General features: G+C 42.8%; 2 protein-coding genes, 1 long non-coding RNA gene and 1 pseudogene across 4 annotated transcripts; 3 read left to right on the plus strand and 1 right to left on the minus strand.

Annotated features, from left to right (window-relative positions):
- Positions 1-1,076: 1,076 nt before the first annotated feature.
- Positions 1,077-45,946, minus strand: LOC143524947 (C-type lectin domain family 4 member E-like). Its single transcript, XM_077018353.1, has 6 exons — positions 45,891-45,946; positions 44,232-44,285; positions 43,822-44,049; positions 18,908-19,044; positions 18,632-18,738; positions 1,077-1,537 (listed from the first exon to the last, which is right to left on the minus strand). Exons 1-6 carry the CDS (start codon positions 45,919-45,921, stop codon positions 1,381-1,383), a joined length of 714 nt encoding a protein of 237 aa, XP_076874468.1. The 5' UTR covers positions 45,922-45,946; the 3' UTR covers positions 1,077-1,380.
- Positions 45,947-59,285: 13,339 nt separating this feature from the next.
- On the plus strand, positions 59,286-63,501 carry LOC143525015 (uncharacterized). The gene is made up of 3 exons (XR_013133547.1): positions 59,286-59,299; positions 62,128-62,193; positions 63,220-63,501. It is a non-coding gene; the product is annotated as an uncharacterized LOC143525015 (long non-coding RNA).
- Positions 63,502-77,543: 14,042 nt separating this feature from the next.
- Positions 77,544-81,147, plus strand: LOC143524937 (uncharacterized; annotated as a pseudogene). Its single transcript, XR_013133526.1, has 2 exons — positions 77,544-77,697; positions 80,413-81,147. The product of XR_013133526.1 is annotated as an uncharacterized LOC143524937 (transcript).
- Positions 81,074-86,214, plus strand: LOC143510126 (uncharacterized). The gene is made up of 4 exons (XM_076999197.1): positions 81,074-81,158; positions 84,133-84,489; positions 84,670-84,890; positions 85,023-86,214. Exons 1-4 carry the CDS (start codon positions 81,074-81,076, stop codon positions 85,164-85,166), a joined length of 807 nt encoding a protein of 268 aa, XP_076855312.1. The 3' UTR covers positions 85,167-86,214.
- The last annotated feature ends 29,855 nt before the right edge of the window (positions 86,215-116,069 follow it).

Genomic DNA, 116,069 nt, shown 5'->3' on the forward strand with positions numbered 1-116,069 from the left:
CTGATTACTGACACTTGCCCTTCATTACTCTAAGAAACACATTTATCTGATTCTTTTTTCAGCTTCTGGATGACTGGGGAACCTAATAATCCAAATGAACACTGTGCCATAGCTGACTATGGGTCTGGTATGGTGTTTAACTGGGCTGACTATCCTTGTAATGACCAGTTTGTTTCTATCTGTGAGAAAGGGCTTTTAAACTGAAACCTGAACTGTAGTTTCAGTGAACAGTGACTCTAGCGATGATCAGCTCTAGATCAGAAACAGGGACAGTCTAAGTGATTTTTGATTTGTGTTCTTATTGTAAGGAATGCCACCTGATCTCCACCTAACCAGCCTCACCTGACACTCATCACCACACCCCCTGTATCTCTACTTAAACGCCCACATTCCACTTCCTAGTCGCGAAGTATTGCCGACTCATGCCGCATACCAAGCCTTTCTATTACCTGTCTGCTTTCCTGTGTTCCGACCCTCGCTTACGTCCCCGACCTTGTCTCCTGCCTAGTCCCTCTGTACCTCCTGACTTCTGCTCCCCCGGTATGACCCTGGACCGTCCTGACCACGCCAAGACAACGCAGTTGTTACTAGTGCTCGTGATACACCTGCCTGTGCTTGTACCAACGTTTCATTTCAATAAAAGCGGTGTTCTTCCGCATTTGGATCCCTCTCTGCCTGTTCAATACGTTACACTTATTGCTTATTATGAATGTCTCAAATATTTCGTATTTCTTAATGAATTGCATGAATTATGTAATATAGGTCAGTGTAGGCTAAACATAATGTTTAATTCCCCCCTTCAGAGTACAATTGGTATTGTGACATCCCAGAATGAGCCAGACACATGCAGATGGTAAAAGACATTATTGGCTCCTTAGGGTCCATCCTTTATTATGTGAGAAAATGTTTAACTCAGTCAAGAGTGAATAGCAGGAACTGTTAAAAAAATTCAAAGTAGCAGATCAATTATGTTGCCTAAACATGAACTATTTCCTGTGTATTTCATAGTAATAGAACAGTTAGTCCATTAGTTTTGACTCTTGATATTGTAGGGAAAAAGGATGTCTCTCCGAATTTGATGCAAAATGGAAAACGTTTATTACAATAAAAGCAGTAGCAAAGTACATGAAGGTGCAATTGATTCAGTGGAGCTAGACTGAACACTCAACTATAAAAGAGCACACCGTATATACGTTTGAAAGTACCACCTTCCACCTAAGCTCCTCCAGGGAAGGATGTGATGTCAATTGCATTTGACCCTTGTTACTGCGGTTATTGTGTAAGTTGCACTCAGTTTCAACTATAGTGATTCTCATGTATGGAATATATTTTCTTTATCAGTAATAAAAACAAAAAACACATTTTCATGGGTAGTATACTTCAATAAAGTATCATCTCACACATCCCTCTCTGAGGCATATTACAGCTGCGGTCATTCCATGTATTTACTCCAATAATGATTGGCCTTTTCTTATAGCCAGTCACAGCACAGTCCTCGTTGCCTCCATATTGATTGGGTTCCCCTTCCCACCAGAACCTGAAAGCACACAGAAGATTACATTATAGTCACTCTCTCAGTCTCTCTCTCTTCCAGAGCAATAGACTGAGACAGTGACTAACTGGATCAAAACCAAAGTTTAATCTCTTACCCAGTTGTCATTCTCCTTAGATACATTTAGGCAGAATTAAATCTTTCACCCTCTCTGTTCAGATAGTAGCCACAGGGCTAATCCTTCACCATTAGGATTCCCTTGGGTAGGATTCTCCCCTTTTAAGGCATTTCTCTCCATTTTTATTTGCGTAGACACAATAACCTCTTGGATACCACTGGTTTAACGGTGTTTGGAATTTTTGGTAAACGTTAATCAATGAGTAAATAAATTGATCAGTAATTGTTATTCGTTTAATCGGTCATTGTAGCAATATTTTGGTTATTGTCTTAATCAAAAGTTTTAGGTCAATGCACATGCTAGGAATTCTACCTTCAGATTATGAGACTGATGTAATGTTACTTAACCGCAACACACTTTGCTACTGTGCCGGGCGAGTGCCGGTGCAAAAAAAGCAATCACGGCAGTCTCAGGAACATGAAGAATTTAATGAAGTAAACATCCCAAAAATCCGTGACATAATCCAAATTAAGGAAGCGGTAGATTAAACATGTCCAGAACTACGACAGTTTGTTGGGAGGGTGCAAATCAGATTAAAACAAAGATTCTCCACTCAGAGAATCAGTGACAGAGTGAGTTATTTTTGAATGTCTCTCCCCAACCCCCACACACGCATATGCATATTCATACATCTCTCTCATTCTCACTCCGTACACACTCACACACACATACACACACATAGAGGAGGTGTTGTCTTACACACAATACACTGTGCACCATCAACACACATCTTATGCAACACCATACCTACACTGTAAAAAAAAAAATCGTAAAAAAACGGTAAATGACTGATTTAAATTAAGTGGAAAAATAATTAATTTACAGAAAAATTCATTAAACATTCTACAGAGAAATACCGTTATTTTACAGATTTTTCCTGGATTATTATGATTTAGCACTTTTAATAAAGTGACATCACTAATATTTTTGCAGAGAAATAGTTATTTTACAGATTTTTTTCTGGATTATTATGATTTAGCACTTTTAATAAAGTGACAGCACTAATATTTTTGCAGAGAAATACCGTTATTTTACAACTTTTTCCTGAATTATTACAATTAAGCACTTTCAATAAAGTGACAGCACTAATAGTTTTGCAGAGAAATACCTTTATTTTACAACTTTTCCCTGAATTAGTACAATTAAGCACTTTCGAATAAAGTGACAGCACAAAAATTTCTGCAGAGAAGTACCGTAATTTTACAGATTTTTCCTGTCCATATTCATCATGACTTCCAGGACAAACTCAAATGTGGAATGCAAACTGCAAAGTTATTTTATACAAATGAAAAAGTATATTATACCAGTGTTGAGCACCTCAATGTCCTCTATCATCACTTTTAATCATTTAAATCCCCAGGACTGTACTCAGTGTCTTTCTCTATCACCAATATCAGTAGCCTGAACACAACTACAAACACATAACACTGATGTGACATGAAAGATACACTCCTTCTCATTTACATGTAGGGCATTTAGCAGACGCTCTTATCCAGAGCGCCTTACAAAGTGCTTTGCCATCTGTTCACAGAATTAATTCTAAATAGTACATAGATAGGTCAGAATTCAAGATACCCTCGAACCAGAATACTACTAAACTACAGAAATCAATGCAAATACCTAGAAGTACACAAAAACATAGGCTGAATATTGCTAAACTACAGAAATTAAAATGGATATCTACAAGAAATGCAAACTCACATAGGTACTATATCATACAACGGAAACAACTATGACAAGTGCTAGAGATTTAGTCTGTTCTACAGATGAGTCTTCAGTCATTTGAAGACTGCTAAGGACTCTGCAGTCTGGACAGTCAATGGAAGCTCATTCCACTATCTCGGCGCCAGGACAGGTCTTGAAGTTTGTTTTCCGTGAGACTTTAAGCATGGCGTTTTAAGCCAAGCCGTACTTGAGGTTCAAAGTACTCAAGGTTTGGATGGGGCTTTGACCATGGCCATCATGTAGGGAGGGGTTGGTCCATTTTTGGCTTTGCAAGCAAGCATCGAGGTTTTAGATCTGATGTATGCAGCTACTGGAAGGCAGTAAAGAGAATGCAGCACTGGAGTGACATGTGAACTTGGGGAGATTGAAGACCAGTCGTGCTGCTGCATTCTGGATCAGTTGTAGAGATCTGATGACCCATAGAGAAAGATCCATAAGTAAGCAGTTGCAGTAGTCCAGCTTTGAGATGATGAGAGACTGTACAAGCACCTGGGTAGCTTCCTGTGTTGCGCTCCTGCTCTGGGCTGTGTGGTGCTCCTGCTCTGGGCTGTGTTGCGCTCTAGCTCTGTAGGCTACAGTAAACAAAATGTAGGCCAAACTTGGTGCATATTATTTTTTTGCTTTACATATTTAACATATGAGAAAGCATATTTATTCCCTAAGGGTTAAAATGCAATGGACAAAATCTTCACAATGATCCCAATAATGGTGTTTTAATTTTTTACACAAACCATACCTGGTCTCCTTCACCCTTTCTTTCTTCAGTGCAGATCTGCATTAGCTTAACTGAGAAGTGGTCCAGCAGCAACATGAATTTTAATTGCATAGGATTTTCTCCATTAATCTGGAAAGGTTTCGACAAAAAAATGCTGCAGTTTTAAGTCTATTCATATTCATTACATATTGTAACGGTGTCGAGTCAGAAGGACCAGAATGAGTCATGACACCAATGTTAGTGAACTGTTATTTTATAAGCAACACGCTAAGAGCATAAACAAGTGCCAAATACACTGATTCTAAGGGGAAAAGGGAGGGGGAACACTAACGCGCATACAACACACATCCAGGGAAACAGGGAACTCACCGCGGGGCCTGCTGGGAGGCCTGAAGACTCCACCCCTCGACGCTGCCCATTGGCGGACGGTACAATATTCAGCCGCAGAACATGATGGAGGCGAATTGTTTAAACCCCATTAATGTCTGTTGCTCAAAATCCAGATCCAGAGTGCTAAAAATGTAGAAATGACGTCAACTACAAAATGCGACAAGAGTGGCCTATGGAGAAAGTTGAACTGTTAAGCACATTGATTTGTACATCATTTAATGTGAATATTAATCATTAGCGATAGAATAGTCGGCGACGTTCCTAGCAAATTAGACTTCACATTACCTCAGAAAAATGCTCGACTATTTCAAGGTTCACCTCACATTAAAACCAATTCAAAATGAGACCGAGACCGAATTTGAGTAACTAGCTATGTTGCTAGATTTAGTTATGTTCAATGAACCTTATAACAAAGACTTGATTACCGCATAGAGCATTATTTAACCCATTATGTATTTAACAGTGACCAAATTAAAGTATTTTAAAGCATCGGAAAATATTAGATATTAATATTTTATTGTTTTCATCTTTATCAAATGAAACATTCAAGTGAAATGTTTTTTAGACTGGGCTAACTAGCTAGTTAACTAGGTTGGCTTACATAAATTAAGGACGTTTTCTTACCTGATGTCACCAATAATGCTTCTTAAATTTTCTTCCTCTGTGCCCTGTTTCCATCTTATTTTGTAGAATCATCCAACGATAATCCGCTCAAAATAATAATTTGGCAGGCAGATGTAAAATAATCCAGGTAGCCAGCTAACCACCACAGCTCGTAGGCTGACCGACCGTAACGTCCACCGTCAGCACACTCACTGAAATTTTCAAACATGACCTGAGAGGCGCGAACAGTTGTCATTGGCCAGTTTCCTGAATGACAGTCAGATTAACCAATTATGGTTAAAAGCAACACGTTGAGCTCAAATCACGTTTATGCCTAGCCTAGAGATAACATTTATATTTATATTTAAGTGGTTGTTCAAGTTGTGTTTTTATTCCAGTGTGTAACTATAGGCACACACATTTTAAGTTTAAAAGCCTGTTCCATTACAATATACGTCTACCAGTATATCAGTTCATCTGTCTCTCAGTGTGTTACAGGTTATTTCCTTGGTTATGTTCAAGTAGAGACCCAGTGTTTAAAAATGTTTCTTTTATAATTCCAGCACCCAAACAAACTGCCATTTTCTATTGCCATTGACTGCACAAGAACTAAAATGAGAACAGACATTAATAGAGATGGAACAATCAACAGAAATCTCCTACAGCCATTACAAAAAAAAATGAGCATTTTCAATTGCAGAAATTATTTTCTTTTTCGTCAAATCAATTACCATCACGTTCTGTGGCAAATTAATATGTCCGAACCTATATATTTTGTTCTGTGTACATTTTTCTCCTGAACATCAATGGATCCTCTGAATTACGAGGACGCCTAACAATCAAAATACGAGTATTGATACATGTAAGCTAATACTATGAAAACCACATTCATTTCTGACATTGAAAATCATGTTTAAACCAGCAGTGCCAAAATACATAAGATTTTGATTAAAATGACAGAGAAAAAAACATTTTAGTTCTTACAGATATAAACCTTTATATAATCAACCGAATGTTTAATTACAGATAATTGCTGTAATTATACATGAATCTGTATATAATTTAAGAAAGCAGAAAAATACCGTATAAATAATACTGTATTATTTCCGTAAAAAAACGAGAAAAGCATGTAACTTGTAATTATTGTCATAATACTTAAAATAAAAGACATTTTGTCAAATTACAAATAATGTCTGTAATTTTACAAAGTTTTGCATACAATTGGAAAAAATGTTAAAATACATTAAATATTTACAGTTATTTTCCATAAAATTTGGATTTTTTTTTACAGTGTACATTTACATTTATGGCATTTAGCAGACGCTCTTATTCAGAGCGACTTACAAAAGTGCTACGTAGTTGCTTGTGTAACACAGGCAATGAGGTGTACCAATTTAGCCCAGGACAATCACAGCAACCTGGCAAACCCACCTCACCCCGGTATGCACCCCCAATCACTTGGGCAACCCTTCCCCACTCGCAGGGGTCTCAACTGAATGAGCAGAGACGGCAACCAAGTAGAGGGCAACAATAACAATGTTTATTTTAAAATAAAAATAACAAACAATCTCCAGGCTACTGTGGTGGGCACACAACTCCGGTGGAGGGCTTCACCCTAAAACATGGACCAATAGTCCACAGCAAATTATTATGTGCAATAAAACCACCACACTCTAATAAAGTCAAATAACCCCACACAACCACTGCAAACTATCACACAACCCCCACACCGTACCGCATTCCACCAACAGCACCTTTGGAGAAAATAAACAAAGAACGAAAAAACAACAACATTACTATCCAAGTTATTAAATGTCACAGAATAAAAGCTACAATTATTTATTCTAGTTAAAAATATACTCTTCCGTCAGCTTCCAATCTCGCTTAGGAAGTGAGATTACTCAAGGCTCATGATACAACGACACCAATTGACATCAGAATACAGGGCAGAAATAATGGTCAATAACAATAAAATTGTACCATACAAAGGACAAACAAGCGGACACAAAAAAAAAACCAATATAACAAAACAGCGACTGGTGCTGATGTAGCTTCAAACACTTGTTCACTGGGACCGGTCTGTTGTCAGCAGGTAGTGCTATGGTATTCCTCTGCTAGGAATTCGTGTCTAATGAAATAAAAATTATATCAGTATGAATAAATCTAATAATTACATTTACAGACACTACAAATTCCCAGCATACCAACCTAGAACACGTCAGGCTTATTACGACCGTCTTGTTTCCCCAATTCATAAAGTCTCTTGACACTGTATTAAAAATGTGCTCTTCTAAAACTCTCTGGAACAGCTTTCGATTCCATAAAATCCAGACACAGCGCCGAGCTCAAACCACCGATATGCACCACACCAAACACCAAATCATTCTTCCGCAGGGCTGGCAGAATATAAAGGCACGACCAATCAGCGAATTACGTCGCTACTGCCGTACTGCGCATGACGAACGTCAACCCCCGACACTGTGGGTGTTGCCACTAAACGGTCTGGAGGGGAACTGAATGCCATTAGACGGGTCCTACCTGTCACATCTACCCCCCCACAAGTTTGTCCACGTCCCGTGGGCAACCTTACTGCCATGGCCTGAAAACAGTATGAGCGGACACTAGTGCTAACCGAGCTGTAACCTCCTCTTCCTCAACATTGTTCGGTCTTGCTACTGACCTTGGTAAATGGAAAGGATTTGTATGGTGGCCTGCTGTACCCCTATGAGACCTTCTAACTGGCTCGGATGTTAATTCCACCACAGGAGCCACCTCCCCAACTGGCTGTCTACTTCCCTCGGATGGTACTGTGGGCAAATCAAACAGCACCCCTTCCACCAAACTATCTATTCCTGATAACCCCTGTGGTGCCTCTGGAACATCCACATCCGACAGTCCAAATGGGGCCTGCACTGACCTTACCTCAGTCTCTTGAGGCAAGGCTGCTTGAGGAATCGCCAAAACCTCTGGCAACTCTTCAACTACCTGCACATCTTCCATAGGATCCACCTCCACTGACCTTGGCCACACCCCGATGCCAACTGGAAGCCTCCTCTCTGGCTCCACACTGGTGACAGGAAGGGGGCGCAACTCTGACCGGTGGATGTTCAACTCTAAAAAAGGACCATCGCTTCGCCTAACTTTGTACAGTGTCCCCACTTCGTCTAGACACTGCACAACCTCATATATCTCTGGGCCCCATTCGTCCTGAATCTTATGACGCCCTCTAGGGTGATTACGTCTATACACTCTTGTACCAGGTGGAACAATAGGAAGGGGGTGAGTATGCCTTGCTCTATAAGCAGCAGCGGCCTTCAGCTGCTTTTCGGCGTGAGAGAACACGCCTGCCAATCTCTCCCGATGTTCTTGTACCCAGTCTCCCAATTCCTCCACCTCACCAGGTTCCGGTTCACCCCCCAGCAATGAATCTATGGGGAGATGAGGCTCTCGAGCAAACATCAGCTCATAGGGAGAATGTTTCGTAGATTGATGCACAGTGGTGTTATAAGCAAACACCACTGTAGACAGGTGTTGCGGCCATCGTCTTTTCTCACACGGGGGCAATGTCCTTAACAAGTCATGCAGTGTTCTATTGAATCGCTCGCACTGACCGTTCCCCTCCGGATGGTAGGGGCTAGACCGACTCTTCTCAATGCCATACAACTGACACAGCTGTTTCAGCAATGCCCCTTCAAAACTTCTACCCTGATCAGAATGGATTCTCTTTGGTACCCCATATGTGTAGAACCATTTTTCCACAAGGGTCTGCACCACTGTGCTTGCCTTCTGATCTCGTGTTGGATAGGCCTGGGCAAACTTTGAAAATACATCAGTGACAATCAGCACATTCTCTCGACCGTCACTAGATTTCTCCAATACAGTGAAATCAATAGCCACTATGTCTAATGGCTGTGAAGCCAATAGGCTCCCCAAAAAAGTTCTTACCTTGGGCCGTACGGCTTTAGCTGCTATGCACCGGCCACACTCATTACACCATTTCTCTATATCCCGGCGCATCCACGGCCAATAGCACCTTGTTTGTATAAGGGTTACAGTCCGCTCTGTCCCTTGGTGACCATGATTATCGTGGAGTGAAGTAAGCACTTCTGCATGCAGCACCTGGGGTAGCAGCAGCTGTAAACGCTCCCCTACACCGACTGGACTCCTAGTTACTCGATATAAAACCCCTTCCTTGTCTCGAACACGGTTCCACTGACGCAGCAACTCTAAAACCCGTCCACCTAACTGGGCTCTCTCCATCTTCGTGGGAAACCTTCCTTGCCGCCAGTACCACAGAAAACTTTTTATCACTGCATCCTCCCCTTGTAATGCGGCCAAATCTCCTTTACTCCTAGTCGGAACCGCATCTACGGGTTCCATGGAGGCAACAGCCACACCCAATGCCTGACACTCTCGTGGGACAGCGATTCCACCAGCCACCTCATCCATACTGCTTGGGGATGGGGGCAGTGGCAACCTCGACAAAGCGTCAGCATTCTTATTGGTCGCACCAGCACGATAGATGACCTTGAAGTCAAACAATGCCAACTGGGCAGCCCAACGCTGCTCCACTGCGCCCAGCTTCGCAGTCTGCAGGTAGCACAATGGGTTGTTGTCGGTGTAAACAGTAAAAGAATTTCCCAAGAGATATTCTCTAAATTTTTCAGTTACCGCCCACTTCAATGCTAGCAGCTCCAACTTCATGGCACTGTAGTTGTTCATATTTCGTTCCGTAGGCCTTAGTCCTCGACTTGCATAAGCAATCGGTCTCCTCCCCTCTGCACATTCCTGTGACAATACTGCCCCTAACCCTAGGGAGCTAGCATCCACCTCAAGAACAAATGGTGCAGAGAAATCGGCATATCCCAACACGGGAGCAGTCACTAACTTAGCCTTGAGGGAAGCAAAGGCTTGTTCACAGTCTGCATTCCAATAATCCTGAACTGACCCCAACTGTCGCTTTAGCCCCTTCTTTGGCTGCAGTTTAGTAACCAGCCTATGCAAGGGTGCAGCATGCTTGGCAAAGCCCTCTACAAAGCGGCGATAATATGATGCAAATCCCAAAAATGAACGGAGCTGAAACAGAGTAGATGGCACCTTCCACTCAGCTACTACTGCAATCTTGTCTGGATCCGTGGAGACGCCTGCTGCTGAGACTACATGTCCTAAATATCTTACTTCAGTCTGAAAAAAATGGCATTTGTTCAATTTCAGTTTGAGACCATTCTGGTGCAACCGTTCCAAAACCAGCCTCAACCGCTCCATGTGCTCTACAAATGTGGAAGAAAACACCACCACATCATCCAAATACAGCAAAAGAGACTGGAACCGCTGGTCCCCAAAAATCCTCTCCATCAACCTTTGAAAAGTCCCTGGGGCATTACACAATCCAAATGGCATACGTTGGAATTCGAATAATCCAAACGGGGTACAAAAAGCAGTCTTAGCCTGATCCTTAGCAGCTACTGGGACCTGATTATATCCACTAGCTAGATCCAAAGTTGAAAAAAACTTTGCTCCAACCAGCGCATCCAATGACTCCTCAATCCTAGGGAGAGGAAATGTGTCTTTACGAGTCTTTGCATTAAGCTGTCGATAATCAACGCACAAGCGTATAGAACCGTCTTTCTTCTGAACAACCACAATTGGAGATGAGTAGGGGCTACAACTCGGTTTGGCTATCCCACACTCTACCAGCTCTTGTATATGCGCCTTTACCAAGTCATATTGTGACGGGGGAAGCCTGCGGTATCGCTGTCGGACTGGGACATCATCCACCAGTGGTATTTCATGCTCAACAAGAGTTGTACACCCCAAATCCCCTGTCTCATGGCTGAACACTGTTGCATACTGTTCAAGCAATGCTTTAGCCTCTTGCTGTTCCTCAGACTTTAAATTAGGCCAACAGACTTCACCTAAATCTACCAGTGATGTACTTTGTACTCCCACTGACTGAATATAGGCTATTGGACCCTCACTATCTTCTTGTTCAGTGAAAGAAAGGGGGTACTGTGCTGGACACACGCTAGCCATACTAAGCTGCCCTAAGGCAACCCTCGGCTTTAACCACTGGTCTTGATGACCAACATTAACTACTGGAACCACCAGACTACCCTTCTCCACAGGCAAAAGCGCACTAGGGACCAACAATCCTGGAGGAAGATCCTGTCCTTGGCCTGAAGCTTCCAGTAAGACTGTACGCACACAAGATGCCAGATCTTGACGACACGTAGCCGGAACCAGTTTCAAAGTGCCAGCAGGGATCCGCACCGCAGGACCCCTCGGGGTGACAGCTGAACCTATATGACCGGAACTAGAAACATATTCTAAAGCTTGGCACTCAGAGAGGGCTGGCATCCACCCTGGCGCTGCGGCCCGCAATACTGGGGACTGAAACAACCGATCTCCATGCTGACTAAACAATTCTCTGTAGCAGCTGGTCAATACATTCATGCCTAACACCCCTGGAACTAGCCCCTTTTTCTGCTGAGTAAGTGCATCCCCTGAATCTTTTACTACCAGGATGCCCATGCCAGGTAAGCGCTTTCCCAACACTTCTACATCCAGCTCTACATAACCACAGTATGGAATATCCAACCCGTTTGCAGCTTTAAGACGCAACCCCCTGCAATACTGAAGCCGCTCCTGCACTCTAGGCTGAAAGTGTGCGAAAAAAAAACGTTCTGTAATGGTAGTCACCATGGATCCGGTGTCCAAAAGGGATGGTACTACTACTCCATCTACTAGAACATTAACTACTGGACATTGCCCCACCAATCTAGGACCAATACCATCAGACCCACCGGCTCCCGAGCCTCGACAACCCTCATCCAGCATGTGGCTCTCCATACTGGCGGGACTTAGTTTCCCTGTGGCTGCCCTTGGGTGTTGGATGACACTACTGCCCTTCCACCTCCCAGTCTCTCTCTCACTGGGGTGGCCTGCCATCCCTCTGACCCAGGACAATATCTGGCTATATGTCCTGGCCTATTACACTGTCTGCAAATTGGCCTACCATCAGATTCAAATCTCAACCGCTTAGTCTGCTGGTTATTAGTCCCAGACCTTAATGGTGGGTGGTTAGCTAACTGTGCTAAGATAGCATCCAGCTGACTTTGCTGTTTACGTAAACACTCTTTTACCTCAGCCATTTCACTAGAGGAAACTGTGGCATTAACCACCTGTGTATCACACCCAGCTTCCCATTGAGAGTCACAGGAAAACGCCCTACTACGTGCAGTAGCCCCACGCTCCCCTTCGGCCACCCAGCGCTGTGCTTCCCCACGAATAGTCAAGAAGGATATGTTAGGATCACTGCGAACCAACCGTTTCAACTCTCGACGGAGCATACCATCCTTCACATATTCTATAAACTGATCTCTAACCAAAATATCAGCATTAGTAGCAGACCCTGGACTCTTCCGCTTCACCACTTCCATTAATGACAACAAAGCATGGGAGAACTCTCGCAACGTTTCCCCCTCACGCTGGCGCCGTTGAAAGAATTGCTTCTGTGCTTCTATATGAGATTGCAAACATCCAAAAGTCTCCAATAAAATCTGCAAAACACGTTCCGGATCACTCCGATCTACCGCGGGGCGGAACTTTATTTCTAACTTGGCTTCCCCATCTAATAAATCATATAAAAACGATGCTTGCTCTAATTGAGTCATATATCTAGTACTTAAACACTGCCGTGCCTCTTCTACCCACTCCTCTACGGGTACCTGATCGTGTGCAACATTACCAGAGAACCGTGGGCACTTGCGCTCACGGGGCACATAAACATAACGTTCTGTGACTTGTGCTGGGGTGGGCAAAGGATCAGATTCCCTACTCTGTAATGACTGACCTGACGTCCTTGGCTCTCCTGACACTCTCTGGTGAAGACTAGCATTGTCCGCCTGCAGCTTCTGAACCTGCTCTGTCAGAGTCCTGATCTGTTCCTCCCAATCCTCCATGGGGTCTACTCCTGGCACAGATAACCAAAACAAATTTAGACACTGTAAAAATGTATGTCTTACACCTCCGAACACAGAAGCTAAAATAAAACCCAACGTACTTTACACAGTCCTTCCCAGGATTCAACCAGTCGCTGTTTTTTTTTTTTTCCCAAACCAAAAAAAAATTAGGAAACAAATAGTATGTTGCCCGCCACTTAATTGACGCCGTCCCTGAAAAGGATCCTGCCTGACTACGCCAATAATGTAACACAGGCAATGAGGTGTACCAATTTAGCCCAGGACAATCACAGCAACCTGGCAAACCCACCTCACCCCGGTATGCACCCCCAATCACTTGGGCAACCCTTCCCCACTCGCAGGGGTCTCAACTGAATGAGCAGAGACGGCAACCAAGTAGAGGGCAACAATAACAATGTTTATTTTAAAATAAAAATAACAAACAATCTCCAGGCTACTGTGGTGGGCACACAACTCCGGTGGAGGGCTTCACCCTAAAACATGGACCAATAGTCCACAGCAAATTATTATGTGCAATAAAACCACCACACTCTAATAAAGTCAAATAACCCCACACAACCACTGCAAACTATCACACAACCCCCACACCGTACCGCATTCCACCAACAGCACCTTTGGAGAAAATAAACAAAGAACGAAAAAACAACAACATTACTATCCAAGTTATTAAATGTCACAGAATAAAAGCTACAATTATTTATTCTAGTTAAAAATATACTCTTCCGTCAGCTTCCAATCTCGCTTAGGAAGTGAGATTACTCAAGGCTCATGATACAACGACACCAATTGACATCAGAATACAGGGCAGAAATAATGGTCAATAACAATAAAATTGTACCATACAAAGGACAAACAAGCGGACACAAAAAAAAAACCAATATAACAAAACAGCGACTGGTGCTGATGTAGCTTCAAACACTTGTTCACTGGGACCGGTCTGTTGTCAGCAGGTAGTGCTATGGTATTCCTCTGCTAGGAATTCGTGTCTAATGAAATAAAAATTATATCAGTATGAATAAATCTAATAATTACATTTACAGACACTACAAATTCCCAGCATACCAACCTAGAACACGTCAGGCTTATTACGACCGTCTTGTTTCCCCAATTCATAAAGTCTCTTGACACTGTATTAAAAATGTGCTCTTCTAAAACTCTCTGGAACAGCTTTCGATTCCATAAAATCCAGACACAGCGCCGAGCTCAAACCACCGATATGCACCACACCAAACACCAAATCATTCTTCCGCAGGGCTGGCAGAATATAAAGGCACGACCAATCAGCGAATTACGTCGCTACTGCCGTACTGCGCATGACGAACGTCAACCCCCGACACTGTGGGTGTTGCCACTAAACGGTCTGGAGGGGAACTGAATGCCATTAGACGGGTCCTACCTGTCACACTTGGAATCTCCATACCTAGGAATACATACATACCTAAGGATATGTTGTTTGCCTACACAGACACAAACATTAAATACACTGTATTGACATTCACACACTCACACTCACCTCCTTTCATGCCATATACACACCTTCATTCACACACAATCACTCTCATGTACCACAAACACACACATACAGACACATACCTAAGGAGTTGTTCAAGTACACAGAAACAAACACACACACACACACACACACACACTATACATTCACTGTACACACTTTCATACACCCACTCACACTCACCTTCTTTCATGTCATATACACACCTTAATTCATACACAATCACTCTCTCACACACCACACAGATACAGGTACGGAGGTGTTCTTTTACAAAAAGACACACAAACACAATATGCACACACTGAATACTTTATTCATGCTGTATACACTCCATGACTCACACAATCTCTCTCTCCCACACACATACATACACCGCACACAATACAATACACACCTTCAAACACAATACACACCATATACAACATATAGACGATAGACACTACACAACTTCATACATATTTTCCAAACAAACTTTCATAAACATTACATACATTCCCATACACCATACACAGTGTGTAACAACGTAAACACACGCCCAAAAGGGAGGGACCGGGGTCCTCAACGTGACACACAGCTTAATACACACCAGACTCTACACACACTACTCAAATCTTGGTCCCAGGCAGCGCATTGACATTATACTTCCTCACTTAGGGGTATTAGCCATACCCTTAGTCAGAACAGGGCACACCTTTTCAAGCCCTCTCGTATTTCCTTCAGGAAATGCAAATCTAATTCTTTTTAAAATGTCTGTGTTGACATGTTTAATCTACAAAAAAACATTTTATTTATGTATTTGTTATTTCATTTGAGAACTTGGCTTGCAAGCTAGTTGCAAGTTTTTGCTAGCTATAGTCACCAGCTATTTCACAAAGTAAAGTGCAAATATATGTCATCTGCAGATAGGTCTCAGCACAATGAATTATAAAACAAGTTCTGTAAAACATCAAAATGAATAGTTAATTATTTATCATGACCTGGTGGACATCACATGGTGTTTACTGGTATTCACAAACCATATGGTGCACTTACAAACTCTCTTATCTGGTAAGACCACATCAGTAGTTATTATTGAAATAGCCATTATGAAAGTTGGCACCATTAAACCTTTAGACTCATTATTAGGGATATATGTGCATATACTGTAGAGGCGCTTTGTTTCTTTGGCAGATCTCTTGTACCACCTTTGCCTCTGGGTAGCAACAAGTATTTGGAAAAATGCGAGTGAGATAGAATCATCTTTAAAGGTTTACTTATAAAACACCAAAGACATTACACTGGACTCAACATGACTCGTGGCTCGGTCAAAAAACTGTTGCTTCCAAACATCGCTAACTGCCGTCTGTCCATTACAAGCAGGAAACAAAAGGGTTACTGACAGAAGCTGAAAGTCCAGAAAGTTCTTCAAACTTATACATTACTAATTTCTGCTTTTTAGAAAATACAACAATTATGAATTCTTATTAAATTATCTTCACCATATTTTAACCCCTTTAACTAAATTATTCCTAACAATGCATTAACCCATGGGTTAAAGCAAGAAATTTTCATTTGACTGAAAATTTTTCCTGGCAAAAGACAATGCCAGCAATTACTGAAAATGTGGTGTAGCCTCTTTTGTCTAATTCTACACAATAAACACATTTATAAAGTATATCTAAACAGCCTGTGTAATGAGAGAAGAGAGAATCTATGAAGCGACAAAATGCAACACCTGAGCTATAAATGTACATAAATGTTTTTATAATGGAGTTATCTGGGGGTCCTCTTCCAGAACATTGTTTAAAGATCAAGTCAAATTTAGTGAATCCTGGTGAGTTTTAAAATGGTATGAAGCTCTCTTGTTTTTTATCAGATTCACTATCGCAAAAACATAAGCAGTAAGATTACCTGGTTTATCTTACAAAAAAATTTAATGTCCAAAAATGGCAAATTAAATCGCACCACTGGATGGAGCTTTTAAATACAAACAGAACAACACCATCCATGTTAAACTGGCTTAGAAATAAAAAAGTTGACATTTCAAATGGAAGAAAGCGCCTTTTTTCTTCGACTATTAAAGCTAAATGAAGAAAAGTCTGTGATCGGTGGAGAGATTCTTCAGTATAAATAACCATAACTTCTATATTTCACTACAAATTCAAATAAAATTTGAAATGTAGTCACTTTATAGTATGGACATGACAGTATAATATTCAAAATGAATGAACAAATGAATATTGCACGATGAAAATGATGCAAATGAATGATTAATCTTTAAATTAATTAATAAATAAGTCAGGTAATCATTATGGTGAAATAAAAAAAACTACATTTCTATTAATATTCTGAGAAAACGCTGTAACCTAAAGATTCTGTTAACACAATTAAGACACAATATGATAAAAACAGGCGTGTAGGCATGATTAATTCATTATTTATTTATTACTGTTATTAAAATGATCTGATACAAGACAACTCAAAGAAATTATGTCAATAAAGTTTAAAAGTATTGCAACTATTATGATTATAGTTCGTTTAAATATATAAAATATTTAATAAATATTTCGTGTTGGTTTATTAGGACATAAATTATGTGATTTTGTATTACGCCTTACGGTCTGACCACCTGTACCGGCTCAAAAAAAAAAACACTTATATTTCTGATAAAAATGTAACTTTATCAGAATAAGGATAAAATACTGAATTTATCTTACATCTACCTCTGAAGCTTTTCGGATGTCTGAAATACAGGCGGTCCCCGGGTTATTACGACGTCGTGCGTCGTACACGGAACTTGGTGTTTGGTGTGCGCGGCGGAAGAATACACGGTTATGCGGCTCGGGACCGAGGAGGACGGCGTCAGGATAGGATAACTGCGTGCAGTACATTATTCGCGTACAGTATGTACCTTTGTTCCGACAAAGCCTGGTTAAAGCAAGCACCCACACTACGCAAAGTAAAGCCTGTATACTTGACGAGTCGCCCTCGCGGCGTAATCGCGGTGGCTCCACCCGTGCGCGAGAGCCTCGCGCCCTGGCGATTCGGGAGGTCGTGCACCTCTCGAATTTTGTAACTTCACTTCGCCCGCGCCGCGCTTCAGCGCAATAAACAAAGTCATGTTTGCAGGGTTCATACCTTTACAAGGTGGAATTAAAACACTTGTACGTCACTTTCAAGGTCCATTTCAATATTTCCCAGCACGTTAAACTTAATAAAGTTAAATATTTATACATATACTCGAAACGATTCAAAATAATTCGCGTTTTATTCACATTATTTAGGGGTTGTTTATTTTCAAAACGCCCGATCTTAACGTCTTCTCTCATGTTTCGTCCTGGAATTACAAGAGGCTCGTATTTGTTAACGTAATACAAGAGAATTGTTCAGTCAGATAGCTATTTGTTGTGAAACGAAGTAGATACAATTTCAAGCATGTTCATTTAGCCTAAATTCCAGCACCTTTTTTCCTGAAACACAAAGCAACATTAAAATTGGTCAGGTGAATGTGCCCTCCCCTGTTTTTGAGGGCTGTTTCTTTATACTACCACATATCGTTTCGGACAACACTGCAAAGAATGCGACGCGCCAAGTAGCCTCCGCCGTTTGCGCAGGTGTGCGGAGTCGCGCGCTACGGTCACTCGCGAAAGTATTATCACCCAGGCAGGAGGGAGGTAACTTTTCTACGTAATGTCCGAAAATCAGAAGGCGGGATGACCCGCAAGTCAATCAAATGACACCGCCGTCATCCATCCAGCGCTGCCGATCCAGTGAGAGGATCATATTTCGGACACAAAACAGATAGCACGCCTGTGTGGTTTATTATGATTTGACGGATTTTTTCCCCAAAAAATTCAAATGACGGAAATCCGTCGTAGTGACGGAGAACTTTAACCCATGCATTAACCCTTAACTGGCTCTTAGTTACAAGTCATTTTGTTTCAGATTTATGTATAATTTCCCATTCAAGCATATTGGAGCCCAGTCTGCAGAGATGGCTGGTGTCTAAGGACGTGAGTTGTCTCTACAGACTTGGTTCAGGTCAGTGGTCTCTTACCCAGTGGACAGTGGTGTTCCATCCAACCATTTCCAGGTTCCCTCTATGTTCATGTCAGTCAACCCAATCCAAGCCTCAGAATCAGGGAAAGTTTTGCTGATGAACTCCTGAGATTGAGGAAATAAAGCATGAATTTAAAATGTTTCTCTGAAAGCCCTCTGTACTGCAAGTCTATCTATCTAGCTATCTGAGTAGGCCTAAGGATTTCCATACAAATTCAATCTCTGCTTACTTTTCTGATAGTGTTTTGTTTCTTTATTATTCCGTCTCTCTCACCTGTTCCTCTCTGCTGTTGATGATCACCAGGTCTGCTCCTCTCTCTCTACAGTCCTGTCTGCTCTCACTCCAGGTCTTCATTTGAGTAGAGATGTAATAAAAACTGGAGTTGAAGTATCCGTGTCTGCAGTAATTATCTGTATATATAGTATAATTTGGTTATTATAATATTGGTTATATATTGTTTAATTTAGTTACACATTTTTCATAAAAAATGACATTTGAGATAACCTAGATACTTTTTTAATGAATCGCAAGGTCATAAACAGGAGAGCAACTTTATAAAAGTGCATCAAGTAATTAATTAAAAGTCTTTCAAAACAGCTAAAGTTTTAATTTAAGATATTCTCGCCTCTGAGGGTGGGCTCCTGCGTCATCAGTGTCACCGAGTCCACCCCAGAGAGCGAGTTTGGGGCGGAGGACTCTGAGGAGGGGGAGGAAGAGGAGGAGGACTACCCTCCATCGGTTTGCGACGCGTCCAACGTGGACTACGGCGAGGAGGAGGAGGAGGACGAGGAAGACGACTACGCTCCGTCAGTGAGCTCCGCCCCCACCATAGACCATGGTGAGGAAGAGGAGGAAGACGAGGAAGAGAACTATATGGTGTGATTTTTGTTTCAATAGTTCCACAAAAGCAAAAGTAAATCCAAGAGCAGAAAGTATATGTTATGAATGCAAAACAGAAAAATATATATCAAAAGTATATATTTTTTATATAATTGGTTATTTGAAACTTATTTTTGTTTGCATTTTGACAAGTTTTTGGTTCCATTGTTTTAGTTTTTTTGGATTTTCCCAGTAAGGTCTTTTGCTTCTGGAATCTCTCTTTGCTTCTGGTTCGTTTTTTGCTTCTGACTTTTGGAACACATTTCACGTGTGGGAGGGTCTTAGATGAAGGCGTTCCTCTGCAATCTCCATTGGTCACTGATTCCGGACTGACACAGAGCTCTGAGACCGCCTCTGGGACCAAGCCACGCCCACCCCACCAGCCTCCCAGCGTTTTCAAACGTGGCGGAACGCGGTGGTTCTGTTTCACAGTAGCATGTAAACTAAGTTTTACCATAAAAGTTTATACAAAGGTTATAATTAATTGGTAAATGGTCTGTAGATATTGCAAATGTACACTGTATAATAACTACATTAAGCATGGCAGTTAATATTTAGCACACTTCACCAGCGCGAGCTTTTTAAAATTTTAGTGAACTGGATGCAGGCATGAAAATCTGTCACCTTGCGGCGAAATTTGCCGTTTTTGAAGTATTTTGCGGTAAAACAAACTCTTGTTTGAAAAATAGGTAGATAGTAAAATAAGAAACAAGATTTTTTTGTAGTTCTAAATGATGAACCCTGGTATTTTTTACACTCATTTTTGCCGCTGATGTTATTTATTGGTTCATTAAGATATAATGGTTTTGACTGAGCCATCTGGAATGGCGAAAGCGGCTCGCGTTTACGGATCTGGCTCCATATATTGACAAGACAGGTCAATATTTTTCAGCGTGACATTACCGTGAGAGAAGTCAACAGGGAAGAGCGTGTTTAAAGCTAGCCTTTAAATTATTTTTAATTTAATCGCTGCTGTAGCTTCTGTCACCGTTTTGCTACATTCACAATAGTAGCGACTAGTTACTCGCTCCTCCTGGATCATTCGCTAGCGTCCCCGCGGGTCTAAAGTGAGAAGGAAACTAATCCGCACTCTGCGTTTCAATGGACTACTCTTCTTACTCGCACCCCTCCAAGTTAAAATCTTTTTGTTTTTATCTCTGATTCGGACAGTGTCTGAATGTCATGTCTGACATGTATTATGTTTAGTATCTCTATGTTCAATGGTTCAATGAATATTGTTCACTTCTTAATAAAATATGGACAGCACAAGATGCATGTGATGTGTGTTTATGTGTGGTACCTGCAGAAGTACCTGAGTGAACAAAGCTGGTTGTATATAGGGTGGCCACTTTTCAGTATTGCTTTAATTTTGGTATTTTTTACTATTATGGATTTTACTATATTTGGCATCACCTCTCGTACACCAGCTGCCCCCCACCCCCCGTCCGTCGCCATACCAGATATTGCAAATACTCATATTTCTTCCACACATCAATGTTCTCTCCATCCAGTTCACTAAAATTTTAAAAAGCTCGTGAGCATGCTTAATGTAGTTATTATACAGTGTACATTTGCAATATCTACAGACCATTTACCAATTAATTATAACCTTTGTATAAACTTTTATGGTAAAACTTAGTTTACATGCTACTGTGAAACAGAACCACCGCGTTCCGCCATGTTTGAAAACGCTGGGAGGCTGGTGGGGTGGGCGTGGCTTGGTCCCAGAGGCGGTCTCAGAGATCTGTGTCAGTCCGGAATCAGTGACCAATGGAGATTGCAGAGGAACGCCTTCATCTAAGACCCTCCCACACGTGAAATGTGTTCCAAAAGTCAGAAGCAAAAAACGAACCAGAAGCAAAGAGAGATTCCAGAAGCAAAAGACCTTACTTGGAAAATCCAAAAAAACTAAAACAATGGAACCAAAAACTTGTCAAAATGCAAACGAAAATAAGTTTCAAATAACCAATTATATAAAAAATATATACTTTTGATATATATTTTTCTGTTTTGCATTCATAACATATACTTTCTGCTCTTGGATTTACTTTTGCTTTTGTGGAACTATTGAAACAAAAATCACACCATAGAACTACCCTCCGTCGGTGTGTTCTGCTCCTACGGTTTACTATGGTGAGGGTGAAGAAGACCATCCTCCGTCTGTGTACTCTGATATCTCAGAATGCACGGACAGCGAGCTCATTACTGAGGACGAGGGTAGTCTGTCTTTCTCTGAGCATTCTGCCGGGACCGTTAAGGGGAGGAACCACCTGGAGGTGGGTGCTTCCCCGTACCGCTCCGAGGGGAGCATGATGGACTGCTCCCGGGGTGGAAGTCCGGCCGTGCCCATGAGCTGGAGCCTGGGCAGCGAGGAAGAAGAGGAGATGGAAACTGACGGGGGACTCCCAAGCGCTGCACCAGGCGCGTTCGCCAGTCACGCTGCACCGGGCACGTCCGCCAGTCGCGCTGCACCGGGCACGTCCGCCAGTCGCGCTGCACCCAGCGGAGGGTTCGCAGCGAAGGCTGGAGGGGGACCGCCCACCGCAGCACCTGCAGCTCCCGCTCTCTCTCCCCTCATCGCTCTCCTCCTGGCGCGTAGCCTGGCACCTGTTACATGTCTTGTGATAACTCGTCACACCTGCGGGACTTATGTGGTTTGCCTATTTAATGTGCGCTCACGCAGTGTCCTGAGCTCGTCATTGTCTAAGTCTGCACGTTGTGTTAAACGTCTGTGTGTTTATCGTGCGTTATTGTGCAATTTATTCGTGAATATTAAAAGTGACGTCCATGCAAAAGAGGGATTCTGTGTCTCATCCTTCGCCCTGCCCGCGCATCACAATCTCCTAATTACTGACTCACCTGAAGCTCATTTACCTTTAGCATATATTGATCTTGGTGACAGGTTGTCTATTCTGAAATACAGCTATTCTCAGTGTAGTGTTTTTTCCTAGTGCTGATCTGATTGTTTTTTTTTTGTCTCTGATTTGCCTTCTGGTTTGTCTGCGCTGTTGTAGTCTGTATTTTTGTGTTTGATCCTGGACTGTTTTGGCTTTGAGTTTTAGATCTCGTATTCACTCTGACGACTGCTGTGTTTGCACATTGGATTTTAACCTTTGTTTTTCCTTTTTGCCATTTCAAACTTCCTGTTATTAAAACCTCTTGTTCAGGCATCCGGACCTTGTGTTACTTACATCACAGCTGTCAGCAACAAAGAAATCATTTAGATAAAGATAATGCCATTTGTTCTGAAAAGCTACTGACAAGTTACTGCAAGGAACATGTCATTTATTCAGCCTTCAAGTCATGGAGATGTTCTTTATAATTATTCAGACAACAAACATTCTGTCAGGGCTGTACCCGGAGCCGCCACGAGCCAGTGCTTGCTCCTGAGCCAACACTCGTTCGCGGACCAGCGCTCGTGCACAGACCAGCGTTAGTTCACGAACACGTTCGCAAACACGCAATCAGCAATGACGACCTGCAGCTGTTCACCTTGCTATTTAAGGAGAACGGCTGCAGAGTCTCATTGCTGAGTTGTTTGTTGCCGTCTCCACGTGCTTTCAGCCAGCCTTCTCTTGGTGTTCAATGTGTCTTCTTTGCACTTACCTTATTCGCTGTTTTCCCTGTCGTTTCCGAGTTGCTGGAAATTATAGTGAATTAAGATTTGATAGTGCAAAGATATAAGGCATTAGGAGATTTTTTTCAGAAAGGCCCATAAGATAACCTATTAAAACTTTGCAATATATAGCAATACGTTTGCGGAGGGGGGTCAGAGAAATATTGTGTGTGTATGTATGTGTGTGTGTGTGAGAGAGAGAGAGAGAGAGGAGATCGATCCATCTATCCATTCATCCATCAGGAAACAGCAAACAGTTCTGTGTGGTGATTGGACAGAATCGTGGGTGCGTGGTCTGTTCAGCCAATGAATGCAGAGAATCACTAGTTTGAATTTGAGCGCCAGTTGCCTGGAGTACGTTCAGTTATTCAGAGTCACAGGTAAAAGCGAGACCGACTGAAGCACAGAAGCGCCAGTTCACGCCAAGTGTCAGTGTTCAATATCAACTGAAGTGTAACGCTGCAAGCGCAGCGGAGCGAGAGGACGGACACAAGTGCTGAGAGGAGCGAGATTTATTGAAGGGAATACCATAATCGTCGTCAGAAAGCCAGGCAGGGTCCATAACGGGAGGGCAGTCAGTAAAACAGGCGTACACGGGCATACTGAACACGAGGGAACACAAGAACAAACAGGAAACCAAAAGACGGGAACAATAAACGGTCAGGTATAGCAATGAACATAGAACCAGCTAACATCCACATGAATCAAACAAAATACCAGACAAAGGACAAGGGAGACTCGGGCTTATATACAAGGAATCTAACGAGGGGCAGGTGACTGTAATAACACGGGGCGTGGTAACAAACAAGGTAATCACAGAGACGAACGAGCGGGGCGGGGTAAACAGGTACGAAACACAGACATGAGGGGTTCGGAGTGACAGCTAACGGAGGGGGGCACGGTCATACGTGACATGAAGGTACGTCTTAGTTTTATTTTTTCACAAATCGCTGCTTTGCCAGGAGTGTTTATTTATTTTATTATGAGTAGCATTCTATTGTTTATTTTCAAAATGTCCAATCTTAACGTCTTCAGGTTCTCTCATGTTTCATCCTGGAATTACAAGAGGCTCGTATTTGTTTACAAGAAAACTGTTCAGTCAGACAGATATTTGTTGTGAAACGAAGTAGTTTCAATTTCAAGCATTTTCAAGTACTTTAGCAAGTATGAACGCTTCCGCCTTTCGCGGAGGTTCGCGCGAGGTGTGCAGAGTCGCACTACGGTCAGTCTCGAAAGTAAACATAGATTAGTTAAATAAATACGTTTAATGTCTTTTTTAAGGTTGTACAGACAAACAGCATTTTACAGAGTATACCTAACTTAGAAAAAACTGCAAGTTTTTGTGCTTTTATGTTGGCTATGTTGCTTCTGTGATGCTGAGCTCTAGCTATAAGTTTGTGCTATTATCAGAAAAGAGCTTTTGTTTGTGTTTTATTTAATCTATTTTTTAAACTTATTTTTCTATTATTTACTTATGTATTTATTCATTTGTTTTATTATTATTTATTATTACTTAATGTTGAGAGAACACAGCCTTGCACTGCACAAAATGCACTATTATTACTTGTACAAGTGTTATCTAATTTTAGATTGCATCTATTGTTGAATAAACCTGCAAAATATTTGGAATTATTCTGGATTCATTAGACAGTAAAAAACAAAGCAAATTAACATGCTGCTGTTCAGCGAGACTTTACATTTCTGTATTTTTATCTTAATTTATCGTGTTTCACATCGATTTCGGGATATCCAACAATGTTATCGCACATTGCAATTCTAGTCCATATCGTGCACCCCTAATGGCATAGTAATAAAATGTGTGTATTGTGTTTTTAAGGAGACTGCCAATCTAATAATGAATTCAGTGCACAGTAGCATTAGCTTACAAGTCTTTAATGACCTTGTAATATTTTATTACCACAGGATGCAACAGACAATCTTTAGAAAAACTCCATTCATTCTTTTCATAGAGAAATTTTATACACCACTGAAATCATGTCGTCAATCTGCAGTCTCGGCCATGCTCTTATACCCTATATGGAACCCTGGATCTAAAAGAAATTTCTCTACGAGACAAATGAACATTTTTCTCTTGAATACCACTGTATCGTCTGAATTATTATTAAAATGTTGAAATGTAAATTCATTAGACCGGCAGCCTCCTTAAAAATAACGCAAACCAGCATCCTTTGCCAATGTGGTAGTGTTTTTTCCATGTACGGAATGAGGGAACATAAAAATAAGTCAGATCTTTCCCTTTTGTTCATAGCTTGCTTTGACAAGCTCTACAAGCAGACAGCACTCTGGAGTTCTTTCTGACCCTACTGGTGCTTGTCCATCCTCAAAGCAAAGTTGGCATCTGTGGTGCTCTTTCTTGGCATGACACCCTGCTGCTCACAAATAGTTCCCTCTAGTCTAAGTCTAGCTTCTACGACTCTCTCCCAGATCTTCATTGTGTGGCTCATCAACTTAATTCCCTTGTAGTTGTTACAACTCTGTACATCACCCTTGTTCTTAAAAATGGGTACCAGCACACCTGTCCTCCATTCCTCTGGCATTTTCTCACTCTCAACCGTACCATTGAATAGATGAGTCAAAGACCTCACTGCTATCTCTCCTAGAGTTTTCCGTACCTCCACTGGTATGTCATCAGGTCCATCTGCATTCCCTTCTTCATCCCCTCCAAAACCTTCCTAACTCTACTCTTCGTTCCATTTCTTTCTCTTCATTCATTAGCTCCTCGAAGTACTCCTTCCATCTTCTCATCACACTCTCCTCGCTTGTTAAAACATTACCATTCCTATCCTTAACAAGTCTAACCCAGTGCCTTTAACAGCTCCTCTATTAACTCTTTACCACATTCCTTCCTTCTTCAGTTTCCACCATTTGGTCTTCTTCTCTGGTTTGACATTTTTCCTCTTCTTCACAACAGTCATTCTACACACCACCATAAGATGCTGTTTGGCCACGCTCTCTCCTGTCACAATCTTACAGTCCCCAATCTCTGTCGGGTTTCGTCTTCTACACAGAATGTAGTCTACTTGTGTACTCCTCCCTCCATTCTCATAGGTCACCCTATGTTCCTTTTTGGAAATAAGTGTTGACTACAGCCATTTCCATCCTCTTGGCAGAACCCACCACCATCTGTCTTTCCTGGTTCCTTTCCTTGACACCAAACCTACCCATTGCTTCCTCATCTCCTCTGTTTCCTTCACCATGTCCATTTAGGTCTGTTCCAATCACCACTCTCTCCTCACTGGAAATAATTTCTATCACTTCATCTAGATCCTTCCAAAACTTCTCTTTTTCCTCTTCCTCACATCCAACCTGTGGAGCATAACCACTGGCAACATTCAACATCAGACCTTCTACTTCTATCTTCAGACACATCACCCTATCTACACTTGTTCACCTCTACTACATTCTTTGCTAACTCCTCTTTCAAGACTAGTATGTGCACACAAGATCAAGGCACCAGTATGAGTAATACTATTTCACTACTTAACTTGATAAAATTGTAGGTACAAGTCAAAACCATACACAGCTGCCAAAATCAGGACAAATTCTGACCAACATGCCTCATATCCAGTGTTGCCATAGTTACTTTGAAACAGTAATCCAACTACTGACTACTTCTTTAAAAAGTAACTCAGTTAAGTTACTGACTACTTGCTTTTAAAAATAACTAAGTTAGATTACTTTTAGTTACTTTCAGCAGAGGCTGATGCCCCGCCCCTATAACATGAAAATGACTACCAGTTCTGCCAATACTCACTTTATTGACATGTATTTTAACCGGAACATCAAAAATGACACTGGCATTTGTAAACTTTTTCTTGAAATAGGCTTACATGTTTTTTTAATAAAAAATAAATAAGACAGTCTTTCTGTCTTATTTATTTAACTCTCACAGACACACACATTTGACTGTCTTCACACGCCACACTTCCGATATCTCACAACGGAAAAAAATCTAGTTTATTTACCTCTGATCCACATATATGATTCAATGAGTTACTATTTCGCTCTGGCGCCAATCACCGGCGATCGATAGATTGCGATATAATACTTAATTTGTGTCCATTTTACACCCCGCCCGGTAACTATTTACGTCCCCCCCCCCCCGTTTTTTTCAGATTTGACGTTGTGTTTTTGAAGGTAGACAGCACTCTGTCGCCAGCACAGAGTGTACAACGGACCTTAATGTTGTCATCCTTAGCCGAAATAAAGTCAAAATAATGCCTGTATTTCCTACGGACCCCGTAAGGTGACATCATGTAAAAAAATAACGCGTGGCCACGACTTACTAACGCGTGCGAACGAGATAATTAAGTATTACTTTATATAAAGCCAGGGTTATCTTCCTTAGGCAGGCAGTTAGTGCACATCCCCTCCTTGGCAGTCAGTTCACGAACAACCCTGGGATCTGCTTGTTTTGCTGTGAAAACTTTGTTGCCTCGCGTGAAAGGCGACATTAGTATCTCGTTCCCACGCCTTAATGATCTCGTTCGCACGCGTTAGTAAGTCGTGGCCACGTGTTATTATATTTTTTACATAATGTCACCTTACGGGCTCCGTAATTTCCAGCTGCTAAAGGCGAACCTCTCTCCTTCCATATTGTTCACATCTGACTTTGGCGCCGCAGAGCAGAGATTACGTACCGTGTAAGAAACGTGTAGCCAAAAAATAAGAATGAATAAATATAACCTACGTTCCCCTGAAATGCAGAAATAGTAACGCACGATGTTTTAGATAAGTAACTTTAATCTGACTACTAGTTTTTAAATAGTAGTCGCGTTAGACTACTCGTTACTGAAAAAAGTAGTCCGACTACAGTAACGCGTTACCGGCATCACTGCTCATATTTGGGGTTATTGTGATTTCAGAATTGTTTTGCATTTTACGTTACAATGTTATGCATTCTAAATTGCTTAAAAAGTGCACACGATTTCCCAGAATTACTATATAGCGTAGAGATTGCAGGTTAAAACAAACATTTGATTTTTCTCTTTTCACACAGATGCGGCAGTGGGCACTGGTTTAATGATGCCTAACAAGATCATTGAGAGAAACTGCCATAATGTTCAAAACCTGGAGTTATGGAATTTTCTTCCTTCTGGATGTGTCCTAATACGACATCTTTTTGGATAAAGTTAATGATGACCTGTTATGTAGTGACAGCTAACAGTGAGTGAACTGGGACTGAACACAAGTGCACAGTGATAATGAAGTGATGTTGTTCTATGAGATATTTGATGTGATCGTTTCATACAGCACCCGTACCATCTTACTGTTACTGTTGAAAATGCCTTAAACAACTGTGTGTAAGCCCTTTTATGATCTGTAACGATTATTACAGTATTAGATTCTGTGATTGGCCCTTGTGCTTTGTATTAGCCAATTAAAAGTTCTCGATGTAGAAGCATATTCAGTGTAGATACATTTTTCAAGTTGTTGATTTTCTACTGGGTGTGTAAATGAAACAAAGAAACATTTTTCCCAAGCAATCCTAATCTGAATCTTTTAATTGGCACATGCTGCTACAGTCCATACTACACAATAAACTGAGAATGATATAGGATAACTAGTGCTGTTAGTTCACATTATTGTTTATATTTTAGAATCCCATTTAATATAAATCTTTTCAACTTCGAGAACATTGTAAAAATCCATAGTAACCATCTTTTTGTGTTTTTATATTTTTTTAGAGTCAGTTCAGTTGTCATGATTGTTGAAGTTCAACTGTCAGAATAAAGAGATTGAAAGTATGTATTATGGCTGAGATTTTTTTATTGCTTTTATTGTTTTGGTTAATGTTTTTACATTGTTTTAAATGTTGTTTGTTAATTTATGTAAGTACACCATTATTTTATTTCTGCTGAAATAAAAGGTAACTGTAAAATGTTCATGTAAGCTGGAATTTAAAGACCAAAATAACCACAAAAATATTTATGTTTACAGAAATGTATTGTAATATTGGTAGTTTCAACAGAAACTTAAGATGTTAATACATCCCAAGCACCGTAAATTAATAGGAAAGAGTAGCATATTTATTGGACCATTGGATGTTAAACACATAACTTTTGAAACTACTTTTATATAGGGTTAAAAATATATAATTTTACATTATTTTTGTGTATTTAAAAAGCAGAATCCAATTATTTTAATGTTGAAATCTCATTGATAAACAGTACATTGTAAGAGTTTGTGGGTTGATCAACCAACATTTAACAGTTATCCACTGTAAGTATAGGATATGAACATATATTCACAGATTACCTCTGTACTTTGACAAGTTCATTTGTAGATTGTTTAAATAATACCATGAAGTAACCTAATTATGCTGTTATTTTAATATTCTAATGAAAATTTGTAATTTTACTCAAGTTTGGCTGTGAAATTACAAAGAATAAATACAGGGAAAATCTGTAATTTTACAGTAATTCATTGTTGAATTATGTGGTATTTTACTGTAATTTTACGGTAACTGTTTGGCAACTTTTGCTGCCAGACATGTTACCGTTTTTTTACAACTTTTTTTTTTACAGTGTAGTTCTCTTGCCTACTTTGTTGGTCCATTTTGTGGGTGTAAAGTGACAATAGCTCCTTTCTTTCTGCACAGTCAGCTGTCCTTTAGTCCAACAGTGGTCACAGGATGCTGTGGGCTGGATATTTTTGGGTTGTGGACCATCTTAGTCCAGCAGTGAAAATGACCTCAGGTGAGAATAAAATAATTAAACTCCTGGGTGAACTAAGCAATAATGCTAGCTAAGCAATAACGGCTAAGCTAATAGAACTAGCTGCATTGTTTTGTTACTGTAAATATATTGTAGTGAATCTGCATTAATGTTCATGTTTATTAACAGTTGAGAATGCTCCGTTGTGTTTTGGGCATAAACAAGCATGGGATTGGGGAAAAGCATAGGGGGCCTGGGCTAGGTAGCACGGTGTGTGGGGGGGTGGAGAAAAGAGAAATAGAGAGTGGCTGTACGTTTGTGTGAGTCAGTTCGGAAGTTATCTAAAGCCCGATAGTTTTGTTAGCTCGATAGCCTGTTGACATCAATAATCTTTGTAAGTTCGCTTAATAAAGCTTTGACTGCAACGCCTTTCTGTCCGTCCTTTCAATGCGTCTAGTGAGGCGCTACATTGGTGTCAGAAGTAAACGACCAGAGTACAGTCTCCACACGCTGTAGCTGCGTGTAGCTCGGACCAGGCTCGCTAGCATTATCAACCAGCGAGATGACCGCACAGCTGGGCGAGACGAACGCGCTGCGTATTAAAGAGGAGGCGATGGATGGCGAGTACGCTGGTGCTTCCTGGCTTGGGATGAGCTCCGAGCGCGCTTCAGAGCATGTTGCTCGCGTGAGACAGACAGCCAGGAGGCTCGCTGCCGATGCTGGGTTCTGCTCAGTGAAGGAGGAGGACCGCGCATGCGTGAAACCTCGCGGCGACGCACGACCTAAGGTAAAGGTAGATGGCAACCATGGTAACCAGCTCCAAGTGAAAACGCCAAAATACTCTGGTAGAGCGGATTGGGAGGCTTTCCATGCCCAGTTTGAACTGCTAACACTTCAGCTCTGAGCCTTACTGATGAAGCCCTAACATGCTTGCTATTGCTAAGCCCAGCTGAAAGGGATGACTATGGGGCTTTAGTGGGGGCTCTGGAACGGCGTTTCGGACAGTGTAACCAGCCTGGTGTTCTGCGCTCAGGGCTGGCAAGCAGGCAGAGGCTGAATGGAGAGCCTCTACGTGCACTGGCCAACGACATTGAAACCCTAACTAGGAGGGCATATTCGCACATGGCTGCTGACCTGCAAAGCGAGCCGGCCAGAGACCAGTTCATCCGTGCCATAACTCCTAGAGAGTTACGTATACAGACGCAACTGGCCCATCCTCGCACGCTGCAGGAGGCACTGGAGCTGGCCCTAGAGAGAGAGGTGGTGGGAGCAGCTGCAGACAGCTGCCACGCTGGCGCTGGCCCCATTATGAGAACTGTGGTACAAGAGAGCTCAGGCCAAGAGAAACCAGCGTGGGCTGCTGAGTTAACGGAACTGATCTGTGCAGTGTCACTGCAGTCACCACGCGGCGGTACTCGTCTGTGCCGGGTCCCTCCCGTGTGCTGGGTGTGTGGTCAGGCCGGTCACATCAGTGTGCAGTGTCCTAGACAAGTTGGTGGGCAGGGAAACGACACGGGGTCTGTATAAACGGGACGACGTAGACCCCTGCCTCTGTGTCCCACCTGTCTCTGCTGGATGGAGCCCAACAAAGGCATTGGGGATCTCAACTCCACCCCGAGGGAGATGACATTGCGGAGTCTGCACGGGTCGTGAGCTGGACGCACACGGGAAATTTCTGCCATGTCCCCATCACCCTGGCAGAAACCCCATGTGTGGCGCTGGTCGACACGGGCTCTACTGCTACTTTGATGCCACCTGATCTAGTCCCAGTTGAAACACGGTTAAAGCCTACTGTAGTTAAACTTCAGACAGTGACTGGTGAGCTAGCCCCGATGCTTGGAAAAGGGGTGGTCACTGTTCGGGTGGGGGTAATGTCAGTGAACTTTGAGGTGTGGGTTGCAGCAGTACAAGACCCATATTAGGACTAGACTTTCTTCGGGCTACCCGCTGTGTTTTGGACCTGGGAGAGAACACACTGACTTTTCCGGGGGGGTCCCACCATTGAAATGGTATGCCCCACACAGACCCCATGCCTTCACCCAACCACGACGACAGCAGCAGATGTTTCAGATCTCCCTTTAGCCCCCACTTCATCCCCAACCTCACTGCCTCCCACACCCCAGTCTCCAGCTAGTGTGCATCCCCCAGCCCTTGACCTACAATCAATCAATCAGTCAGATTTTATTCATCATACATTGTACAAGTACAAGATGAAATGTTTTATTGCCCTGGGCCCAGTGTTAAAGCACCGAAAACCCAGAGCAGCGTCAGACGTAAACGTAGACGTGCCACCTTCACAGAATGGGGGAGAAACAGATAACACCAGGAGGAGACAAAAAATTATGACCACAGATTATTCTCACAAACAGGACAACAGTCTGTGTGCATGCAAAAAATCCCCATAGCACATACAGCAGTGGAAACACAGACAGTAAGCAGTGAGAGACGTGATACATTCAGATAGGGAGGTGGAGGGGGCAGAGGCCTGGCACAGAGTTTTTGTGTCAAAGTTTGCGGTGGAAGGCGAGAGCCATCTCTGACAGTCTCTGTGTAGGGGTAGGAGCAGGTACCAAGACGACGACCTTCCGGGAGAGATTTGTTTGGGCGCCAATGAAGAAAAGAAGAATGAAGAATTTAGCAAGGAGCTCGTCCTTGGGAATTTGAGCACACAAACTCCTCTTTAAGGCAGCGGTCTCCCAACAGATCCATCTTCACACGTAGCATTGATTCCATCCGCGATCACTTCGAAGCTTTTACCAACAGTCACAGTCTGTGTTCCAACAGCTCTACCCACCGCATCAATCATGTTGGGCACTTGACGTGGACGTTCGATGAACGCCTCCACTTTATCAATTTTCCGATACACCAGGGCAATGCCTAATCCAATCAGCAGAGCCACCGCGAACACGGTGTAATAAGAACACGTCCTCAACATCTTCCAGGGAGAGAGGCGCAAGAGACAAACTACGCCAGGTCCCCCACAAGTCAAACACATATCCAGATGTGAACGTATTGTCTGGGCATGTGGGTTCTCGCGCACCATGACTCCTCGTGGAAAAAATAGTGTCAATTGCGTTGAGAGACCACCTGATAAAATTCATTTTCCCATTGAAAATTCGAAGAGCAACGTCAGGTTACTAAGACAAGACAGAGAATCTAAGCTGAGCAGGGCAGAAGGGAGGGAGTGCAGGAGCAAAGATAAAGTGCGACCGCCTCTCTGGAAAGCCGGAAGAGACACCACAATCTGGGGGGGAGGGGGTGGTAGATAGGCTGGCAGCAGTAAGGGAGATATGTGAGCGGAATTGTGATAACTTGGAACCCCAGCAGCAAAAGGAGCTGTGAGAAGTACTGTGGGAGTTCAAAGACATTTTTGCATTAACGGAGGGGGAAGTGGGCCTGACACACCTGTTGCAGCATGAAATTGACACGGGAGACGAAAGGCTCATCAAAACGCGCCCTCGCCATCTTCCTCTCACCCATCAGGCAGCCGCTGACGGCGCGATTGACAAGATGCTAAGGACTGGGATCATTGAGCCCTCTGACAGTCCCTGGGCCTCAGGGGTTGTGATGGTCAACAAGAAAAAGAGTCCAAAAATGAGGTTTTGTGTGGACTACAGACTTTTGAATAGCGTCACAAAAAAGGATTTGTACCCGCTGCCCCGCATTGACGAGTCACTGGACTTGGTGTCTGGCTCATCCTGGTTCTCCTCCTTGGATCTACGCAGCGGGTACTGGCAGGTGCCCCTAAGCCCTGACGCTAAACCAAATACTGCTTTCTGCACTGGCAGAGGGCTATGGAAATTTCGCATGCTCAGTTTCGGCTTGTGCAATGCCCCAGCCACTTTTGAACGGCTGATGGGAAAGGTCTTGGCTGAAATGCCACGGCAAGAGTGCCTAGTATACCTAGATGACATTCTTGTCCACAGGAGCACCTTCATGACCGCCTTGGTGACCCTGCGGCGGACCCTACAAAAGATAGCAGCAGCAGGTCTGAAGCTCCACCTAGACAAGTGCTGCTTTATGCGGAGAGAACTGGAGTTTCTGGGCCACAGGATTGGAGGAGAGGGCATAAGCACTATAGAGGAGAAGGTGCAGGTTGTGAAGGATTGGCCGACCCCCTCCAATCTGAGGGAGCTAAAAAGCTTCATTAGCCTGGCATCCTATTACAGACGGTTTGTGCGTGCCTTATCTTGCATCGCTGCACCTCTGTTTTGCCTGCAGCGTAAGGGCAGTGATTTTGCCTAGACATCAGAGTGTGAACAGGCTTTCAGCTATTTGAAGAGAGCCTTGACAGGGGCTCCCATTCTCACCCCCCCAGACCCCAACTTACCCTTTGTTCTATATAGGCCGTAAGGTGAACCCCGTTTTCGTTCTGATCCGCTCCGCGCTCTCCGAACTACATGCCCGTTAGCTGATAAAAATGATCAGGTTATATTGCACTTACCAAAAAAGTTTTAAGCCTGATAGTTTTGTTAGCTCGATAGCCTTGTAGGTACCATGCTAAACCAGCAGGTAGCAGTACCACTGGCAACACATGGAACAAGCTTGCTTTGACGGAAGTAAGGGTGTGTTTACAGTCCAGGTGTTTAAATACCCTGACCAGCCATCCATTTCTCTCTCTCTGGTTTGACTGACACCGAGATTAGAACCTATTAACACTAGAAGCGCCAAAGCTCCGGTCATTTGACCGCTGTGACGTCTACTAGAAGCGCCGCCTCTGGTCGCCCTAATTATACCTAGAAGCGCCGAGCACCGGTCACTTGACCGCAGCAGCACAAAAAATAATAATATCTTTGCACTGGATCCAATTTCAGAACCCTCCTTTCATGACTTTTCCCAGAATTGTCCTTTTAATAAACTAGTATTTTTACATTGTTAAAAGAAAGCCTGCACATGCTAGTTTCAATCGATTTCGCTCGTATCTCTGTAATATTGTCGTCGTCGCCTACACTTCAAGACTGTGATTCTCTTTTCTGCCAGCGGGTGTCGCAAAGATTCGTATGTCATTTAATATTTAGTATAACTAAATAAAGATCAATAGTTTTCAAAACTAAATTATTCAAAGTTCAAACTGATTATTGTGTAAAGACAAAACGGAATTCGTCCGTTGAACGAAAGTGAAAGTGTTTCACTTTCCAAAGTCTTAAAATATATACTTTATTTATTAATATTATTTAATATATACTATATATAAGTTTACATCAATGGTTTTCAAACCGTGAGAGCGTCTTGTTTTGCCTAATAAATGCTTTAGTAGTTTGCAGGAATTCTGCGAATGGTAATTAGCCTACTTATCAAGTCAATATCTCAAATAAATGATCTCTCGGGTATAATCCCTCTTCGCCAGGGCTAGCTGTTAGATACATACATTATGTATGGCTGCTTTTGACACACTGGCATTACAAAAGAATTAAGCAGAATGCAAGTTACGTATGTAAATGCATACCTTTGCGAGCGAAACTGAGATGATGGCATGGGCGGTGCTGTTATGAACACTTTATTCACAATAGCATTCATGAGGCAACGTGAGCTATAAATTCGTCGGGACGCTGCTACACAGTTTGAGTGAAAACTCTGCTTGGGCGATCGAACAGCAACACAGTTTGCTTGAAAGCTCGGTTTTGGCGTTTGAACAGCAACATAGTTTGCGTGACTCCTCGGTTTGGGCGTTTGAACAGACATTCAGAGATATCATGCGCTATCTGCGCTTTGATGACAAGAGCACAAGGGCTGCCCGCCTTGCGACTGATAAATTTGCTATGATCTCGGAGATATTTGATAAATTTGTGAAAAACAGTATTGCTTCTTACACGCCCGGTGAGAACATAACTGTTGATGAGCAACTGTTCCCAACTAAAGCTCGCTGTCGTTTCACTCAGTACATGGCCAATAAACCCGATAAATTTGGGATTAAGTTCTGGGTGGCCGCTGATGTTGAAACAAAATATATGTTGAACGCCATTCCCTATCTAGGAAAAGATGAAAGCAGGCCGGCTGGTCAACGGTTGTCTGAAAATATTGTGTTGCGTTTGATGGAGCCTTTCACGGGTAAAGGAAGAAATGTAACGACTGACAATTTCTTCACTTCATTGGCACTTGCAAACACCCTTTTGGCGAACAAAACCACTATTGTTGGTACGATGAATAAAATGAGACGTGAGATGCCCCCATGTACACAGGCACAGTCTGAAAGATTTTCCACCAAGGTGTTGCGGGCTGGAAAAATAACTCTAACGATTTACCAGGCAAAACCTAAAAAAAATGTATGCATCCTGAGCTCAATGCATCAGACAGTTTCAATTGATAATGGCGCAAAGAAACTGCCTGAAACTGTTTCATATTACAACACGACTAAATGTGGCGTTGATGTTATGGATCAAATGGCACGACTGTATTCGGTGAAGGGAGGCACCCGTCGTTGGCCTGTCGCGGTTTTCTACAACCTCCTAGACCTGGCTGCAATAAATGCACATATATTGTTCAAACAGTGCATGAACGTTAACCTGAGCAGACGAAGGTTTATTCTCGAGTTGGTAAAGGAGCTGTGTGCACAGCAGAAAATGGCGAAAGCGGCTAGGGCAGTGGCACAAAAGCGAATTTTACCTGAAGCTCCTTGCCCGCCCTCAAAAAGAAAACAATGCCAAGTCGGCAGATGTTCAGGGAACAAAACGTATGACATCTGCCAGACATGTAAGCGACTGGTCTGTGGCAAATGTGCAAAGACTGCACCTAAGCTGTGTTTTGAATGTTGAGTTGTGTGAAGCTGACACACAAATCAAAACAAAGGGAACTTAATTTGAGGTGGTGAACGAAACTTATGCAATATACGCTAAAGAGACGGGATGCACCCGTTGTTGGCCTGTAGCTGTGTTCTACAACCTCCAAAACCTGGCTGTAATTAATAAATATTGTTCAAACAGTGCATGAACATTAACCACAGCGGCGGAGGTTTATTCTCAAGTTCACAATTCACTACATAAATGGAACTTAATTTGAGGTGGGGAACGAAACTTATGCAATATACGATACATGTAAATCACCGAATGGTGATAACGCTCGGTGATAACACGGTCGTTAGGACGTGGGATCACACATCGGCTATTCACCGATCAAACACCTCATTTGAAACGGCAACACAATACGGCGAGATAAAAAAGTGAACATTAGAGAGGACAGAGGCAACTATATTCGTGAAGCCATCCGTATCATTTTAATAATTTTGCGTTTTGTTACGCAAAGGTACATAGCCTACCTTTTATAATGATATTTTTGTAATTATTTTGCCTATTTATGCTTTTTGTTCTTTGTCTAACACAAAACATTATAGACATTTGTTTGTAGATTTGTTATGTTCACCATAGCCTACAATTCACTAACATACACAACTTTTAGACATTAAAACTTGAAATGGCGTAACATTGAGTATACAAACAAACTTGCTTTAGCTCGGTCTACGGGCTTCACTTTGCTACTCTGAGTATCGAACAAGCTTTTTGTGGATGTGGGGGTGGAAGGCTGCAGCGCAGTCTGTTGCATTAGCAAGACAAAAGACGTGAACGCTTCACAGTGGGGGTGCGGGCCAGTGGGTTAGTGGTGTGGCGAACGAACATGATAATATAGTGACATATATGCCAACAGAATAACACACAGACAAATAAGCAAACTATTACACTAACCAAGCAAACTATTACACTAACCAAGATACAAAACTGAAACTATATTTTGCATTTACGTTTTCGCACAAACCAGGAAATGCAATATGAAACTAAACAAAACTGACAATGGGAAAGCTACTCAGAACAAGGTCACAAGGCACTGATTCTAAAAGGTTTAGTCACATTAATTTGTTAACATATTGCCGTTACGTGCAAATGTCACCATTACGAATATTTTGTTTGGGCGGCTCATTCTTCCTTTTGTGCAAAACGCCATCTAGCGTTAATTATGTGTCAGTACCAGCTCCCCTGTGTAAAGACTCAGCGGTCTTTTGACCGCCCGAGGCGCGCTTTAAGTAGGTGAAAACAACACGGCGCTAGTAGGAGGTGGTGAAAGCGGTCAGATGACCGGCCCTTCGCGCTTCTAGGTATAAGTATGTAAATGAGGCGCGGCGCTTCTAGTGTTAAAGAGAGGCTCTGCCATTCCTCTCTCTCCGGTTTTCTTTGAGAGCACGCAAACTTTCATACGACTAACAGCAAACAGCTGAAAGTCGTATCACTTAATTAACGAGCCCGAGTTACGGTGTAATCTAACCAGCAACTGATCAACGTTACCGCGGCAACAGATTCACCTAACTACTTCAATCAAGCTTGCTAACGCGGCCACACGGACTGAAACAGAGGCGATCAATTCCCTGTTGTTAAACCGTGAACAAGTCTCACATTCCCAGAAGGACGATTCCCAACACACCTGGACGTCGCTTTTTATCAGCGAGGAGCCTGCGGTGGAAATTCCCTCCTAATTCAGGGTGGACGATGACACTACCCAAAACCCTCAACACGTGAGACTCTTACCGCTGGGCATAGTTACTTGAACTGTAGACTGTGGTGTCTTGGGTGGTGTATGTGTTGTGTGTGGAACTGAATCAGTATCCTCCTTCTGTTGAGATGTACTTGGGTCAAGTGTGGTACCAGGTGTGGTTGTCTGAGGTAGTGACAGTGGATAACTCGCAGTCACTGGTGGGTCTGACTCGGGCCGAGTCAGCATCTGGTCCACATGACGCTTCCAGACCCCTTGTGTTCCCACATTTACCTTATAGGACACCGGTCCTGTCTCCTCGATCACCACAGCTGGCATCCACTTATCCTCCCCCCTCCTATAATCACGCACGAGCACTGGCTCACCAACTGCAAACTGTCTCTGTTTGGAGTGTAGCTGGCGTCGCTGCTGTTGAGCCTCCTGTGACTGGTGCACTGTTCCAGCCACGCTGGGTTTCAGGAAATCCAGTCGAGAACGCAGCTTGCGTCTGATGAACAGCATTGCAGGGCTTTCTCTGGTTGTTGCATGAGGGGTGTTGCGGTAGGTCAGGAGGAACGTATCTAGACGCTGTTGCAGTGGTGTAGTTCCTCTGGAAGACCTCAGAGCGCGCTTGAAGATTTGCACAAAGCGCTCTGCTAAGCCATTGGAGGCAGGGTGGTACGGTGCTGAGCGAATGTGTTTGACTCCATTGGCTTTCAGAAACGTGCTGAATTCTTCCGAGCAGAACTGAGGGCCGTTGTCGCTTACAAGGCTGTGTGGAATGCCATAGCGACTAAAAAGTCCCCTAAGCACTGAAATGGTTTTGCTGGATGTGGTGCTATCCATGATGTGTACCTCGGGCCATTTGGAGTGTGCGTCCACTACGACCAGGTACATGTGCCCTTCAAATGGACCAGCAAAGTCCACATGTATCCGTTCCCAGGGACTGGATGGCCACATCCACGGGTGTAAGGGTGCTAGACCAGGGTCTTTCTGTACTCGTTGACATGAGTGGCATGACTTTGCTTGGTGTTCGATCTGGGAGTCGATGCCAGGCCACCAGACGTAGCTGCGAGCTAAGCTCTTCATCCTCACTACACCTGGGTGTGCTGAGTGTAGTTCTGTCAGCACACGGGGGCGCAGTCTGGGTGGCACAATCACTCTCAAACCCCACATGAGGCATCCGTGCTGCACAGTGAGCTCATGGCGGCGCTGGAGGTAGTGTAATAGTTCGTCTCCTGCGTCCTTTGTAGTGGGAAAACGGCCAGTGGTGACCATTTCCATGACACGGGACAGGGTGGAGTCAGACATGGTATGACGCTTGATCTCAGCGTTGCTGACTGGCAAAGTGTCCAATTGTGACGTATAGAACACCTCCACTGCACCTTGTTTCTCACTGGGGGCATGAGGGAGCGGTAACCTCGACAGTCCATCAGCGTTGGCATGTAGGGCCCCTTTCTTGTACTCAATGTTGTAATTGTGAGCGGAGAGCAGGAGCGCCCAGTGTTGCATGCGAGCTGTAGCCATGGATGGTGTGCTTTTCACTGGACTGAGGATGGTTGTGAGTGGGCGATGGTCAGTGAGCAGAGTGAATGTATTGCCGTAAAGATACTGGTGGAACTTCCGTACTCCAAAGACTATCGCTAATGCCTCCCTCTCGATCTGAGCGTAGTTTTGTTCTGCTTTGCTGAGCGTTCTGGATGCATAGGCGATGGGTTTTTCTTCACCATCCGGCATGACATGAGAGAGAACAGCTCCGACCCCATAGGGTGAAGCGTCGCAAGCCAGGCGGAGAGGCAGCTCAGGGTTGTAGTGTGTGAGCACCTCTTGTGCCACCAGGAGTGCTTTGGCTTTCTGGAACGCTGATGCACATGCTGACGTCCACTGCCATTTTCTTTCTTTGTTCAGCAGTTCGTTCAACGGCTTAAGCACAGTGGCCAGGTCAGGGAGGAAGCGTCCATAGTAGTTAAGCATTCCTAGGAAAGATCGCAGTTGACTCACATCGCCTGGTGCGGGTGCGTCTATGATGGCGCGTACCTTCTCCGGTGACTTGTGGAGCCCAGCAGCGTCGATGATGTGGCCCAGGTATTCCACGGACTCCTGGAAGAAGAGACATTTCTCTTGCTTGAGGTGTAAGCCATATTCCTCTAGCCTGCTGAGTACTGCATCCAGGGTTTTCAGGTGTGTCTGCTCGTCAGGACCACTGATAAGTATGTCGTCCAAGTAGCAGTGAGTGTGTGACAGCCCAAGGAGTACCTGGTCCATAGCCTTCTGGAACAAGGCGGGCGATGACGCTACACCAAACGGCAAACGATTGAAACAAAAGAGTCCTTTCTGTGTTGAGATGGTCAGCAACTTCTTGGAGCTCTCTTCTACTTCCATCTGCAGATATGCATTGGAAAGATCCAGCTTACTGAAGTGTTGACCTCCAGCGAGGGAAGCAAACAAGTCCTCAATACGTGGAATTGGGTACTTGTCGATGCAGAGAGCTGGGTTGAGGGTGACTTTGAAATCCCCGCAGAGTCTCACGGTGCCGTCCTTCTTGTTCACAGGCACCACTGGTGTCGCCCAGTCACTATGCGCCACAGGTGAGATGACGCCAAGCTCTGTGAGGCGTTTCAGCTTGGCTTCCACTCGCGGTCGGAGAGCATATGGCACGTTGCGTGGTGGGCAGAATTTGGGGACACTGTTTGGTCTGAGAGTAAGCCGGGCTTTCACTCCCTTCATGGTGCCTAACTGATCGGAGAAAACAGCAGAGTGTCTCTTTAACACGGTCTCTAAGCTGTCTGTCTGTGTGTGCTCAATTACATGTACAGTCTTTAAGTCTCTCCAATTCAGTTGAATGGCTCTCAGCCACTCCCTGCCAAACAATGGTGGAGCATCCACCTTCACCACATACAGTGGCAAGACAGCCTGTTGCTTGTCCAATGCCACTTGCACTTTAATGACTCCTTCTGGTGCCAAAGCCTCTCCTGTGTAGGTCTTTAGCATGACATCAGTAGGTTGCAGAGGAAGTTTGTGCAGCTTTCGTTTGTACAGTTCAAACGGAATTAATGACACTGCCGCCCCTGTATCCAATTCCATCTCCATTTTTTTTCCATTGACTTTTGGCACTACTGATATGCGTGAATATTTCCCTTTCTGAGACACTGCATACAGTCCCAAATCACTGTCACTATCCGATTTCGTCCCTTCACTTTCAATTTCATTCGCCTCGACGTGATGAATCTTTTTCTTCCTTTCTTTCATGCTGCGTTTGTGTGTATGGCTTTTCTGTTCAGGCTTTCCCTCTTTGTGTTTACGTTCTCTTTCGTGACTACATTTTGATTTACTCCTGCACATTCGTTTCGTGTGACCCTTCCTCCCACACTGGTGACACTCGCGATCTTTGTACCAGCAGTCCTCATCACTATGATTTCCCTTCCCACAGCGGCGGCATTTTTCACCTTGCGAAAACACAGCGTTCACTTTCAGGGAATTACTTAACTGCTGTACATCGCGTGCTGCTGTTTCTGCTGACACTGCATGTTCCACTGCTTTCTTGAACGTGAGCTTATGCTCAGTCAGAAGGCGTTTCTGCACAGCTTCGCACTTTAATCCGCAAACAAATCTGTCTCTCAGAGCATCCTCTAAGTGAGCTCCGAACTCGCAGTGTTCTGATAGCTTTTTGAGCACTGCTACATACTGCGCTACCGTTTCTCCTTCCCCCTGGTTACGCTTGTGGAATCTGAACCTTTCGGCTATAACAAGCGGTTTCGGCGTGAAGTGATCTTTAAGCACAGTCACAACCTGTTCGTAAGTCTTAGTGCCAGGCGCCATGGGAGTTACTAAACTACGAAGCAGTCCATACGTTTTAGGTCCCATAACACTGAAGAGTATTGAAACCTTCTTAGCCTCAGGAATGTCATTAGCCACCACATAATGCTCAAAACGTTCAATATATGTTGCCCATTGCTCACCAGACTCATCAAAAACATCCATATGTCCATATATTCCAGCCATCATAAATCTTTCTGTAAGTACTTGTACTGTAAATGAACCTGAAGCCCTAGATGTCGTTGAATCCGTTGACGTAGCACCAGCTGTTCTCGAGGCATCCGTTGACGGTTGGCTCCTAGTTGATTAGCACATTAGCTATCCACACACACGGGTGTTCGTTCCGGTCTAAAACTCACTCAAGGCTGACTAAACGTTCACTGTCAGTCGATGAAAACTATTCCGAAATACACAACTCGTCGCCAATTTATGTTATGTTGCTCCCTTATAGTGTAACTAAGTAAACATTATTACTCGACACACAGAGAACGGAGGACAACTTGCTGGATCACTCACTAGTTTTTTTATTAATTGTATTGGTTGTTATGGTTACATTCAGAATCCATATGCCCTAGTGGCGGTCTGCCCTCTGGTGGTAAGTATTGGTAGGACATCTCTAGATTCATACATAACACTTATCAAAGTTTAACTAAAATCTTCTCAGTGTTTTTGTGTTCAACTTTGTTTAGAAAAGTTTAAAACTTTGTTTTAAAGTTCTCTTTGCTGTGCATGCAACCATCTTTTCTTTATCCAATTAATTGACAACTTGTAGTCTTCCTCATTCTCAGACACACTACATTAATGTTTAGTTATTAAGCCAGCTCCATTACTCTTTGTTCTGACCATGTTGGAATAAACCAGCTGAGCTCATTAACATAGTCGTGCTGCTCTACTGTTTAAAGTCGGCGCCATTTTAGTTCTTTGTTCTCCATAGGAGAACTGAGATTACAACTCCGCCTCCTCACACGCGCACAAGCGCGCACACTTACTCCTCCCCTTTTTTTATACACACACACACACACACACTGGATGCTGAGTCTTCACTGTAAATATACTGATCCTTGTTGATGCTGTTTGTTTTAGAATAGTTGGTTTTAAATAAATGTATCATTTATTTTCACCAAATTGTCTGTGTTGATGTCATTCAAAAGTGGTTGTTGCCAAAACCTCCAAAGAATTCACAGTTAAATCCTTCAGATACCAAACCATTAATTACCTTTAGTTGATAACTAAACTTGTGGTTCTGGTATAATTAGAATGAGACTGATTCTAAATTAATGAGACTGATTAATAATTAAGGTAAAACAAAGTATAACTACTTTAAAGGATTAGTAGGTGAAACCCCTACAGCCTGTTGACATCAATAATCATTGTAAGTTCGCTTAATAAAGCGTTGACTGCAACGCCTTTCTGTCTGTCCTTTCAATGCATCTAGTGAGGCGCTACAATATAAAGGAATTCTAAGTATTTGTTCCAAGCAAAATATTTTGAGATTGAAAATGGATTAAAATTACATTTGATAACAAATTAGCATATGAATAACTATCAGACATTAATTAGCCATGCCGAGACTATCTACAGTAAATTCAAGTGCACGTCTCAATCTGCAATATCTTAGTGCTCCTATTTAGCTATTTAGCTAATATCTATTATTATTGCACAAAGTATAATGAGTATAACAGTTCCTGTAGGTGCTGAGTGCTGTACTTAGTTTACTTTAATTTCCTGTTTTCAGATTTACTCACCAATAACACCCAATGCTTGCTTCAGCTCATCATTCTCCTTCTGCAATTGCTCCTTCTGATTTCTCAGGTTGGTCTGTAACTGGTCTCTCCCTATAGTCAGGTTGTAGTTACTGGTCTGTAACTGGTCTCTCTCTGCAGTGAACTTGACCCACATCACTATGATGACAGTCAGCAGGAGAACACACAGCAGCCCCAGACATACTGCAGTCAGTCTGGAACATCTGCTCCCTGCAGTATTGTGTAACAAATCAAGGGAGTGGGTACAACGCAAACGCAAGTATCAATGTATTTTATTAAATGAAACAAACACCAAATAGAACAAAGGAGGAAAACTAGGGCAAAGAGAATATACAAGACACAGCATGCAGTGTGTTTAACAGTACAGATAGAGTGGACGCAGTTTAACTTACCACTGGGAGGTGAGGTTAAACATCTTCTTCTCTTCTGCAGTGAGGGTGCTGGATCTGTGTTAAAGTTATTAATATGTATTTGTATCTGCTTTGCTGTATCTGCTTAAAGACTCCAGACTCTTTCCAAACACCAGAACCTGTGTCTTACTGCTGGTGTCAGTGTCTACGCTGCTCCTCACACATTTCACCATCAGGTTACTCACACCTGAATACTGATTGTCTAATGGACATCACCTGTTTATCACTCAGAAGTTGTATTGTAATTGTTGCAATATAAAAAAAATAGTCTATAAATGAATTTTTTTTATGTTTCATTTTTTTAAAGTTTACTTTAATGTCAAGCTCCTTAAGACATAAAAGGGCTACTTAAAGTTAATGTAATTAAAAACAAAATAGTGGTAAGGCACAACTCCCTAAGAGGATGAGGAAGAATTCCTGAGAGGAATAAGACCTCAGGAGGATCCATCCTCCTCTTCCTCCTCTTGTTGACATTGTAACAGTAAAGGAGGTCTGTGGTCTACTCATCTACTGCTGTCTGGTTAAACTCTGCTCTACTCTGGCACCAATCAGCTGGATGACCAAGACAGGATCAGGTGGGTCTGTCTATTACAGGAGAAGTCAAACATGTCAAAATGTTCTATAGATATCATGATGATATTGTTTTTGTGAATTATTTTGGCCACAATAATCAGTTGTGATAATCTGTAGTGATAATCTGATGTTGTGACAGGTCTAGGAATATCAGAGTTGCTGTGAGCAGTGCTGAGTTAATGCCCTCCCAGGTGTTTCTTGTAAAGAGTAGTGTGAGAAATAAGGGATAGTAGAAATAAAGATTTTATATATAAATGGGTAAATCCAAAATCGTAACTGAACACCTTTCAAGGATCATCTCGAAATATAAACACTTCCAGACAGATATAACAGAGTAATCCAAAACACATATTCACTACAGAATGTCATGACCAGAATCAACATTAGCAATAGGAATGAGAGACGCAGCTATTGACTGAGAAATGGCTGTGATATAACTTTAAACTTTAAATTTAACTTGCTCTACTGTGCCTAGCTGCTGTAACACTGTGAAATTCCCCAGTGTGGGACTAAGGATTGTTTTATCATCCTGACTTATGTGAAAAGTTGCAGTTAATAGCAAATGTGCAAATGTAAAAAAAAAAAAAAGTGCAAATGTAATCACCTTTCAAATTTGTCTTTCAAAATTATTTACAAATTAAACTACAGATATATGAGAAAAAAAACATAATTGGAAGTGTAGGCCTACTTCATTACTGAAGTAACTGCATTACTGTCCACCACTGAAAATATCCTACAGCTAATTACTAAACATCTCCATTGTAGAAGCTATAGCTAACATTGAAGGAAGCCACAGAGATAAACATTAGATTCTCATACATCCTTCCATCAGATGAATTCTCTACTGTCCATCCAATATACTGCTGGAATCTTAAACATGTTTGTTCTGCACAATGAAGAAAGGAGCATTATGTTGTCTCACAGCTTTTCAAGGAAAATACATTAGTGGTAGTTATATAATTTGTAGCAGAAAATATGTGATAACCTCATAAAAATAACCGAGGAAGAGAGACATCAGTAAATATAAAATATTAAGAGGATGAGCTAATAATGACACAGTAAACTCACCAATATCAGACTCCATTTCAAGAAGGTACATGAGTAACGTACAGCTTGTTGTCAGAACTCCCTAATCTTCCTTATCTGGATTATAGTCCAAAGAGCTCAACTGCTACAGTTATGATTCCAGCTTTAGACCTTTAACCCCAGTCCAAACAGTACACACATGTTTACACACTGTCAGATACAATATAATTATACGACTGCTTTTTGTTGGTTTGTGCTTACCCTTATAAACTATATTTTAGATAATTAAGAATAGTATAGTGAAGTATACTTGGCTTATACTGAAAAGTATAAACAGAAGTCTAAGACTAAGTACATTAATACTTATACTTTAGTATACTTTTTACATCTTTCTGCCACAAAGTACTAATACTTACTATATCTTGCTCCAAGTGCATAATAAGGTCAAGTCATTGACTCATGCTTAACTTTTAATTTATATATTAATAGTATAATGCTGGAGTTTAAAATGTTATGTTTATGTTAACATTTTTACAAGCATATGCACAAGATTTGCTTTACCTGTCACACTACAGCCCCTGACCCCTCCCCTTTGGGCGTGTGTTTATGTTGTCTATGTCTAGTCGTCTGTGGATCTTCATGAGTGTGGTTGTGTCTGAGTGTGTTAATTGGTCTCACCTGTGGCTCGTCTCGTCATCACTCTGGGCTTATGTGGTTTGTCTATTTAATGTGCGTTCACGCAGTGTCTCGTCTTTGTTAGAGTCGAACATGTTTACATGTATAAGTGTTTCACGTGTGCTGTCTGCGCTTTTCATGTGTTAAATAAAGTGCCATTTGTACCGCAAGATAGGACTCCGTGCCTCGTCCTTAACTCGCACCCCAGCGCATCCCCTTGTTTGTTTTACAAACAAGTCCTTGTTTGTAAAAAGTGGTAATGTGACATTACCACTTTTTACAAACATGGACATGATCTTGGAGAGTCCATTATGCTTATATTTTTTTACATGCACATGGGCACTTTTTCCTTTCATTTTCTCCAGTAAGGACTTTCATATGTATTTGTTTTTGAAATGTGTGAAATGTTTGAAAATATATCAAACTTGTTTTCAACATTCTGTCTTATTTTGAAAAAGCATCACACTCTTGTGTACATACAGTAAACTTTAAGAATACTTTAAGGAGTATATTTCAAGTATATAAATAGTAAGCTACAAGTAATATGCCAAGCAAACTTAAAGTAAACTAGTGAAATAACAGTATACTTAAAGTATACAATAAAAATAGACTCAAAGTATAACTAGTACAATGGCAGTATATTGATAAGTGTACTTGTGGTATACTTTAAGCATACGAGAAAGATATACCAAGTACATTGATAGCATATAGATAAGTATACTAGTTTTATACTATAAAGTGTACTTTTGAAAACTCAAGATGAACTTTAAAGTATACTTTTATAAACTAGAAATGTTCCAATTTAGTCCGAAAAAGTATAAAATTGGTATACAATAGTAAATGTTTAATTGTTTAATTAAAACCAGTAATATATGATACACATTTAAAACAAAGAACTTCTTAAATAAATCTGATGCTTGTGAAATTTGATTCCACATTAAGTTCATCTTTGCACTATGGTGCATTCTCTGTTCCACTGCATGCACTGAACTGTAGTGTGTGTACCATGACAGCTATAGGCCTACTGAAGTACCATTACACCTCTGCTGCATATGTGTACCTCTGAAGACATGAATATCTTAAATTAAGACTTTAGCTGTTTTGAAACAGACTTTTAATTCATTATTTTATGCACTTTTATGAAGTTGTTCTCCTGTTTATGACCTTGAGATTCATTTAAAAAGTATCTAGGTTGGCCCACATCATGTCATTTTTATGGAAAATGTGTAACTAAATTATTCAATATATAAACAATAATAAAATAACCAAATTATACTATATATACAGATAAGTATTGCAGACAGGGATGGTTATACTTCAACTCCAGTATGTATTACATCTCTACTGAGAAGAAGACCTGAAGTGAGAGCAGACAGGACTGCAGAGACAGAGGAGCAGACCTGGTGATCATCAACAGCAGAGAGGAACAGGTGTGTGTGTCTGTGTGTGTGTGTGTGTGTCTGTGTGTGTGTGTGCGTGCGTGCATGTGTGTGTGTGTGTGTGTGTGAAAGAGAGAGAGAGAGAGAGAGAGAGAGAGAGAGAAAGAGGTTGTTCTTTAGTTGTCTTTTGATACTTCATAACTACATTGACAGGACTTGATGAAAAAACTTCAGGCCTGCAGTAAAGTCTGGATCGGTCTGACCAGAGACAGAGACACTCAAATGGAGCGTGGAAATGGGTGGATGACACAGCACTGACCACTGGGTAAGGGACTGATCACTGATCTGAACACTTCTCAAGATCTGATTACTGACACTTGCCCTTCCTTACTCTAAGAACAGTCAATCCAAATCATAGTCAGTAGGTGGTATCAAAAGTTATTTAAAACCAAAACAGCAAAACAACAAAAGACAATCATGCAAGGGCCAAACCAGAGAGAATATCACTAAATAAAAACCATTCAGTATGCTTCATAGGAATAGATGTAAAAAAAAAAAATTAAGTATACAGTCCCTGACATAAGTTCTGTCGCTTATCCATGTTGTGGAAACAAAAGCTTATAACCTGACTCTAAATTCATCGATTGGTTTTAGAAATGACTGATATGAAAGCTGAAACCCTCCCAAATGAGATTTAATTAACAAAAATAAATTTGCTTTACTGCAGAAATATTGATCATTTAATGAACACAGAAAGGTCAGATTTTGGCAAGACAAAAGTTTTGTCGCCCACAGAAAGGCGAAAATCAAACAAATAATTCACTTCATATACAAATATATTAATACAAGTTGATTGCATTCATGGTGTATTGCTCTAGGTCAATGTAAACTAAAGGACTGATTTGCTATTCTGATTTTTCAAATAACTTATTACAGCATGTGTGCCCTCAACAAGAAACATGGTGACACATAAATCCTAACAGGTTAATGGTCAGCTTTGACAGAGCAGTGGTCAAACACTATCTACCTAGCGATAGGCCCTAATTAAATTAGAAATGTCACTCTGGTTCTCATACCGCTAGTATTTCATTAAACCTGGTTTATTGAAACCACAAAGTGTTAAAAGCAACACAAAGTGTGAAAGGTAAACTTGGCTTAGTCATCTTAGCAGCAAACACAATCGACTAGCTATGGGTTATCTAGTACAACATGAATGCAGTCAGTTAACAGATGAAATCTGGAAGATGTAGCCAGATAAAGTGTATAATACTGTACCATTTAGTTGGTGTTATACGTGAGTTGTATAGGTTAGCTAATTCATTAAGTCTTAAAGATGTCATGGGATAAAAGGCACACGACAACAAAGCTGATGGCAACCATGAATTTATATTCATGATGTTACACACATCACACGGGGCCGATGAATGGCGTGCTCAAGACTGCTTTATTCTGTTTGATACAACACAGCACAGTACACTGTTAGCGCTCTTCATCTATTGACTATACGTCTGCTTGTGTCTATTACAGTCATCAACTTTAGCACCATTAAAATATAAGGAAACAGGTCTAAACATTAACAAAGAAATGCCTGAAGGGGGTTGAAAGCGTGCTTACTACTACACGGTAACAGCATCAGTAACTGACGTCGGTTAGCATTTTAGCAAATATGACTTAACATGTTCCCTTCACTTCAAACTACGTACAAAACAGCTTGCACTCATAACAACACAGTCCTGCAAATAGATATACGTCTATTGATACCAACGTATGTGTTTTGTGCACTTCACCCACCTGTTTAATACAACACAGCACACAGGGTTGCCAGGTCCTACAAAAATATCCCGCACAAAATCAGTGTAAAACCCGCCCTTCAGAAGCCTAAACTAGCCCAAAGCCCAAATTTGTTGACGGGGGGGGGGGGGGGGGGTGCGAGTGTAAGTTGTTGACGGGGGGTGGCGAGTGTGTAAAATGGAGACAAATTAAGTATTATATCGCGATCGATTCTTAGTGTTGACTTGTAACTCCCGCAGTAGCCCAACTCAAAAGTAGCCCAAAAAACCGCACCCCGCGACCCCAGAATTTTTACCCGCGGCTGGATTTTCAAACAAGCCCAATTTGGCGTGAAAACCGCGAACCTGGCAACTCTGACAGCACAGTACACCGTTAGCGCTCTTCATCTATTGACTATACGTCTGAGCTCACTCACTTAACCTCTTAGCGCTATGGTTGCCATCTGCTGGCGTAGCATGTGTACTGCACTCGAATTTGGCAGGTGGAATATTTACTACCTTTCGGTGCCACATCTGAACATTAAAACAGGAAAGTGAACAAAACTTCAGTCTCAATAAAATGAAAAATTACAGGGGAATGTATTTTCTCGACAATCATGTCCTGGGTGCCACAATGAGAATGGTCCAAAAATATGCAATAAAACATTTAACAGGATGGTAAAAACTGGTAATAGCTCTAACAGCTCAACAGGCTGAATGTAACAGCCAATAGACATCCTACATGTAATGGCCTACGGTGGAATACGGACAGCATCAAATTAATGAAAGAAACAAAAAATATCCCTAATCCTGACAAAACATACAGTGGTGACGCCCGTCCCCTTTCCTATACAAAAGAAGCAAGCTGCGCAGTACAGTAAAAGGACTAAACTGTTCCACCGTAGCCTCCAGTACGAACAGTAAACATCAACAATATGCACAATTAGCATAGCAATTAGCAGTTACACAGAACATAACATGTCTGTCACGAACACTTGGTAAAGGCCAGGCACAGCCACCATACACTGTCATTATATGTAACGCATTACACACAGACTGTTAAGTTCCAACACACATACACTGTGTCTCTTTCATCTCCTTTTAACAGGTATGTATCTGCCAAATATCGGTCAGGTGTCTGTCATCTGTCCACAGATCCATCCACGAACGCCCGCCACCTGATGCGCCCCATTGGTGGATAGGTGGAGCCCGTCCACATCCAGATGTTAATTAGTGGCAACAAGACCACCTAATAATAGCAGGAAGAACAAACCACAACATGCCATCCATGCATATCACACCCCCCATAAAAAACATCACCTATCCACCATCCAATAATACCTGTAATAAGTAAAGCCTGACATCTGTTTAGCCTGTGAGTTTGTTTAAAATCAAGTAATTTGCTCTAACACTTGTTGCGAAGTTATATTGCGTCCCATGTTTATTTGGAAAGTTAGGATTAGATCTGATCTTCAGAAGAAATTAATACAAATTATATAGTAGTGCATAAAGTCCACAAAGGCCTTGGTTACTCAATCAAGTACTCAGGGCCGGCCCTTCCATTAGGCGACATAGGCAAATGCTAGGGACGCCGTCTGTCCAGGGGGGCGCTCGCGTGCATGCGTTGTTTTTTTTTTTTTTTTTTTTTTAACAAATGAAAAATTAATAAATGTGAAAACAAGCAAAGTCCACATAATTATAATTTCATTGTTTAATGATATTAGTCAAATTAATTATTATTATAATAACAACACACGACACCTATCACCCGCGCGCCAACCCGCCCTCCCCCGCGCGCTCTGCGCACCTCGTTACTGTTTCTCGGTGTGGGAAAAAGACACCACAGAGTGAGTGACATCTCCTCGTAAAGACGTCAAAAAGGCAGAAGTCCTCTGGTGCCCAGGGTAGAAAAATGAGAAACGTGGAGGAAGAAATGCGGCAAAAGACCAGAGGGAATATAATGGTATGTGGTGAATTAACACTAAACCATTGGCGAACCGTCAGGGACTTCAACTCCTTCTTAAAAAGGATGCTTTATCTATTATATGTAATATATGTTAATAACGCTTCACCAATCATTTGTATTTTTCCTATAAATTGGCTTTCAAATTCACTTTTCGTGCTTGTGCTGGAAAAAAAAAACTTAGTGCTGAAATTAAAAATCAACCAATCAGAATATTTCACACCGCTGTTTCTAGGTAAAAGATAGATAGATTGGCAGTTTTATCAACCAATCATATCGAATTAGAATCGTGGGGGCGTGCAGGGGGCACCAACCAAAATCTCGCCTAGGGCACCACATTGGTCATGGCCGGCACTGCAAGTACTCATACATCTTCAACTTCACCGACTTGGGAAAGTACGCGTGGGTTTATTTTGGATCTCAAAATACCACGTATTCACTCAGTTAATAGCTTGATTAACTCTTTGAACCTAAACCAAGTTTTTAACCTTATGCGTCATATGCATTGTAACTATAAATCTATTAATCAATAAAATTTGCATTTGTTCATTAAACCAATTACTCTGGAAGATATATTTCAACCAGTGATATGAACTTCACTCTCATGTAATGGGACTGATATATCATAATTTCCAATATTTCTGTTTCAAACATATTTCCCTGACATTTCAGTTATTACAAATACTTACAATTATTCATAATGAATTTATATTGCTACACCGGAAATTCTCAAGCATGTAACATCCTGCACGGAGTGTGCTCGGAGAAAGATGCCTCGCACTTTGCCCTCAGGTAAGCTGCTCACCCTTCCCACACTGCGGCGTCCGTGGTCTCACCTGGCCCTCGACTTTGTGCAGGACCTCCCAGTGTTGAACGGCTACAACACCATCCTAGTGGCGATTGATCGCATCTCGAAGATGGGGCACTTTTTACCTCTTCCTGGTATGCCGGCAGCCTTGGAGACCTTCAAGGTTATGTTTCAACATGTATTGAGGCAGTTTGGGGAGACTGGGGGGTCCAGTTTACATCAAGAGTGTGCTGTGAATTCATGAGTAAGCTGAACGCCACAGTGAGTCTTACATCGGGATACCACCCACAGGCTGACAGGGCAGGTGGAGTGAGATAATCTGGGTAGATTTCTTCGTGCTTATTGCCACGAGCACCCTGACACATGGGCTACATACTTGGCATGGGCAGTGTATGTACAGAACTCCCTCTGGCACGATGGAACAGGGCTCACCCCTTTTGAGTGTGTGTTAGGGTACCAGCCACCACTGTACCCATGGAATCCCCCAGTCAGAGCAGCCTACCATCGAGAAATGGTGCCATGAGAGTGAAGGCTTCTGGGAGGAAGTGCATCAGAGACTACAAACCGCCATCAGACGCTTCAAGGAGAAGTCTGACAGGTGGAGAGGAGAAATACCTGTGTACCAGTTGGGTTACAGCAGTGGTTCTCAAAGTTTTTCAATCATTCCCCATTTCAGAAGATGGGGAAATTCCATGTCCCACCACCAAAATGAAAATACAAAGTTTTTGTTGAATGGGGGGGGGGGGGGGGGGGGGGGGGGTGTTCACAATGTTCCGCAGACATTTTAAACATCTGGGGCTTATGCAAAACGAACAGGTCTCTTTCATTTCATTTCTTCCAATTGCTCGCGCCCCACCTGCAATACCCAAAGTGCGCACCCCACACTTTGAGAAACGCTGGGTTACAGTGTGGGTGGCAATCAAGGATGGCTGGGTGGGGGCCCCAAAGCAATCTGGATAGCAGGTATGCCGCTCAAATAGGTCAACCCTGTCACCTACTGGATTGGCATACCGGGCATCAGCCATGCATCCTCATGTGTTTGGTTCTGTCATAGTAGGCCGGCCCAGATCCTCTGGGTAGACACCCACATACAGCCACACCTCTAACACTTCACTCCCTCGCTCCCAATCATTCACTTATTAAATTAGCAACACATGTTCCTAATCAGCTGCTGCCCTTTAATAAAGCCCTGCAGGTAAAGCCTCCCAGTGCAGTGCATTCCTCTCATGTCACTGCAAACCCGGAGGATCGTGGAAGCCTTTGGACCTCAAGGGAGACTTGTTCATAGCTAGCCTTAGCAGGATATTTATTTTAGCGCTTTATCAGTTGTGTTTAGAGCTACATTCTATTTGTGTTTGTAAGATATGGACAATAAACACTTCGCAGCTCTAATACCACCTCCTGCTGCCTCTGATGGACGAGCTGAAAAAAGAGGCTCTGTAAAAGAGGAAGGGACCAATCATATCACTTTCTTTTTAGTCCACACCTTTTCTGAGAATGTATCATTATGGAACCTATTGGGTTTACCATTGTCTTTAAGTCTTGTGTAATTCTTTCAGAAAAAAATAGGACCTCCCATAGGCCTTACTGTCTCCTTAGGGTCCATCCTTTAAGCTTCATCCACCTCCGGATCCACCTCCTGATCCTCCGGGCCTGGACTTGGCTACCACCTCACTCTGGCTCCGCCCCTCCACTTAGGCCTCATGTATATATAGAGGACGAAAATCCCAAGACAGGAGAGAGTTTGAAGGAGACTGAGAGGCTTTGTGTGGGAGACTGGTGTATGGTGATGTTTTGATACACTCTCTATATTGTGTGCTAGCTCATGTGGATTTGTATAACTTTGCGTCTTTGTGTGTGTTATCTATCTAGTGATAAGTAAGCGATTTTATCACGGGTGAGATAAATGATGCAGTATGTCTCAAAATTATTCACCAAAATAGACGAAACATAACCTGGTAAGACAAATGGAATAACACTCTATGTTTTAAGCTAGAAATGAATTGTGTTAGACAGTATATTATAGAAATAGTTAGTTAGAAATAGTTATATAGTTAGAAAGTATTACACTTTCACACTATCTTGGCATTGATCGTAGCTGAGGTCAGGAGTGCCAGGGCATGACCAAACAATTTGTGCATGATCAGACTGACCCATGCCATTTCTCAAACACCTTGTAAACCAGTGTTATTTACTGCACTTTTTACAAAAATCATGAAACACTTGTGTTAGGACAATTTTGTGTGTTATATTTTGTCACCATGGCTTGCTGACTAAGCAGAAATATGAAACATAATGGAAACTATTTGTTATTATTGCGAGGCAGAAGCAGCAGGAGGCTAATGGCATATGTATCATCCATTTCACCAAAACAACAGTCTCAACACAAAACAACTCACAAGTGCTCAAATAACAACTCGTAGTGTAAAGCGCTAAATAGTCACGCAATAAGTAGGCACAGAGTAGCGATACATGTGAACACTCAAGTCCAGATGCAGGCATTGGCTCTTTCAAGGGTGTGGTCTTCTCTCCTGAGGATTGGGACTGGCCTACAGTGACAGTTATTATGGAAGTGAAAGTAGCAGTGTACTGATATATGTGTGTACAGGCTAATTTCATATTCTCTCATATACCAAATGTGAAGAATGATTAAAACCAGAAGAATGAAATCCTGTTTACTGTAGATGCAGAATCAGTTCAAAAGTCTGTCCTCACAAATCCAAACAAAAGTGTCACCACAGGGATAATCAGCCCACTTCCCTTTAGACTCTCTGCATGAATTACAATTGCAAGTAACAGCACAGTCCTCATCCCCAACAGAATCATTGGGTTCCCGTCTGCCCCAGTATCTGAAAGAGAGAATCTGAGGGTGAGTTGAGTTTCATAAAGTAATGAACAAGAGTCATTAACTCCATCATGATCAGAGTTTAGTTCAGTGATCTCTTGCTCAGTGGTCAGATCTGTACTGTCCACCCATTTCCAAGTTTCCTCTCTCTCCTCATAAGTCAAGCCAATCCAAGCAGAAATACTGAGAATTTTGCTGATGAACTGTCATTTTGGAAATATTGATAGGACATCAAATTAGAGTTAATCTCTGCACCTCTCTCTCTCTCTCTCTCTCTCTCTCTCTCTCTCTCTCACCTGTTCCTCTCTGCTGTTTATGATCACCAGGTCTGCTCCTCTTTCTCTGCAGTCTTGTCTGCTCTCACTCCAGGTCTTCTTTTCAGTAGAGATGTAGTAAAGACTGGAGATGAAGTATATCCATCCATTTCTGCCATGAGCATCTGTATGTATTGTAGGATACGATTAAAAAAGAACAGACACCATTTCCTATATCTGTTCATCTGCATACTTTCTTAGCCCCCTTTCACCCTGTCCTTCAATGGTCAGGTCTCCCACAGGACCCCCATAGAGCAGGTGATATTGCAGGTGTTACTGCAGGTGATGTTACAGGTATTATTTTGGTGGAGGATCATTCTTAGCACTACAGTGACACTGATCTGTTGGTGTTTTAGTGTAAGTTGTTGCTGGCACAAGTACGCAGCTCTGCTGCTTGAATTTTCCTGTAAACACTTGTCAGGATAGGTGCCAATTCGCCCTCTTGCCACCAAAGGTCCCCATTTCAAGAATACTAGAAACTCCTCTCTTCAGATGTTAGGCATTTCTACTAAATACTTTGCCTACTTAAGCCAGGCAGTCCCAGTGATTTGTTTTTACAAATTACTTTGTGAAGTATACAAAGCTGTTTTCCTAGTATTCTCTTTATTGCTTGTGTATTTTTGGCCCATTGCTTGCATTCTGTTTTGCCTCCTGTCTTGTCCTTTGGTACCTCTGCTTGTTTATCTGGTCCTCTGCTTGCCTTTCTGGTCCTGACTCTGGTCTGTTTTGTGGAGTTGTTTGCCTTTTTGCCTTGGACCCCCCCCCCCCCCCCCCCCCCAAAATCTGATTGGACCTGATCAAGTCTCACACATTGCGTGTAAAACACACGTAGTTCGCATACTCACACGCCATGACATGAGACGGATGAACACGCTTTTTTAAAACTGTGGATGAAGTGCAGGAATCAAGTGGTGTCCTGCAGAGTTACGTAGAAGCTGGCCATACACCAGTCAATACATTGAGAAATGTAGCTACCCAACAGCCTGTTACGTAGGGCTCCCCCCCTTCTTCTATCTGTCACTCCGGTCCCCTGTTCCACGTGCCTGTGTTTTCCTTTGCCTGTTGATCCCGCCTCGTTATCTGTTGTGAGAGTTTCCTCTGTCTGTCACACCCCTGTTTTCCCTGCCCCCCTTGATTACCTGTTCCAGCTGTGTCTCGTTCATATTCCCAGTTTCAGTGTATTTAGTTTCCTCAGTCCTGTGCTTCATTGTCGGTGGTTGTTTGTAAGTTAGTTATTGTAGTTAGTTTATTACTCTGTTCTATTGTTCATTTGTCGCGTGTTAGCTTTCTTCATAGTGCGTCGTATTCTGATTCTTGTTAGTTTCGTTTATAATTCCCAGGCTGTTTTGTAGTGTTTACGTTGGTGTGTTTCCTTGTGTTTTGTAATTTCCCCGTGCCTAGTCTTTCCCTGTGTCCAGCGTTCTTTAGTTATTTAAATAAATTTGTTATTCTGCACTTGCATCATACCTTCCTCAGTATACATGTTCCACAGCCAATCAAAAAATTGCTTTGTTGTATCAGAGTAAAATCCACCGCCACACACACACACATACGTATAACATACGCAAGCAATTTTGAATGCAATTGATTGTGTTTTTTGAATGTTTATTTTCATAGTCTGTGAACCCACTGAAAAAGCATTAGCTACCCCAACGCTAAAAGTCTGTCCACCATCCAAATGATAATTGGTCTGTGGTGGTCCTGTTGGAGTCTTTACCACTTGTCATGGTGAGCCATGCCCAGCAGGCAAAGGAGACACCGACACACACACCCGCGCACCCCTTGTCACTCCTATTGACACGCCCTTCTCACCTGTTGCACATTTTTCCCCTGTAATTATTCATTTAAGCGCGTAGGTTTTACCATCCAGTGCTGCACATTAAGCCTACAGGAGCGAAGCACTGACCACGGGAGTCTTGCTTTCACGACGCTACTCGCGTGCCATTCGAACTTTGAGAACTCCAGCTTCACTTGTTATGGAGTGCCTGGAGCTTCAGTTTAAGAGACTGCTTTTCTTTGTGTGTCACTTATTGTGCTTATCTTCACTGATGGAAAGTAAAGACGCTGCACTGCCACCTGATTCCACCTCATTCTGACCTGATGTTTCTGGCCTCACACCACTGAATTTGAAATCATGCAGAAACTGCCAACTATTCAAACCTTGTTAAAATAATTAGCCAAATAGGTATAAAAGTCAGAGAAAACTTAAATAATGGAAATTAGATTTTATTGTTCCATTATTGTAAAAACATTTCTGGTTTTATTTATTTTTATTGTCGATTCCGTTTTGTGAATATGTGTCACGTCTAGCCCTTCCCTCATCCCTGGTCTTGCCCAGTTTTCCCGTTCCCAGGATTTCTCCCTCTGTCTGTCACGCCCCTCTCTTTAGTGCCCGCACCAGAGTCTCGTTACACTCCCCTGTTTCAGTGTATATAATCCCTGTGGTGTTTCACTCCCGTGTCGGTCATTGTTTGTTGTGTGAATCCTGCCTTGCCGTGTCCTGCTCTGCCTTGTTCTCTCCGTCGTACCTTACTAGCGTTTTGTTCTTGTTCCATGTCTGTTTTGATCTGTAGTCTGTTCTCCCTGCATCTGCATGTACGCAAGTTCTCCTTGTTTCAGTGTTTCACAAACTAGTCTTTGTTGTTGCTACATGTTTCTCTCTGTTTAGCACCGGTCTGGTTTATGTATGTTGTATCCCCCTGTCATCTGTGATCATCGTTTATTTAATTCCTGGTTGTCCGTTTAGTTAGTCGTTCATGGTTTTATGTTTGTCCAGCTACCCCCTTTAGTCGTTGCTCTTTGTTATTTATCTTCACGTATGTTTGTATAGTCTTATGGATTAGTATGTTCGCATGTTTATTCTCGTTTCTTAGGTGTTTTGCTTGCCCGGTTGTCTGTGTTTCCTCTTTGGTATTTAGCTTAGTCCCGTTCTGCCTTTTGTGTGGTATTGTCAGGTTTGTTTACTTGTTTGACAATAAATATTCTAATCTCTGCGATTGCGTCACCCCTGCTGTCCCGAATCGTTACAATATGTCTGATCTAAAATTGTAATGGCAATGGGATGGCAGGATGCCGAGACAAGATAATACACTTCATTGGCTTTTATTAAGCACAGATAGCAGTGCATCTAGCACTAGAGTTAGAGACACAATGCACACAGAGGACTCAAACAAAGACGAGCGACAAGCACAGCATCACACATTAAATACCTTAAACAAGAACCAAGTGCAATGCATAAGGGTAACGAGGGAAGGTGACATGAGACGGATGAACACGCACACATAATACCACACCCAAAGGAAATACATATATGGACATAAATGGACACAGACCACACATACACATGCCCAAGAGGAGGGGACAGGGGCTGTACCATGACAAAAATAGCATGTGATTTTTATTCATATTATGTATATTTAATTTGAGGACAAGGCATTATTCAAGGATCCCAGTGCCACCAATGAGCCCACACCCCTCAACATTGTAAAAAAGTAATTAATTTAAAAGGCTGACTAAATAGTTAGTTCACATTGAATTGCATGGCTCATTTATATACCTAAAGTATTGTCTCTCCCTGCAGTGAACTTGACCCACATCACTGTGATGGCAGCAAGCAGGAGAACACACAGCAGCCCCAGACACACTGCAGTCAGTCTGTAGCATCTGCTTCCTGTAGTGATGGTTCCTGAAGTTGCAATGTAAAATGATTTTAAAATTATTGACAATTTATGTATTTATCTTTCAAGATGGTAACATGCATGGATACAGTGGCTTACTTTCTACATTAACTTCTCTACTGTAAGGGGTGAAGCTAGGCAGGCAAGACACAAGTGCGAGAAAGCTTGGTTTTATTAAGAAAATCGAACAGACGAACAAACCTGGGAGATAAACTAAACCTGGGGAAAGCTCAAAAGATAATGGGGCATGATGCTGATGACAGAAAAGTAAAAGTACAAGACAACATACAACTAGGCGGACTGTACCAGGAATAACAAGATTACATGCAGATATGAAACTAATGCATGAATGAAATTGAAAACTAGGACAATGGGGAAAACAGGCCATACAAGGGTTAAACTACCGATATGCGAGACTTGAAGACAAACGCAGATCACAACGTAACTATAACCTCAAACAGAACTAATATGGAAGTAAAAACTGCTACAGGACAATCCAAGCAGGGGAATACAGAGGCAGAGCATATAACAAGGAACAGGAAACACGGGAATCGATACTAACATGGAAACAAACTAGGCAGGGGAAAATAGCGGCAGAATATAGATATAGAATATGGCAGACATAAATAACAATAGCACAGGAAGAATGACCGTCAAGTGACCACAGAGGCGCTATTTCACAGTTTCTGTTCACACACACGAGCGCTTCAGGAACGCTCCGTAAGCTTCGCCGATGCGCTTCTTTTCTTGTTTTGATGCTGTTCGCGAGTCAAAAGATGACAGACGCTTATATTTACATTTCATCGTCTCTTAATTACATAAATGTACTTAAAGAAGAATGTTTCGTTACAGCATTTTACATGTACCGACATTTGAGTAAAGTCCGGCTTACCATCCCTTTTGCAAAATAATAGAATAAATAAAAATCGTGAATGAGATGGACAGGTGAGCCTTTTAACAGGAAATTGGAAATTGTACTATTGTTACCTGTCACATATTCAGATGGCAGCCATCAGAATCGGTGACCCCAGTGAAAAAGCTCACCTGTCCTTTAAACCTTTTAATTATACACCCTTGTCCAAATGTGGCACTATGTAGAATAACCTTAAGGACACCTCATATTATCATCTCACCAGTTAATTTGCTTTTCTATAACTGGGATATAAAAAAAATAAGTTTGCCCAGAGGAAGGCAGCAGTGTGATGAAGCCCCTGAAATGTATGAAAACTTTTAATGTAGCCTTTGCAATGTGCTTGTGTATGCAGGCCATTTGAACAGTCAGTTGTGAAGATGTGATGTCTGAGGTCCGATAAATCTGAGGTTTTACTGTCAGGAACACCCACCAGGAGTGGGTCAACTAAACGCATGGCACTCTCTGCCATGTGTACAGGCGCTCAGTATATCTTGCCCCTTGTACATGTCGAGCTCTCTTGTTTCCTACAGTTAAAGCTTGGTGTGTGTGTATATATATATATATATATATATATATATATATATATATATATATATATATATATATATATATATATATGCATACATGAAAACCAGTGGCAGATGGTGGTCTTTCAAGGAGGGGAAGCTCATAAAAACTGGTCTACATCATAAATGTGTCGGTTTATTTATACGTAAATTCCACCCTCCGTTGTCGTACCAACAAGGCGTCTTTTCCAAGGACTTGACTAGTGTCCTCTAAATAGCTCTAAGCTCCTCTCTACATCTGCAGATGTAGCTCCAATTGTTGCCACTAACTGTTGCCCTGCAAGTCCTGGTTTGAATATAACTCGCTAGTTGGGACTGGGGCGAGGCTAGTGTGAAGTGTGTCCACCTGTGTGCTTTGTGACGGTGGAGGGGCTGAGCAGCACCCGCTGGACAGAAACTGCGATAGAAGTCAGAAAGAGTGATAGAAGTCAGAAAGAGTCATAGAAGTCAGTCTCCAAACACAAGCAGCTACAACAAAAACCACCAGAAATAGAAGCTTGATTTGTTGCTAGTCGTTTTTTATAAAGAAAATGCCACTAAGTGGATTAGGAAAGTCTCCAGTTCAACAGAACAGAATGAAAATTTTAAAATGCTCCCACGGATGTGGGAGATCGCTGATTTGCTCAGTTCGCTGTCAATCAAAAAGGGAATCAGCCTCAGACAGATCATCCAATTATCATGCAGAAGTTGAGCGCCTGGGCCAGCCGAGTCCAGCCCACTGCCCCATTGACCCCCATCCGATGGGCGGGACAAAGCCCAGCATTTATCCAATGACTCGTCTCGTTTCGCTGCACTCTTTGCTTCGGTATTGAACTCTGGACATTCAGTATCCACACTGTTTAAAGCAATGTTAAGCTATGGGGATAAGTGAGAGGAAAGCCGCATTATTACCAGTGATAAGAAGCTGATTATGAACAAATGTTGAATGCGTTGTACTGCATATTTAATCAATGACATGTACACACAACAGTATATATTTGATCACGTTTTTTATTTTATTTTAGGGGAAGCTGAGCTTCCCTTGCAGTCTTAGAGCAATCGCCTCCGATGAAAACATTTGTCTGGTATAATGCAACATTTCTACTTAGATGCTGCCTGTTTAAGGGTTAAAGGACAATACAACAAATATAGAAAGAAAGTCAGAGGTCTATTGTTTTAACACTTTGAATATGAAAATCTTCTCAAAGACTCCACTGCTGCTTGATCACTTCATTAATTGGCAGCAGATTAATTAAAGTCAGTCAGGAAACATCACATGAGTAAAGAGGAGCAGCTGTACTGTAGTGTCCTCACACACAGAGAGTTTAGTGTTTGAGTCTGCAATAGATTAGACATGTCTTGGAGTGTGTCTGATGTTAATCATATTCTAGAGTTGGAGAGAGGAGAGCGGGTGGAGATGGTGGTGGATGTCTATGAGAGTGCAGATGCTGTTAGAGGTTAGTGAGATCACTATTCTTTTTGGAATATTAGTCTGACTTTCACTTCCTTCTTTACTAATGTTGTCTCTGGCATGTGAAAATAGGGTGTCAATCTGATAAAGTCATACTGAACTTTGAGAACTAAAATAGACATCTGTCAGACCTGTGCACTGTTCAAAAATGTCTCCAGTAATGTACAGTACAGACAGATACAGGCCTTTATTGTACAACACTAACAGTGCTCTACAGGGGAGATGTTTGACCTTTGTGTGTAACAGTGGGGTATTGAAGGCTGGACACAATTTCCGACAGTTAAGAGATGACAAAACTAACAAAGCTACAGACAGCACACTGACTTGGAACAAAGACAAATCAAACACTAACCATGAAAACAGATAACACTAACTGGAAACTAGTGTCAAACTCGAAACGCGAAATCTAACTGAATCGATTCATTTGAATCACACTGTTTCGAACTCTGTATCAAAAAGGGAAGTTGTGGATTAAGTCTTGGTTGCCCACTAGATGTCACTGTGGCATGTGCTGATTCGAACGTTTCACAAGATCTCATAGATGACTGTCTGAAACATGGGTATTCCAGTACTCATAGTGATTGGAAATCACCTGTTAAGGTATTTCAATGGTCATTTCAGATGTCACTGTGGCATGTGATGATTCGAATGTTTCATAAGATCGAATCATTTTCCAAATCAATTGGTTCATTTGACTCGATCTCCCAAAAGCCCCACTTTTGCCATCACATAAACATTCTGATCTCAAACCAGCTGCTTGAACTTAAGTGCGGACTAAAACGGGAAAAGATTTGAAACGTTTCGAAACTGCGTGATGTAACGAAACCCGTTTTTGGAACAGTCACGTGACTTTCATACAGATACAGAGTTCGAAATAGTGTTTCAGAACACTGTGATTCAAATGAATCGATTCAGTTAGATTTCGCGTTTTGAGTTTGACATCACTAGTTTCAAGTGCTTGTGCAGTCTCTAGTAATCTCTAAGCTAGACTACTGCAATTCCCTACTTGCAGGTCTTCCTCTACGGGTCATCAGACCTCTACAACTAATTCAGAATGCTGCAGCACGACTGGTCTTCAATCTACCCAAGTTCTCACATGTGACTCCTCTGCTACGCTCTCTTCACTGGCTTCCAGTAGCGGCACGCATCAGATATAAAACCTTGATGCTTGTTTCCAAAAATGGACTGGTCCCTCCCTACATGATGTCCATGTTAAAAAGCCGATCTGTACAGCGAACACTCAGAACCTCAAGCTTGGCTCGACTTGAAACTCCATGCTTAAAGTCTCATGGAAGACAAAGCTCCAGACTATTCTCCGTCCTGGCTCCAAGATGGTGGAACGATCTTCCATTACCTGCTAGGACTGCAGAGTCTATTGCTATCTTCAGGTGCAGACTGAAGACTCACCTGTTTGTTGAGTTCTTACCAGAGCACTAACTCAGCTGATACCACTTGCCATTGTTCTTAAATTGTATGTCTGTCTATGTTTATTTGTGCTTCTTGGCAAATGTCTAACTTGCAAAACACTAGTAGTAGTCTGACTGTGTTTGGTGTCTTGAATTCTGGCCTATCTGTACTATTACCGAAGATGTATTCTGTGATCAGAAGCAAAGCACTTTGTAAGTCACTCTGGATAAGAGCGTCTGCTAAATACCATGAATGTAAATGTAATGTAAATGTAATGTTCAGACTCCCTAGACAATCTGACCCGTGTCCTCCTTTTTGACCCTGAGTTTGGAATTTCACTTAAATCTCGCTCTCCTCAGCGTTTGTGTCCGCCTCCTTGTTCAGCAACGCACTATGCATTACACTTTATCTGGTGTGATTATTCCTGTGACTACACTGCAGTTGTAATATGTGAGAAAATGTTTAACTCAGTCAAGAGTGAATAGCAGAAACGGTTGAAAAAAGTCATATTAGCAGATCAATGATCAATTATCTTGCCTAAACATGAACTATTTCCTGTGTAGTAATAGACTAGTTAGTCCGTTTTTAACTCTTGATATCGTAGGGAAAAATGGACATCGCTCTGAATTTGATGCAAAATGGAAAACCTTTATTACAACAAAAGCAGTAGCAGAGTACATCAAGGTGTTACAGATTCAGTGGAGCTAGACTGAACACTCAACAATAAAAGAGCACACCATATATACGTTTGAAAGTACCACCTTCCACCTAAGCTCCTCCAGGGAAGGATGTGATGTCAATTGCGTTTGACAATTGCTACTGCGGTTTCAACTATAGTGAGTCTCATGTATGGAATATATTTTCAGTAATAAAAACAAAAAACACATTTTCATGGGTTGTATGCCTCAATAAAGTATCATCTCACAAATCCCAACCTGAGGCACATCACAGATGCAGTCATTCCATGTATTTACTCCAATAATTTTTGGTCCTTTCTTAAAGCCAGTCATGGCACAGTCCTCGTTGCCTCCATATTGATTGGGTTCCCCTTCCCACCAGAACCTGAAAGCACACAAAAGATTACATTATAGTCACTCTCTCAGTCTCTCTCTCTTCCAGAGCTGCTGACTGAGACAATGACAAACTGGATCAAAACCAGAGTTTAATCTCTTACCCAGTTGTTATTCTCCTTAGATACATTTAGACAGAATTATATATTTCACCCTGTCAGTCCAGATAGTAAGGTATTTAAGGCATTTCTCTACATTTCTATTTGCTTAGACACAATAACCTCTTGGTTAACACTGGTTTAACTGTGAATTTTTGGTAAACGTTAATCAATGAGTAAATAAATTGATCAATAATTGTTATTCATTAAATCAGTCATTGTAGCAAATTATTGGTTATTGTCCCAATCAAAAGTATCAGGACAATGCACATGCTAGGAATTCTAACTTCAGATTATGAGACTGATGTAATATTAATTAACTGCAACACACTTTTGGCCCATTTCCACTAGGGCCTGCTTGGCGCGGTACGGTTCGATTCGCCACGTTCGATTCGCCACGGTTTGTGAGTGTTTCCATTAGTACCAGGTCCCGGTTTGCCGGTCCCTTCGGGTACTTTTTTCGTACCTACTCGCTCGAGGTTCTAACCGTGCCGAAGCGGTACAGTTCTGTGACGTGGAGGAACAGCATGACACTGATTGGCCAGGGAGTGTCGTCACAGGTTGCGTCACAGGAGAGCGAGTCCTCCGCTATGCTATCTCCGCCATTTTTAAAACCCAAGGAACGAAGTCTGTTCCCTGGTCAAACGCCGAGGTACAAACCTTTCTGTTAATAATCAGCGATCAAAAAATCCAGGGCGAACTGGACGGGGCCACTAGAAATGTAAACGTTTTTAGCGAGGTTTCCGCGCTAATGGCCACTCATGGATACCAGCGGTCCGTTCAGCAGTGCCGGTCGGTCCAAGCTAAAAAAGCTTAAAAGCGATTACCGGGCGGTGAAGGACCATAACGGACGCAGTGGAGCAAACCGCAAAGACTGGAAGTGGTTCCAGCAAATGGATGCCATATACGGTCAACGGCCAGCCAGTAACCGAAGAGAAAACGTGCTGGACACGACAATGTCGGTGCTGGAGGCCACGGAGAATGGTGAGTGTATTGTGATTTCACAGTTTTACTACTAGGCTCGTAAAAGATGTAATATGAAAGTAATATGAATGCATCTATTGTAAATGCAGGAATTTAGAGCTGTGTTTGTAGTTAATGTTACCACCACAGTCACTACTGTACAATAGCTAGCTCTTAGCCTTGCTAGTTGCTATTTAGCTGTAGCCATAAACAAAGCATGAGCAGCGATGACGTGCTACACATTTTGTGCAGTTACGCTATATTGTTGTTGCTTTCACGGGAATGCTTGTGTTTAATATTTGTTATTTTTTACGTTCAAGATTCCCCTTCCACTGACGAGGCAAGCGGAGTTGGCGGAAAATGTTTCCTTCAACCGGGCTTTCCTCGGGGTGCTTGGCGAACTTGTGAACACCATGCGAGACAGACGACAGTAAAAGCACACAAAATGTTGCTTGTAGTACTATAAATATTTATTTCATATAAAGCTATACGTTATTTTTTAGGTAATTTGCTTTTTGCACTTTTTTTAACTATAACTATATTATTTACATAGGTTGTACTTTAAATATCTATATTTCATAATAAAGTTTGATTTCATTTGATTGTATGACTGATGCTTTTTATGCAGGGTGTGTTCAGCCTGTATGAGTAATACCAAATTATTATCAATAATTAGAGCAACCACATACAATAATGAAGATAAAGATAAATAAGATACAATAATGGTATGTGTTAAGGGGCATTGACCGGTGTTGTGGTCGCATACAAATGATGTCACGACACTACAACCCGCGCGCCAACAGCGACTCCACCCACATTGTGATGGTCCACCATTGTAATGGAAACACAACGCGACCGTACCGTTCTGTTGCGAATCGATCCGTATCGAACCGTACCGCACCAAGCAGGCCTTAGTGGAAATGCGCCATTTGCTACTGTGCCGGGCTAGAGAATTGCAAAAAAAGAGGAAGCAATCACGCCAGTCTCAGGAACAGGGAGAATTTAATGGATGAAGTAAACATCACAAAAATCTATGACATAATCCAAATTAAGGAAGCGATAGGTTAACACTAGAAGCGCCAAAGCTCCGGTCATTTGACCGCTGTGACGTCTACTAGAAGCGCCGCCTCTGGTCGACCTAATTATACCTAGAAGCGCAGAGCACCGGTCACTTGACCGCAGCAGCACAAAAAATTATAATATCTTTGCACTGGATCCAATTTCAGAACCCTCCTTTCATGACTTTTCCCAGAATTGTCCTTTTAATAAACTAGTATTTTTACATTGTTAAAAGAAACCCTGCACATGCTAGTTTCAATCGATTTCGCTCGTATCTCTGTAATATTGTCGTCGTCGCCTACACTTCAAGACTGTGATTCTCTTTTCTGCCAGCGGGTGTCGCAAAGATTCGTATGTCATTTAATATTTAGTATAACTAAATAAAGATCAATAGTTTTCAAAACTAAATTATTCAAAGTTCAAACTGATTATTGTGTAAAGACAAAACGGAATTCGTCCGTTGAATGAAAGTGAAAGTGTTTCACTTTCCAAAGTCTTAAAATATATACTTTATTTATTAATATTATTTAATATATACTATATATAAGTTTACATCAATGGTTTTCAAACCGTGAGAGCGTCTTGCTTTGCCTAATAAATGCTTTAGTAGTTTGCAGGAATTCTGCGAATGGTAATTAGCCTACTTATCAAGTCAATATCTCAAAGAAATGATCTCTCGGGTATAATCCCTCTTCGCCAGGGCTAGCTGTTAGATACATACATTATGTATGGCTGCTTTTGACACACTGGCATTACAAAAGAATTAAGCAGAATGCAAGTTACGTATGTAAATGCATACCTTTGCGAGCGAAACTGATGGCATGGGCGGTGCTGTTATGAACACTTTATTCACAATAGCATTCATGAGGCAACGTGAGCTATAAATTCGTCGGGACGCGGCTACACAGTTTGAGTGAAAACTCTGCTTGGGCGATCGAACAGCAACACAGTTTGCTTGAAAGCTCGGTTTTGGCGTTTGAACAGCAACATAGTTTGCGTGACTCCTCGGTTTGGGCGTTTGAACAGCAACACAGTTTGCTTGAAAGCTCGGTTTGGGTGATCGAACAGCAACACAGTTTGCTTGAAAGCTCGGTTTGGGTGATCGAACAGCAACACAGTTTGCTTGAAAGCTCGGTTTGTGTGATCGAACAGCAACACAGTTTGCGTGACTCCTCGGTTTGGGCGTTTGAAAGGTTGCATAGTGCATTATAAAAATGGCACAGAGAATCATGTACACCCCAAAGCAAGTGCTGGACATGCTGTGCAATATTGATGAGATGGAATCGGAGGGCGAACAATGTGAGGTGTCGGATGGAGAGGGCGAAAGTGAAATGGATCTGAATCTTGAATCTGATTCAGAATCGGACTCTGAAACTGAGTGTGGTGGTGACTCATTTCAGGCCAAAGACGGTACGGTGTGGTTTGAAACTGCTGGCAAACCTCGGGGTAGAGCACAAGAGTGCAATATTGTGAGAGAAACCCCAGGGCCTACGTGTTATGCCAAGGACAAAATTAAAAGTCCACTGACCAGCTTACTGTGTTTGATTGACACAGAAATGTGGGGCGCAATTCTGAAATACACAGAGGCAGAGGCTGAACGAAATAATGCTCAGTTCAAACTAACAGCTGACGAATTGAAAGCATTTGTGGGTCTCGTTTATTTGAGAGGTATAACAGCTGGTAAAAGCATGAAACTTGATGAATACTGGTCTGCTGACTTAGGAAATCCCATTTTCAAAGAGACAATGTCTAGACAGACATTCAGAGATATCATGCGCTATCTGCGCTTTGATGACAAGAGCACAAGGGCTGCCCGCCTTGCGACTGATAAATTTGCTATGATCTCGGAGATATTTGATAAATTTGTGAAAAACAGTATTGCTTCTTACACGCCCGGTGAGAACATAACTGTTGATGAGCAACTGTTCCCAACTAAAGCTCGCTGTCGTTTCACTCAGTACATGGCCAATAAACCCGATAAATTTGGGATTAAGTTCTGGGTGGCCGCTGATGTTGAAACAAAATATATGTTGAACGCCATTCCCTATCTAGGAAAAGATGAAAGCAGGCCGGCTGGTCAACGGTTGTCTGAAAATATTGTGTTGCGTTTGATGGAGCCTTTCACGGGTAAAGGAAGAAATGTAACGACTGACAATTTCTTCACTTCATTGGCACTTGCAAACACCCTTTTGGCGAACAAAACCACTATTGTTGGTACGATGAATAAAATGAGACGTGAGATGCCCCCATGTACACAGGCACAGTCTGAAAGATTTTCCACCAAGGTGTTGCGGGCTGGAAAAATAACTCTAACGATTTACCAGGCAAAACCTAAAAAAAATGTATGCATCCTGAGCTCAATGCATCAGACAGTTTCAATTGATAATGGCGCAAAGAAACTGCCTGAAACTGTTTCATATTACAACACGACTAAATGTGGCGTTGATGTTATGGATCAAATGGCACGACTGTATTCGGTGAAGGGAGGCACCCGTCGTTGGCCTGTCGCGGTTTTCTACAACCTCCTAGACCTGGCTGCAATAAATGCACATATATTGTTCAAACAGTGCATGAACGTTAACCTGAGCAGACGAAGGTTTATTCTCGAGTTGGTAAAGGAGCTGCGTGCACAGCAGAAAATGGTGAAAGCGGCTAGGGCAGTGGCACAAAAGCGAATTTTACCTGAAGCTCCTTGCCCGCCCTCAAAAAGAAAACAATGCCAAGTGAGCAGATGTTCAGGGAACAAAACGTATGACATCTGCCAGACATGTAAGCGACTGGTCTGTGGCAAATGTGCAAAGACTGCACCTAAGCTGTGTTTTGAATGTTGTGTGAAGCTGACACACAAATCAAAACAAAGGGAACTTGACTTGAGGTGGGGAACGAAACTTATTCAATATACGCTAAAGAGAGACGGGATGCACCCGTTGTTGGCCTATAGCTGTGTTCTACAACCTCCTAAACCTGGCTGTAATAAATAAATATTGTTCAAACAGTGCATGAACATTAACCACAGCAGTGGAGGTTTATTCTCAAGTTCACAATTCACTACATAAATGGAACTTAATTTGAGGTGGGGAACAAAACTTATGCAATATAAGCTACATGTAAATCACCGAATGGTGATAATGCTCGGTGATAACACGGTCGTTAGGATGTGGGATCACACATCGGCTATTCACTGATCAAACACCTCTCCATTTGAAATGGCAACACAATACGGCGAGATAAAAAGTGAACATTAGAGAGGAAAGAGGCAACTATATTCGTGAAGCCATCAAAAGTATCATTTTAATAATTTTGCGTTTTGTTATGCAAAGGTACATAGCCTACCTATTATAATTATATTTTTGTAATTAATTTTGCCTATTTATGCTTTTTGTTCTTTGTCTAACTCATTATAGACATTTATTTGTAGATTTGTTATGTTCACCATAGCCTGCAATTCACTAACATACACAACTTTTAGACATGAAATGGCGTAACATTGAGTATACAAACAAACTTGCTTTAGCTCGGTCTGCGGGCTTCACTTTGCTACTCTGAGTATCGAACAAGCTTTCTATGGATGTGGGGGTGGAAGGCTGCAGCGCAGTCTGTAGCATTAGCAAGACAAAAGACGTGAACGTTTCACAGTGGGGGTGCGGGCCAGTGGGTTAGTGGTGTGGCGAAGAACACGATAATATAGTGACATATATGCTAACAGAATAACACACAGACAAGTAAGCAAACTATTACACTAACCAAGCAAACTATTACACTAACCAAGAAACAAAACTGAAACTATTTGGCATTTACATTTTCGCACAAACCAGGAAATGCAATATGAAACTAAACAAAACTGGCAATGGGGAAGCTACTGAGAACAAGGTCACAAGGCACAGATTCTAAAAGGTTATTTAGTCACATTAATTTGTTAACATATTGACGTTACACGCAAATGTCACCATTACGAATATTTTGTTTGGGCGGCTCATTCTTCCTTTTGTGCAAAACGCCATCTAGTGTTAATTATGTGTCAGTACCAGCTCCCCTGTGTAAAGACTCGGTCTTTAGACCGTCCAAGGCGCGCTTTAAGTAAGTGAAAACAACACGTCGCTAGTAGGAGGTGGTGAAAGCGGTCAGATGACCGGCCCTCCGCGCTTCTAGGTATAAGTATGTAAATGAGGCGCGGCGCTTCTAGTGTTAATGAGCTGTTGGACAGTTGTACCTAATAAAGTCGCCAGTGAGTGTATATCTCCAGTAAGAATTGTACTGCTGAGTTTAGCTTACAGACTAGACTTGGATAGGCTATGTCAGCTGATCTTGGATCTTTTGTTATTTTTTACATTTTCTAAATAAAATAGTTGTAGCATAATATAATTTATACTTACTATGAATACTTGATTTCATAATGTACAGTTTTCTAAAGTTTATCCCATTTCAAATAAATGGTTACATTTTAAGAACTCATTTGAAACATGACCTCACTCTCTAACTAGAGTCTCTCTCTCTCATTGCTCTCTAATGATATGAAAAGTTATCTTCCCATTTCAGCTCTTATTTCAGTGGAGATCCAGGAAGTTCTACAGCTGAAATATCTCTGCTGTGTGATCTTGTTGGAGGATGAATAAAGCTTGAGTCTGCAGATGTACAGGTAACAACTACCCAACAATCAACTGTCAGTGCAAACCAGTTATAGTGTAAAATCACTATTAAAGATGTGCCTCTACCACGCTGGCCTTCATCTGAAATAAATGGATACATGATCGCTGTATCTCACAGTATGTTGATTCAAAGACATATGAGAGAGAGAGAGCACATATGAGTGTACTGACCTGAGCTCTCAGTTTTCTTGTTTTTGGTCTTATGAGTCTCTAGTTCATCCTTCATGTTTTCATATGAATCCTCACTCTCTGAATCAGACCTGTTCTCTTCAGTAACTTCTGTATTTGCATAGATATTCTCATTCATTTCCATTTTCTCTCTCTGTAAAATGAACCAGTTCAAACAGATGAAGGAGTTTGTGTTCAAATTACTTTTGATCAAACTAAAAGAGAATCTGCTGGTTAAAATTACACCCTCTATATATGTGTGTTGCAATTGGTCTGAACCCTGACTTCCTCCTTTATTAATGTTTCTTCCTGGGCTTCTGCATGCTGCAGAATATACTGTATATAATTAGGATGTGAACTCTATTTGAGCATGTGGCCCATGCATGTTTCAAGCACACAGAGATGTCTCACACCTCATCCAACCCTGTCACAATTTCCATGTTCTTTAACATCAGTTCCAGTATACAGTGTCAATACAGAAGCCCAGTAAAAATACTTCAGCATTTCAGAATGTAGTAGCTTAACACTACAAATAAACCATAACAATTTTCCATTGTCTCATGCCACTGCTTCCACTTTAACTGTACACACAAGACAATCACCCACTGCTTTAAGGAACACACACGTTTTGGCAAGACTTCAATGTGGTCATAAAGATGCATTCATGCCCTCAACTAGTCACTACACATACAGATAAACTCCCCTAAACCTCGATACACTCTGTATATGGTGAGCTCTAACAGGAAGGAATGTTTCCACAATCTGCCGAGTTTCAGCTTCAAACTGGTGGAGACCTATGAGAGTGTACATGATGTATGAGACCATAACACCAACACACAGGCAGAGAACAACATTACAAACAGGAAAAAGATTACAATATTGTATATATGTATAATGGATAATGCACAATTGTATATAATAATTTTAGTGTTAACAATAGACTATTAGGCCACAGCTGTGGTGTCATATATTAATTCCTAGAGATGTAACATGAATGTTCTTCATAGAACAATAATGATACTCTCAGATGGTGAAGAGTTAGACAGATGAAGTGGTCCTGCTGCAGGAGTCCAGGCCTTGAGTGTGACATGCACACACAGATGGTGTTAGATGATACTTTGCTGAGTTCACACCTCAACAGACCCTGTCAGAAACAATTTTGTGTTCTTTGTCTGTCACAGTCTAAAAGTGTCAATATATAAGCCCCAGAAAAATACTTTAAAGATTTAAGATTTTTAAGATTTAAGATTCTTTATTTGTCACATGTATAAATTGTGGTGATACAAGATTTACAGTGAAATGAATATGTGACTATTTGTCACGGTGACAGCTCCGGACCCTTCCCTGTGGGCGTGTCATGACGTCGTCTGCGTGCTGTTATGTCCATGTTTGTACTTCCGTGGGTGTGGGTTGTTTGTGAGCGTGTTCGTTTGTTACACCTGTGCCTTGTCTCGAGGTCACGTGGGTCTGTGTAACTCACCTATTTAATGTGCGTTCGCGCAGTGTCGTGTGCTCGTCTTTGTCTAAAGTTCATGCCTGTGCAAACATCGCGTCTGCGTGCTTGCTCCGCTAGTGCTGGACTTTACGTGTTTTTTGTTCATTAAATGTTAAGTGTGCATCGCAAAGACGCTAGTTGTGTCTCATCCTTCCTCGCACACACCAGCGTCACAGAAAGACGAGCCGTTACAGATGCCCGGATACGCCAAGCGTGCAAAGGGGAAGAAAAACCGACATCACCACGGTACTTCCCCAGTGCGGCGGCGCGATGTCCCCATCGCCGTGCAGACAATGGAGCAGGACCCGTTCTGCGCGTACATGCTCCACGCTGCACAGGACGCAGAGGACGCAGAGACGGCAGAACACTTCCGCCAGACCGCGGTCCGCGTGTGGAGGGAGAGAAAGAACCCCGCGTCCGTGGACCTGCCACCCCGTGCAACGGGCACCTGTGAAAGAGAGGAAGACAGCGCACTTCTCCCGGTCTTCCCCGAGGAGGAGGAGACCGGTGAGCCATTTCTGGTGGGTACGGGCGCCTTGTCCCTCACCCCTCCCGAGGATGAGTTCGGGGAAACGGACTCTCCAGGCGAGGAGGAGGACGAGACCTACCCCCCGTCGGAGTGTTCCGAAGCCACCATGGATTACGGCAAGGCGGAGGGAGACGACGAGGCATACCCCCCATCGGTGTGTTCCGAGTCTACTCTAGACTATGGGGAGGGTGATGAGGACACCAGCTCTCTTCCCTCCAGCCACACGTTCTCCGCAGAGCGACACGAAGTGGAGGTCGACGTCAGTCCTCCCCCTTCCGTATTCTCGGCTCCTACCGTATACTACGGAGAGGGGGAGGACGCCAGCCGCTCTCCGTCTGTGTGTTCATCACCCTTCGGGAGTGAGGACGAGAGCGAGGGGGTGGAGAGCGTCTCGGGACGTTCGGGGAGTACTGTGCACCTCAAGAAGGAGGTACCCCGGTCCTCCTCAGCGGCAAGCAGCATGGCCTGGTCCCGCTGCCCGACCCCGGAGGAATCCATGTCGCTGGGTCGGAGCGTCTCCGAGAGCGAGGAGGAGATGGAGACGTCAGGGGGCGAGGCGAAGGCATCTTCAAGAGAGCAGGGGGGTCCTGGTGTAGCCAGCGCTCCAAGGTGGGTGCGTCACGTGCCCTTGGAGCCGCCGTGGACACCAGCCGGCGGGCGGCGTAAAGCCAGGACTCCAGCTGCGCCCAGAGGGAGGACTAAAGCTCCCCGAGGGAAGCCCCCTGGAGCAAGGCCAGCGGGAGCCCCGAGCGGCACAACGCGCGCGCGGAGTCGGAACCCTAGGACCGGAGAGGCTCCGCAGCCTGTACCGCCTGCGGCGTCTAAGCCTCCAGGAGGGACTCCGCTGCCTGTTCCGCCTGCCGCGCCCGCCCAGCCTGCTTTCCCTGGAGGGATAGCGCCACCGTGTGCGCTTTGGCAGGCAGCCGGAGCGATGCCATGGCTGCCTGTCCCTATATGTTTGTCTATTCCCCTGTGTCTCCCTAATTTCCTTTTCCCGTTCGTTCCTCTTGTGTTTCATATGCCAGTGTGTGTGTTTGTCAGCGTGCCATTGTTTAATGTTTTCTCCCCTGTCTTCCCAGGGAGGGTGTGCTAGAGCTGTTCGCGGCGGTTCCCGCCGTCTGGGGTGACGGCTCTCGGAGGCTCGTGATCCCGGCGGCTCCGGACCTGCCCCGTCGGTGTTGGTTCGGGGCTTCCCAGCTGCGCGGGATGCTCCGGGAGTAGCGAGCCCCTGGCGGAGGGTTCTGTCACGGTGACAGCTCCGGACCCTTCCCTGTGGGCGTGTCATGACGTCGTCTGCGTGCTGTTATGTCCATGTTTGTACTTCCGTGGGTGTGGGTTGTTTGTGAGCGTGTTCGTTTGTTACACCTGTGCCTTGTCTCGAGGTCACGTGGGTCTGTGTAACTCACCTATTTAATGTGCGTTCGCGCAGTGTCGTGTGCTCGTCTTTGTCTAAAGTTCATGCCTGTGCAAACATCGCGTCTGCGTGCTTGCTCCGCTAGTGCTGGACTTTACGTGTTTTTTGTTCATTAAATGTTAAGTGTGCATCGCAAAGACGCTAGTTGTGTCTCATCCTTCCTCGCACACACCAGCGTCACACTATTCCTAGACTATGCAGCAATGAATAATAATATTAATAATAATAAAATTACAATTTACAATTAACAATTATCTATAAGCTATCAAATATAAACTAGTGTAGAAGTTGAGTTCACACCTCAACAGACCCTGTCAGACCCAATTTTGTGTTCTTTATCTGTCACAGTCTAAAAGTGTCAATATATAAGCCCCAGAAAAATACTTTAAGATTTAAGATTTTTAAGATTTAAGATTCTTTGTCACATGTATAAATTGTGGTGATACAAGATTTACAGTGAAATGAATATGTAACTATTCCTAGACTATGCAGCAATTAATAATAATGTCACGTAGGGCTACGCCCCCTCTCCTAGCTGTCACTCCGGGTTCCCTCATGTCTGTGTTTCTTGCCTGTTTATCCCGCCCTGCTCGTTTGTCTCTGTGATTCCCTGTTAATTACCACGCCCCTGTATCATTGTCATCACCTGTCCCTAGTTTAGTTCTGTGCATAATAGTCCCGATGTCTTCCATGTCTGAATCTGTCTTTTTGTGTTCATACCTGTTTGTTGCCAATGCGCCTATACGTGAGTTTGCTCTTTTGTGTTACCCGTTATCCGTGTGTTTTGCCTGTTCTTCCCTAGTTTACCTGCCTTGTCGTTTCCCTTGCCTGTTGTCATGCCTTTGTACATTTCATGTTTGGACTGCCCTCCCGATACGACCTGCGCCTGTTATTTCGACTTGAAATAAATAATAATAATTATTGAATAATTGAATAAATCTCGCTCTCCTCAGCGTTTGTGTCCGCCTCCCTGTTCTGCGCTACGCAGATCGTTACATAAAGACCGATCAAACAAGGACACAGCGAGGGAGCGAGACTCTGGTGAGTTTAGTCGCTGTAACGAGTCATTTGCTGCTTCCGTGCAGTTTAACTCTCATGTGTTACAGCGCGAATGAACCGGAGACAGAAATTCCCCTGGCGCTGTGGGAACACGGAAGTCTCGTCGCACACCGACGAAAGCACAGTCACTTATAGCTACGACTAGCTTTCGTGACGAGACTCCTGTTGAGCGCTACGTGTCTGCCCGGCTTGGTGAACACTACAGGCAGGAGCAACCTGTAGTGCAAGTCGCAGGCAGACGGAACGAGTGCACAGATGAGCGTTGGCTTAACCCTCGGTTGGCTCTCGATGGCTACTGCGAGCTCCCGACGCCTCAGAGGAGGCGGAGCCGTCGCAGAGACAGCCACCGAGGGGCTTGTGTGTCTGTGTATTCTTCCAGGCTCACCCAGGACCCTGAGGATGAAGACCTACCGCCGCTGATCCTGCCAGCTACTCCACACGACACCCCCAAGAATTTTTTGAGGGGGAGTAGTGGCCACGTCGGCTTGGCGGTCACGCCCCCCGAGGACGTCGGCTTGGCGGTCACGCCCCCCAGAGGACGTCGGCTTGGCTCAGCGACCTGTCCCCGCTGCCCGTCGGCAGACCACGCCGGTTCCTGTCCCCGCTGCCCGTCGGCAGACCACGCCGGTTCCTGTCCCCGCGACCCAGGAGGGGTCGTCCACGCCGGTTCCTGTCCCCGCGACCCAGGAGGGGTCGTCCCCGCAACCCAGGAGAGGTCGTCTACGCCTGTACCCGTTCCATATATCATCTATTTTGGACATGTGGTCCTGCTACATTCTGGCCCCTCCCACCTACAACTGCTGCAGTGCTACCTGATATGACACCACTGCTGTGGCCTAATAGTCTATTATAAACAATAAGTCTGTTATAAACAATTGTTCAATATTCATTATACATCTATACAATATTCTAATCTCTCTCTTGTTTGTAATATTGTTCTCTGCCTGTGTGTTGGTGTTATTGTCTCATACCGGTGTGGTCATTATTGTCTCATCATCTACACTCTAACAGCTCTAGTAGATGTTCTGTAGATGAGTCTATGTGCCACACTGTTAGTTACAGATGTACAGTAAGAACTGTACAGAGACAGTACAATAATTTCTGCTCTTCAAGTTCATGAATGAAAATGAAGTCTCTGTAATGCAGTGTCAGGATCCCGTATGCAGTCAAGTTTTCTTATATTCTTTTTTGTTTTGGGTCACATGCTCAAAGGGAGACTTCCACTTGTATTCTCTCTTTAATAAGTCAGTTCACATCTTAATTTTACATATCGTGTCACGTGAAGATGCTCAGGAAGCCACATTGGTGAAGGAGTTAGTGGGACACATATGTAGAGGGTGTAGTTTCAGCCAGCAGCTTTTCTCTTAGTTTGATCAAAAGTAATTTGAATACAAACTGCTTCATCTGTCTGAACTGATTCATTTTACAGAGAGAGAAAAAATGGAAATGAATGAGAATATATATGCAAATACAGACGTTCCTAAAGACAACAGGTCTGATTCAGACAGTGAGGATTCATATGAAAACATGAAGGATGAACAGGAGACTCACAGGACCAGAAGCAAGAAAAATGAGAGCTCAGGTCAGTACAATCATATGCTCCCTCCCTCCCTCCGTCTCTCTCTCTCTCTATCTCTCTCATGTCTTTGAAACAAAGCATACAGTAAGCTACAATTGAGAGACTGTATAGCACAGTCCCTGATAGCATAGTGTATGACTAGCTGGTTTTGTTCCAGACACAGAACACTGCTGGGATCCATTTTCTTTTTTAGAACAATTCCAAATTCAGTGTATTATAATAGTGCACAATAACTCTGCTTGAGGAATTTGCCCTCCGCATTTAACCCGTCCATACAGTGAGAAAACACACACACACACACACACACACACTAGTGAACACTAGGGGGCTGTAAGTACAAAGGGAGTGTAATAAAGTATTGTAACACTGTACACTGTACAATAAAGTTAAATCTATCTATCTAACATCAGTGCAGTTTAAAAATATGACTGATTACAATTTCAGTTAAGGGCTTTTGTTCAGGGGCCCAACAGTGATGGCGGTTGACCCGTCAACCTTCTGAACTTCTATAGTGTTATATTAGGTTCTGTAGGTCCCACACATATACACACTGTTTGTGGTCTGAACTAGTATAGTGTTGTATTAGGTTCTGTAGGTCCCACACATATACACACTGTTTGTGGTCTGAACTAGTATAGTGTTATATTAGGTTCTGTAGGTCCCACACATATACACACTCTCTGTGGTCTGAACTAGTATAGCGTTATATTAGGTTCTGTAGGTCCCACACATATACACACTGTTTGTGGTCTGAACTAGTATAGTGTTATATTAGGTTCTGTAGGTCCCACACATATACACACTGTTTGTGGTCTGAACTAGTACCTATAGTGTTATATTAGGTTCTGTAGGTCCCACACATCTACACACTATTTGTGGTCTGAACTAGTATAGTGTTATATTAGGTTCTGTAGGTCCCACACATATACACACTGTTTGTGTTCTGAGATCTATGTGAAGTCTTGACTACTCCTCCCAGTTTAACATGTGAAATACTGCAATGTATTTATTAGTGGTGGGACTTTAACGCGTTAATTTCGATTAATTAATTACAGGAAAATTAACGCACTAAAAAAATTAACGCATTTTAACGCATTTAACGGACGAGACATTTTGCACCGTGGAATGTTTCTCAGTGCGCGAGTTCCGGGCATACAGATTATGGACACACAATAAGATGATCATGATGGAGATGACTGAAGAGGCTACGCTGGTGGATGGGAAATTTAAATATAAGAAACTTTCAGATGGAAGTACAAACAAAAATAGTGTTATTTACACTTTATGTAGGAAGGAGTTCGCTTATCACAGGAGCACTTCCACCCTTCGTTACCACCTCAACGCAAAACATGTTGCGGCTAAAGCTGGGCGTACACTGTGCGATATTTTAAATCGTGTACTCAGGTCCAGCTCAAACTGTACGACTAAATCGCAGGGAGAGTCGGCTCGTGGAGCTGCTTCAACAGTGCGATACTCTCACGAGGAGCGATTTGAATTTCAAACATGTTTGATGTTCTTGCGACGCTGCGATTTCTGATCGGGAGTTGGTCGTGAGGTGTGAATCGTTCCTCGTTTACCTGTGTAAACTATACGATGCACGACACGCGATTGAGCCGAAACGAGTGAAAAATCGGCTGAAAATGGGCCAAAAATCGCACAGAGTACGCCCAGCTTAACGCGCAGGTCAGTAATGATAACTTAGCTGCTAAATGTATTCCTAGTACGATAGGGTGACCAAACGTCCGTAATTCACATCCTGTGAGGAAACGTCCTGGTTTTTAAATGACCTTCATTGGACCATTAAGACTGGATTAAACTTTCGCGAATGGCCGTAGCGCGCGACTCCGCACGCGTTTATACATGATGCGTCACATTATTTGTGTTGTCCGCTCTCTGTGGTCGAAGATAAATGCTTACAAGAAGCGCTGCGAATTGCGTCAACTGATGCAAGTTACGAACTACCGTCCAGGGGTGAGTTTCCCAAAACGTTCTTAGCGCCAAGTACTTCTTAACCTCGTACGTAAGAACGAGGTGACGAAGTACTTGGCACTAAGAACGTTTTGGGAAACTCACCCCAGAAAGACAATGTCGAAGAAAATCCAGCAGCTGTATGATGAGGAAAGAATTAAAAAAGGTTATTGTGAAGAGTGCCACAAATGTGGCTCTGACTGGGGATCACTGGACCTCTGTTAGCAACAAGAATGATCTTGGTGTGACAGCTCATATTATAGATGATGAATGTATAGATGATGAAGATCCAGTCATATGCAGAAGACCACTTCTAGGCACTATGAAGATGCCTATGGCAGAGGCCTGGGAAATCTAAAGAAAGTCTACCATCTAAAATGGTATTAAAAAACATCTTCTGATTTACTTAAATTCTTCCAATATCCTGAGCAAAACCTCCTTAAATTTAACAACATTTTTGGTCAGAATTTCCAATGTTCTGAACTGTTTTCTGCACACTACACATATATTGGTCTTCATAGTAGACTGGTGGAAAAATAAACAAGATGTTGAAGTTTATGATTATGTTCATTGATTCATTCATCATTCAAACTTAAATTAATATTTCTCATGTTAAATACTGAAATGCGATTAAAATGCGATCAATTTCGATTAATTAATTACAAAGCTTCGGATTAATTCGATTAATTTTTTTAATCGCGTCCCACCCCTAGTATTTATTTAATTCTTAAAAATATGATGTATTTTCAGAAACCAACAGTCCAGGGAGCAGATGTTCCAGACTGGCAGCACTGTGTCTGGGGTTTCTGAGTGCACTTCTGCTGACTGTCATCATAGTGATGTGGGTCAAGTTACAGACCAGATACAACAGCCTCAATGAAGAGAGAGACCAGCTGCAGAACAATTACAATATTGTGACATTAGAAAGACACCAGTTACAGAACAGATACAACAGCCGGATTGCAGAGAGAGACCAGCTACAGACCAGACACAACAGCATGACTGCAGAGAGAGACCAGCTACAGAACAGTTAAAAAAGCATGATATTACAGAGAGACCCGCTACAGACCAGACAAAAAAGCCTGACTACAGAGATAGATCAGCTACAGACCAGACACAACAGCCTTACTACCGAGACAGAGCAGCTACAGAACAGTTACAATAGTGTGATATCACAGAGAGACCAGCTACAGAACAGTCACAATAGTGTGATATCACAGAAATACCTGCTACAGAACAGTTACAACAGTATGACTGCAGAGATAGACCAGCTAAAGAAAGTGAGAGAAGAACTCCAAAGAAAGTTTTCTGAAATTGGTAAGTGATCATTTGCAGACTATTACAGTATTAAGCACTCAGGAAAATTGTGTATAATGCTGCTCATGGTAGCAAGTGCTTATAATGTGTCACCATGGCAGCAAACTTCTTCATCTGCTTTTCGCTACATATAATTCAACCCAGTAATATTGGAGTTGAAGCTCTGTGCTACTCTTCCTGTACAGTTGTGAACAAATTTATTCAACCCCCACTGAAATAAAGTGTTTTGGCCAGTTTGACATTGTTTTTGATAATTTCAGTCATCTTAATTACAATTATGTCAAAGAGGCACTTATAAATTAGACAAACATAATATTTATGATGAAATAACCACAAATGTTTTTTCTGTGCTCACATCATTATCAGTTTTATTCAACCCCCTAGTGACATTATTTAGTACAACATCCTTTTCCAGTTATGACATCTTTCAAGCATGAAACATAGCTTGACACAAGTGTCTTGCAGCGACCTATGGGTATCTTAGCCCATTCTTCATGGGCAAAAGCCTCCAGTTCAGTCACATTCTTCTTGCGCACTGCAACTGCATTTTTTAGGTCCCACCAGAGGTTCTCAATTGGATTTAAGTCTGGTGATTGCGATGGCCACTCTAGAATGTTCCAGCCTTTCATCTTCAACCATGATCTATTGGACTTGGATGTGTGCTTCGGATCATTGTCCTGTTGGAAGGTCCAACGTCTCGCAAGCCGCAGGTTTGTGACTGACTCCATCACATTTTCCTCCAAGATCTCCTGGTACTGAAGGGAATCCATGATACCCTGCACACGCTGAAGCTTTCCTGTGCCATTAGAAGCAATACAGCCCCAAAGCAAAATTGACCCCCCGCCATGCTTCACAGTAGGCAAGGTGTTCTTTTGTTCATAAGCCTGGTTCTTCCTTCTCCAAACATAGCGCTGGTCCATTGGCCCAAACAGTTCTAGTTTAGTTTCATCTGACCACGGTACACTGTCCCAAAACTTTTGTGGTTTGTCCACATGACTTTTGGCATACTGCAGTCGACTTTTCTTGTTCTTTGGAGTCAGCAAGGGGGTGCACCTGGGAGTTCTGGCATGGAGGTCTTCGTTATGCAGTGTGCACCTTATTGTCTGAGCTGAAACTTTGGTGCCTACATCTGACAGGTCTTCTTTCAGTTCCTTAGCAGTCACGCGGGGATTTTTCTCCACATTACGCTTCAGGTAGCGCACAGCAGTCATGGTCTTCTTTCTGCCACGACCAGGTAGCGTTTCCACTGTGCCCTTTAACTTGAACTTGTGAATGATACTTCCGATAGTGTCTCTTGGAATATTTAACAACTTCGCAATCTTTTTATATCCATTGCCTTCACCATGCTTGTAAACACACCAGTGGATGTCTAGAAGGAGCTGAGTATCACAGTCCTTCTGCCTAATTGGTGCTTATTATGCTTTATTGCTGCTCGTTGACATCCACAGGTGTTTTAATACCTGATTGAAAACACTGGAATTAACCTCTGTTCTTAAGAGTGGTAGTCATAAAGGGCTTGAATAATTGTGCCAATGAAGAAATCACAAAAAGGCCATTTAATACTTTATGACAAAAACAATTGATGCTATTTTAGTTGCATTTAGTTCTTTAACAAGTCCTTGTAAAATTTCATTATGAACACAATTACAAATATGCACTGAATTCCATAAAACCCTTCACAGCACTGGGTGTTGAATACATTTGATCACAACTGTATGTGCACATAAAGAGACATCAGTGTGGCAATGTGATTAATTTCGATTAATTCAATGAAATGTCAATGTGACATTTTTTAATTCATTTAGGCACCACTGGAGGTGCAACACACTGGAAGATTTACCTGAACTTTCCATTAAAAACAAAGTGTCACGTAGGGCTACGCCCCCTCTCGTAGCTGTCACTCTGGGTTCCCTCGTGTCTGTATTCCTTGCCCGTTTGTCCCTCCCTGCTTGTTTATTTTGATAATTCCCTATTGTCTGCCACGCCCCTGTCATCATTGTTCTCACCTGTTCCCAGTTAGTTCTGTGTATATTAGTCCCTGTGTCTCCCAGGTCTAGTTATCGGTTGTTTTGTTCATCCTGTTGGTTTGTGCTTGCTGTTCGCTGTTTCTCGTATTCCTGCCACAAGCCTCGTTGTTCTCCCCATGATTTTGTGTGTTCCTGCCTTGTCCGTGAGTCCTACTGGTTTTGTTTAAGTCATGTCTGTGCGTATTTCATGTCCGGACTGCCTGCCCGTTATGACCCCTGCCTGCTATCTCGACTCTGTCTATGGAATTTCCTTGAATAAATCTCGCTCTCCACAGTGTTTGTGTCCGCCTCCCTGTTCTGCCCAGCGCAGATCGTTACATAACAACCGATCTTACAAGGACACAGCGAAGGAGCGAGACTCTGGTGAGTTTAATCGCTGCGATGAGATGTTGGCTGGTTCAGTCCAGTTCAACTCTCCGATATTGCAGCGTGAACGAACCAGAGACAGAAATTCCCCTGGTGCTGTGGGAACACGGAAGTCTCGACGCGCACCAACGAAAGCTCAGTCACTTTCGGTTTCGACTGGCTTTCGCATCGAGACTCCTGTTGAGCGCTACGTGTCTGCCCGGCTTGGTGATCACTGCAGGAAGGGGAAACCTGTAGTGCAAGTTGCGGGCAGATGGATTGAGTGCACAGACAGGCGTTTGCTTAACCCTCGGTTGGGTCTCGATGGCTTCTGCGAGTTCCTGACGCCTCAGAGGAGGCGGAGCCGTCGCAGATAGAGCCACCGAGGGGCTTCTGTGTCTGTGTATTCTTCCAGGCTCACCCAGGACCCTGAGGAAGAGGACCTACCGCCGCTGATCCTGCCAGCTACTCCTCACGACACCCCCAAGTATTTTTTGGGGGGGAGTACTGGCCACGTCGGCTTGGCGGTCCCGCCCCCCGATGACGTCAGTATGGCGGCTCTGCCCCCGATGACGTCAGTAGGGCGGTCCTGCCCCCCGGTGACGTCAGTATGGCGGTCCCGCCCCCCGATGACGTCAATATGGCGGCTCCGCCCCCCGAGGACGTCGGCTTGGTGGTCACGCCCCCCGAGGACGTCGGCTTGGCGGTCACGCACCCCGAGGACGTCGGCTTGGCGGACACGCCCCCCGAAGACGTCGGCTTGGCAGCTCCGCCCCCTGAGCGCATCTCCTCACCTCAGCGACCAGTTCCCACTGCCCGTCGGCAGACCACACCGGTTCCAGTTCCCGCTGCCCGTCGGCAGACCCCGCCGGTTCCTGTCCCCGCTGCCCGTCTGCAGACCCCGCTGGTTCCTGTTCCCGTGACCCAGGAGGGGTCGTCCACGCCGGTTCCTGTCCCCGCGACCCAGGAGGGGTCGTCCAAGCCGGTTCCTGTCCCTGCTGCCCGTCGGCAGACCACGCCGGTTCCTGTTCCCGCTGCCCGCCAGCGGACCCTGCCTGTTCCCGCTGCCCGCCAGCGGTCCCCGCCTGTTTCCGCTGCCAGCCAGCGGTCCCCGCCTGTTCCCCCAGAGACTGTAACAGTGAGTAAATAATTGATGGTTGGTTTAGTGTTCCAAGCTATGAATGAAATTCTGGAAAGTAGTGAATTGGACTGTTGATAATTAAAGATTTTTTTTATACAAACATTTTTTAACTTTCCTGAAGAAATGTCCTGAGTTCTTGTTTACCAACTCATTCATTATATAATTTTCTGGAAATAGGATTCAAAGAAGAGGCATGTAGACAAGGCTGGAGATACTTCAACTCCAGTATGTATTACATCTCTACTGAGAAGAAGAACTGGAGTGAGAGCAGACAGGACTGCAGAGAAAGAGGAGCAGACCTGGTGACAGGGCCGGAGTGGGCTCCTTTTTCAGCCCGGGAATTTCATGCCCAAATTCGGCCCAAAATTATTTTTCCCTCCCAATCGGCCCAAACTAGAGATTGACAAGAGCCGGCCCATCGGGAATCTTCCCGAATCTCCCGATTAGCCACTCCGGCTCTGCCTGGTGATCATAAACAGCAGAGAGGAACAGGTGAGGGGGAGGGGGGGCACAGAGAGATCTGATTTTAGATTTTTTATCATATGATGTTGTCACAAAGACAGGAGTTCATCAGACAAACCCTCGACAGTATTTATGCTTGGATTGGCTTGAGTGATGTTGAAACAGAAGGAACTTGGAAATGGGTGGATGGAACAGGACTGACTACTGGGTAAGAGACCTGAACTGAACTCATGGTGAAGTTAATGACCCTTGTCACCCTTGTCTAAAAAATAGTCTAAATTGTCTAATAAAATTGTCTAAAGTGGGGAATAGCCACAATAGTGTAGCTTTCTCCCCAAATGAGGGAGTGGCAGACTGAGTGGATAATTGTATGTGAGTGCTCTGGTGGGAACATTTCAAATTTATTGTATATATTTCTAAACTTACATCATGTCCTCTGTAGCTGCTGGAGGTGCAAACTGTCTGCAGGCTCTCTCCACTCAGGTAGGCGCGGAGAGGACATCTCAAGCCACCCGGAGACAGAGGTTATAAGGAGGAGAGCCAGAGAACTGTGAGGGCGTCCTAGTACAGTGCAGGCTGTATTTATGTTTCAGCCGCAACTAACGGACCAGGCTAAGGTGACCTACGTCATCTCTTGCCTTACCGGTAAAGCGCTGGCTTGGGTCACAACACTCATAACGGGAGATTCTCCCTTGATGTCGGATTATGAGGCATTTATTTGGGAATTCCATGAGGTGTTCCACCACCCGCGTCAGGGACGTGCATGCGGGCAAAGCCTATTGCGTCTGCATCAGGGCACTCGATCGGCTGCCGAGCAAGCTTTGGAATTCCGCACAATAGCTTCTGGGACGGGGTGGAACGATGCCGCCCTCAAAGACGTTTTCCTGGCAAGCCTTCAGCCGGAACTAAGGGCTGAACTTACCTGTCATCCAGAGGAGAAGTCATTTAATGAGGTGGTGCGACTGGCTATCTCGACCGGCTTCTGCAGGAGAGGTCAAGGAATGCTACACCTACGCTCCGGATGCCTGTTCCGACACCCGAGCCCACCAAGGAGAAGACTCCAGTCGAGCCTGCTCCAAAAAGGGACCCTGGCTCAGGAAGGGGCAGAGGCAGGGTTTATTATCTGTGTAGATTATCGAGGGCTCAATTCCCTCTTAGTTAACTATTCGTACACTCTGAATTTGGAATTTCCCTTATTAAATCTTGCTGTCCTCAGCGTTTGTGTCCACCTCCATGTTCTGCGTCACGCAGTTCGTTACAGGTTAGGTTTAGGCTTTAGGTTGGGTGTCACAACACAGTTTGATGACGAATAATTAAGTCGTTTTGAAGTTTTCAATGGGTCTAATTTAATGGATGGTAAGTAGCAAAAACAGCCTTAATACAACATACCGACATGAAAAATAATAGGCCTATGCACAAGCACATTTAAACCAATGCATGAATTTTAAACATAACATTGGGCGGTACATGTATACATTTAGTGTATAGCTAGCTGGATTGGAAGCTTTTTCCTAATGAACAAATTTAATTTAGTATTTTTGACAAAACAATTAAAAAATACTAAAGTTTTACCTTCTGAATGAGTCATATTCATATCTTGGTTTTTTTGGCTCTGTGCGGTGCCTGCTAGAACAGTTCCAGAGATGCTTATTGAAACCTCTAAAATATTCTTGGGCTTTTTTTACATTTTTTTAGCAGGGAGAATTGCATCGGTTGTAGTACATCATATATTAACCCTGATGAGATCCAGGCGTGGTCTACATTCTTGGGGTCCAGCTGGGTGTGGGGGACCCATTGCAATTTTTGTTAAAATAATCAGCAGATTCAGCCCAATTGCAAGTAAAATAAACAATACATATGTTAAATTAGTTTGCTCTCTTATTTATTTATTAGTTACTTTTTTATTAAAATGTAACACAATAAGGAAATCAATCATAAATCATGCTGGCTGACAGGCTGGTCCTATGGCTAGCTGCTCACGGGCTGGTGCTAACGGAGCTGGCTGCTGCTCATCCTCCTTTTCATTATCAGTATCAGACTCTGATATTTCAGAAATGTGATCCTGAAATTTCCTCTTCTGAATCATCATCAAAATCCTCTGTCTCTTCCAATATCAGCTGGAAGGCAGTCTGAACTGAGAATCGCTTTGCCATCTTTTATAGCATTTTTAGCATTTTTAGCATCATGTCCCCATGATTGGGTGAAACACACACAAACACACACATACACACACACACACACACACATACACACACATACATACACACACATACAGGTCCAGAGAGGAGGGAGGGATAATGAGGGCTGAGAGAAAAGATGCTTCTTTCAGATCTCACCCCTTTGTCTCTATAGAGATTCTTCGTCCACTGTCTGACAATATGCAATCAACCCCTGATGTGACAACCATCAAAAGTGTTGATGGTTGCCCACCCTTGCATGCCAAACACCTCTGTCCTTTGTTTGTATATCCTTTAAAGTCATACAGACGACTATCAACTACCCAACCCAATGTTGATTGCCCACTTTGACTAGCCCAGGGCCCAGTGGACCCTGGACCCTGTATGTAATACAAATGTGAAGGGGGGGGTACGGGGGGGTGGTCATTGAAAATATTTTCTGACTTATGTTGCTCACGGAAAATGAGCCAAGGACCAATGAATCTCAGTTTGAAAAAAAAAAAATTGTAGAATTTTTTTAAGCTGATTTTTTCAAAATGGGTCCCACAGACCCTTGGACCATATAAGGGTTAAATAGGTTTTGGAGGGTCTCTGTGATATAATTGATAATTTATATAGTTTATTGGAAATAAATGTGTGTGTGTTGTTGGGAATTTTCTTCTCTGGACCCAGACGGGCCCCAACACCGCCCCGATGAACCGACTGGTTTTTGACTGAGTGGTCCAAGCAAAGTCTTGACAACAAAAGTTCTTTTAAAATGATTTATATAGAATATAATTGAATGCAATATAATAGAAGTATACGTGGTACAAGCTCTTCAGTGCACTGGTGCTAGTTGCCTAGGAATCTACCTAACCCAAGTGGATCTCAGCAGTGTCCAAGCGAAAAGCCTCTCGTGCTGGGCGATGTCCTTTCTTTCATACTCTCTGTCCATAAGTTTCGATTTGTTAAGTTTCGATAACTCCCCAATCCTGGCTGCTCTCCATGGAAAATCACCTGCTCCTCTTCTCCCAGCCTGTGTGCCTGGTTATCTAAAAACTGCTTGCTACACATCCTGCACTGAATAGGCCCCTTCTGTTCTCCTCAAGGCCACTGAGGCCTCCTTACTCCTGCTTTCCCACAGTCTTCCTGAAAAACACTAAATTGACACATCAAGTTATTAGCCTTTAATTTTCTTTTTCCAACATTCCCCCTTTTAGACCAAAACATTGGTCTAACTCTAGTCTAATACTAAAATCTATCTATCCCAGTGCACTTATTAAAAGAAAGACAATCATAAAAATCCCTAAATGTGTATACATTCATAGTGTGACTATGTCAGTTAGTACAACATCTATGTGTTCTTTTATGTGATTTGTGGGTTCTGGATCACTCCCCAGTCGTGGGCCGAGACCTTTCAGACTATTCGGAGATGCCCCCCTTCATCTCCCACGGTCTCGTGACTTGACGTTGTCCCCGAGACCCAGGTCCCGCCTGGTGGGAGATCACCTCGACCCGTTCTATTAATGTGCCCATGTGTCATGCATATTACTTTTAAGCTAGTGAATCAGCTTTCATGTGCTGTTGGTTGTGCTCTAATGTGTGGTGCGTCTTCATTCTTCATCAGTCGCTGACGCTGCCAATACCTACAAAGCAAGCATAATTAATCAAAAACAACAAGTTTTTCACACAGAATCGTCTTCTTCAGATGATATGTCATCATCATCCTCCGCCATCAGTGGCATAGTGTATGGTGGTGGGTTCTTTGCGTCCCCCTTCTCAATCGCAGCTGTGATCAACCTTTGGGTGAGAGATCTGATACATGGTATACAACAACATCCACAAATAACAACAATTGCAATGAACACTGCTACTGACATAAACAAGGACATAATTAGTGCCTTCCATTTCCCAAACACCTTCGTGAACCACTCCTCCATGGGGTTACTGATACCTGAGGCCTCCTGCATCTCCTTAGATAAAGCCTTCAGTCCGTCCAGAGCTCTGGTCACCGACCCGTCCGGTGCGGTGTTATTGGGAATGAAGGTACAACAGTTGTCGCCAAACATGAAACATACACCCCCTTTTTCCGCCAGGAGCATATCTAGAGCCATTCTGTTTTGTACGGCCATCAGTAAGGTAGCTCTCAGTTGTTCGCTCAGCCCCTCTATTGCGTCTCTCGTTAGGTTGGTTAATCTCAGTACATTGTAATGGACAAAGTTGATCCTATCTACATTCTTGTTCGGTGTTACTGGAAACAAGGCTGATATAATTGGAATGTTCTCAAAGCCTGTAGCTATTTGATCAACTAGCTTGTATTCATTGGGAACCCCCCGAGGCACTCCTATGGAGTCAATGTATGTTGGTGACCCTATGGACAAATCAAAGGCATCACGCTTCTTTCTCCCTTGGGCGGTAGCAGGCTGCGGTGTGATTTCCCTCAGCCCTATCATTGTTATTGGTGTGATTAGTCTAACCATAGCACAGATTGCTTTAGCTTTTCCTGGTATTAATGCCAGTAGAGTGTGTCCTCCGCAGTACCACCAGATCCCTGCCCGGGCTACTCTCCCTATCCCCGGGACCTTCGTTGTGGCGTTACACCAATCTGGTTCAATTTCTCCCACACTCATGATTGCGTCTTTCTCGGTCAAGTTAAAACATTGGTATTGCCCTGTAAGTTTCACTGGCACGAAAGGAGCGTTACCTCCTTCCAAATTTTTGACGTACGGAAAAATACTGTCCAGGCTGGAACAATTTGGGGTCGTAATACTTCTCACCTTAGTTAAATTCAACATACACTGATATCCTACTGGATCTGTTTCAGGATTCAGTGGGGCTGGTGAGGTCATTAACGCGGGTCGGGCCGCTGCACAGGCCACACAACCTTCTAACCCATTTTCTCTACTGTTTTGTTCTAGCCATGACAACCACAAATTCGAGCCGCTGTAACCGGTTGCTAATTCTATTAACTGCTGGGACGATAATTTAGTGAAATCTGTGGTTAGAGTGAACTTGTCTGCTGAATCCTCCATCTTCTCTATTTCTGCCTCAGGTTTTGCTGGACTGAGCAGCTTAGGTTTGGCTAAATAGCTGAGTTTAATTATTCCCCATATGTCACGTCCTGATTGCTCCACCCCCAGGGTGAAGTACAACGGTCTGTTATTACCCCATATCTGCCCATTCCATCTGACAGAAAAAGTTACTGGATTTTGGGACACATGATAATCTCGCTGAAACGACACACCGACCCACCATTTGCTCAAGGAGGTCGTGGACGGGTTACCCTTCTTATCTCCTAATGTCGGTTTCCATCTCCCTGAGTACTTTATCACTGACCCCCAACCAGGACACCAGTCTGCACTATAGAAACTCCCCCTTCCTTGACAGCCCGCATTAACTTGATTGGTCCAACATATGTACAAATCACATCCCCTGTATGAGGCATTGGCTCCCCCGCAGTCCACTACCTCACATAAGTCAAAAGTCCAGCTCGAGGCTGTACCATCTCTATAACTCAACTCCACACCTCCGTATGTCCGTACACACCGGTCCTTGGACTGTCCTACTGGCCTGGTTCCAGCTTCTCTTGGTTTTCTTACTTTAAAGTCTATTTTCTCTGGTTTGGTCGCGTTTACTAGCGGGTTAGGGCTGTGGATCTCATCGGGCCTCACCTCTTTGCAGACAGTGTGATTGTCGTCCCACTGACACAAAGTTACGTTCACGTTATTGGGTTGTTTCTGATTTCCTACACTAAATATTACCACCGCTCCTATTATCACCGCGGCTAGAAACGTTCCCCCCCATAGCCAAGTCCATGTTCTCAAAGTTAATCTCCCTACTCTAACATATTGTTGGTACTGAGCCTCATCTGGACGTCCCACACGTCCCGACAACATGTCTCTTATTTCCCACAGTTCCATCCTAGGATGGAAGATGATGCACCACCACCTTGGTACCGGTTGGTTTAAGTAAAGTTTTAATGATCGGTTTCACAGTCCTCCAGTCTAATCCGTCTAGTCCACAACCCAGCTTCGGTATGGCTAGAGTGTTAATGTTCAATGATATTAACAATGTGGCCAGGTGTTGTATGCTTGAAATCAGATCTCCTAATTCTGGCTTCTCCCTGTAGTATCTTTTGGTCACTAAATGGAATATAATGTGTGTCTGTGTGGTTTGTGTGGCACACTTGCCTATGGGCACCTTGGCTATACCTGTAGTGCCAAACACTTGTCTGATCTGCAGAGCCACTCCAGCTCCCAGGTTCAGGTCCGCGCTCACACAGTGTGCTATAGCCTCACAGTCAGTCTCCAACAGGTCTCCTTCACCTTCCTCCCACCAGTCCTCGGCTGTGATGTATTCTCTGTAAAAAGCTACACTGGGGTCGGTACTTACCACTAACTCCTTCCCTGGGGCTTCTCCTGTCTCCTCCAGGTGTGTCTTGATCTCTCCTGTGGTTCTTGTTGGTTCTTTTGCTGCAACACAGTGTGAAATGTGGTACCAGGTCTTACCTTTGTCTTTCCTCACTTTCACTGAGTGCTCGTTGGCACCTTCGACCTCCCACGGGCCTGTCCACCGTGGCTCGTTCCACTTCCTCTTGTGCACCTTGATCCTTACCCAATCCCCTGGCTTCACCTTCACCTTGGGTGATTCCAGGTCTTCTTCTCCTTTTTCCTGTTGAACAGACTTATTGATTTCACAAAGCAACTTGGTTAATTCTCACATGTACTCTGACATCTCCTGTTCCTGGATTTCCAAAGCTGGTCCCTCAATCCTTGGTCGAGGGCACCCTGGCATGGGTCGTCCTGTCATGAGCTGGTGTGGTGAGAGATTGTATTCTCCCGTGGGGGTTGCTCTCATGGACATCAACACTAGTGGCAGCGCCTGAACCCAGTCCATGTCTCCTGCTGCGCACACTTTGGCCAGTTTAGTCTTAATGGTCTGGTTGGCTCTTTCCACCAACCCCTGTGACTGTGGGTGGTAGACAGTGCCAAACTTGTGGGTTAGGCCCAGCTTTTGTTCTACTTCTGCCAAGTGTTTGTTATCAAAGTGGGACCCATTGTCACTCCTAATCACTTTTGGTAGGCCGTACCTGGGAATCAACTCATTTTGCAACCATTTTATGACTGATTTTGAATCTTCCTTTTTGGTGGGTATAGCTTCTACCCACTTGGTGAATCTGTCTACCATGACCAGCAGGTACCTGTACCCCCTTACCCTGTTGTCTGGCCCCATGTCTGTGTAATCGATCACAATCTCCTCAAATGGCCCCGCGGGCACTGGGTATCCTCCAATTCTCACCCGGTATGGTTTCTTTACATTGTATGACTGACAGATATCGCATTCGCTCACGTATTGCTTCACATGGTCTCTGAGGTATGGATGCCACCATAAACATTCTAATTTGGTCACCATGGCCGACACTCCGGAGTGAGTTGGCCCATGTGCTTCGCATAGTATCAATTTCATCTTCTCTAAGGGCAAAACTACCCTCCCTTCTGGACTCCTCCAGAGTCCTTTAGTGACAGTGGCTCCCCGGTCCATCCACAATTGCTTCTCATAGACCGTGGCCTGTTCTTGGATCTGTGCCAGGTGGCTCTCTGTCAACTCAGGCATGTTATGAGTTTCCAGCAACAACAAGCTCTGTGGGTTGTACCCTCCAGCAGCTTTGGCTGCTCTGTCAGCAGCTTCATTACCTCTAGAAACAAAACTGTCATTACCCTGATGTCCTCTTACCTTTATCACAGCCACTTCTTTGGGTAACATGATAGCTTCACTCAACTCATGCACTGCTCTCAAATGTTTGATTGGCTGTCCTGTGGCATTAGTGTACCCATTATCCATCCACCTGACTAGTTCATGGTGGATGACCCCATGCACGTATGCTGAATCTGTGTAAATGTTCACAGTCTGACCTGACGCGTGTTCCAGTGCTCTAGTGAGTGCGACCATTTCTGCCAGCTGAGCTGAAGCTGGTTGTGGAACCACTCCTGATTCCACCTCCTCCCACTCTTCCCCACATGCTTGTACCACAGCGTAAGAGGCCTTCAGTTCGTTACCTTGTCTCCAACAACTCCCATCTGAACAGAGTTCCCATGCTCCTGGTTTAGTAATTCTGACCTTGTGCAGTTCTGGTCTGAGCTGAATGTATCTTTCTGTGGCGTCAGCGCAGTCATGTGGTGTCGCATCTTCTGCTACTTCAATGTTATCAGTCAGATTCACAAGTTTTGACGCAGTATTGTACGTGATGTGTGGCTGTGTGAGTATGGCTTTTATCTTGTTCTGTCGTGCTCTTGACAAAGAAAAGGCTTGTGAGTTTATGAACGCCATTACTCCGTGATTGGTGCTGACTATTAGTGGGTGACACATTACCAAGTGTGCTGTCTTCTCTATCGCTGTGGTGAGTCCTGCCATGTATGTTGTGCATGGTCCTGTTCCTATCACTGGTTGATCTAATTTGGAACTGTGAAAAAATAAAATGTTCCTTCCTTCACTCTCCCCCTTCTGAAAGAGACAAGCATGAACATGATTGTCTCTTACAGAAACATTTAAATGAAAAGGTTGTGTGTAGTCTGGTGCTGCTAATTCAGTAGCGCTAGCAAGTGCTTGTTTCAGAGTTATAAAATCCCTCTCTGCCTCAACCGTCCAGTCAAGCTCCACCTTCCCGTTACTCAGACCTTTTGACACTGCGAGTTTTCTGAGGCTGTGAGCTAAATCACTGTAGTTAGGTATGTAGTTGCGGCAGTAGCCTGTCAGGCCTAAAAATGACATCATTTGGGACACTGTAGTGGGCTTTGGAAATGACAGTATTGACTGTCTCTGATTTGGAGTCAGGGTGTGACCTTTGTGTGAGATGTTTCTCCCCAGAAAGGTGACCATCGGCCTGGCCACCTGGAGTTTTGACTTGTTCACTTTGTAACCTAATTCAGCTAACAATGTTAGAATGGTTATGGTGTCTCTAAGGCACTTATCAGGTGAAGTACTAGCTATTAACAAATCGTCCACGAACTGTATTAGTACGGTGTTAGAGTCAATCAAATCATTGTCAGTTAATCTAGACAGATCTTTCAACAGACATTGATTGAAGATGCCTGGTGAGTCTTTGTAGCCTTGAGGTAGCCTGTTGTATGTGTACTGTTGACCTTTAAATGTAAACGCAAAAATGTCTTTCACATTCTCATCAATTGGTATAGAAAAGAAAGCATTAGCTAAATCTATGCATGAAAAGCTGCAGTGTTCAGTCGTCAGGTTCTGCAAAGATCGATAGGGGTCAGGTACTGGTATGTTCTCAGTTACAGTGACATCATTAATGCGCCTCAAATCATGCACCATACGATACTCATCTTTTCCAGGTTTTTTAACAGGTAGTATGGGCGTGTTCCACGGTGACGTCGTGGGTTTCAGAACTCCAACTTTGATTAAATCTGCAATGGTGTCTGTAATACCTGCCATGGCTTCTGGCTTGGTTCGGTACTGTGGCTGATGAACGACTGTTTCTCCTGGCTTTAACCTAATAGGAGCCATGTGGTGTGATGCACATCCTACATCTACCTTTGTCGTGGTCCACAAGTTGGCTGGGACCGTCTCTAGTTGTTCTTTGGCCTGGGGGTGATCCAACAGTGCTCTGCCGTGTGTGGCTGTCAGGGGCTGGTTACAGAAGTACGCCAAGTCACTGGTGTCACATGCGACTCTCCAGTACTTACCATCCGACGTACCCTCTACCCCTGGCAGACAGGTTGGGCGAAACTGTTCCTTCATGGCAGTGGCCAGCATGGGGCCCAGCTCACGAGGTTCGTGTCCAGCCGAGACCAACAGCGAGACATGTGGTAGTGAATCCTGCTGGTCCGGGTTTCTCCAGTACGTCATCTGTTCTCCTGTTAACACAACTAGTGCAGCCACACCTTCAGGTCCAAAAATCATTGATTCACAATTTATATTTTGTAATTGACCTTCAATGTTATTCCACAGCTGTCCATAAACCCCATCCTCCCCTCTGATGTAATTAAAAGTGCAGTGTGTGCTGTCTATTGGTGGGGTCATACTCTGAAGTGACAGGAACCATGGTTTCCATAAATTAAACGTGTAAAGCAAATTTTTAGCAGTTGCTTGTTCCTCAGGATGTTGTAATCTAGCCCAGTAAATGTGAGCTGGGCCGTCCGCTGCTTGTTGATTAAGTATAAGTATATAAGATACTTCCTGCTTTCCTCCTGTACAGACGCTTTTCTGTCAGCTCTGCCTGTCCTTTCATTTATTTGAGTTATATCTACAAGTTCAAGTTATTTTTACAAGTTAAAAGGATCCATTACTCGTTACTTCACTTGGTAAGCTTTTTTACATTCATCTATAAAGGATTATTTAGCATTTTTTACATTCCGACAGTCCGACACTGCGAGTGAACTGTTTTTTGTGCCTCATCCTTGTGAGTGGTTTTTGTGCACTGTTTTATCAGCAGCTGATATTGTTTTCAGCTGTGAAATACCTGCCAGAACTTATTGGGTGTTATTTTGCACTTTGGATTTTTAACTTGGATATTTGAGCCTTGTGCCCGGTGCTTTTGCGATTATGGCTCATGCTTCCACATCATCTATTTGCTCTGAGTGTATCAAACTGTCTTAGAGGGTTGCAGAACTTCAGGAAAGAATCCATACCTTACATTCTATAAGGGAGGAGGAAGAATATCTGGACTCGATTCTTGCCACACAAACTGCTGACAAAACCGTCCCTGTGACTGGCAAAGAAAGAGACGTTTCTCTCCATTGTCGCTGGGATGTACTGGGGGCAAAGCCTAAGCTCATCTTGGCCTCAACTCCTAATCCTGTTAACAACAACAATGATAAGGGCTGGACTCTTGTTCGGGGGAAGGAACGTAGCAGAAACCAGCACAGCAGCGGCGGCAAGCAGCAATCTTCAGAACAGAACATTCTTCTCGATAACAGATATGAAGCTCTTGCCTCAACTGAAGTAGCAGAAACTGAGCAGTCCCATCACAACATACTGCCTCCCTCTCCAGGACATCAAGGACATCAAGGACATTCGCGGACCAACCACCAGACTGCCAACTGTGTTAGCCAGCAGCATGCTAACAAGCATGCTAAGAGGGTTAGTCATCAGGATGCTAACCATGTTGGCCATCGGGGTGGTAACCATGTTGGCCATCGGGGTGGTAACCATGTTGGCCATCGGGGTGGTAACCATGTTGGCCATCGGGGTGGTAACCATGTTGGCCATCGGGGTGGTAACCATGCTGGCCATCGGGGTGGTAACCATGCTGGCCATCGGGGTGGTAACCATGTTGGCCATCGGGGTGGTAACCATGTTGGCCATCGGGGTGGTAACCATGTTGGCCGTCGGGATGCTAACCATGTTAGCCGCCGAGGCATTAACGGTGAAAGAAGACGAGGAACACCGCCACAGCCCAAAACACTGCTAATTGGGGACTCAGTCATCAGAGATGTATGGAGCAACAGTATTAAGGCCTTTTGCTTTCCTCGTGTTACTGTCTGTGAAGTGATACCCATGATTCCACACATATTGCATGACCATCCAGCCACGGAAAGACTGATTGTACATGTCGGCTCTAGCGATGTTTACAAACAACAGTCTGAGATACTGAAACAGGATTTTAACCATCTGCTCGACATTCTGGAGTTTTCCCGGTGTGAAGTGTTCATTTCTGGACCAATACCAACTGCACGTCGAGGCAGTGGTCACTTTACCAGACTGCTGGCTCTAAACAGCTGGCTCACTACAGCCTGTGCACATCGGAAGGTAAACTTCATTGACAATTTCAACATCTTTTGGAGGCGTCCTGAGCTTTTTAAACCTGATCAGCTTCACCCTAACAGGGCTGGGACTCAAATGCTTGTGGATAATCTAATGTATGGAATCACTCACATGCGGAATCTGCACCCAACCGCCAGCAGTAACGTCAGTAATGTCAGTCAAAGGAGCCCATCTCCTGTCAGAGAATCTGTCCACAGTCTCAGAGGTAAACTCCAGGAGATTGAAGAGGTTCCACAACACTACAGTCTGCAGTCTTGTAGGAACTCACCTACTTCTCCTGCACACTCAGTGATTTCTCAGGTCTGACACACTGGAACCCATGCTCCTAGTCAGTGCTACATTCCAGTTATTTTAAATAGCCGGTGGCATGGCTCTCAGAATCGAAATAAAAATGTAATCAGAAGAAAACATAAGGGTACAAAACATTGTAACAAACAAAATTTGATCCCAGTGAAATGCACAAGTGATGTAAGCGATGCTGATCAAACACATCAAGTCTTCAAAGTCTCCTTACTAAACGTCCGCTCACTCACAAACAAGTCTTTTGTAATAGCTAAATTAATTGAAGATTACTGTCTGGACTTTCTTTTTCTAACAGAGACTTGGCTTGATAGCAATGGAGCAATAGTGCTAAATGAAGCTTCACCTCCCGACTTTAACTATTTTAATGTCTCCAGGGTAAATAAGAGAGGTGGTGGTGTTGCATGTTTTTACCATAAAGCATTCCGCTGTAAGCAGATCTCATTAGGGGAACATCCTACGTTTGAATATCTGGCAGTACAACTCAACAGTACTTATTCAGTTCTTTTGATTGTTATCTATCATCCTCCCAGACTACATGCAGATTTTCTTGAAGATTTTGAAGAAATGCTTTCAAGGATTTTAATTGATTTTGATTATGTTTTAATTGCTGGGGATTTTAATATTCACATGGATATATCCACAAATCCAATCACTTCAGAATTCATGAGGATGCTTAACTCTTTTGATCTCATACAGCATGTATCAGGCCCGACTCATAAGCATGGCCACATCTTAGATTTGGTCATTTCTAAACGTATAGAGGTTAATAATACTGAAATTACTGATGTTGCAATCTCTGACCATTTTGGTGTATTTTTCAACATGTCATTATCTACTAGAACACTCAGTGAAAAGCGCACAATAACCAAGCGTTATCTCAGTGATGGCAGTGCCGTGGCCTTCACAGACATAATACAGTCCCTCCCTCCCCTCTCAGAAAATGGGAATGAGCTAGTTGAAACATTCACACACAGAGTTAGGAACTGTATTGATGCTGTGGCACCAAAGGTAACTAAAATAATCTCTGGTAAAATTAAGATGCCCTGGAGAAACACTCCATCTATTGTAAAATTTAGGCAAGATTGTAGGCAGGCTGAGAGACGTTGGCGAAAGTCAAAATTGCAAGTACATTTTGATATTTATAAAACAACATTGCAGAATTACAACAGTGAAGTGAAATCAGCAAGGAAAAACTATTTCTCTACCTTAATCAATTCATCCAATAATAACTCAGCTGTCTTGTTCAGAAGCATAGATCAGCTAGTAAACCCCACCTCCTGTGTCTTCCCTGAGACTGTTTCAGTTGAAAAATGTGAGGAGTTTGCTATATTTTTTAGGGACAAGATTACTAGTATAAGGCAGAACATAGCAACAAGCACTAATAGACCATCCACCCTTATATCAGTTACTCAGCCTAACTTTTATATGTCTTATTTCCAAGAAGTTGACATGGTAACACTACTTGATGTGATTTCATCACTAAAATCCTCTACTTGTGAACTGGACCCTTTACCAACAAGCTTTTTCAAGCAGGTTCTGAGCTCATTAGCAAATGAAGTTCTAACGATTGTTAATCAGTCTCTGCAATTGGGAGAATTCCCTAAAATTTTTAAAACTGCAATGGTTAAACCACTATTAAAGAACAGAAATCTTGATCCCACAATTCTTAATAATTATCGACCTATATCTAACCTTTCCTTTCTTAGCAAAATCATTGAAAAAGTAGTGTCAATCCAGTTGAATGACTATGTCAAAGTAAATCAAATAAATGACACTTTTCAATCTGGTTTCAGAGCTCTCCACAGCACTGAAACAGCCCTAGTTAAGGTAGTAAATGACTTGAGATTGAATAAGGATGCAGGCAAACTCTCAGTCCTTTTTCTGCTAGATTTAAGTGCCGCTTTTGACACCGTTGATCATGAAATACTTCTTGATCGACTACAGAGCTGGGTAGGCCTTAGTGGCTTAGTCTTAGACTGGTTTAGATCGTACCTAACTGGGCGTGATTACTATGTAGCATTAGGTACCTCTTCCTCCACACATCAAAAAATAACTTGTGGCGTCCCCCAAGGATCAATTCTTGGGCCGTTACTATTCAACCTATATATGCTTCCGTTACCACACATCATTAATAAACATGGTATTAGTTATCATCAATATGCAGATGACACTCAACTTTATATTTCGCTAGAACCTAAAGCCCTAAAATCAATTTGCTCACTGTTTGACTGCATAGATGATATACAGACATGGATGTCTGACAATTTTCTGCAGTTAAATAAACAGAAGACAGAGGTTCTTGTTCTTGGCAGTGATTCACAAAGGAATGATGTCCAGACTTATTTAAATCAAATCAATCTGAAAGCTAGACAATGTGTTAGGAACCTGGGCGTCACCTTTGATAATGAGCTCAGCTTCAAATCACACATCATGACTACATGCAAGACAGCTTACTTTCATCTTCGAAACATCGCTAAGGTCCGAGATATGCTCTCTCCTGCTGACAGTGAAAAACTTGTCCATGCATTTATCACATCAAGGCTAGATTATTGTAACGCTGTTCTATCTGCTCTTCCAAAGAGCTCTATTTCGCACCTTCAGCGAGTTCAGAACGCGGCTGCAAGGGTTCTGACCCGCAGGAGAAAGAGAGATCATATTACACCTGCACTCCACTCACTGCACTGGTTACCTGTCAGCTTTAGAATAGATTTTAAGGTTCTAGTCATGGTTTTTAAATGTCTTCATGGTCTTGCCCCTCTTTACCTAAGTGAAATGATGGTTAGATATGTTCCAGTCAGGTCTCTCAGGTCTTCAAACAGTAATCTACTGGTGATTCCTAAAAGCCGATTAAAGATTGGCGAGGGTGCTTTTAGCCACTATGGCCCAAAGCTCTGGAATTCTCTTCCTGAAGAGCTCAGAGGCATTTCATCCTTGCATAGTTTTAAGAGCAGTCTCAAAACATTCCTGTTTAGATCCGCTTTTAGTTAAGAAACTCTATCTTAATAGTTTTATCTTACTTACTTTACTTTTTATTATCTTACTTCACTTTTTACTTTTTATGTTATTTTAATATTTTTATCTTTAATTTCTTTTAACATTTTCTTTTTGTCTTTTTGTCTTTGTCTTATCTCCTTTTAATGTTTCTTTTATTTATACTGTAAAGCACTTTGAGTTACATGTATGTATGAAAGGTGCTATACAAATAAAGATTATTATTATTATTATTATTATTATTCTGAGGCGCTCATCGTGGTTGGTGACGGAGACAGCTAATTTACCTTCACTCGGTGTGCATTCAATAATAGCTGAAAATTGACACAACAAATCTCTACCTAACAAATTAATTGGGCACTGTTCTGAAAATAAAAATGTGTGCTCGACCTGTGGGCCTGAGCCCACTGACACCTTCAAGGGCACAGTCAGTGGCTGCAGTGTGGTTTTTCCCAGAAATCCAGTAGTGGATAGTGACATCTTCGACAAGTAGCTTTTCCACTTCCTGTCTGTTAAGACTGACGTGGTGGCTCCCGTGTCGACTAAAAACTCTTTGCACCTATCTAAGTACGACATCGGGTCTTCATCTTCTTTAGGTTTAACCCCTGATAAGGCTGCCGTGTCAAACGTGTCCTGATTCTGCAATCTCAGCTGTCCCCACAAAGCACTTCTTATTCTACTGAACGGAGCCTCATCGGCCAGATGCTCTGTTACAGCCGCCTTCTCGGCTGTAGACAACATACTTAAAACTCCCATGGCTTTAAACAATGTTCTTATATCTCCCAAACCCAACATGTCCCCAGCCGTGTACTGTTCAAATTTAGACAAGAAATACTGAATGCCCTTTTTAGGATTGGGTAATTTATCTATCATAGTGTGCAAATCTCTGTGTGTCCACGGAGCGTATGTGTGTGCGTAACTGCTCCCTGGTACTGCCATTATCGGATAATGACCACCAGGGGTCGACATGTTCTTGGCTTTTGATCGCGTGACTACACCGTGCCTGTCATAGTAGGCGGGCACTCTCACCCATTCCTCGGATTCAGACAGGTTAATACATTCATCTCCCACCTCGCTCTCCTCTGAAGAGGGAGTTTTCACTCGTCTGTTCGCCCCACCCTCGTCATTCTCCGCTTCCCATTCTAAATTTTCACCAGTCACAATCAATGTATCTCTACAGTCAGGTGCGCCTCTATTTCTCCTTTTATCATCCGCAGCGCATTTCTTTTGCTGTCTCGCACTCTCTTTTTCCAACTTAGCCTCTTCCTGCCTGATGGCTTTCTCCACGTCACAGACCACTTTCTCTGTTCTGTTCAACGTCTGTTCGAAACGGGTGGGGCCACTCAGACTCAAACTCTCAACCATCCGCTGTTCAATTCTTTGCAATGCATTATTTAACTCTGTTTCTCTAGTTTTCTCGCGCACACAGTCTTCAAGCCTCTTTAGTCTACTCTCCATTTTATCCATAGCCATGTCACTAATAACTTCCATTACCACTTGTCTCCCCTCTTCACATTCACGCTCTCTCACTGATTTTGGACGTGCAGAAGCCCCGTCCACACCAACGTCACTCATTTCACTCACGGACACTGGCGCCATCAGCGCTGCACGCGGACGTTGAGGAGCACCGGGTTCACACGCTTTTTCTGCATAGGGAGGGGGCACAGGGGGTTCTGTCTTTTTGGTTTCAACTCGTTCTTTATCATTAATATTTTGACAAATTTTTCGAAATGTTCTCACATACGACAAATAAGTTTCAGCTTCTTCCAGCTGGTTTTTGCGCTTTTGCTTAGTTAGGGCTCCGCTAGCTTCTAATCTTTTTTTCTCTTTATTAACCCGTGTGACCCAATGCTTCTCGATGTGCTCCCAATCAACCTGATACACACCACGGTCGTCCGAGTCTGGCCACAACCCTTCGGATCGCATCTTCTCAAAACATTTTTTCACATACATCACCGTGTCAGACCTCATTCTCGGCACAGCACGTTTCTCCATAGTATCAACCAAATAATCCTCCAAACCCTTAATATTATCCATGATATAACTCCGGTTTTTAAACTACTTCCAAATTACTTTTTCTGCAATTCGATTCCGTAAATTTTAAAACTTTTTCGTCGTACTCACTAGCACTTTAATACCCCCAAATTAATTCAGTGAACTTTATCACTTTATCGTCGTGTTCGCAAGCGCTTTAATTCGCCAGCGCGCACCCCAAGGGCAGACAGACACAAGTTAATATCTCCACACTCTAAACAACTCCAGCTCAACACAGCTCGCGCGAGTTTCACTTCCAGCACTTAAATCGTACGTCTACGGAGCGTCATAAACCAAATTATAATTTCATGCATGAAGATATATGATAATTTTTGTTTTACACTTTAACCTCTTATGTAATGTTTCTCTTGTGCTTGTGTACACAATGATGAACGTCTTTCTTGGGGGCTCATGCAATTTACTCAGGGGTTCAAATGTCCTCTCATAAGAGGCTCATGGATTTATGGGCGTGGGTTTGTAAGTCCCCCAATGAAAGGCTCTCAAGTTTTATTATAGCACGTATGCTCAAACAATTTATACAGGTCTTTATTCAACATAAAACCACACGGTACATGAAAACCAACCCAACACTGCAAATTTGCAAACACGCATACACAGATACAGCTGTAGTTTCACCAATCACGCATGCAATTTCAACAAAACACACGGGGGCCCCCCAAAACCGGCTGAGCGCGTCCTCCGGAATTTCTTTGAATAATCTATTATTCTTGGAATCCCAGGCTACCTACTCATTCATTTAACCGTGACCGAGCGCATTCTCCACCGTTCTCTTTTTTTTTTTTTTTTGAACAATAGTTCCCTTTTTTTTTGAACGTGGGCTACCTACTCGTCACCTGAGCGCGTCCTCCACCGTTCTTTTTTTAGAACCAAAGTTCTTTTTAAGAACGTGGGCTACCTGCTCTTTCTCTGGGCACGTCCTCCACCGTTCTCTTTTAGAACCAAGGTTCTTTTTAGAACGTGGGCTGCCTACTTTCTCTGAGCGCGTCCTCCACCGTTCTCTTTTAGAACCGATGGGCTACCTGCTCTTTAACCGTTTACTGCAGTTACAGGGTGTCCTCCTCCCGACTTTATGAGTCGTAGGGCAATCCTCCTGTCTATATATCGAGTTTGTAACACGTATACAATTTCAATACTAAATTTACAGAGAGTATTTCGCCTCGACCATTTAGTGACTGAACTTTAATTTAGCCTATGACGTAGTAACATCAGCCAATAGGAGAGAATGGCTCCTTACCTTTTTTCAGACCGCGCGGTTTAGTTCAGTCACCTCACGGACGGATTGACCTCCTCTCTTGTCCTAATTGCAGAATTCGACTCCAGCCAAAAACCATCCTCTGCTACCAATTTGTTGGGAATTTTCTTCTCTGGACCCAGACGGGCCCCAACACCGCCCCGATGAACCGACTGGTTTTTGACTGAGTGGTCCAAGCAAAGTCTTGACAACAAAAGTTCTTTTAAAATGATTTATATAGAATATAATTGAATGCAATATAATAGAAGTATACGTGGTACAAACTCTTCAGTGCACTGGTGCTAGTTGCCTAGGAATCTACCTAACCCAAGTGGATCTCAGCAGTGTCCAAGCGAAAAGCCTCTCGTGCTGGGCGATGTCCTTTCTTTCATACTCTCTGTCCATAAGTTTCGATTTGTTAAGTTTCGATAACTCCCCAATCCTGGCTGCTCTCCATGGAAAATCACCTGCTCCTCTTCTCCCAGCCTGTGTGCCTGGTTATCTAAAAACTGCTTGCTACACATCCTGCACTGAATAGGCCCCTTCTGTTCTCCTCAAGGCCACTGAGGCCTCCTTACTCCTGCTTTCCCACAGTCTCCCTGAAAAACACTAAATTGACACATCAAGTTATTAGCCTTTAATTTTCTTTTTCCAACATTGTGTGTGTGTGTGTGTGTGTGTGTGTGTGTGTGTGTGTGTGTGTGTGTGTGTGTCAGAGAGAGAGGGGGGTAATCTGTGTTAGAGATGCAGAGACCTCTGCAAAATTTACAGCTTCAAAGCTTGGTGTGTGTTTGTGTGAGAGAGACGCAGAGGCCTCTGGAAAAGAGAAGAGGCAGATTTGGAGCATGCTGTTTTTGATATTAATACGTCAATGAAAGATTTCATCCAAGAAAACGTTTCCCTCTCAATCATCAGGTTTTCTGCCAAAAGAGCCCTCCTGTCCGAATGCAAGACCCTGGCTCAGCGGAAGGAGCTTGAATGCTTGCCCAGGATTGGCTACTATATGTTATAGTGCACGGCATTCTGTGAGAACCACAGAGGCAGAGAGCCAGAGATGAAGACCAAAATTGTAATACAGTTATTTAAAAACGTAATAAATCACATTGCTTAATTTTGACAGGAACATGGATGATTGACACGATGATGGGTGATTGACAACATCACATGACTGGGGGGGTTATTGAGAGGTAAAAGATCAAAGGTGAATGTAATCATTTTGATTCAAGCTAGAATCTTAGAATCTTTCTGTCAATGTTATGATTTGGGAATATTTTAGTATTTATTTTTGGTTTTGTATACCTTTGGAAAAACCAGTATTAATTATAGTTTCAAATATAATGAAGTGATCTGTCACGTTGTGGGGGGCCCCCTGCCGGTCGCCCCCGGTTACAGCGGCAGCGGTCGTGTTTTTAGTCACGTGATGTTCGTCCCTCAGGTGGGCGGGACCCGTGATCCGTCTCACCTGAGGGTCGTTTGTTCGTCTATATATGTCTTGTCTTTGTACCCAGTTGACTGCTGGTTATTATTTCCTTAATCTGGAACAATGTCACAGGTTTTTGGCTTGCGCACTTTCTATTAAACCATCCTCTTTCCCTGAGACTTGGCGTGATCGCTTCCTTTTTAGTTGCTCACCCTACCCGTCACATGATCAGTGTTAATAGACCTACATACAGCCTCCTCAGATGTAATGCTAATATTAACGCATGGGACAGGAGGCACACATTGCCCTCAAAAATGTAATCTTGCACAATTTTTCAGTTTGACTAAACAATCACATACAACGCAACGTGGTTAATGTGGTACCTCTCATTGACTATTGTTGCTGTGTTCCCCAGCGCTGAACACAAATCTTTTTTAAACACCAGGCTAATGGGTCTTGTGCACCAGATAATCTAGGTCAGGGGTGCACAACATACGGCCCGCGGGCCATTTGCGGCCCACGGGCGCCTCCTTTGCGGCCCGCCAGCTGATAAATAATTTGGCCCGCCTTCTGGCTTCGTGCCTGAATTTGAACGACATAAAGTAAATTTGGGCTTTACTTTACTCCGCGGGAGTAAGTAAATATAATTTGTCTCCATTTTACACTAGTCGCCAAATACCCCCCCGCTCAACAATTTAAACTCGCTGCCACCCCACAGTACATAGTGCATCTTTAATACACCTACAATATTTGTTTACCGTAGCATATAGGCTTACACTACATAGACTGCACCAGAGGTATGTTTTGACTTACCTTATGACTTAATTATTTTAATTGTTTTAAAAAACTAGCCAGGTATAAATTCGATAGTACAATGTTTTTATTTTAACAATATTATTCCAAGTTACAGCTTTAGCAGTGGAGCATCTTCAAATCCTTTGTGGCCTACAAAGCATTGCCCGCCCAAAATGATTCATATCTCTGTCAAATTTTGACTTTAAATTACTTTTTTTCAACCAGCAATTACCAGAAATGACACAGCCATCTCCCAGAATCATCATTGTGGAAAAAATTTACATATATATATATATATATACACATGCCACTTCCAACAACCAATATGTGAGCTCTTTTTCCCAATCTTCTAGTGTTTGGTTATCATTTGCTGGTCAATTTCAGTGTGTCCATCCTATTCATCATTAATGATACCTTTTGCATCATAAACACTCACTGTAAATACTACATTACTGTAAATTCTACTGTAAATTCAGGACTGAGTGGCACAGATGTAACAACAAATCTGAGATGAATAAACTTTAATCAAGTTGTGCTGAAGCAGGAAAACCATCCAGACCTGCAGCTTCTCTCCCTCGAGCGTTACATGCAGCATAGACCTGCCGTCTATCAATCAATCAATCAATCAAATTTTATCTATATAGCGCTTTTTACAACAGTTGTTGTCACAAAGCAGCTTTACAAGTGCCGAGTCCTAGCCCCCAGTGAGCAAGCCAAAGGCGACAGTGGCAAGGAAAAACTCCCTAGTTTTTTGCATGAGGAAGAAACCTTGAGAGGAACCAAGACTCAGGGGGGAAACCCATCCTCCTCTGGCCGACACCGGTCACCATGACAACAACAACAATATAGACAGAATGTAAAAGATGCAATAATGTCCATTTAGACCGAAAAATATGTAATAATGTCCATCATGGTGTAGGCATCCGGTTAGGCAGGAGGTGGCCGGCCAGGATGGATCGCTTGTCTCTCCTCATCTCATTATTCCTCAAGCAGGCGGGCAGCCATGTGGAGAAATGAAACAGGGAAAATTAGCTCTGTATGAGGACATATACAGGACAGGTAAAATTATAAACATTTCTGGAGTGTGGCAGCAACTCCGGCACTAAGTTAAATTATTACAGCCTAGCTAAAAAAAGGCAGAACCAGAAGGTAACATAGGCTTGGGGGCATTCTGAGACAATGGCATCCGTCCACTGCACTGTCAACAAACTTGAGTGACCACGAGCAGTGACAGGATGACAGCACCAGCACCCCAGTCTACCATAAAACCCTTCGTCTATGAACCCCTGGATCTGTACCTTTATCTAAGGGGGATATTAATTATCAAATGCTAGACTAAATAAGTGGGTTTTCAACCTAGATTTAAAGATTGTGACTGTGTCAGAGTCCCGGACACATTTAGGAAGATTATTCCAAAGCTGGGGGGCCTTATAAGAAAAGGCTCTTCCCCCTGCTGTTACCTTGTTAATTTGTGGAACTAATAACAGACCAGCACCCTGTGATCTTAGTTGACGTGGGGGTTCATAGTAGGAAATAAGTTCCTGGAGGTATTCAGGAGCAAGCCTGTGTAGTGCTTTATATGCTAATAATAGAATTTTAAAATCAATACGAAATTTAACTGGGAGCCAATGCAGGGCTGATAGGACTGGTCTAATATGCTGAAATTTTCTAGTTCTGGTCAGAACTCTAGCTGCGGCATTTTGAACTACTTGAAGTTTATTTAGATTCCTATTTGAACATCCTGACAGTAGTGAATTGCAGTAGTCTAGTCTAGAGCTAACAAAGGCGTGCACCAATTTTTCTGCATCATCCTGTGATAATGCATTTCTTAATTTGGCAATGTTGCGGAGATGTAGAAAAGCTATCCTAGTAGTATTATCTATATATGGCTTCCTGCCGACGCTGCTTCCTGCCGACCGACGCTGTTGCGGAGCGAATTTTGAAATTGTTTTCTAAAGTATAATAATCTTTATCTAACGTGCTAATCTTTACCTTTTGCATTCCTAGATAAATTTTACAGGTTTTATTCCAGCCGCTGACCAACTTTCTGCCTTCACAAATCAGCTAGCGTAAGTTTATATATCGGCTAGATACGGTAAGTGTTTTGATTTATTCATGGCTGGTGTTGGTTTGTTCCCGTGTTCGGAGTGTGGCATGTTTAGTCTAGACCCTTTCGCCACTGATAGTAATAGTGATAGTATTTGTGAGAGGTGCCAGTTAGTTACTTCTCTTGTGGCGAAAGTGGAAAGTTTAGAGCGACGCGTCCACTCATTATTGAGGGATAGAGAGACAGGGTCTGTAGTAGGTGTGGACGCGCCAGGGAGAACTAGCGCCTCCGCGACTCCGGCGATAGAGCCCTCACAGCGGGGCGAATGGGTGACGTCTCGGCGGCGTAGTCGGAGAGCGAGGGCTGCAGCTACCGCTAACGCCAGCGCTAGCCCACCAGAGCACCACTCCCCGGTTCACGTGTCCAACAGGTTTGCCCCGCTCAGTGTTACACCCGCTGAGGAGACTCTGGTCATAGGAGACTCTATAGTCCGACACGTGAAAGTAGCTGTAGCTGTAGGGGCACCAGCGGTTACAGTCAGCTGTTTACCGGGAGCCAGAGCGCCGGACATTAGTGGCAACCTTAGATTGTTAGCTCATTGGAGGTTTTCTAGGATAGTGATTCATGTAGGGGCCAACGATATACGTCTGCGGCAGTCAGAGGTGACTAAGGCTAATGTTAAAGAGGTGGTTAAATTAGCCCAGACGATGTCCGATGCCGTAATCTGCTCTGGCCCCATCCCAATGCGGCGCGGTGATGAGCAGTACAGCAGGCTCACGTCGCTAAATCGCTGGATGTCCAAGTGGTGTTCAGAAAATCAAGTGGGCTTTATTAATAATTGGGAAGAGTTCGAGGGCAAGCCTGGTCTTTTAGGCAGGGACGGTGTCCACCCCACCCGGGATGGCGCTGCCCTGTTATCTTGCAGCATAGCCCATAGCCTGTTAGCTAGTCGGCAGAGTAGCACTAGGAGCTGCTGACTGTCCAGGGTCGCGACCAGGCCGCAGACTAACGGGTTAAACCTGTCTGCGAGCCGCTTAGAGGCGTCACCAAGTTCCCTTAGGATTGAGACTGTGTCTGTGCCCCGGGTTAAACTAAATCATAAGAAAATAGTCCGCCCGAAGTTTTTAACTAATATTCAGACTTCACATCAAATTATTACAACCTATATGACCGATCTGAAAATTGGATTAATCAATATTCGATCGCTCAACTCAAAAGCAGTTTTTGTAAATGAACTTATAACAGACCAGAAAATTGATATTCTTTGTCTAACTGAAACGTGGGTTCAATCTGGTGATTATTTAACTCTAAACGAAGCCACTCCTGTGGGATATAGTTATATACATAGACCTAGACTGTCAGGCAGAGGAGGTGGAATATGTATAATCTATCGTGATTGTTTAGAAATTCATCAGAAATACTTAGATATCTCAAACTCATTTGAGATGCAGTCTATTAATGTTATTAGTCCATCTGAAAATAAAAGTACATTCTCCCTAACTAATGTATACAGACCACCAGGGCCTTACTCAGATTTCTTAAACGATTTCACCGATTTTGCAGCAAATTTAGCAGTATGTAGTGACAAAATAATAATGGTAGGAGACTTTAACATACACTTTGATAATGCGGAGGATCCACTGACAAGGGCTTTTACTTCTATATTGAACTCTGTCGGCATTAAACAAAACGTAGTAGGACCTACACATTATCGAAATCATACCCTAGATCTAATATTAACGCTGGGTATCGACGTAGATAATATAAACATACTCCCACAAACCGTAGCAATCTCCGATCATTATTTAGTAAAATTCGATTTTCACCTTAACATAAATACCCGCCCGTCTCCTCGGCAGTGTATAAAGCGCTCAATAAATTCATCAACAGCAACACGGTTTATTGAAACCCTCCCTGACTTAACTGCTTTAGCCCACTCGCCATCCGATCCAGGAGAGTTAGATAGTCTAACCGACTACTTAGAGAATACCTGCAGATCAGCTCTAGATATAGTAGCTCCACTAAAATATAAAAAAGCTAGATCCAAAAAGCTCGCCGCATGGTACACCGACCAAACTAGAAACTTAAAAGAAATAGCATGTAAATTAGAGCGGAAATGGCGATCTACTAAATTGGAAGTATTCCACTGTGCCTGGAAGGATAGCATTATTGACTACAAACGGGCACTCACTAAAGCACGCTCAGCATACTTAGCCTCACTGATAGAGAAAAATAAAAACAATCCTAGATTTCTTTTTAATACTATTTCTAAACTTACAAAAAATCAAGCAGGCACAGAACCTCAGATTCCAATAAACCTCACTAGTAATGTATTTATAGATTTCTTTGATAATAAAATAGAGAATATTAGACAAAATATAAAACCCTTTATTAGCAATACAACTGGTATGTCATCTGGTTTGGTTGATATTGATTTAAATTACATACCGGGAGAAAAACTTGATGCTTTTCATCCACTCCCAAAATCAGAATTAGAGAAAATAATTTCTTCCTTAAATTGTACTACCTGCACATTAGACTCAGTTCCCTCAAAGTTATTAAAAGAGGTATTACCAGCTGTAACTGAACCTCTTCTAATTATAGTTAACTCATCCATTACAATAGGTCACATGCCCAAATCATGTAAATTAGCAATTATCAAACCTCTGATCAAGAAACCAAATCTTGATCCGACTGTGCTATCTAATTATAGACCCATTTCAAACACATCATTTATATCTAAGATCATAGAAAAAGCTGTTGCCCAGCAATTATGCCTATATCTGCATAGGAATAACACATTTGAAAAGTTCCAATCTGGTTTTAGGCCCCATCACAGTACTGAAACAGCATTAGTTAAAGTAACAAATGATCTCCTCCTTGCATCAGATCAAGGCTATGTATCACTGTTAGTGCTTCTTGATCTTAGTGCAGCTTTCGACACAATTGATCATAGGATCTTGCTAGAAAGGTTAGAACGCTGGGTTGGAGTCTCAGGCACAGTCCTTTCATGGTTTCAGTCTTACTTAACAAATCGCTATCAGTTTGTAGAGCTCAATAATATTTCATCCAAACGTACAATGGTTAAATATGGGGTCCCGCAAGGCTCCATCTTAGGACCACTATTATTTACATTATATATGCTACCATTGGGCACAGTTATAAACAAACATGGTGTCAATTTTCACTGCTATGCGGATGACACTCAACTTTACATATCAGCCAAACCCGATGACAAACTCAGTTTAGGAAAAATTGAGGCCTGTGTAAGAGATATTAAATGCTGGATGTCTCTAAACTTCCTACAATTAAATGAGGACAAAACAGAAGTTCTCCTTGTGGGCCCTAAGGCCGCAAGACAGAAAATTCCAAATTTAATGCTTAATCTTGCAGACTATCCCATTACACCTGGCACAGTAGCCAAAAACCTAGGCGTCATACTCGACTCCGACCTATCATTTGATAAATATCAATCAATCAATCAATCAAATTTTATTTATATAGCGCTTTTTACAACAGTTGCTGTCACAAAGCAGCTTTACAAGTGCCGAGTCCTAGCCCCCAGTGAGCAAGCCAAGGGCGACAGTGGCAAGGGAAAAACTCCCTAGTTTTTGCATGAGGAAGAAACCTTGAGAGGAACCAAGACTCAGGGGGGGAGCCCATCCTCCTCTGGCCGACACCGGTCACCATGACAACAACAACAATATAGACAGAATGTAGACAGAATGTAAAAGATGCAATAATGTCCATTTAGACCGAAAAAGATGTAATAATGTCCATCATGGTGTAGGCATCCGGTTAGGCAGGAGGTGGCTGGCCAGGATGGATCGCTTGTCTCTCCTCATCTCATTATACCTCAAGCAGGCGGGCAGCCATGTGGAGAAATGAAACAGGGAAAATTAGCTCTGTATGAGGACATATACAGGACAGGTAAAATTATAAACATTTCTGGAGTGTGGCAGCAACTCCGGCACTAAGTTAAATTATTACAGCCTAGCTAAAAAAAAAGGCAGAACCAGAAGGTAACATAGGCTTGGGGGCATTCTGAGACAATGGCATCCGTCCACTGCACTGTCAACAAACTTGAGTGACCACGAGCAGTGACAGGACGACAGCACCAGCGCCCCAGTCTACCATAAAACCCTTTGTCTATGAACCCCTGGATCTGTACTTTTATCTAAGGGGGATATTAATTATCAAACGCTAAACTAAATAAGTGGGTTTTCAACCTAGACTTAAAGATTGTGACTGTGTCGGAGTCCCGGACGCATTTAGGAAGATTATTCCAAAGCTGGGGGGCCTTACAAGAAAAGGCTCTTCCCCCTGCTGTTACCTTATTAATTTTTGGAACTAATAAAAGACCAGCACCCTGTGATCTTAGTGGGCGTGGGGGTTCGTAATAGGAAATAAGTTCCTGAAGGTACTCAGGAGCAAGCCCGTGCAATGCTTTATAAGTTAATAAAAGAATTTTAAAGTCAATACGGAATTTAACTGGGAGCCAATGCAGGGCTGATAGGACTGGACTGATATGCTGAAATTTTCTAGTTCTGGTCAGAACCCTGGCTGCGGCATTTTGAACTATTTGAAGTTTATTTAGATTCCTATTTGAACATCCTGACAGTAGTGCATTGCAGTAGTCTAATCTAGAGCTAACAAAGGCGTGCACCAATTTTTCCGCATCATCCTGTGATAATGCATTTCTTAATTTAGCAATGTTACGGAGATGTAGAAAAGCTATCCTAGTAGTATTATCTATGTATTTATCAAATGATAGGTCAGAGTCGAGTATGACGCCTAGGTTTTTGGCTACTGTGCCAGGTGTAATGGGGTAGCCTGCGAGATTAAGCATTAGATCTGGAATTTTCTGTTTTGAGGCCTTAGGGCCCAGAAGAAGAACTACTGTTTTGTCCTCATTAAGTTGGAGGAAGTTTAGAGACATCCAGCATTTAATATCTTTTACACAGGCCTCAATTTTTCTTAAACTGAGTTTGTCATCAGGTTTGGCTGATATGTAAAGTTGAGTGTCATCTGCATAGCAGTGAAAATTGACACCATGTTTGTTTATAACTGTGCCCAATGGTAGCATATATAATGTAAATAATAGTGGTCCTAGAATGGAGCCTTGCGGGACCCCATATTTAACCATTGTACGTTTGGATGGAATATTATTGAGCTCTACAAACTGATAGCGATTTGTTAAGTAAGACTGAAACCATGAAAGGGCTGTGCCTGAGACTCCAACCCAGCGTTTTAACCTTTCTAGCAAGATCCTATGATCAATTGTGTCGAAAGCTGCACTAAGATCAAGAAGCACTAACAGTGATACATAGCCTTGATCTGATGCAAGGAGGAGATCATTTGTTACTTTAACTAATGCTGTTTCAGTACTGTGATGGGGCCTAAAACCAGATTGGAACTTTTCAAATATGTTATTCCTATGCAGATATAGGCATAATTGCTGGGCAACAGCTTTTTCTATGATCTTAGATATAAATGATGTGTTTGAAATGGGTCTATAATTAGATAGCACAGTCGGATCAAGATTTGGTTTCTTGATCAGAGGTTTGATAATTGCTAACTTACATGATTTGGGCATGTGACCTATTGTAATGGATGAGTTAACTATAGTTAGAAGAGGTTCAGTTACAGCTGGTAATACCTCTTTTAATAACTTTGAGGGAACTGAGTCTAGTGTGCAGGTAGTACAATTTAAGGAAGAAATTATTTTCTCTAATTCTGATTTTGGGAGTGGATGAAAAGCATCAAGTTTTTCTCCCGGTATGTAATTTAAATCAATATCAACCAAACCAGATGACATACCAGTTGTATTGCTAATAAAGGGTTTTATATTTTGTCTAATATTATCTATTTTATTATCAAAGAAATCTATAAATACATTACTAGTGAGGTTTACTGGAATCTGAGGTTCTGTGCCTGCTTGATTTTTTGTAAGTTTAGAAATAGTATTAAAAAGAAATCTAGGATTGTTTTTATTTTTCTCTATCAGTGAGGCTAAGTATGCTGAGCGTGCTTTAGTGAGTGCCCGTTTGTACTCAATAATGCTATCCTTCCAGGCACAGTGGAATACTTCCAACTTAGTAGATCGCCATTTCCGCTCTAATTTACTTGCTATTTGTTTTAAGTTTCTAGTTTGGTCAGTGTACCACGGGGTGAGCTTTTTGGATCTAGCTTTTTTATATTTTAGTGGAGCTACTATATCTAGAGCTGATCTGCAGGTATTCTCTAAGTAGTCGGTTAGACTATCTAACTCTCCTGGATCGGATGGCGAGTGGGCTAAAGCAGTTAAGTCAGGGAGGGTTTCAATAAACTGTGTTGCTGTTGATGAATTTATCGAGCGCTTTATACACTGCCAAGGAGACGGGTGGGTATTTATGTTAAGGTGAAAATCGAATTTGACTAAATAGTGATCGGAGATTGCTACGGTTTGCGGGAGTATGTTTATATTATCTACGTCGATACCCAGCGTTAATATTAGATCTAGGGTATGATTTCGATAATGTGTAGGTCCTACTACGTTTTGTTTAATGCCGACAGAGTTCAATATAGAAGTAAAAGCCCTTGTCAGTGGATCCTCCGCATTATCAAAGTGTATGTTAAAGTCTCCTACCATTATTATTTTGTCACTACATACTGCTAAATTTGCTGCAAAATCGGTGAAATCGTTTAAGAAATCTGAGTAAGGCCCTGGTGGTCTGTATACATTAGTTAGGGAGAATGTACTTTTATTTTCAGATGGACTAATAACATTAATAGACTGCATCTCAAATGAGTTTGAGATATCTAAGTATTTCTGATGAATTTCTAAACAATCACGATAGATTATACATATTCCACCTCCTCTGCCTGACAGTCTAGGTCTATGTATATAACTATATCCCACAGGAGTGGCTTCGTTTAGAGTTAAATAATCACCAGATTGAACCCACGTTTCAGTTAGACAAAGAATATCAATTTTCTGGTCTGTTATAAGTTCATTTACAAAAACTGCTTTTGAGTTGAGCGATCGAATATTGATTAATCCAATTTTCAGATCGGTCATATAGGTTGTAATAATTTGATGTGAAGTCTGAATATTAGTTAAAAACTTCGGGCGGACTATTTTCTTATGATTTAGTTTAACCCGGGGCACAGACACAGTCTCAATCCTAAGGGAACTTGGTGACGCCTCTAAGCGGCTCGCAGACAGGTTTAACCCGTTAGTCTGCGGCCTGGTCGCGACCCTGGACAGTCAGCAGCTCCTAGTGCTACTCTGCCGACTAGCTAACAGGCTATGGGCTATGCTGCAAGATAACAGGGCAGCGCCATCCCGGGTGGGGTGGACACCGTCCCTGCCTAAAAGACCAGGCTTGCCCTCGAACTCTTCCCAATTATTAATAAAGCCCACTTGATTTTCTGAACACCACTTGGACATCCAGCGATTTAGCGACGTGAGCCTGCTGTACTGCTCATCACCGCGCCGCATTGGGATGGGGCCAGAGCAGATTACGGCATCGGACATCGTCTGGGCTAATTTAACCACCTCTTTAACATTAGCCTTAGTCACCTCTGACTGCCGCAGACGTATATCGTTGGCCCCTACATGAATCACTATCCTAGAAAACCTCCTATGAGCTAACAATCTAAGGTTGCCACTAATGTCCGGCGCTCTGGCTCCCGGTAAACAGCTGACTGTAACCGCTGGTGCCCCTACAGCTACAGCTACTTTCACGTGTCGGACTATAGAGTCTCCTATGACCAGAGTCTCCTCAGCGGGTGTAACACTGAGCACTCAGAAGTCTAGTGACTGCACTGTAAGTCTATATGGAAAGCAATAGTTCCATTCTACCACGTGCTGTTTTTTCTGCATCAGCACAACCCGACAGTCTGTTGAGAGACAGACAGAGAGAAAGAGAGAATGTTTGTGTGTGCGTGTGTGTGTGTGTGTGCGCGCGTCTGTGTGTGCGCGCGTGTGTGTGTGTGTGTGTGTGAGCATGTGTGCGTGCACTTATATTTACAGATGGAGACAAGGACAATGGTTCTCAATAATAATAATAATAATAATAATCTTTATTTGTATAGCACCTTTTATACATACATGTAACTCAAAGTGCTTTACAGTATAAATAAAAGAAACATTAAAAGGAGATAAGACAAAAAGACAAAAAGAAAATGTTAAAAGAAATTAAAGATAAAAATATTAAAATAACATAAAAAGTTAAGTAAATAAGATAATAAAAAGAAAAGTAAATAAGATAAAACTATTAAGCTAGAGTTTCTTAACTAAAAGCGGGTCTAAACAGGAATGTTTTGAGACTGCTCTTAAAACTATGCAGGGAT

This window comes from Brachyhypopomus gauderio, chromosome 1 (assembly GCF_052324685.1).
Source record: "Brachyhypopomus gauderio isolate BG-103 chromosome 1, BGAUD_0.2, whole genome shotgun sequence".
Taxonomy (NCBI): Eukaryota; Metazoa; Chordata; class Actinopteri; order Gymnotiformes; family Hypopomidae; genus Brachyhypopomus; species Brachyhypopomus gauderio.

Bases quoted from the DNA above. Each gene is read 5' to 3' on its own strand.
- LOC143510126 (XM_076999197.1), top strand. From the start codon at position 81,074: ATGGCAGCAAACTTCTTCATCTGCTTTTCGCTACATATAATTCAACCC. The intron at 84,490-84,669 runs GTGAGTAAATAA...TTCTGGAAATAG, and splicing joins TTCCCCCAGAGACTGTAACA to GATTCAAAGAAGAGGCATGT. The intron at 84,891-85,022 runs GATTGACAAGAG...ATCTGATTTTAG, and splicing joins CCCAATCGGCCCAAACTAGA to ATTTTTTATCATATGATGTT.
- LOC143524947 (XM_077018353.1), bottom strand. From the start codon at position 45,921: ATGTACCTTCTTGAAATGGAGTCTGATATTG. The intron at 44,286-45,890 runs GTGAGTTTACTG...ACTTTAACACAG, and splicing joins TGAAATGGAGTCTGATATTG to ATCCAGCACCCTCACTGCAG. The intron at 19,045-43,821 runs GTGAGTAAATCT...CTATATATACAG, and splicing joins GCAAGCATTGGGTGTTATTG to ATAATTACTGCAGACACGGA.